Consider the following 120,729-nt stretch of genomic DNA (forward strand, 5'->3'; position numbering starts at 1 on the left):
TTAAACAGTGGGGTAACATGTTTGAAATGACAGCACACTGCTGCTTGTTGGCAGGCTGACTCACTTGACTTGTCTCACAACACACCCAGGGGGGGTGAGAAGAGGTTAAAGAGGACACATTAGCCCAGGAAAGAGTCTTCAAACACAGGTAAAACTGTGTTAAACAGTGGGGTAAACATGTTTGAAATGCAGCACCACTGCTGCTTGTTGGCAGGCTGACTCAACTTGACTTGTCTCACACACACCAGGGGGGGAGAAAGAGGACACATTGACCCAGGAAAGAGTCTTCAAAACACAGGTAAAACTGTGTTAAACAGTGGGGTAACATGTTTGAAATGGACAGCACACTGCTGCTTGTTGGCAGAGTGACTCACTTGACTTGTCTCACACACACCCAGGGGGGGAGAAAGAGGGACACATTGACCCAGGAAAGAGTCTTCAAAACACAGATAAAACTGTGTTAAACAGTGGGGTAACATGTTTGAAATGACAGCACACTGATGCTTGTTGGCAGGCTGACTCACTTGACTTGTCTCACAGCACACCCAGGGGGGGAGAAAGAGGACACATTGGACCCAGGAAAGAGTCTTCAAAACACAGGTAAAACTGTGTTAAACAGTGGGGTAACATGTTTGAAATGACAGCACACTGCTGCTTGTTGGCAGGTAACATTGTTTAATTGTTTAAGTGTTTTTAAATGTATGGAACAGTGTTTTGTCTCTTTCAAAACTCTCCCGTCATTGGCCGGATACATGGGGACGATTTTATATTCACTATGACCGTTACTATTCCAGTGAGACGAAGTACGTCCGGTGACGGGAGTGATCCCATGTTAATTTTGTCCAAAAACCAGAGCATTCCCTTATCCCTCTTAGGTGCCTTACAAACAATGGACGTCCGCTCTCGGGAGCGTCGGTGTGGTGCGGTCACCCTAAGTGACAGACCTAAAGTATCCGGGATTCAGGCATCTTCCCTGGCTTGTACATTTTTGGTGATGCGCCCTGGAGGTATCAGACTATTTTAAACAACTTTTCCCCGCCTTTCAAACACTTATTCCGGGGTTTTAGCCAGTCATTTTGCACGAAATCATTTAACATTGACGGTCTCCTGAAAAAGCAGATATTCTGTGTTCAATGTTAAATGATTTCGTGCAAAATGACTGTCTAAAACTCTCTTCCAGACATTTAAAAATACTTTCCCCGACCATTTAAACATTATTTCTGGCTTGTAAAGTGCAGTTATGCGCCCTGGAGATATTATACTATTTCAAACAACTTTTCCCCGCTTTTCAAACACTTATTCCTGGGTACAAGTGTTATATTTCTTCCCCCTGGGTGTGTGTGAGACAAGTGAAGTGAGTCAGCCTGCCAACAAGCAGCAGTGTGCTGTCATTTGAAACATGTTACCCCACTGTTTGACACATCTTTACCCACGTTTCGAGGACTCTTTCCTGGGTCAATGTGTGCTCCAATGTGCCCTCTTTCTCCCCCCTGGGTGTGTGTGAGACAAGTGAAGTGAGTCAGCCTGCCAACAAACAGCAGTGTGCAGTCATTTGAAACATGTTACCCCACTGTTTGACACAGCTTTACCCACGTTTCGAGGACTCTTTCCTGGGTCAATGTGTGCTCCAATGTGCCCTCTTTCTTCCCCCTGGGTGTGTGTGAGACAAGTGAAGTGAGTCAGCCTGCCAACAAGCAGCAGTGTGCAGTCATTTGAAACATGTTACCCCACTGTTTGACACAGCTTTACCCACGTTTCGAGGACTCTTTCCTGGGTCAATGTGTGCTCCAATGTGCCCTCTTTCTTCCCCCTGGGTGTGTGTGAGACAAGTGAAGTGAGTTAGCCTGCCAACAAGCAGCAGTGTGCAGTCATTTGAAACATGTTACCCCACTGTTTGACACAGCTTTACCCACGTTTCGAGGACTCTTTCCTGGGTCAATGTGTGATCCAATGTGCCCTCTTTCTTCCCCCTGGGTGTGTGTGAGACAAGTGAAGTGAGTCAGCCTGCCAACAAGCAGCTGTGTGCAGTCATTTGAAACATGTTACCCCACTGTTTGACACAGCTTTACCCACGTTTCGAGGACTCTTTCCTGGGTCAATGTGTGCTCCAATGTGCCCTCTTTCTTCCCCCTGGGTGTGTGTGAGACAAGTGAACTGAGCCAGCCTGCTAACAACCACCAGTCTGCTGTCATTTGAAACATGTTCCCCGACCTTTTAACACACTTTTTACCCATGTTATGCGTCCTGGAGGTATCAGCCTATTTTAAACAACTTTTCCCCGCTTTCAAACACTTATTCCGGGGTTTTAGTCAGTCATTTTGCGAGATATCATTTAACATTGACAGTCTCCTGAAAAAGCACATTTTCTGTGCATTTTCAGGAAAGCGTCAATGTTAAATGATTTCGTGCAAAATGACTGTCTAAAACTCTCTTTCAGACATTTACAAATACTTTCCCCGACCATTTAAACATTATTTCTGGCTTGTAAAGTGCAGTTATGCGCCCTGGAGATATTATACTATTTCAAACAACTTTTCCCCGCCTTTCAAACACTTATTCCTGGGTACAAGTGTTATCTTTCCCCCCCTGGGTGTGTGTGAGACAAGTGAACTGAGTCAGCCTGCCAACAAGCAGCAGTGTGCTGTCATTTGAAACATGTTACCCCACAGTTTAACACACCTTTAGCCACGTTTCAAGCACTTACTGCTGGGTCAATGTGTGCTCCAATGTGTCCTCTTTCACCCCCCTGGGTGTGTGTGAGACAAGTGAAGTGAGTGCAAGGTTATGGAAGTCCCACTGTTGGGGACTGCTGCTGGAGGTCTCTAGTCCGTCCTTGGGGGCTCTGTGAGCGGGCTAGAAAGGTGACCTCTCTGGGTGATTTAGTCAGTTTATGGAGCTTAGCCCACAAATCCTGGATGATCCAGGCCGAATTTGGGTGCTCATAGGCGGACATCGAAGCACCATAAAAACCACCCCCCTTGTAGAGTCACCAGGGGCACGAGAATACCCTCCACAGAAGGGGTGGTGGTGCGTCAAGAAGGCCGAATATGGATGCTGATGGGCGGACATCGAAGCACCATAAAAACCACCCCCCTTGTAGAGTCACCAGGGGCACGAGAATACCCTCCACAGAAGGGGTGGTGGTGCGTCAAGAAGGCCGAATATGGATGCTGATGGGCGGACATCGAAGCACCATAAAAACCACCCCCCTTGTAGAGTCACCAGGGGCACGAGAATACCCTCCACAGAAGGGGTGGTGGTGCGTCAAGAAGGCCGAATATGGATGCTGATGGGCGGACATCGAAGCACCATAAAAACCACCCCCCTTGTAGAGTCACCAGGGGCACGAGAATACCCTCCACAGAAGGGGTGGTGGTGCGTCAAGAAGGCCGAATATGGATGCTGATGGGCGGACATCGAAGCACCATAAAAACCACCCCCCTTGTAGAGTCACCAGGGGCACGAGAATACCCTCCACAGAAGGGGTGGTGGTGCGTCAAGAAGGCCGAATATGGATGCTGATGGGCGGACATCGAAGCACCATAAAAACCACCCCCCTTGTAGAGTCACCAGGGGCACGAGAATACCCTCCACAGAAGGGGTGGTGGTGCGTCAAGAAGGCCGAATATGGATGCTGATGGGCGGACATCGAAGCACCATAAAAACCACCCCCCTTGTAGAGTCACCAGGGGCACGAGAATACCCTCCACAGAAGGGGTGGTGGTGCGTCAAGAAGGCCGAATATGGATGCTGATGGGCGGACATCGAAGCACCATAAAAACCACCCCCCTTGTAGAGTCACCAGGGGCACGAGAATACCCTCCACAGAAGGGGTGGTGGTGCGTCAAGAAGGCCGAATATGGATGCTGATGGGCGGACATCGAAGCACCATAAAAACCACCCCCCTTGTAGAGTCACCAGGGGCACGAGAATACCCTCCACAGAAGGGGTGGTGGTGTGTCAAGAAGGCCGAATTTGGGTGCTCATAGGCGGCCTGCTGCAGAGTCATTTTCAGGCTCCTCTCCACAATTGTCCCCCTAAAATGATTTAAAATCATTATTTTTGCATTTAAATGCATTTATTCTATCATTTATATGGTTCCCCAACACAATGCACATAGTCTGGAGCTCACTAGGGTCCTGCATATAATTTAATCAGGAGTTTTAACACTTTTTCCCATGAAAATAATTTTTAATCACTATCATGGGGCTATGAAAAAAAGATTCCGGGTAATGCAGAGCACAAGTGCACCTTTTACTATTTAAATGTATTTGTATTATATATATTTGGGCTAGAAAGGTGACCTCTCTGGGTGATTTAGTCAGTTTATGGAGCTTAGCCCACAAATCCTGGATGATCCAGGCCGAATTTGGGTGCTCATAGGCGGCCTGCCAGGCGCCCCCACCCGTGGAAAGCAAAAAAAGTGAAGAAAACGCTTAATTATATCTTAAAATAATCAAAAATGAAGTTTTGAAAAATTGTCAACATTTTTCTGAGTGCCAACGGGAGAAGGGGCCAGACTCTTGGCGCTTCGGGCCGATTTTTCCCCTTCTCCGATGGTTGGTACAACGGAGAAGGGGAAAAAGTCCCTGGGCTTCATTTCCACTTCTCTGTCAAAAAGATTTATCCATACTTTTCAAACTACAGTCCGCACAGAATCGGAAACCCAGTTTTTGGGTGCACTCAGAAAAAAAACGGCTGTTGCAAATCTTGGAAGAATGTATCCGCTCACCAAGCACTCTGAGTGGGCCTAATTTTGTGGCGCAAGGACCCCCCAGCCTGGTTCTCCCAATACTTTAAGTTTGACATGGAGGAATGCGAGGGCACTTTCCAGGTGACTCTACCCGATTATGAGACACTATTTTGGGGCCTATTTTTTACATTTTCCTGGTTCTCAAAATAGTTTAAGTTCAACATTTTGAGCCATGGAGGAATGCGAGGGCACTTTCCAGGTGACTCTACCCGATTATGAGGCACTATTTTGGGGTATAATTTTTACATTTTGACCCCTTTGCCCGGTTATCACCAAAGTTGAGTTGGATGATTTCGACCATGGAGGAATGTCAGGGGAGTCTGCGGGGGACTCCTGCGGGGTCATGAGGCACTATTTTGGGGTACAATTTTTACATTTTGACCCCTTTTCCCGGTTCTCACCAAAGTTGAGTTGTATGATTTCGACCATGGAGGAATGTCAGGGGAGTCCGCGGGGGACTCCTGCGGGGTCATGAGGCACTATTTTCGGACACTTTTTTCCCATTTTCCCCCCTTTTGCCTGGTTCTTTTTATTTTTATTTTTTTTCCTGTTTTGGCCCGTTTGACCCGGTTCCTTCTGCCGGGGGCACTGCCCGGTCCCGGGTGCCCCCCCAGGGCTCGCGTACAGCCGTTTCACCCCCCACATTGACGGATTTTGACCATTTTGGCCGGCTCTCACAAAAGTTGAGTTTGTTGATTTTGACCATGGAGGAATGTCAGGGGAGTCCGCGGGGGACTCCTGCGGGGTCATGAGGCACTATTTTCGGACACTTTTTTCCCATTTTCCCCCCTTTTGCCTGGTTCTTTTTATTTTTATTTTTTTTCCTGTTTTGGCCCGTTTGACCCGGTTCCTTCTGCCGGGGGCACTGCCCGGTCCCGGGTGCCCCCCCAGGGCTCGCGTACAGCCGTTTCACCCCCCACATTGACGGATTTTGACCATTTTTGGCCGGCTCTCACAAAAGTTGAGTTTGTTGATTTTGACCATGGAGGAATGTCAGGGGAGTCCACGGGGGACTCCTGCGGGGTCATGAGGCACTATTTTCGGACACTTTTTTCCCATTTTCCCCCCTTTTGCCTGGTTATTTATTTATTTTTTTTTTTTCCTGTTTTGGCCCGTTTGACCCGGTTCCTTCTGCCGGGGGCACTGCCCGGTCCCGGGTGCCCCCCCAGGGCTCGTGTACAGCCGTTTCACCCCCCACATTGACGGATTTTGACCCCTTTGCCCGGTTCTCACCAAAGTTGAGTGTGATGATTGCTGAGTCATGATGCACTTTTTTGGGGTACATTTCCCCCATTATCAACACGGACTAGAGATGTCTCGGAGATGGCTCGGACCCCACACCCTGGTTCTATGTAACCCTGGAGGAATGTCACATGAGTCGACAGGGGACTGCTGCTGGCTAATGAAGGACTATTTTGGGGTACATTTCCCCCATTATCAACACGGACTAGAGATGTCTCGGAGATGGCTCGGACCTCACACCCTGGTTCTATGTAACCCTGGAGGAATGTCACATGAGTCGACAGGGGACTGCTGCTGGCTAATGAAGGACTATTTTGGGGTACATTTCCCCCATTATCAACACGGACTAGAGATGTCTCGGAGATGGCTCGGACCCCACACCCTGGTTCTATGTAACCCTGTAGGAATGTCACATGAGTCGACAGGGGACTGCTGCTGGCTAATGAAGCACTATTTCCGGGTACTTTTTTTTCATTTTCACCCAAATTTCCCTGGATGAAATATTTTTTAGTTTTTTTAGTTTTTAGCCCAGTTTTGGCCACAGCGTTGCCTGGAGGATAGGACCGAGATATGACAGACTCTCTGGCCGCCTCACAAGTCACTATTGTCGGACACTTTCTTTGCTTTACCCCGGTTCTATCACTCTTTCCTCCTTTGACCATACAACCCGTTTCCTGCTGGGGTGGTGCCTGGTTCCGGGGTACCCCAAACCCTCTCATGGTCGGGGCACCATGTATTGATGCATCGGACCCAATGTTGCCATCACCAGCCCCGCGTTGGTGCGGAAGTGGGACCATCTGACCCGGTGGTAACCCAATACTTCCCTTCGTCCATGCACCATGAATTGATGCATCGGACCCAGTGTCGTAACCACCGCTCACGCTAACGCATATAAACGGAGAACTATAACATAATTTTGATCAAATTCATTATGTGTGTTTCAGTAAGGATGTCATCTGAATGCCCGGTGTGCAGACTCTTCTATCTGGCATTGAACAAACACCTTAAGCACAAGCATGCAGTGCGGAACTTGGAGGAGAGGGGAATCCTCCTGAAAATAGCCAGTGGAAGGATAAATGTTCGGACCAAACCCTGTCAGAAGGATGCCCTCAATGATGAGGTGAAGACCCTGCGCTCCAGGCTGAAAAAGGAGCTAAAACCCAGGAAGCAGAGTGCTGCTGTTCTTGAGGAAGAGGACGAATGTATACGATTTAAGGGCCTGGCAATCCCAAGTACCTCCGGCATAAACACAGTAGCCTCAGGCAGCAATACCCCTGTGAAGAGCCCGGTGAAGACTGTCATGCAGTCCCCAGTAACCTCCGGTAGCGAGACCCCTGTGAGGAGCCCGGTGAAGACTGTCATGCTTGCAGTAGCCTCCGGTGGGAAGAGACCGGTAAAGAACCCTGTGAAGAGCCAAGTGAAGATTGTCATGCTTGCAGTAGCCTCCGGTGGAAAGAGACCGGTCAAGAACCCTGTGAAGAGCCCAGTGAAGACTGTCATATTACCAGTTTCCTCCGGTAGCGAGACCCCTGGGAAGAGCCCGGTGAAGACTGTCATGTTTGCAGTAGCCTCCGGTAGCGAGACCCCTGTGAAGACCCCGGTGGAAACTGTCATGTTTGCAGTAGCCTCCGGTAGCGAGACCCCTGTGAAGACCCCGGTGGAAACTGTCATGTTTGCAGTAGCCTCCGGTAGCGAGACCCCTGTGAAGACCCCGGTGGAAACTGTCATGTTTGCAGTAGCCTCCGGTAGCGAGGACCCCTGTATGCCGGAAGACCCGTGCCTCTAAGCTGGTTAATGACTTGCCCTCTCCCTCAAATTACTGGTCTACTGGGTGTGGACGGGGGAATACCATGCGTGAAATCACGTTGCCTAGAAGCATGGAGGCGTACCTTCAGACATACTTGGATCATTGTTTGGGTGTCGCTCCGACAGTAAAACAGAAAGACAATGTTGTGTCGAAGATCAGCTGGATAAAGAACTTCATAGTATACATGGCCCATGGTGTTAACCGCCTGTCAGACTGGCTGTTCCTAAGAAACATGAAGATGATCCGTGGCTGGAGCGAGTATATTGTAAAGCCGGGCCGGGCAGTCACAACATCAGAGTTCTTCCTGAAGAATGTGCACCAGTTCATGGGGTACATGTCTGAGTCAAAGCCCCGGGGGTGCAAGCTCACCCAGTCTGATATGACCCACATAATGAGAGAGGTGAAAGCCAACATGAAACACTTGAATAAGGCAGTCACTCTACATCAGTTTAAGGTGAAGAGGAACAAACTGGATCGTCTGCCGAGCCAGGCTGACGGGCGGACACAGAAGCACCATAAAACCACCCCCTTGTAAGACCACCAGGGGCACGAGAATACCCTCCACAGAAGGGGGGGTGGTGCCGTGAAGAAGGCCGAATATGGATGCTGATGGGCGGACACAGAAGCACCATAAAACCACCCCCTTGTAAGGTCACCAGGGGCACGAGAATACCCTCCACAGAAGGGGGGGTGGTGCCGTGAAGAAGGCCGAATATGGATGCTGATGGGCGGACACAGAAGCACCATAAAACCACCCCCTTGTAAGGTCACCAGGGGCACGAGGTTCTGGTGGGTGTGAATACCTGTGTTTAGTCCGTGGGGGAGTGCTTAACTGTGGGGGCCCGGGGACTCAGGGTGTGCAAGGTTATGGAGGTCCCACTGTTATGGGGACATGCTGGAGGTCTCGAGTCCGTCCTTCGGGGCTCTGTGTGCGGGCAGAGAGAGGTGATTTTCCCCTGGTCTCTCCTGGAGGTGTGAAATAAACAGAGTCCCACTGTTAGGGACTGCTGCTGGAGGTCTCTAGTCCGTCCTTCGGGGCTCTGTGAGCGGGCAGAGAGAGGTGATTTTCCCCTGGTCTCTCCTGGAGGTGTGAAATAAACAGAGTCCCACTGTTAGGGACTGCTGCTGGAGGTCTCTAGTCCGTCCTTCGGGGCTCTGTGAGCGGGCAGAGAGAGGTGATTTTCCCCTGGTCTCTCCTGGAGGTGCAGAGTCCCACTGTTAGGGACTGCTGCTGGAGGTCTCTAGTCCGTCCTTGGGGGCTCTGTGAGCGGGCAGAGAGAGGTGATTTTCCCCTGGTCTCTCCTGGAGGTGCAGAGTCCCACTGTTAGGGACTGCTGCTGGAGGTCTCTAGTCCGTCCTTGGGGGCTCTGTGAGCGGGCAGAGAGAGGTGATTTCCCCCTGGTCTCTCCTGGAGGTGCAGAGTCCCACTGTTAGGGACTGCTGCTGGAGGTCTCTAGTCCGTCCTTCGGGGCTCTGTGAGCGGGCAGAGAGAGGTGATTTTCCCCTGGTCTCTCCTGGAGGTGTGAAATAAACAGAGTCCCACTGTTAGGGACTGCTGCTGGAGGTCCCTAGTCCGTCCTTCGGGGCTCTGTGAGCGGGCAGAGAGAGGTGATTTTCCCCTGGTCTCTCCTGGAGGTGCAGAGTCCCACTGTTAGGGACTGCTGCTGGAGGTCTCTAGTCCGTCCTTGGGGGCTCTGTGTGCGGGCAGAGAGAGGTGATTTTCCCCTGGTCTCTCCTGGAGGTGCAGAGTCCCACTGTTAGGGACGGCTGCTGGAGGTCTCTAGTCCGTCCTTGGGGGCTCTGTGAGCGGGCAGAGAGAGGTGAATTCCCCCTGGTCTCTCCTGGAAGTGCAGAGTCCCACTGTTAGGGACTGCTGCTGGAGGTCTCTAGTCCGTCCTTCGGGGCTCTGTGAGCGGGCAGAGAAAGGTGATTTTCCCCTGGTCTCTCCTGGAGGTGTGAAATAAACAGAGTCCCACTGTTAGGGACTGCTGCTGGAGGTCTCTAGTCCGTCCTTCGGGGCTCTGTGAGCGGGCAGAGAGAGGTGATTTTCCCCTGGTCTCTCCTGGAGGTGCAGAGTCCCACTGTTAGGGACTGCTGCTGGAGGTCTCTAGTCCGTCCTTGGGGGCTCTGTGAGCGGGCAGAGAGAGGTGATTTTCCCCTGGTCTCTCCTGGAGGTGTGAAATAAACAGAGTCCCATTGTTAGGGACTGCTGCTGGAGGTCTCTAGTCCGTCCTTCGGGGCTCTGTGGGCGGGCAGAGAGAGGTGATTTTCCCCTGGTCTCTCCTGGAGGTGCAGAGTCCCACTGTTAGGGACTGCTGCTGGAGGTCTCTAGTCCGTCCTTGGGGGCTCTGTGAGCGGGCAGAGAGAGGTGATTTCCCCCTGGTCTCTCCTGGAGGTGCAGAGTCCCACTGTTAGGGACTGCTGCTGGAGGTCTCTAGTCCGTCCTTCGGGGCTCTGTGAGCGGGCAGAGAGAGGTGATTTACCCCTGGTCTCTCCTGGAGGTGTGAAATAAACAGAGTCCCACTGTTAGGGACTGCTGCTGGAGGTCTCTAGTCCGTCCTTCGGGGCTCTGTGAGCGGGCAGAGAGAGGTGATTTTCCCCTGGTCTCTCCTGGAGGTGCAGAGTCCCACTGTTAGGGACTGCTGCTGGAGGTCTCTAGTCCGTCCTTGGGGGCTCTGTGAGCGGGCAGAGAGAGGTGATTTTCCCCTGGTCTCTCCTGGAGGTGTGAAATAAACAGAGTCCCACTGTTAGGGACTGCTGCTGGAGGTCTCTAGTCCGTCCTTTGGGGCTCTGTGAGCGGGCAGAGAGAGGTGATTTTCCCCTGGTCTCTCCTGGAGGTGCAGAGTCCCACTGTTAGGGACTGCTGCTGGAGGTCTCTAGTCCGTCCTTGGGGGCTCTGTGAGCGGGCAGAGAGAGGTGATTTTCCCCTGGTCTCTCCTGGAGGTGTGAAATAACCAGAGTCCCACTGTTAGGGAGTGCTGCTGGAGGTCTCTAGTCCGTCCTTGGGGGCTCTGTGAGCGGGCAGAGATAGGTGATTTTCCCGGTCTCCGCCCTGGAGGTGTGAAATAACCAGAGTTCCACTGTTAGGGACTTCTGCTGGAGGTCTCTAGTCCGTCCTTGGGGGCTCTGTGAGCGGGCAGAGATAGGTGATTTTCCCGGTCTCCGCCCTGGAGGTGTGACATAACCAGAGTCCCACTGTTAGGGACTGCTGCTGGAGGTCATGAGTCCGTCCTTGGTGGCTCTGTGAGCGGGCAGAGAGAGGTGATTTCCCCCTGGTCTCTCCTGGAGGTGTGAAATAAACAGAGTGCTACATTTTGTAAATAGTGCAATATCTCCAGGGCGCATAACTGCACTTTACAAGCCAGGGAAGGGGCCAGAATCCTGGGTATACATTTTGTAAATAGTGCAATACCTCCAAGGCGCATAACTGCACTTTACAAGCCAGGGAAGATGCCTGAATCCTGGGGTAAACATTGTTTAATTGTTTAAGTGTTTTTAAATGTATGGAACAGTGTTTTGTCTCTTTCAAAACTCTCCCGTCATTGGCCGGATACATGGGGACGATTTTATATTCACTATGACCGTTACTATTCCAGTGAGACGAAGTACGTCCGGTGACGGGAGTGATCCCATGTTAATTTTGTCCAAAAACCAGAGCATTCCCTTATCAGAGGTAGGTCTTTCATGTGTCTCCCTGTAGCAGTGAACATATTGTAAAACTCTCGGACTGAAGACCCCCGGTTAAATTGAGGTTGGAATGCTTTGGCCGGTACTTGTCTGCCGTCCTGACACAAAGCCAGATATTCCATATCGTTATGAAGGACATTAAAAGATGAAAGCATTCTCCTTCCGGTGAACGCTTCGTAATTTACCATACCCAAAACTATGTATTTAGGCATATTACCCAGAAAGAGATTTTCTTGATTACATATTCTGGAATTCACCGGAATGCTGTATGTTTTGATATTTACACGAGATAGAGGGTAGAGAGCGTTGCCTCTCATCAGTGCTGCAGCATGACCTAAACGCACGGCTGGGGCAATGGTCGCTTTCTTGATAAAAAGTGTGGCCCCCAGTATTTTTAGATGGTATGTGGAGTCATTTGCACACATGAGAGTAAAGGCATCGTTAGATCTGGTGAGTTTGATTCTCTAATCTACAGAGTTCAGGAGAAGCCTCTCGCTGAAAAAGATATCGTTGTGTAGAGCCCCCATCAGATGAAGCTCTCGAGACTCAGCGGTGAATACAGCTCTCTTTACTAGACCCTTGTTTGGCCCATTGGCGGTCACTACAGAGTCCATAGCTCCTGCGGTGTCTTTATCAAATTAGCCGGCAGTGAATAGAGTTTTTAAAGTAGAATCAGAGTAATTCAATAAAGTTTCAATCATCGCTCTGTAAGGGTGTGTCGAGCTGGACTGAGAAATCAGCCTGTCCCCTAGAATAACGTCGCATTGACTAAAAATTGTATTCAGAGGATAATTAACAAGTGACACGGGAGCATCGGCTGCCAGATTAGTCCCATCAGCGTTGGTTATTTTGATCCTGAGATGCATCAGGGTGTCATTCATATCAAGGTATTTATCCCCGTCCCCTGGAATGAAAAATTCAATGGGTCCATCCTCTGTAATGGCAGACAACGGAAGGACCTCTGTGTAGTGTTTTTCATCTATAGAAAGCTGCGTCATGGGAGCCGAAAACAAATCCAGCTCTGCCATGCTACATTCAGCAGATTTGTGATGTAAAAGAGCCATATTTAACACACAATTATATCTCTCCCCAGTGCGTTCCTTCTTCGTGGGTGCTTTTTCCCTAATGATTTTCTCTTGGTTGAGTGCTTCCCCTTTTTAAAGCCTGCCGGAACCCGTTTTCCTGGAGGTCTCTTCCTGGCCCTTCTTGCTAAAACCATCAGGCCTCCTGATCCTTCTTGAGACCCGTGATCCGATTGGTCGCCAAAATTATGGACAGCCTTACTGATTACATCAGATGCAATATTTTTGACCGCCGATTTAAGATGAGGTATAGCTATGGCGAACCCCCTTCTCACCAATGGTGCTACAAAACGAAATAATCTTGAGAATATAGAACCAATGCCTCTACCGTACATAACGGGTGCTCCATAAAAACCAGGCAATGACCCTCCAGGATCTTGATGAATCATCGTTTTGCAAATGATTGCCCCGCTTTTGAAGGTCGGAAATGAAGTTTCACTACACTCTTGCCGTAGGTAAACTTTACTGGTTCGTTCTGATCGTTTTTTATCTCTATCTGTATATTTTCGATATGCGTTTTTGTTACCGGCAAATAATATGCAGGACTAAAATACTGGGTGATGGTGTCACCGAATGTCCCTTTTATATCTAACGGTTCTCAGGAGAGGAGCAAAAGCGTCACCTACCCTCTGATGACTGACCACGTTACTATAACAGTAGAGATGAGTTACGCCTGCATCCGCAGGGTAGGTTGCTGATTTATCATCAAATTTGAGCCACTGGTCTGGTTTTATTCCAAGTATATAAGCGAGGGGCTTTGGAAAGCGAAAACGATGTTGTCCACCACCCTGAAATTCAATTTTCCTGTGAATTGGACTATAGTAAAAATTGACATCAGAGTCAATTTTTCTGAAGCAGGACTCCAGTTCCGCCTTGAGCTGACTTATGGTGCTATAGTAACCCCCACGGAACATTTGAAGCTTTACCTTGCTCACTATCTCGGGGGATTTTGATTTCTTTATCCATTCAAAATAGGCTACATCTAGAGGTAAGTTATACCAAGTGTGTGGGTATGACATTTCTGTCATGGCTACCAGCCACGAACCGTCTAAAAGCAAAGGTTCTGCTAAGTTTACCTGGTAACTAGAGCTTGTATTGTTTTGAAATACATCAAGGCTGGCATTGGAAGGCAGCGTAATGTAGAACCCCTCATTTATCTCCATGGTTGTAATGAAGGACTGAGCGTTAAGTCTGTTGTTTTTATACATCTTTGATCTCCCCAGCATCAACCCAGCTGTTGAATTTCTCGGGCCAGTTCTTCCAGCATACATACATCGGTTTTTTTCCCTCTCACAACACGCCTTTTCAGAATTTTCTCCACTTGAAAAGCCTTGTCACGAGATACCTTCACTTTTTGTAACTCTTTCTCATAAAAAGTCCCCTTGATCTCCTCTCCATCATAATCTTTGAGTTTGTAAACAGGGGGTTGACGAGGAATGCCTAAATAATTTGTCGGTATAACTCTGTTCATATTTTTTATCAAAGACCCCTCTCAACTTGGAAATACTTACGAGTTCCCCCTCCTTAAAGTTCATTTTCGTAGCAGCTTTTTACGATGGCTAGATGGGGTATACAGGTTACGAAACACTTGAGCCGCATTTTCCTTTGTCACCTGCAGTGGCGTCATTTTAATACTTCGATGATAACTATTATTGTAACTTTCAATTAGTTCAGGCAAGACGTCTATGTATCTGAGTGTTTTTAGCTGTAAAATACCTCCACATTTTAGTTTTCAGCGTACGGTTAAATCTCTCTACCACACACGCCTTCATATCACTGGCTGTTGCATAAAGTGCAATACCTCGTTTCTTCAATAAGGCTTGAAAACTTTGTTAAAGAATTCTTTCCCTGCGTCTGTTTGCATCTTTTTAGGAATCTGACTGTGTGTTAAATTGTATCAAAGGCTTTGGCAACCTCGATACCAGTCTTCTTCTTTATTGCCTGTGCATAGGCTTTTTTCGAAAATACATCTATGACTGTTAACAAATAATTAAAACCATCATTATGTTTGGATAACGACTGCATATCGCAAAGGTCAGCTTGAAATTGTTGTAGCGGTCTGAGTACGAAAACTCTGTTTCTTACTAAATGTACCCTTGACGGTTTATGCAAAGTATAAGCATCCTGTTCAGATAAAATTCTCTGACTTTCTCTACATTTACTTGTTTACCCATCTCATTCTGTACAGCTCCACGGAGTTTATCAACGCCCCTAAACTCCCTGGATTAGAAGGAGTGTAATACACCCTTTGCATGACACGTTTCTCAGACATGTTCCCTGTTACCCCCCCAATGAGGTATTTAATACAACAGTTTTGTTACAACACATTTTATTGATTTGCTGCATATACCAACAACCGATTTAAAAAAAAATTCCAAACAGAAAATCAAAAACAATTTAAATCAAAACATGATTACAAAGAAGGACACACTAGATCAAGTAAAATAAAAAAATAAAAAGTAAAATAAAAAAACAGTAGTAGTTTTTACGAAAAGTATCAAACTCTTCCTATCGTTGCCAAAAGTCCCAAGCGTCTGTTATATTCTTCAGCTGGGTCTCGTCGTTTTCAACAAGCTTTTCGTAAAGCTTGTTGATTTTAGCCTCAAAGCGTCTTGTGCTTCTGAGATTGTGAAGAATCGCCTCGGCAGCTCCAAAGATCCTTCTCTCCGACACATGAAGCTTGCTCGAGTGTAGAGAACCCCGAATGGCTGGAATGAAACGGTCGGTCCACAGTCTCTTTACCACTTCATCATAGAAGCATAACCACAGCTATAAACATAGCATGTCGATTCATCGCCTTCTACCGAGGAGTCTGAAGAAGCTGTTGATTTCCTCGGGGACTCTGGTGAAGTAGATAGAGATTGATACATATCCCGCCAGCCAGTAACATCAACGCCAGCAACATCACTGTTGAGCTCGGGTGTCCAGATTGTTGGAGATGATGGTGGTTTGCCAGGAGCTTGTTCCAGGCTGCAACTCGCGGGGAGAGACTTGTTTTTTCTCAGATCCAGGGCTTGTTCCATGCTGCAACTCGCGGGGAGAGACTTGTTTTTTCTCAGATCCATGGTTAGTCTTCAACGGTTGTCTTAGTGGGTCCTTAGTTTTAAATGATCTGGTGAGGGGGTTGGACTTATTATGTTGAGGGGGAGGAGGAGGAGTCATCTGCAAAAGTGAGAGTTTTTCTCACCGTTATGTCTATCGCTGTTTGACACTGTTTAAAAAGTTCTTTAAGCTTTGTAGATTTTTCATCTATCATTTTCAGCCAAGCAGCCAGAGGCACACGCAAGGATGTTTGAAAAACCCCACATGTAGAGTTGAAATACTCCAAAACAAAATCATCAGAGGGTTCCTTCCCCCGCGTCACCAAACGGCTTGAGCGGTAATACCATCTACCAAAATTATGGACAGCCTTACTGATTACATCAGATGCAATATTTTTGACCGCCGATTTAAGATGAGGTATAGCTATGGCGAACCCCCTTCTCACCAATGGTGCTACAAAACGAAATAATCTTGAGAATATAGAACCAATGCCTCTACCGTACATAACGGGTGCTCCATAAAAACCAGGCAATGACCCTCCAGGATCTTGATGAATCATCGTTTTGCAAATGATTGCCCCGCTTTTGAAGGTCGGAAATGAAGTTTCACTACACTCTTGCCGTAGGTAAACTTTACTGGTTCGTTCTGATCGTTTTTTATCTCTATCTGTATATTTTCGATATGCGTTTTTGTTACCGGCAAATAATATGCAGGACTAAAATACTGGGTGATGGTGTCACCGAATGTCCCTTTTATATCTACGGTTCTCAGGAGAGGAGCAAAAGCGTCACCTACCCTCTGATGACTGACCACGTTACTATAACAGTAGAGATGAGTTACGCCTGCATCCGCAGGGTAGGTTGCTGATTTATCATCAAATTTGAGCCACTGGTCTGGTTTTATTCCAAGTATATAAGCGAGGGGCTTTGGAAAGCGAAAACGATGTTGTCCACCACCCTGAAATTCAATTTTCCTGTGAATTGGACTATAGTAAAAATTGACATCAGAGTCAATTTTTCTGAAGCAGGACTCCAGTTCCGCCTTGAGCTGACTTATGGTGCTATAGTAACCCCCACGGAACATTTGAAGCTTTACCTTGCTCACTATCTCGGGGGATTTTGATTTCTTTATCCATTCAAAATAGGCTACATCTAGAGGTAAGTTATACCAAGTGTGTGGGTATGACATTTCTGTCATGGCTACCAGCCACGAACCGTCTAAAAGCAAAGGTTCTGCTAAGTTTACCTGGTAACTAGAGCTTGTATTGTTTTGAAATACATCAAGGCTGGCATTGGAAGGCAGCGTAATGTAGAACCCCTCATTTATCTCCATGGTTGTAATGAAGGACTGAGCGTTAAGTCTGTTGTTTTTATACATCTTTGATCTCCCCAGCATCAACCCAGCTGTTGAATTTCTCGGGCCAGTTCTTCCAGCATACATACATCGGTTTTTTCCCTCTCACAACACGCCTTTTCAGAATTTTCTCCACTTGAAAAGCCTTGTCACGAGATACCTTCACTTTTTGTAACTCTTTCTCATAAAAAGTCCCCTTGATCTCCTCTCCATCATAATCTTTGAGTTTGTAAACAGGGGGTTGACGAGGAATGCCTAAATAATTTGTCGGTATAACTCTGTTCATATTTTTTATCAAAGACCCCTCTCAACTTGGAAATACTTACGAGTTCCCCCTCCTTAAAGTTCATTTTCGTAGCAGCTTTTTTACGATGGCTAGATGGGGTATACAGGTTACGAAACACTTGAGCCGCATTTTCCTTTGTCACCTGCAGTGGCGTCATTTTAATACTTCGATGATAACTATTATTGTAACTTTCAATTAGTTCAGGCAAGACGTCTATGTATCTGAGTGTTTTTAGCTGTAAAATACCTCCACATTTTAGTTTTCAGCGTACGGTTAAATCTCTCTACCACACACGCCTTCATATCACTGGCTGTTGCATAAAGTGCAATACCTCGTTTCTTCAATAAGGCTTGAAAAACTTTGTTAAAGAATTCTTTCCCTGCGTCTGTTTGCATCTTTTTAGGAATCTGACTGTGTGTTAAAATTGTATCAAAGGCTTTGGCAACCTCGATACCAGTCTTCTTCTTTATTGCCTGTGCATAGGCTTTTTTCGAAAATACATCTATGACTGTTAACAAATAATTAAAACCATCATTATGTTTGGATAACGACTGCATATCGCAAAGGTCAGCTTGAAATTGTTGTAGCGGTCTGAGTACGAAAACTCTGTTTCTTACTAAATGTACCCTTGACGGTTTATGCAAAGTATAAGCATCCTGTTCAGATAAAAATTCTCTGACTTTCTCTACATTTACTTGTTTACCCATCTCATTCTGTACAGCTCCACGGAGTTTATCAACGCCCCCTAAACTCCCTGGATTAGAAGGAGTGTAATACACCCTTTGCATGACACGTTTCTCAGACATGTTCCCTGTTACCCCCCCAATGAGGTATTTAATACAACAGTTTTGTTACAACACATTTTATTGATTTGCTGCATATACCAACAACCGATTTAAAAAAAAATTCCAAACAGAAAATCAAAAACAATTTAAATCAAAAACATGATTACAAAGAAGGACACACTAGATCAAGTAAAATAAAAAAATAAAAAGTAAAATAAAAAAACAGTAGTAGTTTTTACGAAAAGTATCAAACTCTTCCTATCGTTGCCAAAAGTCCCAAGCGTCTGTTATATTCTTCAGCTGGGTCTCGTCGTTTTCAACAAGCTTTTCGTAAAGCTTGTTGATTTTAGCCTCAAAGCGTCTTGTGCTTCTGAGATTGTGAAGAATCGCCTCGGCAGCTCCAAAGATCCTTCTCTCCGACACATGAAGCTTGCTCGAGTGTAGAGAACCCCGAATGGCTGGAATGAAACGGTCGGTCCACAGTCTCTTTACCACTTCATCATAGAAGCATAACCACAGCTATAAACATAGCATGTCGATTCATCGCCTTCTACCGAGGAGTCTGAAGAAGCTGTTGATTTCCTCGGGGACTCTGGTGAAGTAGATAGAGATTGATACATATCCCGCCAGCCAGTAACATCAACGCCAGCAACATCACTGTTGAGCTCGGGTGTCCAGATTGTTGGAGATGATGGTGGTTTGCCAGGAGCTTGTTCCAGGCTGCAACTCGCGGGGAGAGACTTGTTTTTTCTCAGATCCAGGGCTTGTTCCATGCTGCAACTCGCGGGGAGAGACTTGTTTTTTCTCAGATCCATGGTTAGTCTTCAACGGTTGTCTTAGTGGGTCCTTAGTTTTAAATGATCTGGTGAGGGGGTTGGACTTATTATGTTGAGGGGGAGGAGGAGGAGTCATCTGCAAAAGTGAGAGTTTTTCTCACCGTTATAATGTCTATCGCTGTTTGACACTGTTTAAAAAGTTCTTTAAGCTTTGTAGATTTTTCATCTATCATTTTCAGCCAAGCAGCCAGAGGCACACGCAAGGATGTTTGAAAAACCCCACATGTAGAGTTGAAATACTCCAAAACAAAATCATCAGAGGGTTCCTTCCCCCGCGTCACCAAACGGCTTGAGCGGTAATACCATCTACCAGACGGTCCGCTTTTAGTTTCCCAGACGGTGCTTGTCAGGATTCTTTTCACTTCTGTCGGCGGCGGGTGAATATTTTCTTCCTCTTCTTCCACATTGAGGGGTTGCGGTGAAAACTCTTCTTTGATCTCGACCACAGTCTGCGTTTCTTTGCTTTTTGATGCAGGTTCCATGTACATTGCACGTACGATGCCTGAATGACTCCACAATGCATCCATGATGGTTTCTATATGCACTGCTTTTTCTGATACAACGGTTGCACGGAGATCTCTGGAAGACACCAGAGTTAACACAGCCCAATCTGTTGAGGTCAACGTTGCTTTAATACTGCGGGGTCCATACGTTTCTCCATTCTTCAGATTGTAGAAATGTAGTTCATTCGCCATATAGTTGAACTCATAACCCCAAACATCTCCATTTTCCAGACTCCATTTTTCATGAAGAGCCTCAGACGGAGGGGTTTGAACCCGGCACAGATACTGCATCCGTTTCTTGACCGGCGCTCCCGACGGATGGCGGTAAGTTGTCACAGGCGTCTCGCTGATTAAATGCCGAGCTGGCATCCTGGTTAAAGAACTCCCAGTACCTACTACCACCTCATTTGAGTGTGTTGTCTTCAAACTGGCTGGGTCTGCTCCGCTCCAGGTTGCCCTCATTTACCGCCCACCTAAAGCTTCCACTACCTTCCTGTCTGAGCTGTCTGAGTTACTCACCTCTCTCTGCTCCATGTCTCCATCAACTCTCCTGCTCGGTGATTTTAACATCCACGTGGACTCCAGTAACTGCACATTCGCTGCTGAATTCCTCTCACTTTTGGACTGCTTCAGCATCAAGCAACATGTCCAGGGCCCCACCCACATCAAAGGCCACACGCTGGATCTGGTGTGCTCTACCGGCTCTCCGCCCCCCGACCTACAGCGCCTCGACCTGGCTGTATCTGACCATCACGCCATCCTCTTCACTGTTCCGGTCTCCCTGCCCAGGCAGCATCCTAAACGCACCATTATGTTTAGGAACATCAAGATTGTGAGTGCACCGGCCCTATCCGACCTGATAGCTACCCACATGGCCTCGGGTCCCTCCGACTCCACCGTGGACGGCCTGGTAGCCCACTACAACACTGCCCTATCCCTCAGTCTCAACTCTCTCGCCCCCATTAAAACCCGGACTGTTTCCTTCACCCACCCTGCCCCCTGGTTCACCACCGAACTCCGCCGTTTGAAGGCCTCTGGTCGCCAGCTGGAGAGGCTCTCCAAAAAAACTGGCCTCACGGTCCACCTCCTGGCCTTTCGTGACCATGTCATAATGTATAAGGAAGCTCTCTCCCATGCCAAGACTCACTACTACTCCCGTCTCATCGGGGCCCAGCAAAGCAACCCCAGAACACTGTTCTCCACCATCAACCGCCTACTCCGCCCCCCTGACGCCCCCCAGCCCTCAGGGGCTCCCGATCTGTGCTCCAAATTCCTCGACTTCTTCCAGGCGAAAGTCGAGGCCATCCACCAGCAGCTCCTGGCGAATGGCCCTCCCCCCCCTGCCTGCACCTCAGCCACCTGGTAACGCACCCCAAGCGCCGCGCCTCTCCCACTCCAACCTCTCCTCCTTCTCCCCTGTGGATGCTCTCCAAGTGGCCAAACTGGTCAGCTCGGCCAAGACCTCCACCTGCTCCCTGGACCCCATGCCCACAGCCCTGGTCAAGGACTGCCTACCCACCCTCTGTCCCTACATGGTGGTCATCATCAACGCTTCTCTGGCTCCTGGTATAGTCCCCACCAGCTTCAAAATGGCCTCAGTCACCCCCATACTCAAAAAACCCGGCCTGGACCCCGACGACCTCCAGAACCACTGGCCGATCTCCAACCTTCCCTTCCTAAGCAAAACTCTGGAAAGAGTGGTCGCCGGCCAACTCCATCTGTACAGATGAAGCGTCTTATTTTGGACAGTTTAAAGTGCGAGGGTCGTGATCGGTTCATGCACGTTCCGTGATGGCCGGCCGGCCCCCAGTCAGACTTGATACCGCCCCCATGATAAATACATTTAATTATTGTGAAGCCAGCTGCAATGGATCATTGATCCACCAGGGGGTGCAGTGGGGTTCCACACTGGAGTCATGTGAAATCAACTTCTAAATAATAGATGTTTAGTCGGAAAAAACGAACGAGCCGGCTCTCCCGATTTTTAATCCTAATTTAATCATCATCATTGATGTTTATGTTCGCCGAATTGACATGAAATCACTGACAAATATGAATATTCTGTATTCAACTTCATTGAAACGATCAGGATGGGTGTTATTTTTCCCCACAATGACCAAGTCGCTGCAAATGATCCCATGTATTACATGTACATGGCCACATTCTCAACAAAGTTACGTAACGAAACATTCTGTATTCCTTGCTTACTTTTTATTTAATGCTTTATAACAGCTGGAATAGTTCGTTTAGAACAGGCACCTCACTCGCAATCTGCTCCTCCGCAACGCCTACCACCTACCTCCGGCTGAAATTATGAATGTACAGTAAGGCATAGTAATCATAGATAACACGGCAGGGTCCGTTACAGTTTGTTTTCATCTGATTTCAAATATTTCAAATGTCTGAAGTTAATAAATACATTCTCAGTGTTCAAGTCAATAATAGTCATATAAGAAAAGTACTGATCTAATAACAGAGATTTTATAAGGACTTTTCAATGTTCGACATCGCTCATGTGAAATACAGTAAACTGGATGTTGTGGTGCCGAGAGGCGGGGTATCAAAAGTACAAGCTAAACTTTTATTTAGCATCTGAACACACTTGTAAACAACGTGATGCCCGGGAAGCGAAGACCCGGCGGAAACAGCTGGTCTGGTTCACTAAAATGTCCGTGTACAGTATATCTGGTACTAATGTATAGCGGATCTTTGTTAAGATCCATATGTCAGTAGAGATGGGATGGCAGAAGGTGCTATATATATATATATATATATATATATATATATATATAATTCCAAAGCTGGTAAAGACCTTTCAAATTTAGCAATAATAGTCATATAAGAAAAGTACTGATTTGTTCTTGAATCAACTTTTTTATGGAAAATGTTTTATGTAATTTTATTTCATTTTAAATAAAATGAAAGACATTCACAGTTAATGTAATTAGATATACATTATTAATGCCATACATTTTTAAATGTAATTAGATATACATTATTAATGCCATACATTTTTGCATAAATATTTATTCAGTATGATAGCTGTCTAACAGAAGTTAAATCCATTTCTCACTTATTCTGACAATGTACTTAACCCCAAATAAAAGAACCCAATAAAAATAGTTGTTAAATAATAGTGAAGTCACGTTGTAATAACAATAACTCATCTCTCTCGGTTTTTTTTGTTTTCTTTGTGTGCTTTGCCAAAAGCCACTGTGTCAAGTGTCCTAGTTGGGTTACCGTAACGAACAGCAGCCGGCTCTCGATTTTTAATCCTAATTTAATCGTTTATGTTTGCCTTGCCGAATTGACATGAAATCACTGACAAATATGAATATACTGTATTCAACTTCATTAAAATGTTATTAACGTGCCTAAACTCAGTAATTCACTAAAAATTACTGATCCCTCTGCGTCGCGGAGGGATCTTGATCCCTGGGTGTTATTTTTCCCCATAATGACCAAGTCGCTGCAAATTATCCCGCTTATTACATGGCCACATTCTCAACAAAGTAACGACATGACTCCCAATATTAATTAAAATGCTTTTATGGATTTAGAAAATATTTTTATTGATTTAAAACATAGTTCTATGTATTGATTTAAATTTACATGCATCCGCTAAGAAAAATAGTCCGTTGTTACCGTTTTTTAAACAGTCAGAATGAAACGGCAGCTCTCAGCTGTGTGTTCACACTCCTAACTCTGATCTTTCTTTTCCAACAGTTAAGTTAACTGTAGGTTACTCTGAGTGACAAGCTTACAGTTAGTGAAGTAACACTTTTTTTTTGTGAGTCACGACCTCGCTGTTTCATTCTAACATAACGCTCCAAATATGACTGTTTCCACTCGGACTTCAATACAGCAACACCATTGTTTGGTTTCTATGGTAGCGTGTCTCTTTAGTAGCGTGCACTCCTTTCCTGTAAATTACAGGTCCAGCCAGGCAAAACAGTAATATGAAATATGAACGTTAGTTTTTAACTGAAATGATCAAATAAAGTCAAAATGTCACAGTGTTTACAAACATTGACCATACCGTTCACCAGCCCCCACCCCACTCTTTGTTTAAAACGAATTGGCCATCGGAATGTGTGTGTCCCAACCCCCCCCTGTGATATCTCTTCACAGGGGGGAGAGAGTTAGACGCTCGTGAATTGTCAGCCGCGGAGAAGTGAATCACAGTGATCTGCTATTTTAAAGTAAATTCAACACATATCGATCCTAAATATAGCATATATTAAGAACGAGAAAGTGTTAACATCGTTTTTTGTAAACATATGACCAATGTGCGAGGGTGATGACATCAGAGCATCGTCCTATGGGCTTAGCCCCGGACAGGTACAACAGGTATTCACTCAGAGGGGGGTAGTTATCCATTTACATGTCAAAAAGCAACATACAGTAGGCGGGTGGGGGATGGTGAACGTTTACATTTCTCTACAGCAGTGGTTCCCAAACTTTTTATGCCCAAGGCACACCAAAGGACAAGTAAAAATCTCAAGGCACACCTATTGTGCGAAATAGCCCTTATAACACGTGTTATCACTCATATCATGTAAAATATCTGTAAATGTGCATAATTATTTACTAATGCCAAATAAAATGTATAGATAGAACAATCAGTGGTTCAAGTTAGTATATTCCTCAGTGTAACATATCCACTAGTTGCAAAGCTTAAACATTTTTATATATTTTTTTATTTTAAGGGAAAGGATGTTTTCACTACTCAGTTTGTCAACTATGTTACGGACAAACTTGATGTCATTACAATCATTTGATTAAGTCCTGCACTTCAAGTAAAATCAAATTTGAAAGGCTCTTGAGTCTATTCTACCATATATCCAAAGATTTTTTAAAGTTTAACTGTCATTAAGTTTAGGGATATTTTGTATTATAAAACTACCATACAGGTCATTTTGATAGTTTTAAGAGATGTCATGTAAAACTCCAACCTGTGTAGATATACATTATACTATAAAGGATATCAGAAGCACTATTTTAGATATTTTAAATTTGAAAAAATGAGGTGCAACATAGTTGACAATGAAAGTCAAACATTTGACGCAGATAACATAGTTGACTGGACACATTATTAACCATCAGCACTATGTTAATTTCAAGGCAGAAGTGCAAAATTCCATTGATAATGATGTGTAATGACGTCTACATGTCGTACAAATTGTCAACTAGGTTACCTGTCAACTAAGTTACTACAGTTATTACAGTACTGGGTAACTCAGTTGACAGGTAACCTAGTTGACAATTTCCCTATTTTGACCCATCATTTCAATGGTAGGCCTTGCCTGGATGACCACATGTCATTTTCTTGAACAGGTTAACATCACATTTGCACATATAATTGAATTAAAATCATTAAACAATTGTAAACCATAACAATGTACGTAACATTGTTGATTGTCAATGAGTATATTAATTGACCATGTGCTATTATACATAAAATATTGTAAAAATGTAGAGGACAATCACCACAGTGTGTTCAAAATGTCTGCCAAAGAGGAACATGGCATCATGTGATGCTGGTGACATGGTATTGGGACAAACAATTTTTGAGTTAAAGGGGGAAGTTCTGTTAGTAACATAGTTGACAGAACTTTTGCGGACATTCATATATTAAGATATTTAAATTATTTAAAGGGGGAAATCAATTAAAAATATGTTATTATTCTTTAGTATTTAGACTTTTGAAATAAATGAATCATTTTTTAAATTTACTTTAATGGTTTTTATTCATTATTTTGAATCCAAGACACCCTCAACTGAAAAACGGACATAGCAAAAACTGACAATTTAAGAACATCATGACACATTTCAAGCTAAATAAAGCATAGGATGCACATAATGTTTGTGTGATATTATAACATGCTTTCCAATAATAGGCAAAATATGATATTTTTGAAGAAAATAGTTAGAATAATTATAATTATCATCAATGGACATCAATGGACATGGAATGTACCCTAAATTGTAGAATCACTCAGCAGTTACATACACCAAACCTTCCAGTTATATTCCTATCAATATTATGAAGGCTTTTACAGAAGGGTTTGGTCATATATAATTCATAGCCTGAATTATATAACATTTTATACCTAAAAACATGGTGAAAATTGATATTTTAGGGCTGTTGACAGTATTTTCTGATTTATGGAGTGATACAAAGAGATATCCAAAATCCCTTCTGTAAAAGCCTTAGATACTAATATGACTACAAAATGAAACAATAATTTTGATCCTGGCTTTATCCAAAGTTCAGATTTCGGTTCCTGAAATGTGTTAAAATATGCGCATATTTCATGAGATAATGGTTCATTTGGATATTTAAACATGCTATTTCAGAAAACTTGTAATACAAAAAACAATTGCCTTATTGTAAGTAATTAACTGGAGAAATATTTAGCTGATATCTTTAAGTTAAAAATACCCTATTCACCTGGGGTGTCTCGCCTTAATTAGATGTTTGATAAGTGCAGATCACATAGTAAAACACGTACACAGATACATTATTTTGTATTTTTATTAAATTCGACAATGTCAATTTCACTTTCCACTATGTCCACCGTTGTTTTTCACAACCAATGGCAGAACTTTATTGAGGCCTGTAATTAGTCAACTACAGGTCTCTTGAGTCAGTCTTTTTCTTCCAAAAAGCTTGTGACAAGATGTTATTGCTCTTGGGGCATTAAAAACAAGATTTTAACTTTAGTTTTTTATATAATATCTGCATTTTCTATTGTGAAAAACGAAGTCTTAGTTATTTAATATATAGCGCCATCTCCTGGTTAAACCCTGAAATTGGAGAATAGTGGGAGGGCCTAACATTCCTGAATACTGGTCTTTGGCAGGCAACTGGCTGGCAACTGGCTGGCAGTCGGCAGGAAGCTGTATGCTGGGGTCCAAAATAAGAGGCTCCATCTGTACATGTCCAACCATGAGCTCTATGAGCCCTTCCATTCCGGCTTCAGACAGCAACACAGCACTGAGACTGCCCTCATCAAGATCACCAACGATCTCCTCATTGCTGCTGACTCTGGCCGCCTCAGCATCCTCATCCTCCTGGACCTCTCTGCAGCGTTTGACACCATCTCTCACAACATCCTCCTCACCCGCCTCTCAGACCTCCTAGGTGTCACTGGCACAGCGCTGTTCTGGTTCACATCCTACCTCCATAACAGGAAACAGTTTGTCTCCATCAGTGGCTCAAACTCACCCCCGGCCCCAGTCCACCACGGTGTACCCCAGGGCTCTGTGCTTGGCCCCCTCCTGTTCACCATTTACATGCTCCCCCTCGGCCAGATCATCCGACATCATGGACTCAATTTCCACTGTTACGCTGATGATACCCAACTGTATCTCAGCACCACTCCATCCTCCCAGCTCCCCCCTCAGTCCCTCATCAACTGCCTGCATGACATCAAAACATGGATGTCTTCCAACTACCTTTAGCTGAACAGCAATAAAACGGAGCTCATGGTTGTGGCACCCAAGGCCCTGCTCCAGAAGGTTGGTGACTTCATCCTCGAGGTCGACCGCTGCTCCATCCATGGTTCTTACACCTTTTCCAAAGTCAAATTCAAGCACTTTTCAAGCATTTTCAAGGTGCATTTTCAAGCTTTTCAAGCATATTACAGCTGTTGTAAATTACATATTTATATACACATACTTATACTCAAATGATTATTTCCCTACCTCACATTAAATCAGATGTTCTTTATGCTATAAAGTATAAACAACCAAATGTGTTTCGTGATAGCATTCTACATGAGGATGAAAAATTAAAGAAAAGAAAACTAAGTTTAATATTTCAAAATGAGTGACCCATCTGTACGTAGACTGGGCATCCCATATAACCTGGCTGACCCAATATAAAACAATTAGCCAAATCACTTTTCAATACATTATTGATTACTATTTTTGAGGTACTTTTAGGTTGGCAGTAAATGTTAAGGAATAATTCTTCTAGATATCTAACCTTTTACTCTGACATATGTTATCTCCTCTAAGGAAAGGCCTTGGTGCCATATGTGTTGTTGTCCCCAGTGTGAGACCGGTCAACTTGACTGGCACGTAGGGTAATTGTTGTGAGAACACTGAAGCATTTCTTTATCGGTGTTTGTGGGCTCTCGGATGTGAAATCCTTGAGGCCATGAGCGTTGGACGCAGATGATTCAGTGTTTAGTCTACTCCTTCAGAGATGTTGATTCTCTGTGAACCTGTTAAAAGGTCTAGCATAGAGAGAGGTTCTTCAGAATTGACGTGGCAACTCTACCGTGTGGTCAGAACCTCTGACTCTTTGATTTGTGATGTGAATCCTCCGGCCGAATACTCTGAATAAACCCATCAGTGTTTGACATCAAAGCTCCAACTCTCACCGTGTCTCCTTCCTGAGTCGGTGACTCCATGCATTACTACACAGAAGTTTCCTCCACAAATTGGCGTTGTCGGCAGGATACCAACATATCTTCAGAGACTGGTAAGTGTGATTTCAAATCTACATTTGGACATTGCCTTACCAGAATCTGTGATTGACGGTATCCTAAAATTATCTGTGAAGCTAAGCAGCTGCGTTTCGTTTTGGTTAATGAACATTTGGGGCTATTAACCCCAGGGTATCATCCAGGGACTCTGTCCTGGCTGGTTCCCTCTGTGTGTGATGCTCGGACGTATGTGCCGTGCAGGCATACACGGAGATGTTTAAAAAAAACCTTAATGAGGGCAGCAGTAAAGTGGAACTTCTGTGTGAAATCAAAATAGAGATTTGTAATGAACAAATCGCCGAGATTCCGGGGGTTTCAGCGGCCAACACTAGCAGTTAACTAAAGCAGCCATAGATATTACCCCCAGCGCCTCTAAAAAAAACACGGCTCCAGCTGCTGCAGCTCCGGGGAATGTGTGTCAAATACCTCCCCGTATCTGCATGAGCTGGTGAAGTGAACTCAGAGGGAGAAAATCACAGCTTTTGTCTATAACTTTAACTCACACCACCACCGTCTCTATTAAAAAACGAGACTGTTTAAAAGCACTCTCGTGGCTTGTGGCCATTTACGATGTGCTGGCAAGTGCGAGGGGCGTGCATTACCTGATGCGACAGGCACCCTACATTGCTGGAGGAGCTGGTGCCGGTCCGGGGTGCATACATAAAATTATAGGCTAATTGATCATGGGTGGGCAGTGGTATGCAAGTGTAGAGCAAAACTGTGTTTCATCGTTGGGATGAGCTTGATGGGAGGTGTGTAGGCTGGTCGAGTAGGACTACAGTTAACTGTGTGGTTTCGGATAGAAAGGGTAGAGGAAAAAAGTCTATGTGCCCCGATCGGGGGGGCATAGCACCACTAAAGCAGGGATAGTGGAGTCGCAAGAGGATAAGCTAGTTATTGCTCTTGGACGGTCTTCAGGCACCGATCTAAGGACTTGTATACAAGGGTGGAGGTACGAGTCAAGGTACCCCACTGGATTCCCATTGGGAGAGATCATAATAGTCCCTACCCCCTCTGAAACCTCTTTAATCCGGACTAAATTGAGCTGGATGAACTTTTGCTGTCACGCTGGTGTTTATTATGAGTTCATCATGTTTGTTTGTCTGATTGTTTGTATCAGGGGTCTATATTGGTTTGTCTAACCGCCGTCTTGTGCATGTTTTGTAACAACTAATAATGAATCAGTCCATAGCCAGGGTAAAATAAACTAAGCTTTAGTTAACTCACCAAAAGTAAATGACTGGAGAAAGATAAATAATATATAGTGTTTTGCAAAATTCTGGTAGTATAGATGTGCTGCAAAATGAAAATAAATAGCAAAAGAGTGTTTTATGTCCTGCATCTGAGTGTGCAGAGGAAATGTAAACAAGAAGCACACTGTTCAGGGTGTGCGCTGCATCTGAATGTGCAGAGGAAATGTAAACAAGGAGCACACTGTTCAGGGTGTGCGCTGTAGGTGTAAGAAGAAGAGAAGATTATATTATGTATTGCTGGTATGTTAAGATATGTTTGTGACCTTTTATAAACCCTATGCCCCGTCCTGCCCCGTCCTGCACCCTGAGACCCTAAGAGGCATCACTGCTGGTCGTAAAAACCCTGCCTGAGGAGGTCAGGGTGGCAAAATCTGTCTGCTGTTTTAGGTCAATATTGTATTATTTGTTTCATTTATTCTTAAATCTATGTATTGTATGGTAATAATGAAAAAAACGTAATGTATTGAACACATTCCGAAACAAAGCATATAAGACAGAACTTGACTCAGACATAATACAAATTATTGTTGAAACCTTTTGCGCTGTTGCTGCAAAATGGAAACTTTGTTGATTATCTATTCCAACTGGCCACTGGATTCAGATAATTAATATAAGTTGAAGTTTAATTACAGTTTTAAATATAGTTTAACATTCTTTATTAAACTGCTTCAAATGATTTCTCGTATCAACCAATTGGTCTCCAGAGACATTACTAAAATTATAATAGTTGTTAAACTACTGACAAGTTTTCTGAAACCGAGTTTATGAACAAAAGAGTAAAGGTCGCTGGTTAAGCCAGGATCAATATATTTGTTGACGTTTTCATTACAGTGTGCATAATAAATGTGTTAAATGAATTGAGCAATTCTTTAAAAAGTATAATGTTGCAATCTCTTTACAATAAGTAATTACAGTTAACAAAGAAGTAGAGGTTGTTTTCCAAGGGCCTCTCCTTCACAGCCCTACACTTTAAATCATGAGACTTTCAAATCATAACAGACAGAGATCGGTATCACTTTGTGTTGCAAGCCAAATCCATGTAAAGGTTCTACTTGAGCCCAATTTAAATACCATAAAGAAAGTATTGAACCCAGCTCAAGCTAAATGTCAAATGTATTTAATTAATGTACAAGTGTTTTGATTTATTTCAAATTTTCTAATCTCAGCTTCTTTCGAGTTCAGTATAAGCAACAAATTGTTTCTCATAACATTCTCACTGCTGTCCCAAATGTTTTAACCTTGGGCAGACAAGCTGTTCACACACCCACACACACCCACACACACCCACACACTTTGGATAAGTAGTCACCTTATCCACATTGTAAATTGTTGCCTACTTTAAAGTTATTAGTAATTTAAGATTAATTATTGAATTAAATGGGGTAGAATAAGATAAAATAAATAAAATAACTTGACTTGATCATTTTGTTCACAACATTAGACCTGTCCTCTAATCTCTACTAGAATAAGATAAGTGTGCATGTTTGGATGTTTTAACACTCCTGTAATGTACCTAATCTTGATATCCTTTTCATTACAGAGCTGGGGAAATGGTGTATTGATTAGATTCTGATCCGTGCAAGTCCAATTTTGACTGACTTTAGTTCTAATGTTAATTTGACTTCAACCCATAAGTAATTATTTAAATTAACTCTAAATGTCACATGATGATGGATTAGTGTTCCACATTTATTCCACTAATTTGTTTTACAATTAGGCCAAAGGTAAAGAGAGACATTGATGACCTTGTGTCCCTTTTGTTAGTACGTGGTTCCATTTTGTCTATGGCCTTGGACGGCTTCACTAAAAGTCACCCAGTTCTGCCCTGCTGCAGTCCGGCTGAGTGCAGTCACAGAGATGCTATGGCTGCTCTACATGACATTAATGGTCTGGTCTGAATGGACACCATTTCCTGCTCCCAGAGAGAATGACACTCCTCAAACTGAACATTACAGCCGTTGATACTGTCTCACATGGGTCTGCTCCCCCCCACTGAGCCATGAACTGAAAGCATGACATCTGCTATGAACACTTGGAAGCCTCCCTGTCACACCAGCACCAACCCTTGGGTCAGTCAGATGAGACTAACGGCTTCACTTAGGGCATTTGGTTCAGATACATGACTCTCGTTACCGCAGAGTGGGTTGTTTTAAGGCTATTCATACTGCTATGCAGAGGATGCCTGTAAGTTGGCGAGCTGGTAAAAGCCCCTACTATTGTTTCAAATAGGCCTAATGTCAGGGGTCTCTTAATGTCTAGTTCTACATGTATTCACATTATATAGACAATGTTTCCACCTGGTAAAACTAAAGGCTGCACAAAACTCAGGCTACAATACAACCATTCTGTTCTGCTCTAACGATTCAATGTATAGATTCTACATCAAAACAATTAGCTTTTATTGTTTCCAATGATAACGTCACCTTCAGTGGAGGAATGCAAACCTGTTTTCAAATGTAAGGTTTTGATTTTGTTTGACATTTCTCAGTAATGACACCCTCAGACACCCAATATCATTCATGCTATGCCTTCAGTAATAACTCAGATGTTAAAGGGATGAAACTTTTCCTCCCAAATCAGATATGCTTTGTTTTTCAACAAATGTATCAATTTCCTGCATAATATATGTTTCTCACAATGGTTTTTGTAAGCTGCACACAGGTGATACTGAGTCTTCTCGATTAATAGATTATAAACTATACCATGTTTAAATAGACTCCTAAGTTATTATTTCATATGTACCATATGTAAGAAAAGGGAGGGAAGAGTCAATTATATTGAGTAATTGATTTTATATTGGGTAATTTATTTCTCAAACCTATGTTTTATGGAAGAGACTAAATATTTCTGATAAACTAATATGTTATCAAAAGGTAAATGGTGAATTAATATACATTTAGAATCATTGAGAAGGGGTTATATCCACAGGGACAAGCTCACCTTTAACTTACAATAACATTTCTCTGCTATGGACTGATGAGTATATGATTCTTGCATGTTCAATGACTAACTATGTGAAATATCTAACCAATATGTTGAGAAGGTTTCACAGGCAGGTGGCTGACAGGCTCCCTCAGCCTGGAGAGGAGCCCACACACCCTTTTCAGATCGGAGATAATGTGCTAATCAAGTCTCTTGAAAAAGATGTTTTGTCTCCCAGGTGGAAAGGTCCTTTCCAGGTGTTAATAGTGACCAGAACAGCCTTAAAAGTCCAAGGTAGGACAGAGTGGATCCACGCTTCACGATGCCGTCTGTCTCCTCCACCGGTCAGTGGGGAGGGTCAGGGTGTAGGCGTGTGAAGGCGGTCCTCATACTCCTTGTACTGCTATACCTGGCCAAGGAAGCCCTGCTGGACGACGCTGAGGCAATCCCAACGACAGGTGGCGAGGGCTCTCGCCACTCCGAGGGAGAGTATAAGGTGCTCTTATCTAAGGGCACAGACAGGTTGTTTTCGAGCACCACACAAACATTCAGTATGGTGCGAGAGAGAAAAAGAGTGAGAAGAAGGAGGAAAATGGGCCCCGAGAGAAGGCTTCTCTCTCTTCCTGCTCTTTTCAGTGACAAACCCCTTTTCATCCCCAAGAGAGGGTCACAGAATATTTCCTTTGAATGTTCGACTACAAAATGTAACTCCAATGACTGTGTTGTTGTGTTTCCTGTGTTTTTAAGCAAAGGCTTGTGGGCGTGGAACGTCTATCCAGAGACGGGGTACCAGCGGTTCCAGGTCTCACAGCGGATGGTAAGAATAACACTCAACACTGTTGCAAATGTGCCCCCAGAAATGTGGTGTTTCACTAAGGAACAATTAAAGGATGATCCCATGTGTACCACACGGACACCAAATTACAAAGATCCCAGTGCAGGGGTCACTAGATGTTCATTTAGTGAACCAGGTTCAGATGTAATTAAGTCACCAGAGAGTGATGTAGACTCTTCAAAAAATGCCTTAATTACTCCACCTAAACAAACTCAAACCAATTCCGCAATGAGTTTAATGTTAGACTATGCACATGAACGCAAGGTTAGCAACTGTTGGCTGTGCCAGAACATGCCAGAATCCATGTACTCTCCCATGTTCAGCCCAATTCCTTTCACAAAAGCTGACTACAGTTTAGTCACCTGGAGTGATATAGCATCCCGAATTAGCAAGGATGCAGATGATTGTTACACCCCTTCCTACCCCATAGACTTTGAGCAACCTTTAAAGTACAATGGCTTAATCTCGCTCATTGTTGACACAGTAAATAAAGACTACCTGCCAGACGGTTTCAAACGATTGAGGGTTCTAAAACTTATATATGTGAAGAAATACGTTGAACTAGCTTTTGAATACAGATTCCAATTAGCTCTAGTCCAGACTAATTGCTCAGCCACTTCCACAAGTCCAACATGTTCACCTCAACCGCACACACCATCTTTGTTGGTTGAAGCCATGGTAGCAGTTGTACCCTGGTTTGGCGCCCGAACAGTGAACTCAGTGAAAGTTAAAATACATGACTGTTCACTGCCATTACCCTTAGGTAAATCCCCTACACGTGACTGTTCCGTTTATGTTCCCCCAGTTGTGGTGCATGAGTGGAAGAATGTGTCCATCTGTTTCCAGAGCGTAGGAGGGTTTTCGCCCTCTAACGATGTGGGCCACAGCGACTGTAACACCGTAGTAAAGATCAAGTTAACCAGAACTCCCCTTCCAGAGAGGGTTTACTTGGTTTGTGGGAACAGAGCCTACGGTTGCATGCCTTATGATACTTTTGATGGCACCTGTTATCTAGCCTATCTAATCCCTTTGATCCGTAAAGTAGAGACTGAGGAGATTGCAGCAATATTCCCTGCCCTACACAGAACTCGTAGAACCATCACAACAGGTCAGCAGCTGGCTAGCGCATTTCTGCCCTGGTACGGTATTTATGTTTCCCAGCAGGAAATTATAGCTCTCTCCAAGGTTGTGGAGAAGCACCTTAATGTGTCCAACACAGCCATGTTAGCTGAACACAAAGAACTGCAGGAAGTTAGAACAGTGGCATTACAGAATCGCATGGCACAGGATCTTCTACTAGCAGCACAGGGGGGTACATGCAAGGTGATTGGATCTGAGTGTTGTTCTTTCATCTCTGATGCCACACCTGAGGTCATGGATATGGCTCATGATACTGCTAGGGGAATAAAAGAATTGCACGAAACTCATGGGTTTGCATTTGGGGATTTAACTGGAACATTTGGGTCATGGGGAGGAGGGATTGTAAAATTCATTGTTACCATTTCAGTGTTTATCCTAGGTGTGCTAATCCTGATAATATGCCTAGTCAGTGTAGTTAAACTAGTCCTGCGAAAGATTACCAAAGTCGCCCTCCAGGCCCCACAGAGACTAGTGGGGTACACCACCGTTGATGACACCGTGATGATGTACGACGCCGAGCTTCCAGACCCGTGGGTCACTGCCGTGGTTTCCGAACCATGGGTTCCCCCTTACAATGACCAATGAATTAAAATTGATGCTGAGATTAAAGAAAATATATTTTGACTTTTCCCTTTCAGGTTGTTACACTACACGACAAATATCTGATTTTTCCTTTTCAGATTTTGAACACTGTATTTGATTAAAATGAATGTATTGATTTTTCTAAGACTAAGTGCCTTACTCTTGACTAAAGCGTAATGAAGTAAACATAAAGTAATCCTAAAATTGAGGACACTGCAACTTTGTGGATTACAGATTGATCAAATCACCACTGTGAATGTTATGCCTTAGCTGGATCTCTGATGATCCTAAGTTTGAAATGCTTTTGACTAGTGATTGCCTTAAAGCAAATCTTTAAGCTGTTTCTGGTTTTGATTTTATAGTTTGATAAATGACATTAACTAATGGTTTAAATGATAAAAGATATTAGTTTAAAACAAATATTTTGCTATTATGTATCTGTGTTTTATGTGTGTTCATTATTATGCTTTTGACAAAAGATGCTCCAAACACTGATGAGAGATAATTGTTCCTATTATGATTGGCTGTATCAATCATTGTGATTGAATGTTTCAATCTTATTCTACTTTGTGATGTAATTGAATGTAAGGTGAGACCACACTCGAATCTGAAGATTGATTTAAGTATTGACCAGAATTATTAGACTAATGTTTTAAGGTTATCAAAAATGATAAAAAGAGAGGAACTGTTAAGGAATAATTCTTCTAGATATCTAACCTTTTACTCTGACATATGTTATCTCCTCTAAGGAAAGGCCTTGGTGCCATATGTGTTGTTGTCCCCAGTGTGAGACCGGTCAACTTGACTGGCACGTAGGGTAATTGTTGTGAGAACACTGAAGCATTTCTTTATCGGTGTTTGTGGGCTCTCGGATGTGAAATCCTTGAGGCCATGAGCGTTGGACGCAGATGATTCAGTGTTTAGTCTACTCCTTCAGAGATGTTGATTCTCTGTGAACCTGTTAAAAGGTCTAGCATAGAGAGAGGTTCTTCAGAATTGACGTGGCAACTCTACCGTGTGGTCAGAACCTCTGACTCTTTGATTTGTGATGTGAATCCTCCGGCCGAATACTCTGAATAAACCCATCAGTGTTTGACATCAAAGCTCCAACTCTCACCGTGTCTCCTTCCTGAGTCGGTGACTCCATGCATTACTACACAGAAGTTTCCTCCACAGTAAACATAAGTCAGAGGTAAATGGTGTACTTTTACTCCACTACATGTATTTAATACCTTTAGTTACTTTACAGATGTGGATGAATGATGTGAAATATAACCAAGTGTTAAATCAGACTTTAGTTCCACCTGGAGTAAATTCACAAGCTACCCTGCAGTATACAAAGTCATTCAAACTAGCTGCACCTTTACCAGCTTTGAGAACACTTTAATGATCAATAATTATAAAACATATCATATATATTATTCTGAAATGGACCAATTTGCACAATGACTACTTTTACTGTCGCTACTTTAACTATATTTTGATGATAATACTTTTCTACTTTTACTTGAGGAACATTTTGAATGCAGGACTTTTACTGTAACAGAGTATTCCTACACTCTGGTACTCAAGTACAAGATCTGAGTACTTCTACTTTTACTCAAGTACAATATCTGAGCACTTCTACTCAAGTACAAGATATGAGTACTTCTACTCAAGTACAACATCTGAGTACTTATTCCACCTCTGGTAGCGTATTAGCCTGAATTGTAGCCACAAAATCACGCAGAGCTGCATACAAATAGACTCACAATTGTAACAAGTGGAAAATAATATTTACAAATGTGTACAATGATTTGTTGGTAATGTTGACTACTCAAGACACCTGACTTATAAATCTTCAAAGGAAGACTGTGTTCATTCTACAATTACATGGGATTAAAGCTAAATGTAGTTTTACTTGTATAATACTTCAAGATGTTATATTAAAGCCTGTTTCTAAAAGTATCAACCATAGCGACGCGGTCAAATCCTCAGTTTATAATTTATAACAGCTTGTAAAGGGAAGAAGAGGCACCTCTCAATTCGCACCCTGCTCTCCCGCAGCGCCGCTCCCCCTCCCTCCGGCTGAAATTATGAAGTAAAGGCGTATAGTAATCATAGATAACACGACAGGGTCCGGGACAGTTTGAAAGTATTGGCTTTCAGAATATTAAACTTGTTTCAGCAAATTCAGATGATAAATACAACTTTGAAGCTTGTAACGGCATAATTAAAAGCGGAGAATGGAGTAATTTAACATCAGAACAAGCATAACAACAGCCGGTGTTTCTTGTGAGTGTTTCCCCGGTACACAAACACAATAGGCCTACATACAAACGCAAAAATACACAAACACACACACTCGCGAGCTTCCCCTAGACCAGTAATACAAATGAAAATGTGTCTTCGGGAAGTTCGGGTCAATATGACTGATTTCGATAGAGCAAGTCACATTTGGTTTAGGCACGAAACATACTACCAGTAGAAATACATTGCTTTTAAAATCGCTCTGTGTCGAATCAATAGATTATATTTCGTGACTAAAACACGAAATGCCGTGAGACTGGGTTGAATTACAACAGTGAGTGCTTCACCCTCTGAACACCACAGGATGGCGACTGTAACTCTGTAACTGTTTGTCCCCTGCAATTATTATTATCCCTCATCGAGTTCGCTATTCAGCTTGCTAACGTTAGCTTAAACAAACGTAACATGCACGTTAGCCTAATCTAAAATGCTCTACTACGGCGTACCTTTCATGTGGCCCGTCAGCGCAGACTCTCCCATCGTTATTTTTTGCAAACTTTGCAGGAGGCTACTCGTGGGCTTGACCCTCGTCTTAGCCATGTCTTGTATTTGTCTTCTGCTAGCCAACGCTCGTTGAACCTGCAACCTCCTGGCATACTGTCATCTATCACTCTCATCAGAATGCCCAGGTCACACGTAAAACAAACACTTGCAGGTCACGCGCATAGCGCGGGAAGGCCGAAGCGGAGCTGTTTTATGTAAAAGCGAAGCAATTAAGCGCACTCTGACTTCTTTATTTTCTTTTAATCTAAAAATCGAAATAAAGCATTTACAATTTCAAGCGCTTTATCCCAAATTCAAGCACAATTCCCAAAATGCAAGCACTTTTCAAACCTTGAAAACACCTCGTACAATGTCAAGCATTTTGAAGGATTTCCAGCACCCGTACGCACCCTGTCCATCTCCCCATCTCCTGAAGCCCACAACCTGGGTGTCATCCTTGACTCCACCCTTTCCTTCCATTCCCACATCAAATCTGTGAACAAATCGGCCTTTTTCCACCTGAGGAACATTGCCAGACTCCGACCGTCACTCTCGGAGTCGGTTGCCGAAACCCTAGTACATGCATTTGTCACCACCCGCTTGGACTACTGCAATGGTGTCCTGTTCGGGGTTCCCAAAAAAAACCTGGACAGGCTCCAGTATGTCCAAAACTGTGCTGCTAGGGTACTCACACACACAAAGCCGTGGCAGCACATCACTCCCACCCTCATCCACCTACACTGGTTGCCGGTCAAGTCCCGTATATCTTACAAAGTACTCCTCCTTACCTACAAGTCCCTCCATGCCCTTGCCCCCCAGTACCTATCGGACATCCTTCACCCACATGCCCCACCCCGGAACCTGCGGTCCTCAGACTCTGGCCTGCTTACCACCACCCGCACCAAACTGCGAACCTTCGGGGACAGAGCCTACAGTGTGGCAGCCCCCACCCTCTGGAACGCTCTCCCTGCGGAGATTCGCAACATCCCCACACTCGACGCCTTCAAAAGGGCCCTCAAGTCCCATCTGTTTGCCAAGGCTTTCGGCCCCTAATCGATCTGTTGTTTTGGCTGTCTGACCTTTTTGTTTTGTTATGTTTGTTTTTGGCCCTATTACTGTAAAGCGACCTTGGGTCCCTTGAAAGGCGCTATATAAATGCAAGCTATTATTATTATTATTATATCGATGCGTCTCTTTGCCATTTTCTTTTTTGAAAGTTTAGGTGACTTGGTGAGTGGAAATGACTGGCTTTTATCTAGTTTGCACAGATTTATTTTTTACCTAACTCCACCCCTCACTATCTTCTGGCATCACAACAAAATCAGGAGGTGTCAGGAGGGGGGAGAAGGAGGGGTGTGTGGAGGGGGGAGGGGGGCAGCGCTAGACAGGGGAGGGAGACAGGGGGGATGTCACACCTGTACGTGATAAGGATGTAACATGTAGGTGTGATATCACACCAGCATGTTATAACACCTCGAACAAAGGAGGCCATTAGCATAAGTAGTAGTAGGTGTGACCTGTCACTTTTTTATGCATACTAATGTCTACTAACACCCAATACTTTTACTGTAACATTAAAGATTAATTGACAATATCAACACCATTAACACATTTGTGAGTACAGGTAAAGCACCTGTCACATAGATATGAAGGAAAGGACATATTTCGCCCTGCAGCATTTTAGAGTGTTATGTTTCCTTCTAGCTTTCTGTGTGTGGAATTATTTCTCAAAGGTTCAAGAACAAGGATATAATAGTAATAGTTCCAAGTGATCATGCCTCTATCAACTCCAAAGAGTTTCATGTTTATTCAAAATGGCTCCATCTCCCTCAGTATGCAACTCAACGTTAAATTATTACAATGGTTAACTCCCTGAGGTTTCTCCCATTTTCCCCTTTAAACTGTGGGTTCTTTCTCCGGAGGTTTTTCCTTGTGAGGGTCTAAGGACAGAGGGTGTCGTTTTCTCATACTGATATTCTGTACAAACTGTGCTGTTGTATTTGTTGTAAAGTGTCTTTATTGTAAAGTATTTTTTATTGTTTGTACAGCACTTTGGCTTGACTAAAAATCGTTTTAAAAATGTGCTATATAAATAAAAATATACAAATTTGATTTGATTTGATAAATCAAAGCAGGGGAATTGAACATGTTCCAGAAACTGCACACTGTAAAAAATGGCTGTGAAATCCACAGTTATTTACAGTGTTTGTGCACAGTAAATTACTGTATACCATTTTAGAGTATAATACCGTGTTTCCAACCAAAAATTACAGCAACTCTGGAGTTACTGTAGAAATAGCAGTAGTAACGTCCCAACTGTATAAAATCACAGTAACCAACAATGTACTGTATAAAATCACAGTAACCAACAATGTACTGTATATATTCACAGTAACCAACAATGTACTGTAGATAATCACAGTAACCAACAATGTACTGTAGATATTCACAGTAACCAACAATGTACTGTAGATATTCACAGTAACCAACAATGTCCTGTAGATATTCACAGTAACCAACAATGTACTGTAGATATTCACAGTAACCAACAATGTACTGTAGATATTCACAGTAACCAACAATGTACTGTAGATATTCACAGTAACCAACAATGTACTGTAGAAGATCACAGTAACCAACAATGTACTGTAGAAGATCACAGTAACCAAAAAAGAAAGAACCAACCGAATAAACCCCATTTCTAGAATAGCTAAAATATCTAAAATATCTTAAATTATATATTTTTCTTAATATACATAATCTTGATGCAGTGTAATTACTAGTTTGGCTATACTAGATATTTTATATACTTAGTAGATATATATTTTTAAGACCGTATGTCTTTGCAAACCGGAAGAACTACAAATGTGATGCTGATTCATACAAAGAATGTGTCTTGGCATTGCACCTTAAAAACGCAACACAGAGGAATAAAAATAGACAAAAGTAAGGTAATAGTCATCAATTTTATTATTATTGTGGCGGCTCAATTCCCAGTCCAGTTTGAGTCGCCGAGAGGCTAAGTTTGGCTATAGGCTGTGACGCGTTTTCAAAGAGAAAGTCCACACCGAAGTAATATAGTCTGACAATATTTAATAAACAAAAACTAACGACAAACTATAGGGACAAAAACAGTCAACAGAAAAAAATAGGCTTGTTTGAGATGAGTTGCGGCTCGCCTCGAAAGTAGACGAGAATAGCCGATTGCAGCTGGGGGGAGGTCTCAAAAAGCTTGCCTGAAGTCGGACAGCTCAGAGTCGGCTTGACTCGGTTTGCAATGGCGGAAATTGCGTTGGCTTTCTTCGTTGCAGATGAAGTGGATGCAATAGAAATCCCACAATTATTATATCACTACAAATGAATGACTCAAGGGTCTGTTCATTTTTAAACAAATCAATACAAGGGGGGTTGAATCCTACATGTAAAAGACAGAACCACTTATTACTTTTCAAAACTACTTCCGTCAGTGGTCTTGACCAGTTTGCATTTATAAAGAATGCACAAATGTGTTTAATTGTTAATGTCAGATATGTACTAAGTAAATACATTTGTTCCTGCTCAAGATTAGATTCAGCTTTATTGTTATTGCACATATTACAGGTACTGAGATAACGAAATGCAGTTTAGCTTCTAACCAGGAGTGCAAAAAGCAGTAAAGTGAAAAGTAATGTACACTATAAAATATAGAATGAATTGAATGATGAATAAACAGTGAGGGGTATGAACAACAAGACACAGGAAAGGTTTAAATAAACTGGGTTTTTTATTTACCCAAAAGTCCACAGAAAACATCATAAATCGATAATTTCTAATAACTAGGCCTATAAAAGAGGTCAACAGAAAATACCTCAAAGAAACATGGCATCAACTTAACAGGTGTTAACTCAACAAACTGACCTGCTACAAAGAAAAACCAAGGAACCTATATAGTGGCTTGGCCAAACCAAGTTGAAACCAAGGGATAATTAATAGTAACAGAAAACACAAAGGACACTGACAAAACCCAAATCCCCCCTTTAACATGGAAGCAGGTGGTTTGTCCCAATCTGTCCCAATTGGCTCCTTGCAGTATTTATGAGTCCTCATCGCTCGGCCACGCCCTTTGCTGAACCAGGAAGTAACCTCCCCCAATGGACCTGGTAACTCAAGAGACAAAGAAAGTAACTAATACAAACAATTTTGTCAGTTAATTTATGTAACCGTAGCCAAAGTTTGACAGTCCGACGTCAGGCCGCTTAGTGAAAAAGCAAGTTAAGCTAACTGTACTCTGCAAGCTTATGAAAAAGTCTTACACGTGTAAGGTTTGTAAGTTCAGTACAGGGTCCATTCCTACATGCATTTGGTTGTTTGTATTCAAAGTGTTTTCAAATATTGTGTATTATCTAAGAATAGTGATAATGCATTTGCCAAACAGTGCCTTTTGTTGTGTCTCGTCAAATGTGTTAGTTATGTTTATGTATTATGTCTGTCATTTCATGTTTAGTCAGGTTTTCATGTTTATTCACGTCATGTCAGGTCTGTCTATTTATTTCATTCATCTCTAGTTAAGTCCCCGTGTTTCATGTCGTGTCTCGTTTTCCATTTCCTGTTTTATTTTGTACTTCCCTCTTGTCTCTCATTTCAGGCCCTGTTACTTCCTCACTTTGTGTGTTTTCCCGCCATCGTCAGCGTTTGCCCCCATGTTTAAATAGTCCTGTCTCCCCCCTGTCCTGTGTCAGTTCGTGTTTGTTCCCACGTGTGGTCGTGCCAGGCCTCAGCAAAGAGAGGATCGTTTCCAGTCTTGTTAGGTTTTGTTGTTTTGTTAGTTTAAGTTTATCTTAAGTTCTCTTTTTGTTATGCTTAGTTTTTTCCTCCTTGTGAGCGTTTTTTTTTTTTTATTCCAGTACTTACTCTGTTAACCTGTTAACCTGTTAAGCACCAAGCCTGTTTTTCATGTTTCAGGCTCGAAAATGACCTGCCCAAAACAAATGACTACAACTTAACTTCTAAAAGGGTTATATATATAATAATTTCTTTTATCAAAGCAAGGTTACATCTGTGAGTTGGATGTAGAAGTGTCAGAATCAATATAGATGTTTTTTACTTTAAAGAAAATTCTGATTTTACATAGTAAAAAACTGTAAATTATAGTGTCCGTCCAAATATTCTTTTTTACTTATAGTGAAAACTACCCTTGGATGATGGGTTAGTAGACTAAAAGCTTTAGGAATCCAAAGTACAACATATAATAAGTACCCTGTATCAAGATTGATGCAAAACAAGTGACATTTGACCTTTTTAGAGAGGTTTAGCCAAAACCACCCCACCTCTGAGGTGATTTGGGTGAAAATCGTTTTTTTTCCATATCTCTGGCCCCCCTTGGTCGATTTTGATAGTTGACACCTCTTTCTGATCGTTAGAGCCAATAGAATCGAAGGGGGAGGCCCCCACACACACTTGTTGTGAAAACAAACGGTCGGGGCTTCGCACATGTAATTTTGCAGCAGAGTGGACCGATCTCTCGCTCTGACATTTGGAAACGAAAAAGCAGTTTTATTGCTTATGGATTATCAGAAATAATTTCAAAGAGGACACAGACACATTGGATTAACCTATGGATTAACTGCAGCATCGTTTTTTTTATCGTTTTAATGCCATTGAAGACCAGTTTTGACCAAGGTAAGCCATGTTAGCGTTTCTAGCTACCAAGCTCCACATGTTATGATGTACGCTTTTGTTTATAGCGTCGCAAATGTTTATCACTGACTGTTGAGGTGGGCACCCCCAGATTCTGTGTCTCCAGGAGATGCAAAACGAGGGGTTGGCTGTGCATCTAGGATAAGTAATAAGGGAGTTATGAGTGAGTTTAGGTGCAGTTTTAGGTTACATTTTTTCGTCGTGGGTAATTCAGAGGCTGAGTGTTAGCATTGTGGGGTTTTATTTGGATTTTTTTTTTTAAAAAAGATCAGTTAGCTGAGTTTCTTCCTGTTACATGGATATAAAACATTCATAGTTTATTAAATATTAAGATTCCTTAGACGTTGTTTCCTGCAAATTACGCGTTTATCCGCCCGGTACCGGGGCGGCGGTGCGTAACAGGTTAAGCCCGAGAGACCCCGGTACCGGGGCACTGCCGCAACATCTTGCAGGAAACAATGTCTGAGGGCATGTTCATTTAATATAACTATGAATGTTTTATATCCATGTAATGGGAAGAAACTCATCTAACTGATCTTTTTTTTTTAGAAAACCCACAATGCTAACACTGAGCCTCTGAATTAGCAACGAGCGAAAAATGCTAACACCTTACTGCACCGAAAATCACTCACAAAACCTTATTATTTATCTTTTCACCACATCCAACACATCGATTCACATTCTGAGGTGACACTGAATCGATTGACACCGACATTTCCACTGAATTATACGTATTTGCGACGTTATAAGCAAAAACGGACATCAAAACAGGTGACGCGAGGTAGCTAAAAATGCTAAAATGTTTACCTTGGCTCTGTAGTCTCTCCAAAGTGGTCTTCAATGTCATTAAAACGATACAAACGCTGATGAAGTTAATCCATAGGTTAATCTAATGTGTCTGTGTCCCTTTGAAATGATTTCTGATAATCCATAAGCATTAAAACTGCTTTTCCGTTTTCAGATATCAGAGCTAGAGAAAACTGCATGCGCGAAGCCCCAACCTTTTTTTTGTACCATGTGTGTGAGTGGGGAGATTCCCCTTCGATTCTATTGGCTCTGACGGTCAGAAAGAGATGTCAATCACCAAAATCGACCAATGGGTTCCAGAGAAACGGTAAAACCCCCATTGCCACCCAAATCACCTCAGAGGTGGAGTTTCTTTTGCTAAACCTCTCTAAAAAGGTCAAATGTCACTTGTTTTGCATCAATCTTGATACAGTGTACTTATTATATGTTGTACTTAGGATTCCTAAAGCTTTTAGTCTACCTTACCATCATCCAAGGGTAGTTTTCACTATAAGTAAAACATATTTTTTGGACGGACACTATAATTTAGCGTTTTTTTACTATGTTCAATCTGAATTATCTTTAAAATAACAAAAATCTATATTGATTCTGACTTTTCTACATCCAACTCACAGGTTTCCCTTATCATGTTTAAAGCAAAGATAAATAGTTCCAAGATAACTTATCCCTTTAGATACATGTGTTGATGCAAACTGCTTGGCTGTGTTTTCAGAAGAATTGTCATGCTACAAACAAATGTATTTACCAGATTGTCCTTAAAGTTCCTCTCCAAAGCTGACATGACATTTTTTTATTTAGATCCAGTTGTGAATAATACTGTGATTTCTAATAAGATAGACCCTTAAAACTGTCTTTTATGTCCTTTATTAAACAACAGAAGCACATAACACACTCAATGTGAAGTCAACAGTCTTTTATTATAGGACATTATTGATCACTATGTTTGTCTTTACACATTCATTTCTGTTCCAACCTTTTCATATTGAATTACAACATTCATTGCATATATAGATTTTAACCTTTCATTTGAAAAAAGCCAACATTACGCCAGTTACAGGAAAGCCAAAGAAAACGTATCCGTATAACATCTTAAAAGCATTAATTCATGATATTCCTATTCTACTTTTTATTTAAAAAAAAAAGCAAAAGCTATCAAAGAACAAATGAGTTTACATTACATTAATATAGTTTAGAATGTTAACATCTTGGTTGTTGACAATCTGTCACCCTGTTAGTATGTAATTGTAACTCACCACTGAAATAACTGATGTTACTATAAATCACATCAAACAACAAAAACTAAAAGGGGGCTGTGAAGATTAACAAGGAGGTATTCCAGAGGGTCAGGCTGTATAAGGAAACCTGCTTACTTCTATTTATTTAGTTCTTTTAAAAAGGTTCCACGAAGAAGATTTGTTCTCATCCCTGGCCTTTTCTTTTATTCTGCTACATTCCTCCTCCATTTCTTTTTCACAAGCTGCTTTTGTCCTTTCCGCATCTTGTTTTATTTTGCTCATCTCCTTCTCCATTTTTCTTTCACTAGCTGCTTTTTTCTTTTCCTTAGCTTCTTTTATTTTCTTCCTCTCCTTCTCCATTTCTCTTTCACGAGCTGCTTTTTGCCTATCCTTATCTTCTTTTAATTTCTTCCTCTCCTTCTCCATTTCTCTTTCATGAGCTTCTCTCCTCTTCTTCTCCTCCATTTCTCTTTCATTAGCTGCTGTTTGCCTTTCCGCCTCTTCTCTCATTGTCCTCTTCTCCTTCTCCATGTCTCTTTCATTAGCTGCTTTTAGCCTTCCCTCCTCTTCTCTCCTCCTCTCCTCCATTTCTCTTTCATTAGATTCTCTCTTCCTTTCATCCTCTTCTCTCATTTTCCTGTCCTCCATTTCTCTTTCATTAGCTTCTCTCTTCCTGTCATCCTCTTCTCTCATTCTCCTCCTCTCCTCCTCCATGTCTCTTTTGTTACCTTCTCTCAGCTTTTCATCCTCTTCTCTCATTCTCCTCCTCTCCTCCTCCATTTCTCTTTCATGAGCTTCTCTCTGCCTTTCCTCCTCATCTCTCATTCTCCTCCTCTCCTCCTCTATTTCTCTTTCATTAGCTTCTCTCTTCCTTTCTGACCTCTCCCTATCCTCTTCGATTTTATTCAATTGTTCCTCATACTTTTGATCTAATCTCATTTGAATTTCCTCTTCCTGTTTGCGTATTTCTTCTTCTCTCTCTTCAATGATTCTCTGTTTTTCCTCTTCTATGGCCTCCTCTGCCTTCTGGAACATTTCTGTGGTATAATGGCTTCCTCCGTTGCTCTCTGTTATATTTCTGATCTTTTCGAGCAGCTCTTTGACCTGAGAACGATCCTTCACCTTATTATTGAAGACGTGGTACTGGCCGTTACATCTGGCCACAAGTTCCTGCAGCTCTTCACTTTCCTTCAAGAACTCTTTGATAGTTTGGTCTTCGAGCTGGTCACCGTGGGTAAAGAGAACCATGCTGTATCTGTTCGCTTCCTCTCCAAAGATTTCCTGAATCTTCTTCACTGTCTGCTTTTCTTCATTTGTGAATCTGCCCAGTTTGATGACGACCAGGAAGACATGAGGTCCAGGAGCAGCATAAGCAATGCTCTGCACAACGGCCTTTCTGGTCTTCTCTTCTTCAATCTTGGTGTCAAACAGACCAGTAGTGTCAATAACCTTAACTCTTTGTCCATCAACTTCACCCAAGGCCTTAGAACAGTCTACAGTCATGGATTTAGCAGAGAACTTTGATTTAAAGGACTCTTTTCCGAAAATGGTGTTTCCTGTGGTGCTCTTCCCAGCTCCGGTCTTCCCCACCAACACAATCCGGAGCTCAGCGTTATTGTCTATGTTTGATTCTGATAGGATGAAACAAATGAAGAAATATTTAGCAATCTCTAGAGAGGGGGGTGGGCTCAATATAGTTTAAATAATCTAGAACATGTCAAGGAGCTATGTCATTCAATTGATATTTTTCATTTATTCCTGTAGACGCTATTGGCACCATAGAAAGCGTTTATTCGGTGAATGGCAGGTTTGGTAGGTAGTGGGTCTGTCAATGTCAAGTGATGCACCTTGAAGGGACCTTGTTTTTTCTTTTACCGGAGCAAGAGAGAGGCACCATGATGAACAAAAATACTGTGAATTAATATCAAACTAAATGGTAATCTTGCCTGAATGTTTCACTTCTTAACTGCCTTTCTACAACCTGAACTGACATGGAGCAGCAGTGGCCTCTAGCTGTACGTTAATTTGAATGAGAAAACCTTTTTAACAGATAGTCACTACAACATGTTTAGTTTTTATCTTTCGTACTTCTACAAATTTTCCCCATTTTGGGCCTAAAAAAAGTTTTAAGGGTATAAGTTGCCTTTAGTTATAATCAGGAGCCCAAACAAACTTCTGACTGGCTACCCCTAAATATTCTTATTATTCTTAATAAGTTTCATGTAGTCTTGTGAAGAATGTAATACAAGCAAGTATCATCAAAATCACCCAGGCTCTTAAAATGCATTTTTCTTTTCATTTCAAAACTGTATTCAACCAGTCTCTAAAGACTTTCCAAGGTATAAAATGCTGCTGCCGGAGTACTGACTGGAAGTATTGCTGATAACAAGTCTACCATCCTCTTAAAATACTCTGTCCAACAATATCAGTCTCATGAAGAAAGGTTTTTTAACGCTTATTTAAAATAGCAGAGAAACATGCATTCTTGTTCTCAGGAGGGGACATTGACAGAGGATTATTGGAAAAGTACACAGTAAGTACTTCATAGTACTTGTGGGGGTAGTTTCACTAGGCAAGGCAAGGCAAGGCAAGTTTATTTATATAGCACTTTTCTGTACGCGACAATTCAAAGTGCTTTACAAAACAAATTAAAATACTTTTTATGAATAAATACAGTAAAAACTAGGGCTGTCAGTCGATTAAAATATTTAATCGCGATTAATCGCATGATTGTCCATAGTTAATCGCGATTAATCGCAAATTAATCGCACATTTTTTATCTGTTCTAAATGTACCTTAGAGGGATACTTTTCAAGTTGTTAATACTCTTATCAACATATGAGTGGACAAATATGCTTTATATGTTTGTTTAATATAATTTGAACAATGACAAATATGCTCATGAATATTAAACACAACAACCTCTGACCATTACAAATATTCGCCTCAATTCAACCTGGAACCTCTCTCATACAATTGTGTGTGTGTGTGTGTGTGTGTGTGTGTGTGTGTGTGTGTGTGTGTGTGTGTGTGTGTGTGTGTGTGTGTGTGTGTGTGTGTGTGTGTGTGTGTGTGTGTGTGTGTGTGTGTGTGTGTGTTGTGTGTGTGTGTGTGTGTGTGTGTGTGTGTGTGTGTGTGTGTGTGTGTGTGTGTGTTGTGTGTGTGTGTGTGTGTGTGTGTGTGTGTGTGTGTGTGTGTGTGTGTGTGTGTGTGTGTGTGTGTGTGTGTGTGTGTGAGAATGTGGAGACACTGTGATGGATCGTTGGAGCTATGTGCATCAGCTTGTAGATGGTATTTTAAACTCGATGCGCTCTGAACCTACGGGGCGGCCGAGGACAAAAAATACACATGCGTTAATCGTGTTAAAATAATTAGTGGCGTTACATTTGTTTTTTGCGTTAGCACGTTATTAACTCGTTATTAACGCGTTAACTTGACAGCCCTTGTAAAAACACATTATATAATGGCATTTTACAACAGGCATTACAAAGCAAAGATAATAAAATAATAAAAATAAACACCACAGGTATACAATACATGTTTTGTACACTAGTACTGAGTCCAACAGGATCAATCTCATGAAGAACTAATGGCAACAAACAATAATTCCCTCATCAAACTCAGTAGAAGTGGCTTGATTTTGTTCTCAGCAGGGGACTTTGACAGAGTATTTCTCAAAAAATACACAGTAAAAGTATTTCAATGTATTGCAAGTAGTAGGCTAACTAATACAAAGTCAAACAGTAGCAATTTCATTAAGAACTAATGGTAACATTGTATTTTTATCATTCATCAAAGATAGCAGAAAAGCATGCATTATGTAGCCTACTATGGAGGGGACTTTGACAGAGGATTACTCACAAAGTACACAGTAAAAGTCAAACTAGTCAGTTTTCTTAAGAACTTGTGGCAAAAAATATTTGTATCACTCGTCAAATATAGCAGAAATAATGAAGAGCAGCTGATTTGAAAAAACAAACTCGAGAGGCGGCTGAGTTGACCGCAGTGCAGAATCGCAGAATAGTTTAAATCTCCTAACAATGTTGTACATTTTAGACATATACAGATGTAGCAGCTTATTTAGGACAGTTTGAAACGCGAGGGTCGTGGTCGGCCCGTGCACGGCCCGTGAACGGCCCGTGAAAGGCCAGTGATGAAGAGCCTGCCCCCAGTCTGACATGAGACCGCCCCCGTGATAAATAAATGTAATTATTGTGAAGCCAGCTGCAATGGATCATTGATCCACCAGGGGGTGCAGTGGGGTTCCACACTGGAGCTCATGTAAAATCAACTTCGATACAGTACGCTGGATGTACAGTATGTCTGGTACTACTGTATAGCGGATCTTTGTTAAGATCCATATGTCACGGATAGGATCATAGTCTGTGCTAAATAATATAGCGGATCTTTGTTAACCTGTTGGGCACGGCCCCCCCGGTACCGGGCGGATAAACGCGTCATTTGCAGGAAACAACGTCTAAGGAATCTTAATATTTAATAAATCTATGAATGTTTTATATCCATGTAACAGGAAGAAACTCAGCTAACTGATCTTTTTCATTTTTTTTTCCAAAAAAACCCTACAATGCTAGCACTCAGCCTCTGAATTACCCACGGCGAAAAAATGTAACCTAAAACGGCACTTAAACTCACAATACTTCCCTTATTACTTATCCTAGATGCACAGCGAACCACTCGTTTTTGGTGTCCTGGAGACACTGAATCTGTGTAAAAAACCTCAACACTCAGTGATAAACATTTGCGACGCTATAAACGAAAGCGTACATCATAACATGTGGAGCTAACTAGCTAGAAACGCTAACATGGCTTACCTTGGTCAAAACTGGTCTTCAATGGCATTAAAACGATAAAAAAACGATGCTGCAGTTAATCCATAGGTTCATCCAATGTATCTGTGCCCTCTTTGAAATTATTTCTGATAATCCATAAGCAATAAAACTGCTTTTTAGTTTCCAAATTCCAGAGGGAGAGATAGCTCCACTCTGCCCTACATTTACATGCGCGCAGCCCCCACCTTTTCTCTTCATAGTGTGTGAGCCTCCCCCTTCGATTCTATTGGCTCTAACGGTCAGAAAGAGGTGTCAACCATCAAAATCGAGCAAGGGGGGCCAGAGATATGAAAAAAAAAACATTTTCACCCAAATCACCTCAGAGGTGGGGTGGTTTTGGCTAAACCTTTCTAAAAAGGTCAAATGTCACTTGTTTTGCATCAATCTTGATACAGGGTACTTATTATATGTTGTACTTTGGATTCATAAAGCTTTTAGTCTCCTAACCCATCATCCAAGGGTAGTTTTCACTATCTGTAAAAAATAATTTTTGGACGGACACTATAATTTACAGTTTTTTACTATGTAAAATCTGAATTTTCTTTAAAATAAAAAACATTTATATTGATTCTGACACTTCTACATCCAACTCACAGATGTAACCTTGCTTTGATAAAATAAATTATTCATATAACCTTTTTAGAAGTTAGGTTGTAGTCATTTGTTTTGGGCATGTCATTTTCGAGCCTGAAACATGAAAAACAGGCTTGGTGCTTAACAGGTTAAGATCCAGATGTCACGGATAGGATCATAGTCTGTGCTAAATAAGACATGTAATCATTTACAAAACACCACCATGTTGTTATTTAACAAAATAATGTTGTTTAGTCGAAAAAAACGAACGAGAGGAAATGCAGCCGGCTCTCGATTTTTAATCCTAATTTAATCATCATCTTCACCACGATCATTTATGTTTATGTTCGCCGAATTGACATGAAATCACTGACAAATATGAATATTCTGTATTCAACTTCATTAAAACGTTATTAACGTGCCTAAACTCAGTAATTCACTAAAAATATTTATATTTTAATGGAGCCTTGCCAGGCAGATCAGGATCCCTGGGTGTTATTTTTCCCCACAATGACCAAGTCGCTGCAAATTATCCCGCTTATTACATGGTCACATTCTCAACAAAGTAACGACATGACTCCCAATATTAATTGAAATGCTTTTATGGATTTAGAATTTTTTTTATTAATTTAAAAAATAGTTGTATGTATTGATTTAAATTGACATGCATCCGCTAAGAAAAATAGTCCGTTGTTACCGTTTTTTAAACAGTCTGAATGCTGTGTGTTTACACACCTAATGGCCCATCAACCACAGCTCTCTCCCCCCCCCCTGATCTTTCTTCTCCAGCAGTTAAGTTAACTGTAGGTTACTCTGAGTGACAAACTTACAGTTAGTGAAGTAAGAGTAAGTTGGCTGTTTCATTCAAACATAACGCTCCAAATGCTACTGTTTCCACTCGGACTTCAATACAGCTACACCATTGTTTGGTTTCCATGGTAGCGCGTCTCTTTATATATACAGTCTATGCTCTTTAGTAGCGCGCACTCCTTTCCTGTAAATTACAGGTCCAGCTGCTGCATGAGACAGACACTGAAAAGTATTATCATCTGAAATTAATCATTATGTTATTAGTATTAAATACATATAAGTATTTTTACAGCTTGTATTTAGAAATACTCTGTTGTAATTATTGATGCATACATGGGTTCATCCATTCAATGTGGCATCTGCTATAATGGGGTTAATGTATGATATTACTTAATAATACAATACACTATATAATATATGTGACCTGCTCTATCGAAATCAGTCGGAAGTCGCAACGGCTCATTTCAAAATAAACGTGGATTTGCGTAAAAAACAATCAGAATATGAAACTTTTATTTCCAAAATCACACGATAAATACATTTGTGAAGCTTGTAAAGGGAAGATGACAGGCACCTTTCACTCACAATCTGCTCTTCCGCAGCGCCGCCCCCCTCCCTCCGTCTGAAATTATGAATGTACAGTAAGGCATATAGTAATCATAGATAACACGGCAGGGACCGTTACAGTTTGTTTTCATCTGATTTCAAATAAACAAAGTCTTTGCTTTCAGAATATTAAACTTGTTTCGGCAAATTTAGATGATAAATACAACTATGAAGCTTGTAACGGCATAATTACAAGCGGAGAACGGAGTAATTTAATGTTACAGCAGGCATAACAACAGCCGGTGTTTCTCGTGAGTGTTTTCCCCGGGAATCAAACACAATATACACTTACGCAAAAATACACAAACACACACACACATAACCTCGCGAGCTTCCCCCAGACCAGTAATCCAAATGGAAATATTTTCCCTCCGGACTATTTTGATCATTTGCTCCGCTAATAATCAATCAGATCGATGGATTCCAGAGAAGAGGAAACTTTGAAGACCTTTTTCTCAAAATGATGACTCGGTGACAGTCATTATATAATGTGACATATTTTGCTTAATATTTGGAGTACAAAAACAATCCTGATACCATTAGAAAGCTAGGAATCTCCTCTTTCCAACAGTGTATACAACTCAAAATGTGTCACTCATTACTGGATCAGCTGCTGCATGAGACAGACACTGACGCTGTCAGAAGAGAGGGAGGACAAAGAGAGGCCAGGCTCTGTGTATTTCATTATTATATATAGTATGTATGTTGCATGTTTTAAATGTATTGTATTTACTTGTTTAAAATGAAATGTGTTTTAGATTGACTTTTAAAATCTAACTAACTACAGATGAAAAATAGCCTCTTGGCTAACTCTGTGTTAGTATATGTTGGTAGTGCGTGAGGCCATATGTACAGATATGTACATGGGACATGAAAACAGTGCATCTCATATTGACAAAAATAAACCTCGCTAACCGAGTTTTCCAAATCACTCTAAAAATAAGCCGTTGTGATACACGTGTAGACAACATCTGCAGAATCATAAATGATCATTACATTGGGGTCATTAAACCATTATTTCGCTAAGATAAAAAACATTAAAGTTTTGGATTTTAGTGTAATTCACAAATGTTCCACCAGATGGTGCTACACACACCCAGGGGGAAAAGATGATATATTAACCCAGTAATAAGTAGCCAAAATATGGGTACATTAGTGTTTAAAGTCGGGGGAACTGTTTTAATTCAGGACCAGGGTGAAAAGATAACACATTTACCCAGGAATAATTGTCTGAATCATGGGTATATTAGTGTTTAAAGCCGTGGGAAATGTTTTAATTCAACAGGAGAGGGTAATTCAATTGTTACCCATGGAACAGGGCTGCAAACATGGCTACATGAGTGTTACAATGCTGTCAAACTGTTTTAATTCAGTCACAATTGTCGTATTTAGACGGTGTACATTGGACTCAATAAACATACAGAGTTATGGACATAAATGTGTCAGTATAGACGGGATAATGTACATATTAATAATATTGAATTAGTTAAATGTACAATGAGCTAAAAACAGGAGAATCACTGCTGTTAGCAGGGTCTCAGAGACCCATAGACCCAGAGACCCAGGGTACAGCACATCGCTGTCTTACCCATAAAACAGGGCTCTGATCAGGGCTAAAGTAATGTTATAAACTGGTTAATCTGTTTAAATGCAGGCAGCAGAGTCACTGCTTTTAGCAGGGTCTCAGAGAGCCAGAGACCCACGGTACAGCACATCGCTGTCTTACCCATAAAACAGGGCTCTGATCAGGGCTAAAGTAATGTTATAAACTGGTTAATCTGTTTAAATGCAGGCAGCAGAGTCACTGCTTTTAGCAGGGTCTCAGAGAGCCAGAGACCCAGGGTACAGCACATCGCTGTCTTACCCATAAAACAGGGCTCTGATCAGGGCTAAAGTAATGTTATAAACTGGTTAATCTGTTTAAATGCAGGAGACCTCCAGTACCAGTCCCTAACAGTAGGACTCTGTTTATTTCACACCTCCAGGGCGGAGACCGGGAAAACCACCTCTCTTTGCCCGCTCACAGAGCCCCGAAGGACGGACTAGAGACCTCCAGCACCAGTCCCTAACAGTGGGACTCTGTTTATTTCACACCTCCAGGGCGGAGACCGGGAAAATCACCTCTCTTTGCCCGCTCACAGAGCCCCGAAGGACGGACTAATGACCACCAGCATGTCCCCCTAACAGTGGCACCTCCATAACCTTGCACACCGTGAGTCCCCGGGCCCCCGCAGTTAAGCACTCCCCCACGGACTAAACCCAGATATTCACACCCTCCAGAATCTCGTGCCCCTGGTAAGACTAACAAGGGGTGGATTTTGTGGTGGTCTACCGTCCGCCCTTAAGCATCCAACTGCGGACTAAACCCAGATATGCACACCCTCCAGAACCTCGTGCCCCTGGTAAGACTAACAAGGGGTGGATTTTGTGGTGGTCTACCGTCCGCCCTTAAGCATCCAACTGCGGACTCCTGACACTCAGACACTTTTCATATTTTTAGGTTACCAAGGGCACGCTTGTCTGGCAGTTATGCACATGGGGTTTTGTCCAAGGCAGTGTGCTTAAGTCAGGGGGCCTGGGGACTCAAGGTGCGCATGGCAGGCCGCCTATGAGCGGCCAAAATGTTTTAATTAACTCGTTATTGTCGTTTTTAGACAGTGTACATTGGACGACATAAACATACGGAGTTATGGACATAAACGTGTCAGTATAGACAGAACAATGTACATATTAATCATATTTAATTTATTAAATGTACAATAAACTAAAAACAGCAGAATCACTGCTTTAAGCAGCATATCACACTTCTAGGCAGACATACACACACCCAGGGGGGGAAGAGAACACATTGACCCAGGAATAAGTGCTCAAAACGTGGGTAAAAGTGTGTTAAAAAGTCGGGGAACATGTTTCAAATGACAGCAGACTGCTGCTTGTTTGCAGGCTGACACAGTTCACTTGTCTCACACACACACCCAGGGGGGAAAAGAGAACACATTGACCCATGAATAAGTGTCTGAATCATGGGCACATTAGTGTTTAAAGTTGGGTGAACTGTTTTAATTCAGGACCAGGGTGAAAAGATAACACATTTACCCATGAATAAGTGTCTGAATCATGGGCACATTAGTGTTTAAAGTCGGGTGAACTGTTTTAATTCAGGACCAGGGTGAAAAGATAACACATTTACCCCGCTAAAGTGTTCAAAACATGGGTATATTAGTGCTCAAACTCGATTAAACTGTTTTAATTTCGGAGGTTTTACGTTTTGGTTCACTCGTCTCACACACCCAGAGTGTTAACAACATTTTTTACAAATTTTATAAATTAGTCTAGAGCTCCATCTATTGTAATTTGAGTGTATTACACGTCTGTCCATGGAACGCGAGTTTTGCGCCATTTGAGTGGAGTAAACTGATATGCAGCTGGAGTAACATGTACATTGAGACGCATTGGGACATATCATCGTCACTTTCAATGTTAACCTTGTACATAGGAGGCACAAAATGCTTACTCTAAGAAGAAAGGGTAGACATATCTGTACTTAGTGCCAAGTAGCTAAGCAGGTATTCACTCAGAGGGGGGTAGGTACTAAATGCCACCCATTTACATGTAGGCAAACAAAGTCAAAAATCAACATACAGTAGGGGGGGTGGGGGATGGTGAACGGTATGGTCAATGTTTGTAAACACAATCCCCAGGATGTGTCCTTATCAAACCAAAATAGAAAATGCAGATATTACACTCAGACATCTGAAAAGTCCTTATAAAATGATAGAATTTAAAAGAGTCTTGAAAAAGCATGGTGATGGCAATAAATGCATTAATGAATCCCCAAAATCTTCAGAATACATTTAATTTAAGGGGAGCAGTTACTGAGAAGTATATAATGAGAACTGCTACCAATGGTGGCCTATTTAGTTTATTAAGAAATATATAATTTTAGCTTATTTCAGACTCCAGCTTACATACATTTCCCGCCTAAGGATAATATTCCCACAGTGCAGCATAATGTACAGTATCACACTGTATTACAAATTCAAAGTAAATGACTGTGGGTAATACAGCAATTTACTGCCTAGATTACAGATTTAGTTTACATTGTGTATGTTGCATGTTTTAAATGTATTGTATTTACTTGTTTAAAATGAAATGTGTTTTAGATTGACTTTTAAAATCTAACTAACTACAGATGAAAAATAGCCTAACTCTAAGAAGAACGGGTAGACATATCTGTACTTAGTGCCAAGTAGCTAAGCAGGTATTCACTCAGAGGGGGGTAGGTACTAAATGCCACCCATTTACATGTAGGCAAACAAAGTCAAAAATCAACATACAGTAGGGGGGTGGGGGATGGTGAACGGTATGGTCAATGTTTGTAAACACAATCCCCAGGATGTGTCCTTATCAAACCAAAATAGAAAATGCAGATATTACACTCAGACATCTGAAAAGTCCTAATAAAATGATAGAATTTAAAAGAGTCTTGAAAAAGCATGGTGATGGCAATAAATGCATTAATGAATCCCCATTCATTTTAGGCGTTTTTTTTTAGGCGGAGGTAAGAATTTACCTTTTTTTACTATGTTCCATCTGAATTTACTCTGACACAGAAACATCTATATTGATTCTGACACTTCTACATTCAACTCACAGATGTAACCTTGCTTTGAGAACAAAGATTATTAATTTAACCCTTTTAGAAGTGAAGTTATAGTCATTTGTTCTGGGCATGTCATTTTCGAGCCTGAAACCTGAAAAACAGGCTCAGGGCTTAACTGTAAGGGCTGTAAATATAATAGGCCTATGTCTAAAATGGACAACATTGTTAGGAGATTTAAACTATACAGCGATTCTGCACTGCAGTCAGCTCAGACGTCTCTCGAGTTTGTTATAATTTTGTCTGCCATTAGTTCTTCGTGAGATCGATCCTGTTGGACTCAGTAGGCTAGTAGTGAAACTACTCCCACAAGTACTATGAAGTACTTACTGTGTACTTTTTGAGTAAGTAACTTTCTTCATGAGACTGATATTGTTGGACAGAGTATTTTAAGAGGATATGATAGACATGATATCAGCAATACTTCCAGTCAGTAGTCCGGCAGCAGCATTTTTACCCCTTGAAAAGTCTTGCCGCTATTTAAATTGACTTTGATTGAAGTTAATAACAATATTGATATTATATAGATATAGCATATTTGATGCAGTCTTTCTGAACACTTTTAAAATAAAATACTGCAAATTAAGAATATTTGTAATGTTCTTCACAGATAGTGCCTTAACTTGAATTTGAAAACACGTGGCAGCTTTATTAATACAGCAGATGAAAAGATTTGTGGAAGGATACATTCTTCATGGGCTTCAATCGCTCTCTAGATAAAGGGCGTTTTATGGTTGCTTGTATTATCCTCAGATAGGGGTTTATTTAAATAACTAGTGACATTTTAATAAATATTGCAAAAAAGGGCTCCAAAAAAGGCATATATCCTGGCCGGCTTAGCCAGTGTGTATTTTTTCAAGCACCACAAGATTCATAGTTTATAAAGTACAATTCTGGGCCATTGATTGTGTCATTTCTCCAAACTCATACAGTAAAAATGGCTGTTTTTGAAGCCTTAAAATGGTGCAGGAAAAGGACTTTACATTGGGTTATACTTAAAGACAGGACTATTCAGTTAAGAGAAGAGAAAAAAGGAAAGAAAATTGTTATAATGGGTGATGTAACACTAATGACAGACATAATATGAGATCCTTGGCACTCAGACTCTAGAGGGGTCATTTTGTGATCATGGGGCATCACCCTTACAGCATCAGGACAATATCATATGGAGTCAGACACTGGAAGTGTGCTGGAGGCGTTGACTGGGACTGATGGAAGGATGAGGCTGATGAGACTGAAGAATCTGCGAGGAACGAATTAGCGGCTGAGAAATAGTTATATATTAAAAGACAGCAGCATCATAAGAGGGCAACCAGAGTGACAGAGTGTGTTACTTTGCTGAAGGGTATTTGGGACCAGCTATCCAGGCCAGTCTCTAAAGAAGTTCCAAGGTGTAAAAATACTGCTGCCGGAGTACTGACTGGAAGTATTGCTGATATCATTAAAATACTCTGTCCAACAATATCAGTCTCAGGAAGAAATGTTTTTTAACGCTTATTAAAAGAAAAACATGCATTCTTGTACTCGGGAGGGGACATTGACAGAGGATTACTGGAAAAGTACACAGTAAGTACTTCATAGTAGCTACTTGTGGGGGTAGTTTCAGTAGTACTGAGTCCAACAGGATCAATCTCACGAAGAACTAATGGCAACAAAAAATAATTCCCTCATCAAACTTAGCAGAAGTGGCTTGATTTTGTTCTCAGCAGGGGACTTTGACAGAGGATTTCTCAAAAAGTAGACAGTACAATTACTTACTTATATTGTTAGTAGTATAGGCTAACTAATACAAAGTCAAACAGTATCAATTTCATTCAGTGTTATAGCAGAATGTTTAATACAGCGTATTTCTGATATTCATTAAAGATCACATGGTATTCCATATGATGCGTGTTACTGAGTTGGGTCACACACAGTTAGAGAGACAATGGTTGTTCTGAATTATCAATAGATGTATTCATTTTAAGTGAGCTGACACCGAGGTTAGAGGAAGTTCAGAGAAGGCCTTAGGTTATAAAAAACAGTTCACCTTTTTGTTTGTTAACTACTCCTAAAGATGTCATGAGACGATGACGTTTAAACATATACAAGTATAGCTTTCAGAGAGAAAAACATGTGACATTTGTGTGGTAGGCTGCATGATCAAATGTGTGTGCGTTAAACATGTTTAGGGAAAATGTGTGTGTGTTCATTGCAGTGGCTATATATGCTGTATGATTGTTGCTACTGTGGGGGGCATTTCCGCGATTGGCTGCTGTGGCAGCAGATGATGTACTCCCCATTATTGTTTGTTTGTTGCAACAACTAAATAATAATTACTGATCAGCTATGTCTGTTTTATTGATTCCTCTCTGTTTCATTCTTTCTTTTTGTGTTATGCTGGACCGCCACAACAAACTAATGGTCAAATTGTCTTTTTATCCTTCATCAAAGATAGCAGAAAAACATGCATTATGTAGGCTACTATGGAGGGGACTCTGACAGAGGATTACTCACAAAGTACACAGTAAAAGTACTTCATTTCATTTCTGGTAGTGTAGCACCCATAAGGTTGAAGTTGTCTACCTGCACATGCATGTTTATACCACAAGGGGGCAGATCACCTGATGGTTCATCATTGTTTTATGCTGGAGATGAACAGAAGAAGTGTGTCTGTGTGTTGTGCTTTGAGATCGTTTGAGATGCTGACATCTTGCACATGTGCCTTATGGAAGTTAATAAATGAACGTTTTCTACACCTATAATGCCCTTGCGGTCTGAGTGGTGTAACATAGCAGTCAAATTAGTACAGAGTCCAACAGTGTCAGTTGTATTAAGAACTTGTGGACAAAAATATTTGTATCGCTCATTGAATATAGCAGGGAAAAAAATGAAGAGCAGCTGATTTGAAAAAACAAACTCGAGAGACGGCTGAGGTGACCATGGTGCCAGAAAGCCACAAGTGGGACAGAGCTCTGTCCCACTTGTGGCACAAACATACTCTAGAGTTTTTTACCACAATACACTGTTGGACTCGGTACTAGTTTGACTGCTACCAGAAATGAAATTAAGTACTTTTACTGTGTACCTTTTGAGTAATCCTCCATAGTAGCCTACATAATGCATGTTTATCTGCTATCTTTGAGGAGTGCAATGAAATTGATACTGTTTAACTTTGTATTAGTCAGTCTACTACTAACAATACATTGAAGTAATTTTACTCTTTACTTTTTGAGAAATCCTCTGTCAAAGTCCCCTGCTGAGAACAAAATCAAGCCACTTCTGCTCTAGAGTATGTTTGTGCAGAGCCGGCCCGACCGGGGGGGGGGGGGGGGTGGGGGCGTGCACTGTGAACCTCTGTCGCCTGTCAGCGCAATTTACATGATGCCGTTTAAAACATATAATAATAAAGGGCGGTGCCGGCCGTCAGCGAACCGAGCCGGCCTTTCTCCGCATCTGATTCATGTCATCAATCAGATTTTAGAAAAGCGTTTTAGCCAATCAAAATGAAATATGCGGGACATCGTCTCAATTTGCGGGACGCTCCAAAAGTCGTGAAAATGCTGTGCAATACCGCACAAAGCGGGACATCTGGTCACCCAGACGGCTGAGTTGACCGCAATGCAGAATCGCTGTATTTCTCCTAACAATGTTGTCCATTTTAGAAATAGGCCTATTATATTTACAGCCCTTAATAACATTCATTTTCTGGGCTCAAAGTGTGTCTTGGCTGTTTTCATTGTGATCGCTAAATTCCCCTTGTTTATAATAATTACAGTTCCTTCAACAGGATACTGTAGTAATCCGTGTATCTACCGTCCAATTGTTTTTCTTTATTAAACACGTAAACGGAAGAGCGTCTGAGAGGCGTTTTTGCTTTTTGCTTTTTACCTTACTAAATGGTCTAATGGTCATTGGAGCCAGGGGCGGGGCGAAACTCACGGAAGTGATTTCAAAACAAAAGCACTCGTGTGCTTGGAACGGTGATAATATTATAAACAAGGGGAAACGAGGTGAATTTAGCGATCACAACTAAAACGGCCAAGACACATATTGAGCCCAGAAAATGGATGTTATTAAGGGCTGTAAATATAATAAGCCTATGTCTAAAATGGACAACATTGTTAGGAGATTTAAACTATACAGCGATTCTGCACTGCGGTCACTCAGCCGTCTCTCTCTTTTTTCAATTCAGCTGCTCTTCATTTTTTGTCGTGCTATATTTGATGATCGATACAAATATTTGTTATCATAAGTTCTTAATAAAACTGACACTGTTGGACTCGGTACTAGTTTGACTGCTACCAGAAATAAAATGATCACTTTTACTGTGATTGATACTGTTTGACTTTGTATTAGTTAGCCTACTACTAACAATACATTGAAGTACTTACTGTGTACTTTTCCAGTAGCCTACTCCTCTGTCAATGTCCCCTCCTGAGAACAAGAATGCATGTTTCTCTGCTATTTTTTGAATATGCGTTAAAAAACCTTTCTTCATGAGACTTATATTATTGGACAGAGTATTTTAAGAGGATATGGTGGACATGATATCAGCAATACTTCCAGTCAGTACTCCGGCAGCAGCATTATACACCTTGGAAAGTCTTTAGAGACTGGCCTGGATAGCTGGTCTATCCTTCAGCACACTGATACACTCTGTCACTCTGGTTGGCCTCTTATGATGCTGCTGTCTTTTAATATATGATTATTTCTCAGCTGCTAGTTCGTTCCTCACAGATTCTTCAGTCTCATCAGCCTCATCCTTCCATCACTCCCCTGCAGTCAACGCATCAGCCTCCAGCACACTTCCAGTGTCTGACTCCATATGATATTGTCCTGATGCTGTAAGGGTGATGCCCCATGATCACAAAATGACCCCTCTAGAGTCTGAGTGCCAAGGACCTCATATTATGTATGTCATTAATGTTACATTACCCATTATAACAATTTGCTTTCCTTTTTTCTCTCCTCTTAACTGAATAGCCCTGTCTTTAAGTATAATACAATGTAAAGTCCTTTTCCTGCACCATTTTAAGGCTTCAAAACAGGCATTTTTACTGTATGTGTTTGGAGAAATTACACAATAAATGGCCAAGAATTGTACTTTATAAACTCTGAATCTTGTGGTGCTTGAAGAAATACACACTGGCTAAGCCGGCCAGGTTATATGCCTTTTTTGGAGCCCTTTTTTGCAATATTTATTCAAATGTCACTAGTTATTTAAACAAACCACTATCTGAGGATTATACAAGCAACCATAAAACACCCTTTACTAGAGAGCCATTGAAGCCCATGAAGAATTTATCCTTCCACAAATCTTTCCATCTGCTGTATTAATACAGTTGCCACGTGTTTTCAAATTCAAGTTAAGGCACTATCTGTGCAGAACATAACAAATATTCTTCATTTGCAGTATTTTATTTTAAAAGTGTTCAGAAAGACTGCATCAATGATATGCTATATATCTATATATCTATATATCAATATTGTTAACTTCAACCAAAGTCAATTTAAATAGCGGGCAAAAATGGGTTAATTGCCATGCATGTGGTGTTTGATATAGTTTACGTACTGTTCAATTTCAACTATTTTAGGCAGAAAAACGTCTATAGACTAAACCTTTTTTAATAATTTACTATAATTTAGAAAGGTTTTTGTGAGAAATAATTTCAAAAGTAAACTTCTTTTTCATTTTATATTTAAATTTGAAATGTTTGCACACAACATTATTAATTTATACATTATTATCAATATTCTTTTCATTATGAATCCATTTATTTTATTGTATTTCCTTGAGGCTGGGGAAGATATCCAGCAGTTCAACATGCAAATGTTGTAATAATACAAGTAAGTATAAGTACAACATGGAATGGGAAATAAAATAAGTTTCATAGGAGGATGTGGAATTTTTTTCTCTTACAATCAAACAATCTATAATTTAGCTCTGGCCTTCACTCACAAAAAAACATTTTGTTGAATTGGACACATTTTTCCAATCTCTATTGACTGACATGCAATGACTGGGACTGATGGAAGAATCTGAGAGGAACGAACTAGGAGTAGAGAAATAGAAAGGGTTTGTCACTTTGCTGAAGGCCAGTCTCTAAAGACTTTCCAAGGTGTAAAAATGCTGCTGCCGGAGTATTGACTGGAAGTATTGCTGATATCATGTCTACCTATCCTCTTAAAATACTCTGTCCAACAATATAAGTCTCATGAAGAAAGGTGTTTTAACGCTGATTCAAAATAGCAGAGAAACATGCATTCTTGTACTCAGGAGGGGACATTGACAGAGGATTAATCAAAAAGTACACAGTAAAAGTACTTCATAGTACTTGTGGGAGTAGTTTCACTAGTACTGAGCCCGACAGTGTCTATCTCACGAAGAACTAATGGCAAAAATCATTTTTTTCCCTCATCAAACGTAGCAGAAGTGGCTTGATTTTGTTCTCAGGAGGGGACATTGACAGAGGATTTTATTTTTAAACAACACACTAGAAGTACTTCATTGTATTGTGGTAGTAGGTGTAAGACTACTGAGTCCAGCAGTATCAATATCATTAAGAACTAATGGTAAAATTGTCTTTTTATCACTCATCAAAGATAGCAGAAAACATGCATTATGTACTATGGAGGGGACTCTGACAGAGGATTACTCACAAAGTACAACGTAAAAGTACTTCATTTTATTTCTGGTAGCAGTCAAACTAGTACCGAGTCCAACAGTATCAGTTTTATTAAGAACTTATGGTAACACATATTTCGTATCGATCATCAAATATAGCAGGACAGGCTGATTTGAAAAAACAACGCGAGAGACGGCTGAGGTGACTGCAGTGCAGAATCGCTGTATAGTGTAAATCTCCTAACAATGTTGTCCATTTTAGACACAGACTTATTATATTTACAGCCCTTAATAACATTAGTTTTCTGGGCTCAATATGTGTCTTGGCCGTTTTCGTTGTGATCGCTAAATTCACCTTGTTTCCCTTTGTTTATAATATTATCACCGTTCCAGCACACGAGTGCTTTTGTTTTGAAATCACTTCCGTGAGTTTCGCCCCGCCCCTCGCTCCAATGACCATTAGACCATTTAGTAAGGTAAAAAGCAAAAAGCAAAAAGGCTTCTCAAACGCTCTTCCGTTTACATGTTTAATAAAGAAAAACAATTGGACGGTAGATACACGGATTTGTAGTGATTCAAAGTGTGATTTTAGCATAGCCTACGAGTGCTTTTGTTTTGAAATCACTTCCGTGAGTTTCGTCTGCGCTCTTATTTTGCAAGGTAACTTCCGGTAGCAGAATATGAAAAAACTGTATTTTTTTGTTTCTGTTTTCTCGTGATTTTATTTTTTGTTTTGAGAAGTAGAAAATGAAAATCATCCCGTTTTTTAAGTTTAGTAAATCCCTTTTTGACCATGATAAAGAAAAACGCCTTGTATTTCAATTTTGGTTTTTCAATTTTAAAACGAAAATCAAATATCTAGTCGTTTTTTGTTTTTGAATATCCATTTGTGAAAAGAAAATCCAATGACCAAAACATACACTGACCCATATCCAATCTATAAATATGTATTTAGATAAGTTGCAATGATCATTAACAATAAAGTTTATTCACTTACCATTTCGGGCAAATTTGCTGGCCATAGTTGGTTATGGAGGGAGGAGCTGGTCTGCTGCTGAGCTGAGGAAGTGAAGTTAGTCTGCAACAACATCTCCTTAAATACAGACTTCATGCAGCAAACCACACCCACACACACTGCTGACATCACAGTCTGAAGTTCAGCTACAGTGGGATGATTTATGGATTAAAATGTTTAACATCTCACCCTGGCTTATTAAACGGAACAAGGGGAAATATAGCCTAATGCAGGGGTCGGCAACCTTTTTGATATGAAGTGCCATTAAAAAAAACAATTGTTATCAGCGTGCCAACGATCGAGAATTATCAACGGGGGGGGGGGGGTTTGAGGAGCTTGACGCTGGTGAACTATCAACAGGAGGGCGGGGGGAGCCTCGCTGCGGGGAAGCAGTGTGTGTGTGTGTACCTGTCAGCACAACTTACATGATGCCGAATTTAACAAACACATTTAATTAAATTGGTTTAAACGGCATAATAATAAGGACGATCGTCCGTTCTGTGATTCTCCAGAACACACATGTTATGATATTAGGGTCAGGCAGAGTGAGATGAGATCGCTGTCCCTTTAAGAGAGAGAGAGAGAGGGGTGTGGCGTGTGTATGTGTGTGTGTGGATGGTAGAGTGAGAGTGAGCGAGCGTGTGTTTGTTTCTGGAAGTGAAACGAGGCAGCAGAAAAACAGAGGTCTGTGATGTATTTTGTGAAACAGAAGAACAGCTAAATAAATGCAACGGCCTCCCCAGAAGAGCTCGCCTCTCTCCAGTCATTTAAGCTAAAGTGGGTTATTGAACCTGAAGCTTGTTGCTTCTGCCCTCCTCGACTACGGTCTGGGAGCCGAAAGGAAAGTTCAACACACAGATGGCCAGTCCGCCCCTTTGTAGGATATTATTTCAATGAGAGATGAGCAGATCGCCACTGGGCTTTCAACTAAAGACACAGCCACGCAAAAACTGCGGCATTTGTAAAGCTCCTTATGGGTACTGCAATTTGTGAAGTGCTTTCCTCTGTGGTGAAACGATCAGCACTGCACCACGGAGGAAAGCGGCAGAAAGTCACCTGGAGTTAAACAGAGCGGGGCTGCATTGCGTGCATGGCTTCCTTCTGCAGGTAACGGGGAGACGCGCTCTGGCGGCGGTCTCGTTCAGGATCCGAAAATACAATTTAAATATTTTGCACACTTATTCGACTTATTCCTAGTGTGCCACTGGTTACGGTGCCGCATGCCAATGCTGGCACGCGTGCCAGGGGTTGCCGACCCCTGGCCTTACGTGTTCAGATTGTTTTTAATTGAACAGACTACATATTTTAGATATAAGCCCTTAATGTTCTTTACATATCAGCATTAAGCCGTTCACACACATTCATACTGTCACGGCTTGAGGGCAAGGTACATAGGACCCAAATGCAGTAAACCGTTGGTGGAAATCAAACTCCTTTATTTGTGGAATAGGCCAGGCAAACAAAGTTTTTTATTTATTTATTTTTATTTAACCTTTATTTAACCAGATAAAAACATTGAGATAAAATCTCATTTTCAATGCTGACCTGGCCAAGAAGGCAGCAACGTTACACATAACACATAACACAAACATATAAAATACAGAGAACATAACAAAGATAACAAAAGACGAAAAAGCAGTCACTACATTGTGCACATTAGGACAATAAAAAAAGTACACTACTTGTTACTGCAAGAGCAGCTGGTGGTGAGGACTTCAGACAACTTCAATTTAAAACATGATATAGAGACAAGTGCCCTCAGTTTAAGGCGTGATTGAAGGTCATTCCAAGACCAAGGACCATAATAAGAAAGACTCCTTTTTCCAGCCTCAGTCCGCACAGCAGGAACCTGGAACCTGCATTGATATAAAAGTAAAACAAGTCAAGGCAAACCATAAACTCGTTCAATCCGTCCAACAACATCAAGACCTGCAAAGGCTGAAACAAAAAACAGAACTTAAATGCACACAAGACTAATCACACGAACAAGACAGAGAAAAGAGAAAACACAGGGACACAAGGTGAACACAATCAGGTAATCAAACAGGAGGGAACACAGAGACAGGAAGCAACAGGCAAGACGGGGGGTGAACACTCTTCAAAATAAAACAGGAAACCAAAGACAGATCTTGACGGGACAAAATAAAACAGGGAAAACTAATACGGATCGTAACATAACCTCCCCCTCAAGGGACGGATCCTAGACTTCCCTAAAAAACACAAAACTTCCAGAAGGATGGGTTGAGGGGGTCCGGAGGAGGCACTCGGGCGGACGGCCCAAGGGCAAAGCATAGGCCGAGAAGGTGCAAAGGCCACGGCGGGCGAACTCATGGGGCCGGGCACGAGGATGGGCAGGAAGGCGGTGACGGGACAGCTCCGGGGGACGGGCAAGATTGGTAGCTGGCAGGACCACCGACGGGTCAGGATCTGGTGGAGGCGGGACCACCGACGGAACAGGACAAGGAGTTGGCCAAAAACTGCCCAAAAAAACCTTAAAGTGGACCTATCATGCTATATTTGAATAATATAGTGTAGGACCATACCTATATAAGGCATATTTATACTTTTTTTTTTTCAAAATACCAAACAGATCATGCATTTTAGCCATGCTTCATTTTGCTCAATTTGAAAAATGTTAGCTCCTTTTTTGCAAGGGCAGATTCTGTGAGAACAGCATCATCTACAGGCCTGGCATATGTACTACAGCGTCTCCAGCGCTTTCGAACGGCAATGGCCGTGGCTGTCTCCTCCTGATTGGTGGAGTTGGCCCAATAGCCGTTGCGCCACTGTCCTGACGTCAGGACAGTGTTCAAATCTGGATCAGTTTTTATCAGATCCGTTGCAGCCCCTTTTTTAGAGATTTGGGTATGGAGGAAAATAGAGAGGGTTGTGTTTTCTGACACTTGGTGAGTTCCCTGGAACACCGGGGACACATATTCATGTATAAAAGACGTACAAAAGTGCATTTTGCATGATAGGTCCCCTTTAAATAGTCAAATAAATGTGTAGAAACGTTGATGTGTTTACAGAAAGACTAACAATACAACATGATGGACAGTCGGATGAAAAGTTATACATAGCAAACACAAAGAACTTGGCTTGATGTTGATATTTCGCTTTATTCAAATTAGTTTTAATGTTCCATACAACGGATCTACACAGTCTACACATAACCAGTGGCGACTGGTCATTAGGGGCAGGTGGGGCACAGCCCCACCTAGTGTCAGCAGAAAGTATTAAAAATAATGATTACAAAAAATGCAAAGAAATGCAAAACAATTAATAAAAAAATATATAAAATATATTTTAAGATCATGTTTAATCATCTGATTCGTCTGTACATTGCTGTTTTAGTCTGTGTTCTTCTAATTAGTGTCTACAGTGTGTGCCTATTGAGCTGTTTCAAGCCATGTGGGACAAAACCCGATCATGCCCCTCCCTCTCACTGTCTAAGTGAATGGTGACTGTAAAAACTACACTGCGCATGCTATTTAATGTGTGTGGCAAAAACATAATGACCATAGGCATAGCTGCCATCCCCACCATACGTCATCTCACATAATTCAGAGCTGATTGGCTGTAAGTACGTGTGCCGCGAAAAGTGTGTGAAGAGGAGACGAGAGAGGTGCAGTGACGCGTCCTAAAACCCGGAAGTAAGCTGCGCATGGGTTCACTCGACCAAAAAGCTATGAGATTTCTCCATAGGATTTTAGAAAATAGCTCGAAATAAGATCTGTGGGAAACGAACCTGTTAGATAAATGCACGTTTTGTTCAGCCGGATAATATCCACATGTCTACCCTACTTTTATAATTTTCTAATCATAAATCTATCGATTAGATTTATGATTCAAATTTTGAAACTACAAGCAGATAAGGAGGACAGGACTTTTACAAAAAAGTAATAGAGATTTTTGTCCAGAAGGATAGCATGGACTTCATCTTCAAGTTAAGGTAAGACCACCATTTTATTGAAAAAGGGATCTTACTAAGAGAGAACAATCCAATATTTAAATGATAAAATTACATTTTCTGTTTAAAATTAATCGAAGCATCACACTAAAAAAGCTTTTGAAAAAAATTGAATATTTTGATTTAGGTCAAAATATAATATTTGTAAACCTGAAGAGTCAGTGCCAGTGCCTCACCAGCCATGAACTTCACTGCACGTCACTGCAGAAGCTTATATAAACATCTACGTTTTTTGTGCCCCACCACTTTTGTACATATAAAAACGCCACTGCACATAACAAACAAGAAAAGCATTATTTTCGGATAGAGACACCTACATAAAGTTGCATAAAAAATGTATCTGTTACATTTATTCTGCATTTCACTTTACAATCTTTTACTTGTGTCGTGTTTTTTCTCAGCTCTTCAATGATCATTGGAATTTGTTGATTCACGCCCTTTATTGTTCTGTTTTTAGCACAGCTTGAATATCCAGTCCACCTGCATGTTCATTGTTCATTTAGATAACTAGAAACAGTGAACCTGGTTCACTCTCCCATCAGCATTTACAAGAAATGCCACCTGTTCTTTTAAATGACACCTTAAGTGCCCATACAGAGCAGCACTTTTAGTTGTAGCTCATAGTCTATGTTTGCAACATGAGGTAAAATAGATATGTTTAAAGATGTTGTTGTGTAAGCTTTCAAATAATTTCTGAGTTACTGTACTTTTAATTAAAACAACACTAGAATACAGAGTATTTGAATAATCTGAAAAGCAGCTAAACAAGAAAACAATGTACCACGGGCCTTCTGCCAACTTTGTGGGTGGATGTAAAAGGCAAGGCAAGTTTATTGATATAGCACCTTTCAACACAAGGCAATTCAAAGTGCTTTACAAAAATGAAAGACATTAAGAACATTAAGAAACATATGATGAAATGCCATTTAAAAACATAAATTTAAAAGCAAAGATAATAAAACATCAATAACACAGGTACATGAATAAAAGTTACAGTGCAGTGTAAGATGTGAATAGTTCAATTAAAAGCAGCGGACAAAATAAAAGTCTTGATCCTGGATTTAAAAGTAGTAAGAGTTGCAGCGGACCTGCAGGTTTCTGGGAGTTTGTTCCAGATATTTGGAGCATAATAACTGAACTTCTCCATGTTTAGTTCTGACTCTGGTGACAGAAAGCAGACCAGAAGACCTGAGAGATCTGGATGGTTCATCAGTTAGCAGGAGGTCAGAAATGTGTTTTGGGCCTAAACCATTCAATGCTTTATAAACCAGCAGCAGTATTTATAAATAAATTATTTGATAGACAGGAAGCCAGTGTAAAGACTTCAGAACAGGAGTGATGTGATCCACTTTCTTAGTGTCAGTGAGGACTCGAGCAGCAGCGTTCTGAATTAGCTGCAGCTTTCTAATAGATTTTTCTGTGAGACCTGTGAAGACACCATTACAGTAGTCGAGTCTACTGAAGATAAAAACATGGACAAGTCTTTCCAAATCTTGCTGTGACATTGTTTTTTTAATCCTTGATATATTCTTTAGGTGATAGTATGCTGATTTAGTAATTGTTTTAATGTGGCTGTTGAAACTCAGGTCAGAGTCCATGACTACACCTAGATTTCTGGCTCAATCTGTTGTTTTGAACATTGCAGACTGAAGCTGAGTGCTGACTTTTATACGTTCTGCCTTGGCTCCAAAAACAATTACCTCAGTTTTATCTTTATTTAATTGGAGAAAGTTCTGACACATCCAGATTTGTTGAACGCACTTACTCAATGCTTGAATTAGAGAATAGTCTCCTGGTGAAATGGTTATGTAAATGTATGTGTCATCTGCATAGCTATGGTAACTTATTTAGTTGTTTTCCATTATTTGAGCCAGCGGTAGCATGTAGATGTTAAAGAGAAGAGGCCCCCAGGATGTTTTGTTTTTACTAAAGACGAGAGCTTGAAACCAAATATTAATAAAACGCTGCCGTTTGAATCGATAGCGTTTACCAGACGGTCGCTGTTTGAGACGTTACTTTACAAAATACTACGCAGACAGCGATAGCTGGGAGATTGATCACTTTATTTGCTAAACTATGCGGTACTATTACATCCACGTAAATTACACATCACAGCAATGAGGCCAGATCAATGAAACCAGGATACATCCTTTACCGTCAAACTGGATCTGAACGCAGCTGCCTGTGTGCGTTTGATAAATACTTTCTGATTTTATATTTATGATATGCTACTTATCAGCTACATGGCCCTAACGTGTAAAGTTATACAAGCATTTGTACCAGTGCTTTTCACAAGTAGACTCTTGCAGGCCAGAGTAGCCGGAGTGATTCAACAACAAAAAAAAGACATATCTGAGAAGAGATCAGGACGAACAGAAAGAGGAAAAGGAAAAGAGAGTACACTGAAGAGACCAGGAGGTCTGAGCAGGAGGAAGAGGAGGAGATGAAGACATTAGTGAAGAAGAAGAAATATATGTGAGGAATAAAGATGAAGTGTCAGAAAGAGGGACAGAGGCAGGGATCAGGAGGCAGATGAAATTCCAGCTGGACCACTTGGTATGTTTTTATTCTCCTTGCATACATATTCCATTACAGCAGCACAATCTAGCAGCTCTTAGTATCAGTGGCGATCCTAGAGTCTGTGGGGGCCCTAGGCAAAAATTCACTGGGGAGCCCTCAAACCAGCTTTCATCACACATTCATCACCGCGCTATGCATGGGGCCGCCTTGAGGGGGTTTCCCGACATGGCGTTTTTTCATGTACTTGTACATTTAGTTATTTTGGTCTATTTTGCTTCCATGTTTTCTTTCACTCTAATGGAAAGAAAACTTCCAAAAAACACAAAGTGTATATTGTACTTTTAGAATCCACGTCCAGTCGATATGTAGGCTCTATAGTTTGATAGATATTACGAAGATGATTTGAGGTTTCGACAGGAGAACGTGTACATGCGGTAGCTTCCATGTAAAGTTACGGGTTGAAAACAGTATTTCCGGTCTCTACGTTTTCATAATAAAACCAATGATCAAATGATTTAACAGTGATATCTGCAGTACTCATCCACTAAAAAACATCAGTTTATCCTTGTTAATTATACCACATTAATTCCGGAGCGTTTGCAATCAAGCATGTTGTTTCTTACACGACCACTAGAGCACCTCTAGTGGTCGTGTAAGAAACAACATACACTTTAAAACGTGTCTCTGGGTTGTAATAAGGGCTTGAACAATCGGCCTATATGGTCGTTTTTTGTAGGAGGACAGGCTGGAAAATACCTGTCTGTGCTGCCCCAGAACGCCTCGTTGGACATTTTTCTTTTTCCATTTTTCTTTTTCCATTTTTTTCTTCCTGGTCATAGTGACGTAACGGTCATAGTGACCTAACGGATCCAAATGGACCAATCCGCGGAGCTCCTCACACACACACACTCACTCAGCCTTATCTTTTCTCAGCCGCGGCTCCGTGATTCTCCACAGTGTGTGTGTGCTCAGGCTGAGTTCCGCAGTGTCTCGCAGTCTCGCAGACCCCACGCAGCAACCAGGAAACGACACCAGTAATCCAGCTCACACTGTCCGCTCCTCGAGCCTCAAAGGGCGGAGCAGCGAGCCCCGCAACGTCCCGCCAACAAGGCACCCAGACCCCACGCAGCATTCTCATCTGTTTGTCATTGATGGTGTAATTTTCTGGTTGCTAACAAACGCCATTGTAACACATAAACACTGATGTTCCGCTGTAACGGGGGTGGACTCATCAGAACAGAGTGGGCGAGCTGACCAATCAGAGCACAGTGGGCTCGTAGGGAGGGGGGGTCAGGAGCTCCAACAAGCCGTTTAGGACAGAGAGTGAATACACATACTATACAGAAATGCTGTATGAGAAAACAATGTGATTTTGGAACATTGAACAATGTAAATCTATTCTAGTAGACCTCAACAATGGAATTATGATCAGTAGACATGGCCATGTCATAGGACCTTTAAGAGGGTCAAAATGTAATACAAATAGGTGTTTCCTATGCAGCCAGTGTAGTTATTTGACCCAGCACTGATTTTGAGTGATTAGGTCACATGACCTGGAAGTTATTAAAGCAATATGTTAATTTTCCCATAAGAAATATTGATATAAAATATTTAAAGTATTAAAATGCAATAAAAATAGGTGTGTTCAACAAATGTATGCACTAGAATGGATTTGTTTCATATTCACCCGATCGGGAAGCTGTCGATTTATTAAAAACACATTGTTGTTGTGCAATTGAAAAGTCATTTGTTGATGGTCCCTAAGTGAAAGCCTCGTTTCACGGAGAAGATCTCGCCATCGTAATACAGTCAACAGCAGGGGAAACGTCATGCTGCTGGCTGGTCCGCGAATGTCCAACCCAGTCTCACAGCATTTCGTGTTATAGTCACGACATTTAATCTATTGCTTCGTGTTCACCAACACGATTTTCCCCTTTTTTTCGTGTCACACAGAACGATTTTAAAAGCAATGTATTTCTATTGGTAGTGTGTTTCGTGCCTGCAACACGTCTTTTCGTCCGGTCGGATCTTGGAAGACCGGAAGCTGTGTGGTTCATAAAAACATATTCTTACTCAATATCAACCCACGATTATTGTTTTTATTTTAAATCGTATAATGTCGGACTTTTTTTGCCGTATGTGAGGAAAATAAATGGGGCTCAGAGCCTCAAAATACTGATATCTGTATTTTTAAAATCTTTTTTTCCTTCTAATTTGTTATTTGATACTGTCTATTAATCCGTAATGTTTCAGTAAAAGCATTGGTTGTAATATATTACGGTGTTATACTAATGTCATATACTATTGCAACACGTTCTCACTCCCAACCCGTCACATCTTGACGGTCGGTCAGGGTCCCTCCCCGTCACCCTATTACGCACAGGGTACCCCTTGAGCGTCAGTTTTCAACTGGCAGGGCCTCCCATAGACCTTCATAGACCTCCCATAGCGTTGATAATAGACGCCATGAGAACGCTCTTCACTACATCGAAATTCAACGAGCGCATTCCGTTCTCAGCTGAAGCGTATGGTGCGAGACGTCATTGCAACACATTATGCTCTTTATATATAGTTTATAAAAAATTACAAAATTGTAATTTTCGGCGACAGTTAGGCAAAAATAATAGGCTTATAGGCATTTTTTTCTCTTATGTAAAGTTGAGATGATGCATGCTGGGTAATGAATTATTTACGTGGACGTAACGTAATATAGCCAGAAAATGTTCTAAAATTGTGTCTGATTTTTCAATCCATCACATTTAACATGGCATGACGTAGTATAACTTTTGTACAGATGATCAGTCTTTTTTTGGCCGGCTTTTATAGAAATGAATGTAATCGTAGCGTCTGTAAATAAAGTGTTCGGCGCGCACGTGTGACGTCATCTATGCGACGATGTTAAAGCCCATTGCGATTTCCACCAGGTAAGTAACACCGTGAACATGTGACTGAAATCAAGAAAATCATTCAATATTCAGCACAAACAGCCTTATCTCGGACTAATAAGTCATTGTTGGAACATTTGCAAGTGCAGGGTAGTCGTCTTTTTTGCCTGTAAATCATTTTAAGACATTAAAAAAAGTATAACTTACTAATGTGCTGAATGCTAGCTAGCTGCTACTAGCTATTAGCTAGCACAGCAGGTGTTGCCTTTGAAGTTTAACTTTATTTAAGAGGTGGCAAACGACTGACACCTGTTATTGCATGAAATAATATTTGTGATTGTTTATGAATGTAGTTATTATGTGTCAGTTATGTGTTTTTAATGGGGTTAGAGTTGATTAAATGAATGACACAACAATAAAAAAATAATAATAATCATAAAAGTTCAGAAATATTCCTTCATGTCCATGACAGGTGTCCCACTAATGCCAAGCCCCTTAAATATTAGGTGACCTTTATTTGTCAGATACGATCTTACAGGTTACAGTCATAGGGAATTGTATGGTTTCCATTAATAATGTATTTCCAGTTACCTATGTTACCATAGCTCAACACTGTCTTTTTGTAATCATGCTGTGTTGATGATGTTAATTTGACAAACATAACGCCACAGTAAAATGTAAGGTGTTCAATTCCTAATTGTTTTTTCTTCTCTCAACAGATTCTTCTAAGTTATTCTGAAAGCCAAACTCCATTACAAGCTATAATATTATCCCTCTTAGGTGCCTTACAAACAATGGACGTCCGCTCTCGGGAGCGTCGGAGTGGTGCGGTCACCCTAAGTGACAGACCTAAAGTATCCGGGATTCAGGCATCTTCCCTGGCTTGTACATTTTTGGTGATGCGCCCTGGAGGTATCAGACTATTTTAAACAACTTTTCCCCGCATTTCAAACACTTATTCCGGGGTTTTAGTCAGTCATTTTGCGAGATATCATTTAACATTGACAGTCTCCTGAAAAAGCACATATTCTGTGCATTTTCAGGAAAGCGTCAATGTTAAATGATTTCGTGCAAAATGACTGTCTAAAACTCTCTTCCAGACATTTAAAAATACTTTCCCCGACCATTTAAACATTATTTCTGGCTTGTAAAGTGCAGTTATGCGCCCTGGAGATATTATACTATTTCAAACAACTTTTCCCCGCTTTTCAAACACTTATTCCTGGGTACAAGTGTTATATTTCTTCCCCCTGGGTGTGTGTGAGACAAGTGAAGTGAGTCAGCCTGCCAACAAGCAGCAGTGTGCTGTCATTTGAAACATGTTACCCCACAGTTTGACACAGCTTTACCCACGTTTTGAGGACTCTTTCCTGGGTCAATGTGTGCTCCAATGTGTCCTCTTTCTTCCCCCTGGGTGTGTGTGAGACAAGTGAAGTGAGTCAGCCTGCCAACAAGCAGCAGTGTGCTGTCATTTGAAACATGTTACCCCACTGTTTGACACATCTTTACCCACGTTTTCGAGGACTCTTTCCTGGGTCAATGTGTGCTCCAATGTGCCCTCTTTCTTCCCCCCTGGGTGTGTGTGAGACAAGTGAAGTGAGTCAGCCTGCCCAACAAGCAGCAGTGTGCAGTCATTTGAAACATGTTACCCCACTGTTTGACACAGCTTTACCCACGTTTCGAGGACTCTTTCCTGGGTCAATGTGTGCTCCAATGTGCCCTCTTTCTTCCCCCTGGGTGTGTGTGAGACAAGTGAAGTGAGTCAGCCTGCCAAAAAGCAGCAGTGTGCTGTCATTTGAAACATGTTCCCCGACCTTTTAACACACTTTTTACCCATGTTATGCGTCCTGGAGGTATCAGCCTATTTTAAACAACTTTTCCCCGCCTTTCAAACACTTATTCCGGGGTTTTAGTCAGTCATTTTGCACGAAATCATTTAACATTGACAGTCTCCTGAAAAAGCACATATTCTGTGCATTTTCAGGAGACCGTCAATGTTAAATGATTTCGTGCAAAATGACTGTCTAAAACTCTCTTCCAGACATTTAAAAATACTTTCCCAGACCATTTAAACATTATTTCTGGCTTGTAAAGTGCAGTTATGCGCCCTGGAGATATTATACTATTTCAAACAACTTTTCCCCGCCTTTCAAACACTTATTCCTGGGTACAAGTGTTATCTTTCCCCCCCTGGGTGTGTGTGAGACAAGTGAACTGAGTCAGCCTGCCAACAAGCAGCACCGTGCTGTCATTTGAAACATGTTACCCCACAGTTTAACACACCTTTACCCACGTTTCAAGCACTTACTGCTGGGTCAATGTGTGCTCCAATGTGTCCTCTTTCACCCCCCTGGGTGTGTGTGAGACAAGTGAAGTGAGTGCAAGGTTATGGAGGTGCCACTGTTATGGGGACAAGCTGGTGGTCATGAGTCCGTACTTTGGGGGTCTGTGAGCGGGCAGAGGGAGGTGATTTTCACGGTCTCCGCCCTGGAGGTCTGAAATACACAGAGTCCCACTGTTAGGGGAACATGCTGGAGGTAATTAGTCCGTACTTTGGGGGGTCTGTGAGCGGGCAGAGAGAGGTGATTTCCCCCTGGTCTCTCCTGGAGGTGCAGAGTCCCACTGTTGGGGACTGCTGCTGGAGGTCTCTAGTCCGTCCTTGGGGGGCTCTGTGAGCGGGCTAGAAAGGTGACCTCTCTGGGTGATTTAGTCAGTTTATGGAGCTTAGCCCACAAATCCTGGATGATCCAGGCCGAATTTGGGTGCTCATATGCGGACATATAAGCACCATAAAAACCACCCCCCTTGTAGAGTCACCAGGGGCACGAGAATACCCTCCACAGAAGGGGTGGTGGTGCCGTTAAGAAGGCCGAATATGGAAGCTGATGGGCGGACATATAAGCACCATAAAAACCACCCCCCTTGTAGAGTCACCAGGGGCACGAGAATACCCTCCACAGAAGGGGTGGTGGTCCCGTTAAGAAGGCCGAATATGGATGCTGATGGGCAGACATATAAGCACCATAAAAACCACCCCCCTTGTAGAGTCACCAGGGGCACGAGAATACCCTCCACAGAAGGGGTGGTTGTGCCGTTAAGAAGGCCGAATATGGATGCTGATGGGCGGACATATAAGCACCATAAAAACCACCCCCCTTGTAGAGTCACCAGGGGCACGAGAATACCCTCCACAGAAGGGGTTGTGGTGCCGTGAAGAAGGCCGAATTGGGGTGCTCATAGGCGGCCTGCTGCAGAGTCATTTTCAGGCTCCTCTCCACAATTGTCCCCCTAAAAATGATTTTAAATCATTATTTTTGCATTTAAATGCATTTATTCTATCATTTATATGGTTCCCCAACACAATGCACATAGTCTGGAGCTCACTGGGGTCCTGCATATAATTTAATCAGGCGTTTTAACACTTTTTCCCATGAAAATGATTTTTAATCACTATCATGGGGCTATGAAAATAAAATTCCGGGTAATGCAGAGCACAAATGCACCTTTTACTATTTAAATGTATTTGTATTATATATATTTGGGCTAGAAAGGTGACCTCTCTGGGTGATTTACTCAGTTTATGGAGCTTAGCCCACAAATCCTGGATGATCCAGGCCGAATTTGGGTGCTCATAGGCGGCCTGCCAGGCGCCCCCACCCGTGGAAAGCAAATAAAAGTGAAGAAAACGCTTAATTATATCTTAAAATAATCAAAAATGAAGTTTTGAAAAATTGTCAAAAAAATGACAGAGTGCCAACAGGAGAAGGGGCCAAGTGTTCTGGGCTTCGGGCCGATTTTTCCCCTTCTCCGATGGTTGGTACAACGGAGAAGGGGAAAAAGTACCTGGGCTTCATTTCCACTTCTCTGTCAAAAAGATTCATCCATACTTTTCAGACTACCGTCCGCACGAAATCGGAAACCCAGTTTTTGGGTGCACTCAGAAAAAAAACGGCTGTTGCAAATCTTGGAAGAATGTATCCGCTCACCAAGCACTCTGAGTGGGCCTAATTTCGTGGCACAAGGACCCCCCAGCCTGGTTCTCCCAATACTTTAAGTTTGACATGGAGGAATGCGAGGGCACTTTGCAGGTGACTCTACCCGATTATGAGACACTATTTTGGGGCGTATTTTTTACATTTCCTGGTTCTCCAAATAGTTTAAGTTCGACATTTTGAGCCATGGGAGGAATGCGAGGGCACTTGCCAGGTGACTCTACCCGATTTTGAGGCACTATTTTGGGGCGTATTTTTTACATTTCCTGGTTCTCCAAATAGTTTAAGTTCGACATTTTGAGCCATGGAGGAATGCGAGGGCACTTTCCAGGTGACTCTACCACCCGATTTTGAGGCCCTATCTTTGGGGTATAATTTTTACATTTTGACCCCTTTGCCTGGTTATCACCAAAGTTGAGTTGGATGATTTCGACCATGGAGGAATGTCAGGGGAGTCCGCGGGGGACTCCTGCGGGTCATGAGGCACTATTTGGGGTACAATTTTTACATTTTGACCCCTTCTCCCGGTTCTCACCAAAGTTGAGTTGGATGATTTCGACCATGGAGGAATGTCAGGGGAGTCCGCGGGGGACTCCTGCGGGGTCATGAGGCACTATTTTCGGACACTTTTTTCCCATTTTCCCCCCTTTTGCCTGGTTCTTTTTATTTTTATTTTTTTTCCTGTTGTTGGCCCGTTTGACCCGGTTCCTTCTGCCGGGGGCACTGCCCGGTCCCGGGTGCCCCCCCCAGGGCTCCGCGTACAGCCGTTTCACCCCCCACATTGACGGATTTTGACCCCCTTTGCCCGGTTCTCACCAAAGTTGAGTGTGATGATTGCTGAGTCATGATGCACTATTTTGGGGTACATTTCCCCCATTATCAACACGGACTAGAGATGTCTCGGAGATGGCTCGGACCCCACACCCTGGTTCTATGTAACCCTGGAGGAATGTCACATGAGTCGACAGGGGACTGCTGCTGGCTAATGAAGGACTATTTTGGGGTACATTTCCCCCATTATCAACACGGACTAGAGATGTCTCGGAGATGGCTCGGACCCCACACCCTGGTTCTATGTAACCCTGGAGGAATGTCACATGAGTCGACAGGGGACTGCTGCTGGCTAATGAAGCACTATTTCCGGGTACTTTTTTTTCATTTTCACCCAAATTTCCCTGGATGAAATATTTTTTAGTTTTTTTAGTTTTTATCCCAGTTTTGGCCACAGCGTTGCCTGGAGGATAGGACCGAGATATGACAGACTCTCTGGCCGCCTCACAAGTCACTATTGTCGGACACTTTCTTTGCTTTACCCCGGTTCTATCACTCTTTCCTCCTTTGACCATACAACCCGTTTCCTGCTGGGGTGGTGCCTGGTTCCGGGGTACCCCAAACCCTCTCATGGTCGGGGCACCATGTATTGATGCATCGGACCCAATGTTGCCATCACCAGCCCCGCGTTGGTGCGGAAGTGGGACCATCTGACCCGGTGGTAACCCAATACTTCCCTTCGTCCATGCACCATGAATTGATGCATCGGACCCAGTGTCGCAACCACCGCTCACGCTAACGCATATAAACGGAGAACTATAACATCATTTTGATCAAATTCATTATGTGTGTTTCAGTAAGGATGTCATCTGAATGCCCGGTGTGCAGACTCTTCTATCTGGCATTGAACAAACACCTTAAGCACAAGCATGCAGTGCGGAACTTGGAGGAGAGGGGAATCCTCCTGAAAATAGCCAGTGGAAGGATAAATGTTCGGACCAAACCCTGTCCCATCGCTGGGTGTTCGTACGCTGGGAAGAGACTGGACCGTCATGTAAAACATGACCACCCTGAGTTGTCCCGACATGAGGCACAGCAGGTCATGGCAAGGCTGAAGCATAGTGTGGCACTGCAGTTGCTCCATGACCTCCGTGAGACTAACCCCATCATTGGAATGGCTACATCATTGGATATAGACAATGAGGAGGAATACCCCGGGCACCCTCCACCCTTCTCCCCACATACCGAGTGTGACAACGAGGACTGCAGGCAGGTGATGCTGGAAAATGTGGCATTGAGGGCTCAGAAGGATGCCCTCAATGATGAGGTGAAGACCCTGCGCTCCAGGCTGAAAAAGGAGCTAAAACCCAGGAAGCAGAGTGCTGCTGTTCTTGAGGAAGAGGACGAATGTATACGATTTAAGGGCCTGGCAATCCCAAATACCTCCGGCATAAACACAGTAGCCTCAGGCAGCAATACCCCTGTGAAGAGCCCGGTGAAGACTGTCATGCAGTCCCCAGTAACCTCCGGTAGCGAGACCCCTGTGAGGAGCCCGGTGAAGACTGTCATGCTTGCAGTAGCCTCCGGTGGGAAGAGACCGGTCAAGAACCCTGTGAAGAGCCCAATGAAGACTGTCATGCTTGCAGTAGCCTCCGGTGGAAAGAGACCGGTCAAGAACCCTGTGAAGAGCCCAGTGAAGACTGTCATATTACCAGTTTCCTCCGGTAGCGAGACCCCTGAGAAGAGCCCGGTGAAGACTGTCATGTTTGCAGTAGCCTCCAGTAGCGAGACCCCTGTGAAGACCCCGGTGAAGACTGTCATGTTTGCAGTAGCCTCCGGTAGCGAGACCCCTGTGAAGACCCCGGTGGAAACTGTCATGTTTGCAGTAGCCTCCGGTAGCGAGACCCCTGTGAAGACCCCGGTGGAAACTGTCATGTTTGCAGTAGCCTCCGGTAGCGAGACCCCTGTGAAGACCCCGGTGGAAACTGTCATGTTTGCAGTAGCCTCCGGTAGCGAGACCCCTGTGAAGACCCCGGTGGAAACTGTCATGTTTGCAGTAGCCTCCGGTAGCGAGACCCCTGTATGCCGGAAGACCCGTGCCTCTAAGCTGGCTAATGACTTGCCCTCTCCCTCAAATTACTGGTCCACTGGGTGTGGACGGGGGAATACCATGCGTGAAATCACGTTGCCTAGAAGCATGGAGGCGTACCTTCAGACATACTTGGATCACTGTTTGGGTGTCGCTCCGACAGTAAAACAGAAAGACAATGTTGTGTCGAAGATCAGCCAGATAAAGAACTTCATAGTATACATGGCCCATGGTGTTAACCGCCTGTCAGACTGGCTGTTCCTAAGAAACATGAAGATGATCCGTGGCTGGAGCGAGTATATTGTAAAGCCGGGCCGGGCAGTCACAACATCAGAGTTCTTCCTGAAGAATGTGCACCAGTTCATGGGGTACATGTCTGAGTCAAAGCCCCGGGGGTGCAAGCTCACCCAGTCTGATATGACCCACATAATGAGAGAGGTGAAAGCCAACATGAAACACTTGAATAAGGCAGTCACTCTACATCAGTTTAAGGTGAAGAGGAACAAACTGGATCGTCTGCCGAGCCAGGCGGAGCTTCTCGCCGCCATGGCGGCCGCTGAGAAGCGCATCCCGGAGCTCCTCGACCTGATGGCCGGCACGCCGACCTCAACCACCCAGAAGCTTCTCTATGGCTATCTCACCCTCCATTGGAGCCTCCTGTATGGCCACCGTACGGGCGTGTACGCAAACATGAAAAACAGTGAGGTCTTAGAGGCAGCCATAAGGGGAACTGCTGAGGGCTACATCATCCATGTGCAGGATCACAAGACGGCCAAGACATATGGCGAAGCACAGCTGGCGCTTACAGTAGAGGAGTTTAGCTGGGTCATGCGGTGGATGGGGATTAAAGAGGCATTGCTGGGTCCTCAGAATGAATTCTTCCTTTTCACAAGGGGGAATCGGGCCTCCAAGAACCTGAACGCTCACTTGAAGAGGGCATGGGCTGATGCTGGGCTAGAAACAGCCGTCACCTTCACAATCCTGCGCACTGCCCTGGCTGACAATATCAAGCATCACCAAGATCCAGAAAGCCGGTCGATTCTCGCCAGGTTTATGTGTCACGACGTAACCACGGCGGACCGGTTCTACGCGAATGCGCCAGGTATAAAGGAGGCATTGAGAATCCGCTCCATGTTCAGGGCGTCATCAGATGCGGCAGCAGCTGCATCATCATCAGAAGGATGTCTACCGCTGTCAGATGGGGAGACCTCCGAAGAGGGCTGCTATAACAGTACAGCTCTATCATCTTCACCTGATGGGTCATTGGAGCGGCAGCAGCAGCGGAAGCGGAAGCGGGAGGGAAAGAGGCCAATGAAGTCGGGACCGGGGCTGGTTGACACTCCTGATGATGGGGCAGGGGCCGTGGACTCAACCTGTTTGCCCTGGTGCACCGTAAGAATTAGACGCCTAATTTGGTCCCCTGAATCCCGCTAAACATTGTGAATATGTATACCGTGTATATAATTATTATTATAATCCTGTGTATACATTTTGTAAATAGTACAATATCTCCAGGGCGCATAACTGCACTTTACAAGCCAGGAAAGGTGCCAGAATCCTGGGCATACATTTTGTTAATAGTGCAACACCTCCAGGGCGCATAACTGCACTTTAAAACGTAGGTTAAGAAATTTAGTAGTACTGTTATAGTAGCAGTAGTACGTGTAAATAGTTTATGTTTTAGCCTCTCTGTACTGTCAACTGTGTTTTTTGTTCAAATAAAATAAAAAAAAAAAAAAAAAACAATAACCTTGATGGTTACCAGGGGCAGAAAAAGTGCCACTTTCCATCAGCACCGGGGAGGCACTCTCCTTGGTGCTGAACCCTGTGATGAGCGCTCAAGTGTTGGCGGAGGAGGTGTAAGCCAGAGGAGGGTGAACAAAAGTTAAAGTGTTTGAACCTCCAGCCCAGAAGGGGGGGTGATGCCGTGAAGAAAGCCGAATATGGATGCTGATGGGCGGACACAGAAGCACCATAAAACCACCCCCTTGTAAGGTCACCAGGGGCACGAGAATACCCTCCAGCCCAGAAGGGGGGGTGATGCCGTGAAGAAGGCCGAATATGGATGCTGATGGGCGGACACAGAAGCACCATAAAACCACCCCCTTGTAAGGTCACCAGGGGCACGAGAATACCCTCCACAGAAGGGGGGGTGATGCCGTGAAGACGGCCGAATATGGATGCTGATGGGCGGACACAGAAGCACCATAAAACCACCCCCTTGTAAGGTCACCAGGGGCACGAGGTTCTGGTGGGTGTGAATACCTGTGTTTAGTCCGTGGGGGAGTGCTTAACTGTGGGGGCCCGGGGACTCAGGGTGTGCAAGGTTATGGAGGTCCCACTGTTAGGGGCCCATGCTGGAGGTAATTAGTCCGTCCTTGGGGCTCTGTGAGCGGGCAAAAAGAGGTGATTTCCCCCTGGTCTCTGCTGGAGGTGCAGAGTCCCACTGTTAGGGGCCCATGCTGGAGGTAATTAGTCCGTCCTTCGGGGCTCTGTGAGCGGGCAATGAGAGGTGATTTTCCCGGTCTCCGCCCTGGAGGTGTGAAATAAACAGAGTCCCCCTGTTAGGGACTGGTGCTGGAGGTCTCTAGTCCGTCCTTCGGTGCTCTGTGAGCGGGCAAAAAGAGGTGATTTCCCCCTGGTCTCTGCTGGAGGTGCAGAGTCCCACTGTTAGGGGCCCATGCTGGAGGTAATTAGTCCGTCCTTGGGGCTCTGTGAGCGGGCAGAGAGAGGTGATTTCCCCCTGGTCTCTGCTGGAGCTGTGAAAGAAACAGAGTCCCACTGTTATGGGGACATGCTGGAGGTAATTAGTCCGTCCTTGGGGCTCTGTGAGGGGGCAGAGAGAGGTGATTTTCCCCTGGTCTCTGCTGGAGCTGTGAAAGAAACAGAGTCCCACTGTTATGGGGACATGCTGGAGGTAATTAGTCCGTCCTTGGGGCTCTGTGAGGGGGCAGAGAGAGGTGATTTCCCCCTGGTCTCTGCTGGAGGTGCAGAGTCCCACTGTTAGGGGCCCATGCTGGAGGTAATTAGTCCGTCCTTGGGGCTCTGTGAGCGGGCAGAGAGAGGTGATTTTCCCGGTCTCCGCCCTGGAGGTGTGAAATAAACAGAGTCCCCCTGTTAGGGACTGGTGCTGGAGGTCTCTAGTCCGTCCTTCGGTGCTCTGTGAGCGGGCAAAAAGAGGTGATTTCCCCCTGGTCTCTGCTGGAGGTGCAGAGTCCCACTGTTAGGGGCCCATGCTGGAGGTAATTAGTCCGTCCTTGGGGCTCTGTGAGCGGGCAGAGAGAGGTGATTTCCCCCTGGTCTCTGCTGGAGCTGTGAAAGAAACAGAGTCCCACTGTTATGGGGACATGCTGGAGGTAATTAGTCCGTCCTTGGGGCTCTGTGAGGGGGCAGAGAGAGGTGATTTCCCCCTGGTCTCTCCTGGAGGTGTGAAATAAACAGAGTGCTACATTTTGTAAATAGTGCAATATCTCCAGGGCGCATAACTGCACTTTACAAGCCAGAAATAATGTTTAAATGGTCGGGGAAAGTATTTTTAAATGTCTGGAAGAGAGTTTTAGACAGTCATTTTGCACGAAATCATTTAACATAGACGCTCTCCTGAAAATGCACAGAATATGTGCTTTTTCAGGAGACCGTCAATGTTAAATGATTTCGTGCAAAATGACTGGCTAAAACCTCGGAATAAGTGTTTGAAAAGCGGGGAAAAGTTGTTTAAAATAGTCTGATACCTCCAGGGCGCATCACCAAAAATGTACAAGCCAGGGAAGATGCCTGAATCCCGGATACTTTAGGTCTGTCACTTAGGGTGACCGCACCACTCCGACGCTCCCGAGAGTGGACGTCCATTGTTTGTAAGGCACCTAAGAGGGATAAGGGAATGCTCTGGTTTATATCACACCTCCAGGAGAGACCAGGGGGAAATCACCTCTCTCTGCCCGAGACCTCCAGCATGTCCCCATAACAGTGGCACCTCCATAACCTTGCACACCGTGAGTCCCCGGGCCCCCACAGTTAAGCACTCCCCCACGGACTAAACACAGGTATTCACACCCACCAGAACCTCGTGCCCCTGGTGACCCTAAAGGGGGTGGATTTTGTGGTGCTTCTATGTCCGCCCATCAGCATCCAAATTCGGCCTTCTTATTGGCACCACCACCCCCCTTCTGGGCTGGAGGTTCAAACACTTTAACTTTTGTTCACCCTCCTCTGGCTTACACCTCCTCCGCCAACACTTGAGCGCTCATCACAGGGTTCAGCACCAAGGAGAGTGCCTCCCCGGTGCTGATGGAAAGTGGCACTTTATCTGCCCCTGGTAACCATCAAGGTTATTGTTTTTTTTTTTTTTTTATTTGACCAAAAACCACAGTACACACAGCCTAAAACATCAACTATTTACACGTTGCAGGAACAAAAACCACAGTACACACAGCCTAAAACATCAACTATTTACACGTAGCTGTACTGCTGCTATAACAGTACTACTACATTTTTTACCCTACGTTTTAAAGTGCAGTTATGCGCCCTGGAGGTGTTGCACTATTAACAAAATGTATGCCCAGGATTCTGGCACCGTCCCTGGCTTGTAAAGTGCAGTTATGCGCCCTGGAGGTGTTGCACTATTAACAAAATGTATGCCCAGGATTCTGGCACCTTCCCTGGCTTGTAAAGTGCAGTTATGCGCCCTGGAGATATTGTACTATTTACAAAATGTATACACAGGATTATAATAATAATTATATACACGGTATACATATTCACAATGTTTAGCGGGATTCAGGTGACCAAATTAGGCGTCTAATTCTTACGGTGCACCAGGGCAAACAGGTTGAGTCCACGGCCCCTGCCCCATCATCAGGAGTGTCAACCAGCCCCGGTCCAAACTTCATTGGCCTCTTTCCCTCCCGCTTCCGCTGCTGCTGCCGCTCCAATGACCCATCAGGTGAAGACGATGAAGCAGTACTGTTATAGCAGCCCTCTTCGGAGGTCTCCCCATCTGACAGCGGTAGACATCCTTCTGATGATGATGCAGCTGCTGCCGCATCTGATGACGCCCTGAACATGGAGCGGATTCTCAATGCCTCCTTTATTCCTGGCGCATTCGCGTAGAACCGGTCCGCCGTGGTGACGTAGTGACACATAAACCTGGCGAGAATCGACCGGCTTTCTGGATCTTGGTGATGCTTGATATTGTCAGCCAGGGCAGTGCGCAGGATTGTGAAGGTGACGGCTGTTTCTAGCCCAGCATCAGCCCATGCCCTCTTCAAGTGAGCGTTCAGGTTCTTGGAGGCCCGATTCCCCCTTGTGAAAAGGAAGAATTCATTCTGAGGACCCAGCAATGCCTCTTTAATCCCCATCCACCGCATGACCCAGCTAAACTCCTCTACCGTAAGCGCCAGCTGTGCTTCGCCATATGTCTTGGCCGTCTTGTGATCCTGCACATGGATGATGTAGCCCTCAGCAGTTCCCCTTATGGCTGCCTCTAAGACCTCACTGTTTTTCATGTTTGCGTACACGCCCGTACGGTGGCCATACAGGAGGCTCCAATGGAGGGTGAGATAGCCATAGAGAAGCTTCTGGGTGGTTGAGGTCGGCGTGCCGGCCATCAGGTCGAGGAGCTCCGGGATGCGCTTCTCAGCGGCCGCCATGGCGGCGAGAAGCTCCGCCTGGCTCGGCAGACGATCCAGTTTGTTCCTCTTCACCTTAAACTGATGTAGAGTGACTGCCTTATTCAAGTGTTTCATGTTGGCTTTCACCTCTCTCATTATGTGGGTCATATCAGACTGGGTGAGCCTGCACCCCCGGGGCTTTGACTCAGACATGTACCCCATGAACTGGTGCACATTCTTCAGGAAGAACTCTGATGTTGTGACTGCCCGGCCCGGCTTTACAATATACTCGCTCCAGCCACGGATCATCTTCATGTTTCTTAGGAACAGCCAGTCTGACAGGCGGTTAACACCATGGGCCATGTATACTATGAAGTTCTTTATCCGGCTGATCTTCGACACAACATTGTCTTTCTGTTTTACTGTCGGAGCGACACCCAAACAATGATCCAAGTATGTCTGAAGGTACGCCTCCATGCTTCTAGGCAACGTGATTTCACGCATGGTATTCCCCCGTCCATACCCAGTGGACCAGTAATTTGAGGGAGAGGGCAAGTCATTAGCCAGCTTAGAGGCACGGGTCTTCCGGCATACAGGGGTCTCGCTACCGGAGGCTACTGCAAACATGACAGTTTCCACCGGGGTCTTCACAGGGGTCTCGCTACCGGAGGCTACTGCAAACATGACAGTTTCCACCGGGGTCTTCACAGGGGTCTCGCTACCGGAGGCTACTGCAAACATGACAGTTTCCACCGGGGTCTTCACAGGGGTCTCGCTACCGGAGGCTACTGCAAACATGACAGTTTCCACCGGGGTCTTCACAGGGGTCTCGCTACCGGAGGCTACTGCAAACATGACAGTTTCCACCGGGGTCTTCACAGGGGTCTCGCTACCGGAGGCTACTGCAAACATGACAGTTTCCACCGGGGTCTTCACAGGGGTTTCGCTACCGGAGGCTACTGCAAACATGACAGTTTCCACCGGGGTCTTCACAGGGGTCTCGCTACCGGAGGCTACTGCAAACATGACAGTTTCCACCGGGGTCTTCACAGGGGTCTCGCTACCGGAGGCTACTGCAAACATGACAGTTTCCACCGGGCTCTTCACAGGGGTCTCGCTACCGGAGGCTACTGCAAACATGACAGTTTCCACCGGGGTCTTCACAGGGGTCTCGCTACCGGAGGCTACTGCAAACATGACAGTTTCCACCAGGCTCTTCACAGGGGTCTCGCTACCGGAGGCTACTGCAAACATGACAGTTTCCACCGGGGTCTTCACAGGGGTCTCGCTACCGGAGGCTACTGCAAACATGACAGTTTCCACCAGGCTCTTCACAGGGGTCTCGCTACCGGAGGAAACTGGTAATATGACAGTCTTCACTGGGCTCTTCACAGGGTTCTTGACCGGTCTCTTCCCACCGGAGGCTACTGCAAGCATGACAGTCTTCACCGGGCTCCTCACAGGGGTCTCGCTACCGGAGGTTACTGGGGACTGCATGACAGTCTTCACCGGGCTCTTCACAGGGGTCCCGCTACCGGAGGAAACTGGTAATATGACAGTCTTCACTGGGCTCTTCACAGGGTTCTTGACCGGTCTCTTTCCACCGGAGGCTACTGCAAGCATGACAGTCTTCATTGGGCTCTTCACAGGGTTCTTGACCGGTCTCTTCCCACCGGAGGCTACTGCAAGCATGACAGTCTTCACCGGGCTCCTCACAGGGGTCTCGCTACCGGAGGTTACTGGGGACTGCATGACAGTCTTCACCGGGCTCTTCACAGGGGTATTGCTGCCTGAGGCTACTGTGTTTATGCCGGAGGTATTTGGGATTGCCAGGCCCTTAAATCGTATACATTCGTCCTCTTCCTCAAGAACAGCAGCACTCTGCTTCCTGGGTTTTAGCTCCTTTTTCAGCCTGGAGCGCAGGGTCTTCACCTCATCATTGAGGGCGTCCTTCTGAGCCCTCAATGCCACATTTTCCAGCATCACCTGCCTGCAGTCCTCGTTGTCACACTCGGTATGTGGGGAGAAGGGTGGAGGGTGCCCGGGGTATTCCTCCTCATTGTCTATATCCAATGATGTAGCCATTCCAATGATGGGGTTAGTCTCACGGAGGTCATGGAGCAACTGCAGTGCCACACTATGCTTCAGCCTTGCCATGACCTGCTGTGCCTCATGTCGGGACAACTCAGGGTGGTCATGTTTTACATAACGGTCCAGTCTCTTCCCAGCGTACGAACACCCAGCGATGGGACAGGGTTTGATCCGAACATTTATCCTTCCACTGGCTATTTTCAGGAGGATTCCCCTCTCCTCCAAGTTCCGCACTGCATGCTTGTGCTTAAGGTGTTTGTTCAATGCCAGATAGAAGAGTCTGCACACCGGGCATTCAGATGACATCCTTACTGAAACACACATAATGAATTTGATCAAAATGATGTTATAGTTCTCCGTTTATATGCGTTAGCGTGATCGGTGGTTGCGACACTGGGTCCGATGCATCAATTCATGGTGCATGGACCAAGGGAAGTATTGGGTTACCACCGGGTCAGATGGTCCCACCTCCGCACCAACGCGGGGCTGGTGATGGCAACATTGGGTCCGATGCATCAATACATGGTGCCCCGACCATGAGAGGGTTTGGGGTACCCCGGAACCAGGCACCACCCCAGCAGGAAACGGGTTGTATGGTCAAAGGAGGAAAGAGTGATAGAACCGGGGTAAAGCAAAGAAAGTGTCCGACAATAGTGACTTGTGAGGCGGCCAGAGAGTCTGTCATATCTCGGTCCTATCCTCCAGGCAACGCTGTGGCCAAAACTGGGCTAAAAACAAAAAAAACAAAAAAATATTTCATCCAGGGAAATTTGAGTGAAAATGGAAAAAAAGTACCCGGAAATAGTGCCTCATGACCCGCAAGAGTCCCCCGCGGACTCCCCTGACAATCTGACATGGGCAAAATCATCCAAGTCAACTTTTGTGAGAACCAGGGAAAATGGGGGAAAATGAGAAAATTGTACCCCAAAATAGTGCCTCATGACCCCGCAAGAGTCCCCAGCGGACTCCCCTGACAATCTGACATGGGCAAAATCATCCAAGTCAACTTTTGTGAGAACCAGGGAAAATGGGGGAAAATGAGAAAATTGTACCCCAAAATAGTCCCTCTTGACCCCGCAAGAGTCCCCCGCGGACTCCCCTGACAATCTGACATGGGCAAAATCATCCAAGTCAACTTTTGTGAGAACCAGGGAAAATGGGGGAAAATGTAAAAATTATGCCCCAAAATAGTGCTTCAAAATCGGGTAGAGTCCCCTGTCGACTGCCCTTGCATTCCTCCATGGCTCAAAATGTCGTACTTAAACTATTTTGAGAACCAGGAAAATGTAAAAATTATGCCCCAAAATAGTGCTTCAAAATCGGGTAGAGTCCCCTGTCGACTGCCCTTGCATTCCTCCATGGCTCAAAATGTCGTACTTAAACTATTTTGAGAACCAGGAAAATGTAAAAATTATGCCCCAAAATAGTGCTTCAAAATCGGGTAGAGTCCCCTGTCGACTGCCCTTGCATTTCTCCATGGCTCAAAATGTTGTACTTAAACTATTTTGAGAACCAGGAAAATGTAAAAATTATGCCCCAAAATAGTGCCTCAAAATCGGGTAGAGTCACCTGTCAAGTGACCTACATTCCTCCATGTCAAACTTAAAGTATTGGGAGAACCAGGCTGGGGGGTCTTGAGGCACAAAATTAGGCCCACTCAGAGTGCTTGGTGAGCGGATACATTCTTCCATGATTTCCAACAGCCGTTTTTTTTCTGAGTGCACCCAAAAACTGGATTTCCGATTTCGTGTGGACGGTAGTCTGAAAAGTATGGATGAATCTTTTTGACAGAGAAGTGTAAGGACTTGGTCCCCTTCTCCGTTGCACCAACCGAGGGAGAAGGGGAAAAAACGGCCCGAAGCGCTAAACAGTTGGCCCCTTCTCCCGTTGGCACTCTGTCATTTTTTTGACAATTTTTCAAAACTTCATTTTTGATTATTTTAAGATATAATTAAGCGTTTTCTTCACTTTTCTTTGCTTTCCACGGGTGGGGGCGCCTGGCAGGCCGCCTATGAGCACCCAAATTTGGCCTGGATCATCCAGGATTTGTGGGCTAAGCTCCATAAACTGACTAAATCACCCAGAGAACTACCAGTTCATCTGGTTTAAATGTGGTGGTGATAGTGGCATTAACTAGTACCCAGTACTAGGAGAGAACCAGGCTACAGCACATGTCTTTTTAACCCAGGAAATAGTGCTCAAAACGTGGGTAAAAGTGTGTTGAAAAGTGGGGGAACATGTTTCAAATGACAGCAGACTGCTGCTTGTTGGCAGGCTGACTCAGTTCACTTGTCTCACACACACCCAGGGGGGGAAAGATAACACTTGTACCCAGGAATAAGTGTTTGAAAGGTGGGGAAAAGTTGTTTGAAATAGTATAATACCTCCAGGGCGCATAACTGCACTTTACAAGCCAGAAATAATGTTTAAATGGTCGGGGAAAGTATTTTTAAATGTCTGGAAGAGAGTTTTAGCCAGTCATTTTGCACAATATCATTTAACATTGACGCTCTCCTGAAAATGCACAGAATATGTGCATTTTCAGGAGAGCGTCAATGTTAAATGATATCGTGCAAAATGACTGACTAAAACCCCGGAATAAGTGTTTGAAAGGCGGGGAAAAGTTGTTTAAAATAGTCTGATACCTCCAGGGCGCATAACATGGGTAAAAGTGTGTTGAAAAGTGGGGGGACATGTTTCAAATGACAGCAGAGTGCTGCTTGTTGGCAGGCTGACTCACTTCACTTGTCTCACACACACCCAGGGGGGGAAAGAGGACACATTGACCCAGGAGAAAGTGTAATACCTCCAGGGCGCATAACTGCACTTTACAAGCCAGAAATAATGTTTAAATGGTCGGGGAAAGTATTTTTAAATGTCTGGAAGAGAGTTTTAGACAGTCATTTTGCACGAAATCATTTAACATAGACGCTCTCCTGAAAATGCACATATTCTGTGCATTTTCAGGAGAGCGTCAATGTTAAACGATATCGTTCAAAATGACTGGCTAAAACCCAGGAGTAAGTGTTTGAAAGGCGGGGAAAAGTTGTTTAAAATAGTCTGATACCTCCAGGGCGCATCACCAAAAATGTACAAGCCAGGGAAGGTGCCTGAATCCCGGATACTTTAGGTCTGTCACTTAGGGTGACCGCACCACTAAGACGCTCCCGAGAGTGGACGTCCATTATTTGTAAGGCACCTAAGACAGATTAGGGAACATGTTCGTGTGTCATTTAGGAAACCTATATGTGTCCTGTGTTTCTGAATATTCGGGGAAGCATTGCTGTAGGACTGCTTGAGAGCAGAGGTAATGTTTTCCTCATTATTATTGATTGTTGTACAACGAAATAATAATTGATCAACTATACCTGTGTTTGTGTTTTATTGATTCCTCTCTGTTTCATTATTTCCTGTTGTGAGTACTAAATTGCCACAACAGACACTTGGAACTTTATACTCCTTAACACATAGTCCGAGTGTCGCGGATGCCTGACGTGAGCATTACTGTTATATTTTATTGCGATTGCTCCCGTATGGAGTGCTTTTGTTTCATGCAAATGTTCACTTTAATGCACTGCCATTCGGTTGGCAGTGATGGCCAGTCACTGCCCAGTCACTGCCCATCCTCCCCTGGTTTCCAGCAGAACTATTCCCGCCTGTTCCAGAGCCAACAAGAGGCTCTTACAGCTGCATCCCCCAACCTACGAGCAGCTGTTTTGCACTCCATACCTGCTATTCCCAGAGCTGTGAGCGTCTTCCACTCAGATTGGGCCACTTTATATATATATAGGCTATATATAACACCCAATACTTTTACTGTAACATTAAAGATTAATAGACAATATCAACTCTGTGTTTGAGAGTCAGAAAAAGCCAATACTGTCAACGTTAGGACGTAGCTGAATGCAAACCTTCACAATACAGGTTATTATGTAATGGTCGTTCATGAGTATGAGGAAGAAAGTCAAAAGTGAAAGACATTCATAGCGTGCTGATAACCGACATGACTCACCATTAAAAAACGTGTGAGTACAGATAAAGCACCTGTCACATAGATCTGAAGGAAAGAACATATTTCACCCTGCAGCATTTTAGAGTGTTATGTTTCCTTCTAGCTTTCTGTGTGTGGAATTCTTTCTCAAAGGTTCAAGAACAAGGATATAATAGTAATAGTTCCAAGTTATCATGCCTCCATCAACTCCAAAGAGTTTCATGTTTATGCAAAATGGCTCCATCTCCCTCAGTATGCAACTCAACGTTAAATTATTACAACGGTTAACTTGTATGGAGCATATTTGCTGTTACTAGCTAACGCTAATTTACACATGGAACTCTATGGATAAAACAGGACCAATAAAATCAAACTTTGAGTATCTTCTGTAATATACTACATGAGGAATCTTTTTTCAACAGGAATCTTTTTAACAGTTTCAAACACAGCTCAGTGGCATCTAAACTTGTTTAACCACAATCGTTTCATCTCCTTTGAACAAGGAACAAGGAACAAGGAACAAGGAACAAGGAACAAGGAACAAGGAACAAGGAAGTACCAACGGCTTCTGGAATATGTCAGTACACAGGGTGATAAATCAAAGCAGGGGAATTGAAAATGTTGCAGAAAACTGTGACAGGTTGGCACAATAAAAAACGTCTTGAACTCTGCATTCTACGAGCTGATATTTTAGTGAAACAATGCATTCCATTGATTTAAAGACCACACGGTGGTTCAACCCCATTGCAGGCTGCAGCAGAAATTACAAGAAACTGTCAAAAGAAAGCAATGCTATCTGGAGAAACGTCTGTTTTTCCTTTGTATTTTGGATGGAGTAACCCTCTAAATGAAGGGTACTGTATGATTTACATTTAAAGATGATTTAGAAGAACTCAAAACCAGTAAACCACATAACCAAAACTAAAACTTCTTGCAAGTGGTTCAAGGTATTTGAATGTGGTAAGTAAGGTTAAGACCTTGCAGGAATGAAGGGAGCTGATATGTCCTACAATAGTATATGACATTAGTATAACAACGTAATATATTACAACCAATGCTTTTACTGAAACATTACGGATTAATAGACAGTATCAACTCTGTGTTTGAGAGTTAGAAAAACCCAATGCTGATAACGTTAGGAAGTTTGGAAGCCTCACCTACTCCTGCGAGGTCGAGTGATTTTGGATAAATAAACAAATACTAACTCTAGCCCTCGCTAAAGCCCTAAACTTGATGACTGCTAATAATATAAAAGTAATTGATGAAAACTCAGCTCTCTGGTCGAGTCTATTAATAAGCATTCTGTGGAGCTCCAGTCTGCTAGCAGCCGGCTAGATGAAGCAGAGACCAGGATCAGGCGGTAGAAAACTCTGCCACAGCGCAAGAACCTGGGATTGGCGAACTTGAGAAGAAGGTCAGCGCTCTAACGGAGAGCTTCGATTTGGCTGAAAACTACAGCAGGCATCTGAATATTCGGGTCGTTGGCTTGTTCTTCCATTCATGCAGAGTGGACCTGTTTTATAACACGGTGGACACTTAGAACTTTATACTCCTTAACACATATTCCGAGTGTCGCGGATGCCTGACGTGAGCATTGCTGTTATATTGTATAGCGATTGCTCCCGTATGGAGTGCTTTTGTTTCATGCAAATGTTCACTTTAATATACTGCCATTCGGTCGGCAGTGATGGCCAGTCACTGACCATCCTCCCCTGGTTTCCAGCAGAACTCTTCCCGCCTGTTATACTATATACTGCCATTCGGTCGGCAGTGAGGGTCCAAGAAGAGATGTTCTAGCCCGGAGCAAGTACACGATTATGTGGACTATAATCTCCTGCAGCGAGGATCACCAGATTGTCTCATCATTAATGTTTTATTATAGCCCATGCTGTTCTTCCATTCATGCACAGTGGACCTGTTTTATAACACAGCAGACACTTGGAACTTTATACTCCTTAACACAGTGTGTCGCGGATGCCTGACGTGAGCATTACTGTTATATTTTATTGCGATTGCTCCCGTATGGAGTGCTTTTGTTTCATGCAAATGTTCACTTGAATGCACTGCCATTCGGTTGGCAGTGATGGCCAGTCACTGCCCAGTCACTGCCCATTCTCCCCTGGTTTCCAGCAGAACTATTCCCGCCTGTTCCAGAGCCAACAAGAGGCTCTTACAGCTGCATCCCCCAACCTACGAGCAGCTGTTTTGCACTCCATACCTGCTATTCCCAGAGCTGTGAGCGTCTTCCACTCAGATTGGGCCACTTTATATATATATAGGCTATATATAACACCCAATACTTTTACTGTAACATCAAAGATTAATAGACAATATCAACTCTGTGTTTGAGAGTCAGAAAAAGCCAATACTGTCAACGTTAGGATGTAGCCAGGGGCGGACTGGGACTACAAATCAGCCCGGGACTCTCGACCGGCCCACTTCAGTACCGGGCCCATCGGGATTCGTCCCGAACGTCCCGATGGCCAGTCCGCCCCTGGACGTAGCTGAATGCAAACCTTCACAATACAGGTTATTATGTAATGGTCGTTCATGAGTATGAGGAAGAAAGTCAAAAGTGAAAGACATTCATAGCGTGCTGATAACCGACATGACTCACCATTAAAAAACGTGTGAGTACAGATAAAGCACCTGTCACATAGATCTGAAGGAAAGAACATATTTCACCCTGCAGCATTTTAGAGTGTTATGTTTCCTTCTAGCTTTCTGTGTGTGGAATTTTTTCTCAAAGGTTCAAAAACAAGGATATAATAGTAATAGTTCCAAGTTATCATGCCTCCATCAACTCCAAAGAGTTTCATGTTTATGCAAAATGGCTCCATCTCCCTCAGTATGCAACTCAACGTTAAATTATTACAACGGTTAACTTGTATGGAGCATATTTGCTGTTACTAGCTAACGCTAATTTACACATGGAACTCTATGGATAAAACAGGACCAATAAAATCAAACTTTGAGTATCTTCTGTAATATACTACATGAGGAATCTTTTTTCAACAGGAATCTTTTTAACAGTTTCGAACACAGCTCAGTGGCATCTAAACTTGTTTAACCACAATCGTTTCATCTCCTTTGAACAAGGAACAAGGAACAAGGAACAAGAAACAAGGAACAAGGAAGTACCAACGGCTTCTGGAATATGTCAGTACACAGGGTGATAAATCAAAGCAGGGGAATTGAAAATGTTGCAGAAACTGTGACAGGTTGGCACAATAAAAAACGTCTTGAACTCTGCATTCTACGAGCTGATATTTTAGTGAAACAATGCATTCCATTGATTTAAAGACCACACGGTGGTTCAACCCCATTGCAGGCTGCAGCAGGAATTACAAGAAACTGTCAAAAGAAAGCAATGCTATCTGGAGAAATGTCTGTTTTTCTTTTGTATTTTGGATGGAGTAACCCTCTAAATGAAGGGTACTGTATGATTTACATTTAAAGATGATTTAGAAGAACTCAAAACCAGTAAACCACATAACCAAAACTAAAACTTCTTGCAAGTGGTTCAAGGTATTTGAATGTGGTAAGTAAGGTTAAGACCTTGCAGGAATGAAGGGAGCTGATATGTCCTACAATAGTATATGACATTAGTATAACAACGTAATATATTACAACCAATGCTTTTACTGAAACCTTACGGATTAATAGACAGTATCAACTCTGTGTTTGAGAGTTAGAAAAACACAATGCTGATAACGTTAGGAAGTTTGGAAGCCTCACCTACTCCTGCGAGGTCGAGTGATTTTGGATAAATAAACAAATACTAACTCTAGCCCTCGCTAAAGCCCTAAACTTGATGACTGCTAATAATATAAAAGTAATTGATGAAAACTCAGCTCTCTAGTCGAGTCTATTAATAAGCATTCTGTGGAGCTCCAGTCTGCTAGCAGCCGGCTAGATGAAGCAGAGACCAGGATCAGGCGGTAGAAAACTCTGCCACAGCGCAAGAACCTGGGATTGGCGAACTTGAGAAGAAGGTCAGCGCTCTAACGGAGAGCTTCGATTTGGCTGAAAACTACAGCAGGCATCTGAATATTCGGGTCGTTGGCTTGTTCTTCCATTCATGCAGAGTGGACCTGTTTTATAACACGGTGGACACTTAGAACTTTATACTCCTTAACACATATTCCGAGTGTCGCGGATGCCTGACGTGAGCATTGCTGTTATATTGTATAGCGATTGCTCCCGTATGGAGTGCTTTTGTTTCATGCAAATGTTCACTTTAATATACTGCCATTCGGTCGGCAGTGATGGCCAGTCACTGCCCATCCTCCCCTGGTTTCCAGCAGAACTCTTCCCGCCTGTTATACTATATACTGCCATTCGGTCGGCAGTGAGGGTCCAAGAAGAGATGTTCTAGCCCGGAGCAAGTACACGATTATGTGGACTATAATCTCCTGCAGCGAGGATCACCAGGTTGTCTCATCATTAATGTTTTATTATAGCCCATGCTGTTCTTCTATTCATGCACAGTGGACCTGTTTTATAACACAGCAGACACTTGGAACTTTATACTCCTTAACACAGTGTGTCGCGGATGCCTGACGTGAGCATTACTGTTATATTTGATTGCGATTGCTCCCGTATGGAGTGCTTTTGTTTCATGCAAATGTTCACTTTAATGCACTGCCATTCGGTTGGCAGTGATGGCCAGTCACTGCCCAGTCACTGCCCATCCTCCCCTGGTTTCCAGCAGAACTATTCCCGCCTGTTCCAGAGCCAACAAGAGGCTCTTACAGCTGCATCCCCCAACCTACGAGCAGCTGTTTTGCACTCCATACCTGCTATTCCCAGAGCTGTGAGCGTCTTCCACTCAAATTGGGCCACTTTATATATATATAGGCTATATATAACACCCAATACTTTTACTGTAACATTAAAGATTAATAGACAATATCAACTCTGTGTTTGAGAGTCAGAAAAAGCCAATACTGTCAACGTTAGGACGTAGCTGAATGCAAACCTTCACAATACAGGTTATTATGTAATGGTCGTTCATGAGTATGAGGAAGAAAGTCAAAAGTGAAAGACATTCATAGCGTGCTGATAACCGACATGACTCACCATTAAAAAACGTGTGAGTACAGATAAAGCACCTGTCACATAGATCTGAAGGAAAGAACATATTTCACCCTGCAGCATTTTAGAGTGTTATGTTTCCTTCTAGGTTTCTGTGTGTGGAATTCTTTCTCAAAGGTTCAAGAACAAGGATATAATAGTAATAGTTCCAAGTTATCATGCCTCCTTCAACTCCAAAGAGTTTCATGTTTATGCAAAATGGCTCCATCTTCCTCAGTATGCAACTCAACGTTAAATTATTACAACGGTTAACTTGTATGGAGCATATTTGCTGTTACTAGCTAACACTAATTTACACATGGAACTCTATGGATAAAACAGGACCAATAAAATCAAACTTTGAGTATCTTCTGTAATATACTACATGAGGAATCTTTTTTCAACAGGAATCTTTTTAACAGTTTCAAACACAGCTCAGTGGCATCTAAACTTGTTTAACCACAATCGTTTCATCTCCTTTGAACAAGGAACAAGGAACAAGGAACAAGGAACAAGGAACAAGGAACAAGGAACAAGGAAGTACCAACGGCTTCTGGAATATGTCAGTACACAGGGTGATAAATCAAAGCAGGGGAATTGAAAATGTTGCAGAAACTGTGACAGGTTGGCACAATAAAAAACGTCTTGAACTCTGCATTCTACGAGCTGATATTTTAGTGAAACAATGCATTCCATTGATTTAAAGACCACACGGTGGTTCAACCCCATTGCAGGCTGCAGCAGAAATTACAAGAAACTGTCAAAAGAAAGCAATGCTATCTGGAGAAACGTCTGTTTTTCCTTTGTATTTTGGATGGAGTAACCCTCTAAATGAAGGGTACTGTATGATTTACATTTAAAGATGATTTAGAAGAACTCAAAACCAGTAAACCACATAACCAAAACTAAAACTTCTTGCAAGTGGTTCAAGGTATTTGAATGTGGTAAGTAAGGTTAAGACCTTGCAGGAATGAAGGGAGCTGATATGTCCTACAATAGTATATGACATTAGTATAACAACGTAATATATTACAACCAATGCTTTTACTGAAACATTACGGATTAATAGACAGTATCAACTCTGTGTTTGAGAGTTAGAAAAACCCAATGCTGATAACGTTAGGAAGTTTGGAAGCCTCACCTACTCCTGCGAGGTCGAGTGATTTTGGATAAATAAACAAATACTAACTCTAGCCCTCGCTAAAGCCCTAAACTTGATGACTGCTAATAATATAAAAGTAATTGATGAAAACTCAGCTCTCTGGTCGAGTCTATTAATAAGCATTCTGTGGAGCTCCAGTCTGCTAGCAGCCGGCTAGATGAAGCAGAGACCAGGATCAGGCGGTAGAAAACTCTGCCACAGCGCAAGAACCTGGGATTGGCGAACTTGAGAAGAAGGTCAGCGCTCTAACGGAGAGCTTCGATTTGGCTGAAAACTACAGCAGGCATCTGAATATTCGGGTCGTTGGCTTGTTCTTCCATTCATGCAGAGTGGACCTGTTTTATAACACGGTGGACACTTAGAACTTTATACTCCTTAACACATATTCCGAGTGTCGCGGATGCCTGACGTGAGCATTGCTGTTATATTGTATAGCGATTGCTCCCGTATGGAGTGCTTTTGTTTCATGCAAATGTTCACTTTAATATACTGCCATTCGGTCGGCAGTGATGGCCAGTCACTGACCATCCTCCCCTGGTTTCCAGCAGAACTCTTCCCGCCTGTTATACTATATACTGCCATTCGGTCGGCAGTGAGGGTCCAAGAAGAGATGTTCTAGCCCGGAGCAAGTACACGATTATGTGGACTATAATCTCCTGCAGCGAGGATCACCAGATTGTCTCATCATTAATGTTTTATTATAGCCCATGCTGTTCTTCCATTCATGCACAGTGGACCTGTTTTATAACACAGCAGACACTTGGAACTTTATACTCCTTAACACAGTGTGTCGCGGATGCCTGACGTGAGCATTACTGTTATATTTTATTGCGATTGCTCCCGTATGGAGTGCTTTTGTTTCATGCAAATGTTCACTTGAATGCACTGCCATTCGGTTGGCAGTGATGGCCAGTCACTGCCCAGTCACTGCCCATTCTTCCCTGGTTTCCAGCAGAACTATTCCCGCCTGTTCCAGAGCCAACAAGAGGCTCTTACAGCTGCATCCCCCAACCTACGAGCAGCTGTTTTGCACTCCATACCTGCTATTCCCAGAGCTGTGAGCGTCTTCCACTCAGATTGGGCCACTTTATATATATATAGGCTATATATAACACCCAATACTTTTACTGTAACATTAAAGATTAATAGACAATATCAACTCTGTGTTTGAGAGTCAGAAAAAGCCAATACTGTCAACGTTAGGATGTAGCCAGGGGCGGACTGGGACTACAAATCAGCCCGGGACTCTCGACCGGCCCACTTCAGTACCGGGCCCATCGGGATTCGTCCCGAACGTCCCGATGGCCAGTCCGCCCCTGGACGTAGCTGAATGCAAACCTTCACAATACAGGTTATTATGTAATGGTCGTTCATGAGTATGAGGAAGAAAGTCAAAAGTGAAAGACATTCATAGCGTGCTGATAACCGACATGACTCACCATTAAAAAACGTGTGAGTACAGATAAAGCACCTGTCACATAGATCTGAAGGAAAGAACATATTTCACCCTGCAGCATTTTAGAGTGTTATGTTTCCTTCTAGCTTTCTGTGTGTGGAATTTTTTCTCAAAGGTTCAAAAACAAGGATATAATAGTAATAGTTCCAAGTTATCATGCCTCCATCAACTCCAAAGAGTTTCATGTTTATGCAAAATGGCTCCATCTCCCTCAGTATGCAACTCAACGTTAAATTATTACAACGGTTAACTTGTATGGAGCATATTTGCTGTTACTAGCTAACGCTAATTTACACATGGAACTCTATGGATAAAACAGGACCAATAAAATCAAACTTTGAGTATCTTCTGTAATATACTACATGAGGAATCTTTTTTCAACAGGAATCTTTTTAACAGTTTCGAACACAGCTCAGTGGCATCTAAACTTGTTTAACCACAATCGTTTCATCTCCTTTGAACAAGGAACAAGGAACAAGGAACAAGAAACAAGGAACAAGGAAGTACCAACGGCTTCTGGAATATGTCAGTACACAGGGTGATAAATCAAAGCAGGGGAATTGAAAATGTTGCAGAAACTGTGACAGGTTGGCACAATAAAAAACGTCTTGAACTCTGCATTCTACGAGCTGATATTTTAGTGAAACAATGCATTCCATTGATTTAAAGACCACACGGTGGTTCAACCCCATTGCAGGCTGCAGCAGGAATTACAAGAAACTGTCAAAAGAAAGCAATGCTATCTGGAGAAATGTCTGTTTTTCTTTTGTATTTTGGATGGAGTAACCCTCTAAATGAAGGGTACTGTATGATTTACATTTAAAGATGATTTAGAAGAACTCAAAACCAGTAAACCACATAACCAAAACTAAAACTTCTTGCAAGTGGTTCAAGGTATTTGAATGTGGTAAGTAAGGTTAAGACCTTGCAGGAATGAAGGGAGCTGATATGTCCTACAATAGTATATGACATTAGTATAACAACGTAATATATTACAACCAATGCTTTTACTGAAACCTTACGGATTAATAGACAGTATCAACTCTGTGTTTGAGAGTTAGAAAAACACAATGCTGATAACGTTAGGAAGTTTGGAAGCCTCACCTACTCCTGCGAGGTCGAGTGATTTTGGATAAATAAACAAATACTAACTCTAGCCCTCGCTAAAGCCCTAAACTTGATGACTGCTAATAATATAAAAGTAATTGATGAAAACTCAGCTCTCTAGTCGAGTCTATTAATAAGCATTCTGTGGAGCTCCAGTCTGCTAGCAGCCGGCTAGATGAAGCAGAGACCAGGATCAGGCGGTAGAAAACTCTGCCACAGCGCAAGAACGTGGGATTGGCGAACTTGAGAAGAAGGTCAGCGCTCTAACGGAGAGCTTCGATTTGGCTGAAAACTACAGCAGGCATCTGAATATTCGGGTCGTTGGCTTGTTCTTCCATTCATGCAGAGTGGACCTGTTTTATAACACGGTGGACACTTAGAAATGTATACTCCTTAACACATATTCCAAGTGTCGCGGATGCCTGACGTGAGCATTGCTGTTATATTGTATAGCGATTGCTCCCGTATGGAGTGCTTTTGTTTCATGCAAATGTTCACTTTAATATACTGCCATTCGGTCGGCAGTGATGGCCAGTCACTGCCCATCCTCCCCTGGTTTCCAGCAGAACTCTTCCCGCCTGTTATACTATATACTGCCATTCGGTCGGCAATGAGGGTCCAAGAAGAGATGTTCTAGCCCGGAGCAAGTACACGATTATGTGGACTATAATCTCCTGCAGCGAGGATCACCAGGTTGTCTCATCATTAATGTTTTATTATAGCCCATGTTGTTCTTCCATTCATGCACAGTGGACCTGTTTTATAACACAGCAGACACTTGGAACTTTATACTCCTTAACACATAGTCCGAGTGTCGCGGATGCCTGACGTGAGCATTACTGTTATATTTTATTGCGATTGCTCCCGTATGGAGTGCTTTTGTTTCATGCAAATGTTCACTTTAATGCACTGCCATTCGGTTGGCAGTGATGGCCAGTCACTGCCCAGTCACTGCCCATCCTCCCCTGGTTTCCAGCAGAACTATTCCCACCTGTTCCAGAGCCAACAAGAGGCTCTTACAGCTGCATCCCCCAACCTACGAGCAGCTGTTTTGCACTCCATACCTGCTATTCCCAGAGCTGTGAGCGTCTTCCACTCAGATTGGGCCACTTTATATATATATAGGCTATATATAACACCCAATACTTTTACTGTAACATTAAAGATTAATAGACAATATCAACTCTGTGTTTGAGAGTCAGAAAAAGCCAATACTGTCAACGTTAGGACGTAGCTGAATGCAAACCTTCACAATACAGGTTATTATGTAATGGTCGTTCATGAGTATGAGGAAGAAAGTCAAAAGTGAAAGACATTCATAGCGTGCTGATAACCGACATGACTCACCATTAAAAAACGTGTGAGTACAGATAAAGCACCTGTCACATAGATCTGAAGGAAAGAACATATTTCACCCTGCAGCATTTTAGAGTGTTATGTTTCCTTCTAGCTTTCTGTGTGTGGAATTCTTTCTCAAAGGTTCAAGAACAAGGATATAATAGTAATAGTTCCAAGTTATCATGCCTCCATCAACTCCAAAGAGTTTCATGTTTATGCAAAATGGCTCCATCTCCCTCAGTATGCAACTCAACGTTAAATTATTACAACGGTTAACTTGTATGGAGCATATTTGCTGTTACTAGCTAACGCTAATTTACACATGGAACTCTATGGATAAAACAGGACTAATAAAATCAAACTTTGAGTATCTTCTGTAATATACTACATGAGGAATCTTTTTTCAACAGGAATCTTTTTAACAGTTTCGAACACAGCTCAGTGGCATCTAAACTTGTTTAACCACAATCGTTTCATCTCCTTTGAACAAGGAACAAGGAACAAGGAACAAGGAACAAGGAACAAGGAACAAGGAACAAGGAACAAGGAAGTACCAACGGCTTCTGGAATATGTCAGTATACACGGTGATAAATCAAAGCAGGGGAATTGAAAATGTTGCAGAAACTGTGACAGGTTGGCACAATAAAAAACGTCTTGAACTCTGCATTCTACGAGCTGATATTTTAGTGAAACAATGCATTCCATTGATTTAAAGACCACACGGTGGTTCAACCCCATTGCAGGCTGCAGCAGGAATTACAAGAAACTGTCAAAAGAAAGCAATGCTATCTGGAGAAACGTCTGTTTTTCCTTTGTATTTTGGATGGAGTAACCCTCTAAATGAAGGGTACTGTATGATTTACATTTAAAGATGATTTAGAAGAACTCAAAACCAGTAAACCACATAACCAAAACTAAAACTTCTTGCAAGTGGTTCAAGGTATTTGAATGTGGTAAGTAAGGTTAAGACCTTGCAGGAATGAAGGGAGCTGATATGTCCTACAATAGTATATGACATTAGTATAACAACGTAATATATTACAACCAATGCTTTTACTGAAACATTACGGATTAATAGACAGTATCAACTCTGTGTTTGAGAGTTAGAAAAACCCAATGCTGATAACGTTAGGAAGTTTGGAAGCCTCACCTACTCCTGCGAAGTCGAGTGATTTTGGATAAATAAACAAATACTAACTCTAGCCCTCGCTAAAGCCCTAAACTTGATGACTGCTAATAATATAAAAGTAATTGATGAAAACTCAGCTCTCTGGTCGAGTCTATTAATAAGCATTCTGTGGAGCTCCAGTCTGCTAGCAGCCGGCTAGATGAAGCAGAGACCAGGATCAGGCGGTAGAAAACTCTGCCACAGCGCAAGAACGTGGGATTGGCGAACTTGAGAAGAAGGTCAGTGCTCTAACGGAGAGCTTCGATTTGGCTGAAAACTACAGCAGGCATCTGAATATTCGGGTCGTTGGCTTGTTCTTCCATTCATGCAGAGTGGACCTGTTTTATAACACGGTGGACACTTAGAAATGTATACTCCTTAACACATATTCCAAGTGTCGCGGATGCCTGACGTGAGCATTGCTGTTATATTGTATAGCGATTGCTCCCGTATGGAGTGCTTTTGTTTCATGCAAATGTTCACTTTAATATACTGCCATTCGGTCGGCAGTGATGGCCAGTCACTGCCCATCCTCCCCTGGTTTCCAGCAGAACTCTTCCCGCCTGTTATACTATATACTGCCATTCGGTCGGCAATGAGGGTCCAAGAAGAGATGTTCTAGCCCGGAGCAAGTACACGATTATGTGGACTATAATCTCCTGCAGCGAGGATCACCAGGTTGTCTCATCATTAATGTTTTATTATAGCCCATGTTGTTCTTCCATTCATGCACAGTGGACCTGTTTTATAACACAGCAGACACTTGGAACTTTATACTCCTTAACACATAGTCCGAGTGTCGCGGATGCCTGACGTGAGCATTACTGTTATATTTTATTGCGATTGCTCCCGTATGGAGTGCTTTTGTTTCATGCAAATGTTCACTTTAATGCACTGCCATTCGGTTGGCAGTGATGGCCAGTCACTGCCCAGTCACTGCCCATCCTCCCCTGGTTTCCAGCAGAACTATTCCCACCTGTTCCAGAGCCAACAAGAGGCTCTTACAGCTGCATCCCCCAACCTACGAGCAGCTGTTTTGCACTCCATACCTGCTATTCCCAGAGCTGTGAGCGTCTTCCACTCAGATTGGGCCACTTTATATATATATAGGCTATATATAACACCCAATACTTTTACTGTAACATTAAAGATTAATAGACAATATCAACTCTGTGTTTGAGAGTCAGAAAAAGCCAATACTGTCAACGTTAGGACGTAGCTGAATGCAAACCTTCACAATACAGGTTATTATGTAATGGTCGTTCATGAGTATGAGGAAGAAAGTCAAAAGTGAAAGACATTCATAGCGTGCTGATAACCGACATGACTCACCATTAAAAAACGTGTGAGTACAGATAAAGCACCTGTCACATAGATCTGAAGGAAAGAACATATTTCACCCTGCAGCATTTTAGAGTGTTATGTTTCCTTCTAGCTTTCTGTGTGTGGAATTCTTTCTCAAAGGTTCAAGAACAAGGATATAATAGTAATAGTTCCAAGTTATCATGCCTCCATCAACTCCAAAGAGTTTCATGTTTATGCAAAATGGCTCCATCTCCCTCAGTATGCAACTCAACGTTAAATTATTACAACGGTTAACTTGTATGGAGCATATTTGCTGTTACTAGCTAACGCTAATTTACACATGGAACTCTATGGATAAAACAGGACTAATAAAATCAAACTTTGAGTATCTTCTGTAATATACTACATGAGGAATCTTTTTTCAACAGGAATCTTTTTAACAGTTTCGAACACAGCTCAGTGGCATCTAAACTTGTTTAACCACAATCGTTTCATCTCCTTTGAACAAGGAACAAGGAACAAGGAACAAGGAACAAGGAACAAGGAACAAGGAACAAGGAAGTACCAACGGCTTCTGGAATATGTCAGTATACACGGTGATAAATCAAAGCAGGGGAATTGAAAATGTTGCAGAAACTGTGACAGGTTGGCACAATAAAAAACGTCTTGAACTCTGCATTCTACGAGCTGATATTTTAGTGAAACAATGCATTCCATTGATTTAAAGACCACACGGTGGTTCAACCCCATTGCAGGCTGCAGCAGGAATTACAAGAAACTGTCAAAAGAAAGCAATGCTATCTGGAGAAACGTCTGTTTTTCCTTTGTATTTTGGATGGAGTAACCCTCTAAATGAAGGGTACTGTATGATTTACATTTAAAGATGATTTAGAAGAACTCAAAACCAGTAAACCACATAACCAAAACTAAAACTTCTTGCAAGTGGTTCAAGGTATTTGAATGTGGTAAGTAAGGTTAAGACCTTGCAGGAATGAAGGGAGCTGATATGTCCTACAATAGTATATGACATTAGTATAACAACGTAATATATTACAACCAATGCTTTTACTGAAACATTACGGATTAATAGACAGTATCAACTCTGTGTTTGAGAGTTAGAAAAACCCAATGCTGATAACGTTAGGAAGTTTGGAAGCCTCACCTACTCCTGCGAAGTCGAGTGATTTTGGATAAATAAACAAATACTAACTCTAGCCCTCGCTAAAGCCCTAAACTTGATGACTGCTAATAATATAAAAGTAATTGATGAAAACTCAGCTCTCTGGTCGAGTCTATTAATAAGCATTCTGTGGAGCTCCAGTCTGCTAGCAGCCGGCTAGATGAAGCAGAGACCAGGATCAGGCGGTAGAAAACTCTGCCACAGCGCAAGAACCTGGGATTGGCGAACTTGAGAAGAAGGTCAGCGCTCTAACGGAGAGCTTCGATTTGGCTGAAAACTACAGCAGGCATCTGAATATTCGGGTCGTTGGCTTGTTCTTCCATTCATGCAGAGTGGACCTGATTTATAACACGGTGGACACTTAGAACTTTATACTCCTTAACACATATTCCGAGTGTCGCGGATGCCTGACGTGAGCATTGCTGTTATATTGTATAGCGATTGCTCCCGTATGGAGTGCTTTTGTTTCATGCAAATGTTCACTTTAATATACTGCCATTCGGTCGGCAGTGATGGCCAGTCACTGCCCATCCTCCCCTGGTTTCCAGCAGAACTCTTCCCGCCTGTTATACTATATACTGCCATTCGGTCGGCAGTGAGGATCCAAGAAGAGATGTTCTAGCCCGGAGCAAGTACACGATTATGTGGACTATAATCTCCTGCAGCGAGGATCACCAGGTTGTCTCATCATTAATGTTTTATTATAGCCCATGCTGTTCTTCCATTCATGCACAGTGGACCTGTTTTATAACACAGCAGACACTTGGAACTTTATACTCCTTAACACATAGTCCGAGAGTCGCGGATGCCTGACGTGAGCATTACTGTTATATTTTATTGCGATTGCTCCCGTATGGAGTGCTTTTGTTTCATGCAAATGTTCACTTTAATGCACTGCCATTCGGTTGGCAGTGATGGCCAGTCACTGCCCAGTCACTGCCCATCCTCCCCTGGTTTCCAGCAGAACTATTCCCGCCTGTTCCAGAGCCAACAAGAGGCTCTTACAGCTGCATCCCCCAACCTACGAGCAGCTGTTTTGCACTCCATACCTGCTATTCCCAGAGCTGTGAGCGTCTTCCACTCAAATTGGGCCACTTTATATATATATAGGCTATATATAACACCCAATACTTTTACTGTAACATTAAAGATTAATAGACAATATCAACTCTGTGTTTGAGAGTCAGAAAAAGCCAATACTGTCAACGTTAGGACGTAGCTGAATGCAAACCTTCACAATACAGGTTATTATGTAATGGTCGTTCATGAGTATGAGGAAGAAAGTCAAAAGTGAAAGACATTCATAGCGTGCTGATAACCGACATTACTCACCATTAAAAAACGTGTGAGTACAGATAAAGCACCTGTCACATAGATCTGAAGGAAAGAACATATTTCACCTTGCAGCATTTTAGAGTGTTATGTTTCCTTCTAGGTTTCTGTGTGTGGAATTCTTTCTCAAAGGTTCAAGAACAAGGATATAATAGTAATAGTTCCAAGTTATCATGCCTCCTTCAACTCCAAAGAGTTTCATGTTTATGCAAAATGGCTCCATCTTCCTCAGTATGCAACTCAACGTTAAATTATTACAACGGTTAACTTGTATGGAGCATATATGCTGTTACTAGCTAACGCTAATTTACACATGGAACTCTATGGATAAAACAGGACCAATAAAATCAAACTTTGAGTATCTTCTGTAATATACTACATGAGGAATCTTTTTTCAACAGGAATCTTTTTAACAGTTTCGAACACAGCTCAGTGGCATCTAAACTTGTTTAACCACAATCGTTTCATCTCCTTTGAACAAGGAACATGGAACAAGGAACAAGAAACAAGGAACAAGGAAGTACCAACGGCTTCTGGAATATGTCAGTACACAGGGTGATAAATCAAAGCAGGGGAATTGAAAATGTTACAGAAACTGTGACAGGTTGGCACAATAAAAAACGTCTTGAACTCTGCATTCTACGAGCTGATATTTTAGTGAAACAATGCATTCCATTGATTTAAAGACCACACGGTGGTTCAACCCCATTGCAGGCTGCAGCCAACACACTCTCACTCCCAACACATCCAGGAGCGACGCTTGGTCAGAATTCCGTGGCGTCCAGTTGTTACGCGCCGAGTCTCCATCAGCGTCATAAACGGATGCAAAGAGCTTTCAACTGATTGCAATGTATTCCCATCGGCGGCGGTATTTGACGCTTAGGGAAGCACGGCATTCGTTTGTGTCGGCAGCTGTTAAAGGCAATGTGAGCGTCCATTCCCATTGGATAACGGAGAATTGTACACCCGGAAGTAAGTATTCTCCTTACTGTCGATTGATTTGACAGTGATATCTCCATTACTCATCCACTCAAAAACACCAGATTACCCTTGTTAATTAAACGACATTTATAGGTTTAAATTGTGTGCAATGCTTTTGTGTTTTTCCCCTTCAATTCTGAGACAACTTGTTTTCTCTAAAATGTGGAGCGCCAAAGAGACTACACTACCCACAATCCCCAGCTATTGTTGTGACGACTTCTGTCCGCTTTGCGACAAAACCTCGTGATAAGTCAACAAGCTCTGTGATTGGATGAAACATAAATAGGTGATATCTGCACTACTCATTAACTCAAAAACACCAGATTATCCTTGTTGATGAAATGACATTGATAGGTTTTAGTGTACAATGCTTTTGTCACGTTTTCCCCTTCAATTCTGAGAAACAAGTAGTTTTGAGTTTTGGATGGCCGAAGACACTACACTACCCACAATCCTCAGCTATCTTCGTGAGGCCAGGTCTCGAGGTCACGTAGTTCACGTGATACATCGCTCGGAACCTTGAGACACCAGCAAGGTAAGCTGTAATAAACTCGACTGCTCACTTAATTTTCGACAATATTCAAATATAACACAAATAAAATATTTGGGTTATGTATTCAAGTCCCACCCAGGCAGCAGGATTCGTAAGACAGTACGAGAAACTTAAAGAAAATGTAGTCTGTAACAGTTATTTTCTTTTTTGTAATAACGGCTCATTTAGAAGCTTGCATTAGCCACCGTTTGGCTAGCTAGCTGTGTTAGTACAATGTCGTAGTCATCAAAGGAGCTAGCACTGTTAGTTGTATCGCTCATCAAAACAAAGAGGACTCTGGAGCGAAAGTATTTGTAATTATTATTATTTATTTATTATTTATTACTTAGCGGGAGTGTTTTACGTGTTCGGTGTAATGACGTAAAATGTTTAGGACGCGTCACTGCGGTTGCTGGTCATTTGTTTTTTTACCATAAGCTGTCATCAAGAAGGAATGCCATCATTTAATGTCATGATGTTTATATGTGAACAAATTACACAGTACATTAGAAGTCAGTACTCATTAGCCTAATTATTAACAGAATGTTGTTCAATTTTGTTCAAAATGGAGTCACTTAGCATTGGCGTTTAAATGTTACATTCTATTATACAAAAACCCCACTTGTCATTTGTGTTTGAATATATTGAATATTCACATACATATGAATATATTAATTTGATTCAAACCATTGGAAGTTTGCGCCCTATCTCAAGTATTCACAGCATATTAGACTGTATCTTCTATCTCTCCAATTGCATTTAATATAGAGCATGAACTTAATAACATATTTGTGTATTTGAGAAAAAATTGATCAACTGACAGCAAACATTTTTGAGATAATCCCTCTATGTTTAACTTTCATTTGCAGAATGACAAAGCCCAAAACCCAACTGTGCCCCTCCTGCCAGGCACCAAATTCCCTTGGGCGTAAAACATGCGTGGCGTGTGTCTGCCCCCTTCAAATAAATAACAATTTTTTTTAAAAAGAAGCGGAATTGAAGGACTCTAGCTGGGGGGCTTCTGTGAAGATGAACAGGAACGCCAGCAGGACCGTTAAGTCGGCCGAGCTATCTGTGAGTTTAAATGACTTAGTATTTAAGATGTTTGGCCTATCAGACGATTACATATCTTATTTGTCAAACAGCCTTGCCCTCAGTGAATGTGAAACCATTTTTCGGGCTTTAACAAACCAAAAGATTTGTATCATTGATCAATGTGCCTGAATGCAATCTTTTTCACTCCAATTCTTGCAGGTTCTTAAACTACACACCCTTGGCTCCAGCCCGGTCCTTTTCCTTTGCAATAAGGGCCGCAGTGGGGAGATCCGTGGGGATCTGGTCCACCATTTCGGTAACACTGATGGGGTCGTTAGGGAGATCCTACTCAAAATGAGGAAACTCTATGAGTACCTCCTGAAAATTAAGATCATCCTTGTACTTTATTATCTCATTGTGTAGTCGTCCATGGGCTTTGTGTCAATGCATTCATCAAATTCACACTTCTGTTACATCTATCCCGTTATATCATTAAAATGTCATCCCCCCCTGAGCCTTTTTTATATAATACAACCTATTCTGTATTATAGAACAAAGGCTGTCAACATGGGCTTGTCAGGGCCAGCATGTTATCACTGTGAACACTAAGACACTAATATGAGGGTACCACACTAATGGTATTGCAGTTACCTACTTTTTAGTTTTTATTTATAATTAATTATTTGTATGCATATTTCTTTATTTTGTATTGTGTTTTAAGCCTGTACAGCACTTTGGACAACATTGAAATGTGCTATACACAAATATTTAAAGGGTTGAATTGAATGCAAATGTCGACATTACTCACATGTAGTTAGCAAGCATGAACGTTATGCATGTGTCTGTAATACAAACACATCTCTGCAGGCATCATAAAGATATGAGGCTGCTCTGTTTTCCCAGTTTGTAACTCTTGCCTCCTCTCTTCATGTCTTAATCCCTCTCACATGAGATGGGAGAAGAGGAGGAGACACCTCGAGAGACGAGTTGAGGCAAAAGACATTCAATGAAATTAGACATCATGACACTCCTACCTCGCACCCTAATGTCCAGGACACACATGGTGCCGTACGCTGCACATGTGCTTATCATTACGACTTATGCTTTTTATCTGGGCATCCGTAGAAACATGTCAGACCAGCCACAGTTTCGAAATGACACAGAAGAAAAGTCATGCCTATTTTCTTCTGTGAGACGCACGTGGTTCTTTGCAAACCCGGCAACAACCTGTCAAAAGTCTTATCACCATGTTTCATTACAGATTTAATGTATTTATCTGCAAGTTTTAAATGATTTCTAGTTTAATGAGAGAAGCTGCTCCAGACTGCAACTACATTTTCATTATGATCATGGTCTTAACTAAATACGATAAGTTGTTGTGTTAAACACTGATATGAGAAACATAGCAATATGTCTACAGTCAGCTGTGGTAGCTTAAAAACATTATTTTCACACTACCTGAATTTCATTCACTTAAGAACTACCTGGTTGATTTATAATAAGAGGGAAATTCAATGCATTTAATTAATTTCTTGCAAGTAAGGCCAAAAATAAGTCTTCCTTAAAATGTGTTCTGTTAATTTTCCCTTGTATTATTTTCAACATTTGCAGTGTGTGCTGCACAACTAGCTGCATCAATATCTGCTGGTCCACCAGCCCCCTCTGGACCAGAGCAAGAGCCAGAGCGAGAGCCAGAGACAGAGCCAGAGCGAGAGCCAGAGCAAGAGCAAGAGCCAGAGCGAGAGCCAGAGCGAGAGCCAGAGCGAGAGCCAGAGCGAGAGCCAGAGACAGAGACGGAGCAAGAGCCAGAGCGAGAGACAGAGACAGAGACGGAGCGAGAGCCCGAGCCAGAGACAGAGACGGAGCCAGAGCGAGAGCCAGAGACAGAGACGGAGCCAGAGACAGAGCCCTCCGGCCTCCTTCCGGAGACATTTACTCTCCATCTTATTTCTCTTCCTCCACCTCCTCCACCTCCTCCATGCTCCCAGCCTTCTCTCTCCCCCTTGTCTTCTCCTCCACCGCCTCCATGCTCCCAGCCTTCTCTCACCCCCTTGTCTTCTCCTCCACCTCCTCAATGCTCCCAGCCTTCTCTCTCCTCCTTGTCTTCTCCTCCACCTCCTCCATGCTCCCAGCCTTCTCTCTCGTCCTAGTCTTCTCCTCCACCTCCTCCATGCTCCCAGCCTTCTCTCTCCTCCTTGTCTTCTCCTCCACCGCCTCCACCGTCAAAGAAAAGTCGAAAAGGTTCGATTTGCACTATACTATATACTATACAATACATTTCTTTAAATGATTGTTTGGAAGACTTATTACCTAATTATTAAAATGGTGTTATTTATTTTTAGAATGCAGGAAACACAGGACCCAGAAGGTGTTCCTCTATGAGAGCATTGTGGAAAGAAGACTTTTTAATGTAAGTGTGTTATAATTTCTTCCTTTTTGTTTTTCTTGTTAAATAACATAAAAACGTACAGAACATTATTGGTACCGTCTACAGACCATCAGTGAGATATCTGCACAGAGCCCAAACGATACTAACATATAACCGCCTCTGAATCCAGAGATACACAAGTATCCAGTATCGTACAAGTATGAAGCAGTGAGGTTCCTCAATCCACCCTCAACACTGCACCTTTTGTTGTCATTGTAAGCATTACAGGACTACGTTTTGCATCACCTTATAACCTTGTGTTGTAGGAAACTCCCATTCTGAAAGAAGCTGCTCCATACTGGTACGATAGTGGATTCTTCTGTATCTCTGTTTCAGATGCTGTTGTCTGTTAGTAATGTTTATGTGTAGAAATCTAACCTTATTGGTGGTCTATAAATGGTACAAATAATGTTCTGTAACGTTGTATCACCTAACTTTGTAAAGTATCTCTCATTAATATTTCTGTCCATTTCATGTCATGCCTTTCCAACACAGTCTCACGGCATTTCGTGTTATAGTCACGAAATTAATCTATTGATTCGTGTTCACAAACACGATTTCGCCATTTTCTTCGTGTCACACAGAACGATTTTAAAAGCAATGTAAATAATAACAAATTAGAAGGAAAAAGACATTTAAAAAAATACAGATTTAAGTATTCTGACACAGAACGATTTTAGAAGCAATGTATTTATATTGGTAGTATGTTTCGTGCCTGCACCAAATAATAACAAATTAGAAGGAAAAAAAGATGACATAAAATACAGATTTCAGTATTCTGAGGCTCTGAGCCCCATTTATTTTCCTCACTGACGGCAAAAAAACTCAGACATTATACAATTTAAAATAAAAGGGATAGGGTTAGGCTTAGGGTAAGATATTGAGTAAGAACATGTTCTTGAACCACACAGCTTCTGGTCTTCCAAGACCCGACCGGACAAAAAGACGTGTTGCAGGCACGAAACATACTACCAATAGAAATACATTGCATTTAAAATCGTTCTGTGTGACACGAAAACAAATTGAAAATCGTGTTGGTGAACACGAATCAATATATTAAATTAATTTCGTGACTAATAACACGAAATGCCGTGAGACTGGGTTGGCCTTTCAGCAAAGACAAGAAGTGAAAATTTGCTGGACACCATGCTCCGAGTGGTAAGTTTTTCCTTAATGACCATACATGTATGTGTTGTACTGGAAGCAAAGGGTTTATACACTGATACAGTAGGCTCATTTCAATTGAATACTTTTGTATTGTATGTTGTTATGTAATTTGTCCTACAGAAGAGAGACACAAATCACTAACATATGTATTAGTTATGCCACCCGTATTTGTATATATCCTAAATGTTTGACGTGCTGTGGGTCTACCACACATGCATCACAAACAACAAGTAAGAACTGTACGTTATTATTTTATAATCAAAAAATTATTATAGAATTTGTAAGTATATTTCACACACTTTAATGTTTTTATAGAGTTCGATCTCCTGATTCGTTTAAGAGATTTAATATATTTTACTCTTAATGAAGCACCTTAAACATTTAATGACTCTGATCCTCCTTTAACGGTAAGATCAGCTGCAGTGAGCAGAGGCTGTGCAGCTGGGGGCGGAGCTCTGATGCGTGAGTAGTCCCTTATGAAACAAAAATATATTGTAATATATTGGTAAATATAATACAATATATTGGATTATACATTTCCATATATGGGAAAGTAGTCCTTATATTTTTAAATATATTGCAATATATGCATGGACCATGTATGGCTATATATTGATACATATAAAAAAAATATATTGCAATGAAAACAAAAACTGCACTATACATTTATATGTAATAGTTTTATTGAAACACTCATTTATCTTTCATGAGTTTACATAAAATTGAACAGATATTCATAAACAGTTATCTCACTTCGTTTTGTATAGTTACCCACTTTATATATGAACATATGTTTGATGGTAGCCTACATATAAAAAAAGTACAAATTGTCCATTGAATGATGGAAAATAATATACAGTTTATAAATATATATAGACACACACATATATGCACGCATATATATATGCATATATGCACGCATATATATATTCATATATGCGTGCATATATGCACGCATATATATATTCATATATATATAAATATAAATATATATATATGCACGCATATATATATTCATATATGCACGCATATATATCTATGCATATATTACGGCCGACCGGCTATTTGGAGTGGAACGCACCCACGGCAGACAGCCCAAACAGTATTCGAATGCGCCACTTCCGGCTGATTTCGGGGAGCCCCCCCCCCTCTCCAGCAATAGATTGATCTGATTGGCAGATTCAAATCTGCGTTGCTGCCTCTGTCTGTTGATTCTGTCGCTGAGTGTCAAAGAGAAAGCATTCATCAGGTGCTTTGAAACGGAAAATTAAAAAGAAATGAGAGGAAAATACAGCACCAGAGTCAGGTATGTGTGTGAGCATTTAAAACTATTTTAAATTGAAATAATTCTGCATGTACACTACAAGTAGTCTAGTTGCTTAATCCGTATGTCCCGTCTCTCGGCACTACACCAGCTACGTTAGTTAAATTAGCTATGTTAGTTCCCTCGTGTATGAGTGTATAACCGGTCCGCAGCTTTGTGAACATTCAATTTCGAAGATTTTCGATGTTACAGTCAACTGAAGTCGACCCAAAACAGCCAAAAATAGCGGACCTTTAGATCGCTAACATTTTAGCATAAGTCAATGGAGTTTAACATAGCGAAAACTAGCCCCACGGCTAACGGACATTTTCTGACTGGTGACGATGATGAGCTAGTTAAGTAATGTAACCACAGTTAGTCTATGTCTTGTAAATTCCCCTTGTTCTCCTTGATCTGCATTATATCGTTCGTGTTTTAGTCAGGCACATTTAGGGACAGCTAAAGTAGATCAGCTACGGGTCTTCGAGCTGGTTACACATGTGCGTTCAGGACATTATTGCGCATCGTCACATGCATAATTACCATCGTCACAGAGAGAATGCGTTCGTGAAGAATGTGAGCATATATGCAGATCTTTAGTGTTGGTAATGTTATAAGATTGTATGCATAGTGTCTTGCTCAGTCAGTGTGTTAATGAGTCTTGATGTCCCGTTTTTAGTTTCTATGTTGGTCAGGAATTGAGCTAATGCTAGCTAGTTAGCTAAGTTAAGCTATGATAGTGTGTGGATGAGATGCTAACTTAGCTTTTATTAGCCGTGTGTTTGCAACGTGTCTAATGTGTTTTAGCAACAATTAGTATTGCTGTTGCTTATTATTAATAACCATCGTCTGGTTAGTTATTGTAATTTGAACCTTATTTCTATTTCTGTGTATTTTGCAGAAACCATTCATTCATTCTCTACTCCCTCTTAGGTGCCTTACAAACAATGGACGTCCGCTCTCGGGAGCGTCGGAGTGGTGCGGTCACCCTAAGTGACAGACCTAAAGTATCCGGGATTCAGGCATCTTCCCTGGCTTGTACATTTTTGGTGATGCGCCCTGGAGGTATCAGACTATTTTAAAGAACTTTTCCCCGCCTTTCAAACACTTATTCCGGGGTTTTAGCCAGTCATTTTGCACGAAATCATTTAACATTGACGGTCTCCTGAAAAAGCACATATTCTGTGCATTTTCAGGAGAGCGTCTATGTTAAATGATTTCGTGCAAAATGACTGTCTAAAACTCTCTTCCAGACATTTAAAAATACTTTCCCCGACCATTTAAACATTATTTCTGGCTTGTAAAGTGCAGTTATGCGCCCTGGAGATATTGCACTATTTACAAAATGTAGCACTCTGTTTATTTCACACCTCCAGGAGAGACCAGGGGGAAATCACCTCTCTCTGCCCGCTCACAGAGCCCCGAAGGACGGACTAGAGACCTCCAGCACCAGTCCCTAACAGTGGGACTCTGTTTATTTCACACCTCCAGGGCGGAGACCGGGAAAATCACCTCTCATTGCCCGCTCACAGAGCCCCGAAGGACGGACTAATTACCTCCAGCATGGGCCCCTAACAGTGGGACTCTGCACCTCCAGCAGAGACCAGGGGGAAATCACCTCTCTCTGCCCGCTCACAGAGCCCCAAGGACGGACTAATTACCTCCAGCATGGGCCCCTAACAGTGGGACTCTGCACCTCCAGCAGAGACCAGGGGGAAATCACCTCTCTCTGCCCGCTCACAGAGCCCCAAGGACGGACTAATTACCTCCAGCATGTCCCCATAACAGTGGGACTCTGTTTCTTTCACAGCTCCAGCAGAGACCAGGGGAAAATCACCTCTCTCTGCCCGCTCACAGAGCACCGAAGGACGGACTCGAGACCTCCAGCATGTCCCCATAACAGTGGGACTCTGTTTCTTTCACAGCTCCAGCAGAGACCAGGGGAAAATCACCTCTCTCTGCCCGCTCACAGAGCCCCAAGGACGGACTAATTACCTCCAGCATGGGCCCCTAACAGTGGGACTCTGTTTCTTTCACAGCTCCAGCAGAGAACAGGGGAAAATCACCTCTCTCTGCCCGCTCACAGAGCACCGAAGGACGGACTAGAGACCTCCAGCACCAGTCCCTAACAGGGGGACTCTGTTTATTTCACACCTCCAGGGCGGAGACCGGGAAAATCACCTCTCATTGCCCGCTCACAGAGCCCCGAAGGACGGACTAATTACCTCCAGCATGGGCCCCTAACAGTGGGACTCTGCACCTCCAGCAGAGACCAGGGGGAAATCACCTCTTTTTGCCCGCTCACAGAGCCCCAAGGACGGACTAATTACCTCCAGCATGGGCCCCTAACAGTGGGACCTCCATAACCTTGCACACCCTGAGTCCCCGGGCCCCCACAGTTAAGCACTCCCCCACGGACTAAACACAGGTATTCACACCCACCAGAACCTCGTGCCCCTGGTGACCTTACAAGCGGGTGGTTTTATGGTGCTTCTGTGTCTGCCCATCAGCATCCATATTCGGCCTTCTTCACGGCATCACCCCCCCTTCTGTGGAGGGTATTCTCGTGCCCCTGGTGACCTTACAAGGGGGTGGTTTTATGGTGCTTCTGTGTCCGCCCATCAGCATCCATATTCGGCCTTCTTCACGGCATCACCCCCCCTTCTGGGCTGGAGGGTATTCTCGTGCCCCTGGTGACCTTACAAGGGGGTGGTTTTATGGTGCTTCTGTGTCCGCCCATCAGCATCCATATTCGGCCTTCTTCACGGCATCACCCCCCCTTCTGGGCTGGAGGGTATTCTCGTGCCCCTGGTGACCTTACAAGGGGGTGGTTTTATGGTGCTTCTGTGTCCGCCCATCAGCATCCATATTCGGCCTTCTTCACGGCATCACCCCCCCTTCTGTGGAGGGTATTCTCGTGCCCCTGGTGGTCTTACAAGGGGGTGGTTTTATGGTGCTTCTGTGTCCGCCCATCAGCATCCATATTCGGCCTTCTTCACGGCATCACCCCCCCTTCTGGGCTGGAGGTTCAAACACTTTAACTTTTGTTCACCCTCCTCTGGCTTACACCTCCTCCGCCAACACTTGAGCGCTCATCACAGGGTTCAGCACCAAGGAGAGTGCCTCCCCGGTGCTGATGGAAAGTGGCACTTTTTCTGCCCCTGGTAACCATCAAGGTTATTGTTTTTTTTTTATTTTTTATTTGAACAAAAAACACAGTACACAGTACAGAGAGGCTAAAACATAAACTATTTACACGTACTACTGCTGCTATAACAGTACTACTAAATTTCTTAACCTACGTTTTAAAGTGCAGTTATGCGCCCTGGAGGTGTTGCACTATTAACAAAATGTATGCCCAGGATTCTGGCACCTTTCCTGGCTTGTAAAGTGCAGTTATGCGCCCTGGAGATATTGTACTATTTACAAAATGTATACACAGGATTATAATAATAATTATATACACGGTATACATATTCACAATGTTTAGCGGGATTCAGGGGACCAAATTAGGCGTCTAATTCTTACGGTGCACCAGGGCAAACAGGTTGAGTCCACGGCCCCTGCCCCATCATCAGGAGTGTCAACCAGCCCCGGTCCCGACTTCATTGGCCTCTTTCCCTCCCGCTTCCGCTTCCGCTGCTGCTGCCGCTCCAATGACCCATCAGGTGAAGATGATAGAGCTGTACTGTTATAGCAGCCCTCTTCGGAGGTCTCCCCATCTGACAGCGGTAGACATCCTTCTGATGATGATGCAGCTGCTGCCGCATCTGATGACGCCCTGAACATGGAGCGGATTCTCAATGCCTCCTTTATACCTGGCGCATTCGCGTAGAACCGGTCCGCCGTGGTTACGTCGTGACACATAAACCTGGCGAGAATCGACCGGCTTTCTGGATCTTGGTGATGCTTGATATTGTCAGCCAGGGCAGTGCGCAGGATTGTGAAGGTGACGGCTGTTTCTAGCCCAGCATCAGCCCATGCCCTCTTCAAGTGAGCGTTCAGGTTCTTGGAGGCCTGATTCCCCCTTGTGAAAAGGAAGAATTCATTCTGAGGACCCAGCAATGCCTCTTTAATCCCCATCCACCGCATGACCCAGCTAAACTCCTCTACTGTAAGCGCCAGCTGTGCTTCGCCATATGTCTTGGCCGTCTTGTGATCCTGCACATGGATGATGTAGCCCTCAGCAGTTCCCCTTATGGCTGCCTCTAAGACCTCACTGTTTTTCATGTTTGCGTACACGCCCGTACGGTGGCCATACAGGAGGCTCCAATGGAGGGTGAGATAGCCATAGAGAAGCTTCTGGGTGGTTGAGGTCGGCGTGCCGGCCATCAGGTCGAGGAGCTCCGGGATGCGCTTCTCAGCGGCCGCCATGGCGGCGAGAAGCTCCGCCTGGCTCGGCAGACGATCCAGTTTGTTCCTCTTCACCTTAAACTGATGTAGAGTGACTGCCTTATTCAAGTGTTTCATGTTGGCTTTCACCTCTCTCATTATGTGGGTCATATCAGACTGGGTGAGCTTGCACCCCCGGGGCTTTGACTCAGACATGTACCCCATGAACTGGTGCACATTCTTCAGGAAGAACTCTGATGTTGTGACTGCCCGGCCCGGCTTTACAATATACTCGCTCCAGCCACGGATCATCTTCATGTTTCTTAGGAACAGCCAGTCTGACAGGCGGTTAACACCATGGGCCATGTATACTATGAAGTTCTTTATCCGGCTGATCTTCGACACAACATTGTCTTTCTGTTTTACTGTCGGAGCGACACCCAAACAGTGATCCAAGTATGTCTGAAGGTACGCCTCCATGCTTCTAGGCAACGTGATTTCACGCATGGTATTCCCCCGTCCACACCCAGTGGACCAGTAATTTGAGGGAGAGGGCAAGTCATTAGCCAGCTTAGAGGCACGGGTCTTCCGGCATACAGGGGTCTCGCTACCGGAGGCTACTGCAAACATGACAGTTTCCACCGGGGTCTTCACAGGGGTCTCGCTACCGGAGGCTACTGCAAACATGACAGTTTCCACCGGGGTCTTCACAGGGGTCTCGCTACCGGAGGCTACTGCAAACATGACAGTTTCCACCGGGGTCTTCACAGGGGGTCTCGCTACCGGAGGCTACTGCAAACATGACAGTTTCCACCGGGTCTTCACAGGGGTCTCGCTACCGGAGGCTACTGCAAACATGACAGTTTCCACCGGGGTCTTCAACAGGGGTCTCGCTACCGGAGGCTACTGCAAACATGACAGTTTCCACCGGGGTCTTCACAGGGGTCTCGCTACCGGAGGCTACTGCAAACATGACAGTTTCCGCCGGGGTCTTCACAGGGGTCTCGCTACCGGAGGCTACTGCAAACATGACAGTTTCCACCGGGGTCTTCACAGGGGTCTCGCTACCGGAGGCTACTGCAAACATGACAGTTTCCGCCGGGGTCTTCACAGGGGTCTCGCTACCGGAGGCTACTGCAAACATGACAGTTTCCACCGGGGTCTTCACAGGGGTCTCGCTACCGGAGGCTACTGCAAACATGACAGTTTCCACCGGGGTCTTCACAGGGGTCTCGCTACCGGAGGCTACTGCAAACATGACAGTTTCCACCGGGGTCTTCACAGGGGTCTCGCTACCGGAGGCTACTGCAAACATGACAGTTTCCACCGGGGTCTTCACAGGGGTCTCGCTACCGGAGGCTACTGCAAACATGACAGTTTCCACCGGGGTCTTCACAGGGGTCTCGCTACCGGAGGCTACTGCAAACATGACAGTTTCCACCGGGGTCTTCACAGGGGTCTCGCTACCGGAGGCTACTGCAAACATGACAGTCTTCACCGGGGTCTTCACAGGGGTCTCGCTACTGGAGGCTACTGCAAACATGACAGTCTTCACCGGGCTCTTCTCAGGGGTCTCGCTACCGGAGGAAACTGGTAATATGACAGTCTTCACTGGGCTCTTCACAGGGTTCTTGACCGGTCTCTTTCCACCGGAGGCTACTGCAAGCATGACAGTCTTCATTGGGCTCTTC

At 43.1% G+C, this 120,729-nt stretch overlaps 2 protein-coding genes across 2 annotated transcripts; one reads left to right on the plus strand and one right to left on the minus strand.

Moving 5' to 3' along the window:
* Positions 1-27,854: 27,854 nt before the first annotated feature.
* LOC117497840 lies at positions 27,855-34,609 on the plus strand. Its single transcript, XM_034149861.1, has 2 exons — positions 27,855-27,870; positions 32,288-34,609. The coding sequence occupies exon 2, from the start codon at positions 32,372-32,374 to the stop codon at positions 34,607-34,609; it is 2,238 nt and encodes a 745-aa protein (XP_034005752.1). The 5' UTR covers positions 27,855-27,870; positions 32,288-32,371.
* Positions 34,610-38,699: 4,090 nt separating this feature from the next.
* Positions 38,700-111,740, minus strand: LOC117497841 (GTPase IMAP family member 4-like). Its single transcript, XM_034149864.1, has 4 exons — positions 111,462-111,740; positions 110,045-110,153; positions 45,825-46,787; positions 38,700-38,758 (listed from the first exon to the last, which is right to left on the minus strand). The coding sequence occupies exons 1-4, from the start codon at positions 111,738-111,740 to the stop codon at positions 38,700-38,702; spliced, it is 1,410 nt and encodes a 469-aa protein (XP_034005755.1).
* Positions 111,741-120,729: the final 8,989 nt, after the last annotated feature.

Source organism: Trematomus bernacchii, unplaced genomic scaffold (assembly GCF_902827165.1).
Source record: "Trematomus bernacchii unplaced genomic scaffold, fTreBer1.1, whole genome shotgun sequence".
NCBI lineage: Eukaryota > Metazoa > Chordata > Actinopteri > Perciformes > Nototheniidae > Trematomus > Trematomus bernacchii.

Bases quoted from the DNA above. Each gene is read 5' to 3' on its own strand.
- LOC117497840 (XM_034149861.1), top strand. From the start codon at position 32,372: ATGCCGTCTGTCTCCTCCACCGGTCAGTGGGGAGGGTCAGGGTGTAGG.
- LOC117497841 (XM_034149864.1), bottom strand. From the start codon at position 111,740: ATGTCTCCGGAAGGAGGCCGGAGGGCTCTGTCTCTGGCTCCGTCTCTG. The intron at 46,788-110,044 runs GTGTGTAGTTTA...TTTAAACTATAT, and splicing joins GGACCGGGCTGGAGCCAAGG to TGAGCCCACCCCCCTCTCTA. The intron at 38,759-45,824 runs GTAACAAAAGAG...TCCCCTGTCTAG, and splicing joins GGATGAAAAGCTGAGAGAAG to CGCTGCCCCCCTCCCCCCTC.